Below are 144,179 nucleotides of genomic sequence, written 5' to 3' on the forward strand. Positions count from 1 at the left end.
CACGCATGAAGGGACTCATGGGCCTGTACGTGCCCAACAGTTCAATAACACATGGCATGACCAAACAGGTTACAAGCATAACAACTGCACATGCAAGTGTATGTCCCTTCTTCACACAGAAGTGTCCTGGTTCTTTGGCGAGGATCTGAGAGGGGGCACAGCCAGGACATGTGATCCTAACTAGCCAAAGAGATATTCCATACCATATGATGATGATCCATTCTATGATTCCATGTCAGGCTCAGTATATAGCTTTGGGGAAGCTGGCTGGGGAGGAGGACCCGCTTCTTGGGGACGGGCTGGGCATTGGGCTTCCAGGCAATGAGCAAATTGCACTGTGTATTACCCACTTTGTATATTCTAAACACTGTTGTTATTTTCCTCTTACTTGGCTGTTCTACTAAACTGTCTGTATCTCAATCCACAAGTTTTACCTTTTTCTTCCAAATAAGGAGGAGGGAGTGAGCTGAGTGGTGCTCAGCTGCAGCTGGGGCTAAACCACAACAGCCCCTTTTGGTATCAAATGTGGGGCCCAAAGTTTGAGATAATGACAGATCTGACCAAAGCCTGTTAAAAAAAAAAAAAAAAAAATTGTTGTATGTATTTATTATACTAGTTAAGTACTCACTGGTCATGATGGTCTTTTGTTTATTCACATGGCTGTGGTATGTAAACCTGTACTTGCTATACATATATCCTGTGGTGCTGTTTATCACCTCCAGGTGAGGGATCAGGATGCTCATTTTGTAATGTGTAATACCAACTTACGATATGATAACATCACTGGTCATGAGGTTAAACTGATATTTGTATGCATTATTTCTGTCATGCCTGTACCTCAGATGGCATCTCTGGGAATTTCTTAAAAATTACACCCAGTACATAGGGAAGACGAGGGGAATTGTTTCACTTTTTCACCTCCCCTTTTTACTTCAGGCAGATTACAACATCTTTTGAGAATTTTGAATATACTTGGGGTGTTCAAGAGAGCATGCTCTTATTGCTATATATCCTGAATGTGTTCCAGGTCTTGTTTAGGTTTACATAAAATTGTTTTAAGAATACCACCCAGAGATCTACCCTGAGGCTGGATAGTCATGGGTGGCATAGCAAGCAGGAGAATTTGGGAAGGTATCTAGAGAACTTCTCACCTCCAGTGGTTTGGAACTTCACTCCTGAACAAGTACAGGACCCTGAGGGCATGATAGAATATTTGAAAGGAAAATGCTGTGGCTATTCAAAGGAGGCACAACTTACTGTACTGTGCTGAGCCCTTGATGGTATCTACCAAACACTGCTCAAGATCAGGCAACACCATCAGGGGAAAGAAAGGTAAGACAGACCAACTGACGCTGTGGCTACCCCAATCCCGGTAGCAGGAACTGTGGCTACTCCAACCCTGGTGACAGGCACTGCAGCTGAACAAATGAAACAGCCCATGCTGGTATCTGGCCCCTATACAGAGGAAGAAATACACAAAAAGCATCAATTAATTTAGTTAAGGGATGAGGGTGAATGACTGGAAGAACAGAAGGAAGCAGCAGAACCAGAGGTAATAACCCAATCCCTGCCCCTCAGTGAGCTGCAAGATATGCAAAAAGATTTCAGTCATCAATTAGATGAGCACATATTTACCCAGCTGCTCTAATGCTGGGATAATGATGCCAGAAGCCTGGAATTAGAGGGTAGGGAAGCCAAGCAACTGGGATCCCTGTTTATGAAAAGAGTCATTGACAAGGTGATTGAAGAAGAGACACGAATCCTCAATGTCCGGAGGTGACTTCTGTCGGGGGTGGGAGGAACAATATTCCTTCAGTGAAGAAGCTGCATGTCAGCCAGGAAATTGAACCACCATGGAGAGAGCTATCCAGTACCTGAGTGAATTATCTGTGTGAGAGATGTTTTACTGTGACACAGACAACAGATCCAGATGAAGTCCGGGGTACCCAACCCATGCGATGGAAGTTTATACAGAGCACACCATCATCGTACACCAGCTCACTGGAAGTAATGGGCTGTAAAGGAGAAGATGCACCAGAAGTAGATGAAGTGGCTGGCTGATGCCAGCAACACAAAGAAGGTCTTTCTTCCTCCCTTGTCTCAGCTGTGGAGAACCTGTCCCAGAAGGTCCAGCAAAGAGAATATGTTCTATTCCCCACCTTTACAGATCAATATTTCAGCTGTTATGAGTAATTGTTCCTCTGCTCAAGAGAGGTTATTCCTCTGCTCAAGAGGGTATACACCACAAGGCACCCTGTGGTTTTACCTGCGTGACCATGGACAGGACATGAGGAAGGAGCATGGAAAACCTACCTCGACCCTGGAAGTAGAAGTACATGAGTTGCAAGGGAAACCAATCATAAAAGGTGATTCCTCAAAAAAAAACGCCCCTTCAGTCTCCAGTAGTAGTTGCCTAGACCAAGTAGAAGGCCTGATCATACTTATGATCCCCTTGAAGGGACTTCTAAGTAATTTTTGCAGGAAGTGAGCAATAAATACGATGAGCAGGATTAGAGGGGCCCTGCCCTCAGCCAGGTGGAAGACAGGTACAACCAGGTTTATTGGACTGTATGGGTCCAATGGCCTGGCACTTCAGATCCACAAGAGTATAAGACTCCAGTGGACACCAGTGCACAGTGTACCCTAATGCCATCAAAAACGACATGCAACTTAGAGATGGACTCAGGATGGAGGGGCAAATTTGACATAGATTCTATTGCACAGGTCATCCATGAATGTGAAATATGTGCTCCAATCAAGCTGGCCAAGCAGTTAAAGCCTCTGTGGCATGGGGGACAAATGGGGTATGGGAGCTGAACTAAAAATATGGGGAGTCCTGGCAAATTGATTATATCACACTCCACAAATCCCCCAAGGCAAGCACTATGTGTTTACAATGACAGAAGCAACCACTGCATAGCTGGAAACATGCCATGCCCCATCCCACTGCCCAGAATACTATCCTAGGCCTTGAAAAACAAGTTCTATGGCAACAAGGCATCCTCAAAAGACTTGAGTCAGACAACAGGACTCATATCCAAAATAACCTCACAGATATCTGGGCCAGAGAGCATGGCATTGAGTGGGTGTATCACATCCACTGTCATGCACCAGCCTCTGGGAAAATGGAATAAATACAATGGGCTGCTAAAAGCTACACTGAGAGCAACGAGTGGTAGGATCTTCAAATATTGGGATACATATTTAGAAAAGGCCACCTGGTTAGGTAACTCTAAAGGGTCTACCAAACAGGTTAGCCCTGCCCAAACAAAACTCCCACATACTGTAGAAAGGGATGAAGTGCCTGCAGTGCCTATGAAGAATGTGTTTGGGAAGACAGTCTAGAAGGTAGGACCTCATCTGGAGAGAAGACTCATTTACACAATCACTTTTTTAAAAAATCCCGAAAACATATAATCTCATTTAACTTTGAAAATGAAGAGTGGTGCTTCCACAGCAAGCTTCTTGACTGTGATGCTTGTCCTAAAAAGGAAAAGATAAAGTACATAATGATTGTTTGTCAGATTGTTTAAAGCAACACTGGCAGGCAGTAAGATACCATGAGTATATCAGAGCTCTTGTTTATAAGTAGACAGGAATATACACCCTTTCCTAAACTTAACACAAAAGAACTATGAAATATGGGAAAATGAAAGAAAAAATAATACATGGATCTAGCAAAAATGTTTGAAGGCTTAGAAGTTTCACAAGCTAACATTTGAGCAACAGTTACTGACACCAAGAGAGACAAAGCAGAGATTTCTTTGAAATTTCATTATTTGCTCCTTAAATCCATTATGAGTAGAAAATATCTATCTCCTGAAATTCAATGAAAGCAACAGGCATAAAGACTTCATTTTATGTATAACTATTAAAGTCTTCAATGCAAGTTAATACACAGTATTTACATTTTAAAAAAATAATAATTTGAGCTTCATTTAGTTCACTTGCTAATATATCATGGATATGTGTACTGGAAAAGATTTCACCAAAAATTTTCATGGAGTGCAGTTTTTCATACTAACTTTTATCTTGGCCTTAAAAGACAAAAGTTTTCATTTTGGCCATGTCAATGTGCCATAGGGAAGAAAACCAAAGGCCACATCTTCAGTGTTTGCTACTGATCATCCAATGAAAGTCAGTTTTATACTAACAACCTGAGATCTGGTAGACCTACAATAAAATGGTCTGGTATATAATCAGAAGAAGTGCTGACCTCTACAAATCCAGAATAAAAGGTCAATCTCCAGTAAGGTCAAACAGTGATTATAAAGATACTCTGAAGAGTTTAAATTTTTGCATACTGTTCTGAAATATGTGGTATTAGAGGCATTAATTAACAGGCTAACTGTAGCAAATTATGAATCAACATATTTTCAGGAGTCATATTTCAGGTCTCTTTGGAAAGTATTCCTCAGATTCTCAGCCTGTTAGAAGGATTAATTTCTGAGATGTACCTTTATATACGCAGCAAACTACAACTAATAGTATTAAAGGGTTTACAAATATTCTTCTTATATATTGCTGTCATCAAAGATCCCACCCGCTAACGCTTAGGTCTACGGAATTTGTGATTAGACTTGTCAAAATCACATTCCCTCCATTACCTTATCTTCCACACGTATTAAAATTACAAATATTTTTTTTTAAATCTCATGCCAAATTTAATCTTTGAGCAGGATTTTGTTTCAAAGTTAAATGAATTTATTGCTGACTAAATTATGAATATTTGCATAGTTAGATCATTATAAACCCACATGAGCTTCTCTGGGAATGATGTGTTTTCATGTGTATAAGTCATTAGAGATTAAAAAATCCAAACATCATGATTTAACAGCAAAACAGGCTATATGCATGTGAGAGTCATGAAAGGGGAGATTTAACTCCAGGACCTCTTTCCCTTTCAAGTCCTCTTGCTCCAGATCCCACACAATTTGCTTCTTCATGTGATTTCACTTATCTTTCTGGGTGATAGGCTTACACAAGTTACCTGAAAATATATGTGAAAATTCCTATCATTAAAAGACTACTTACATTTGGATAGTATTCTTTCCAACTATAATTACTTAAGATGAAGAAAAGAGCAACCAAAGGTAAGCAGAAACACAATTTCTAAAAGACTACTTACATTTGGATGTATTCTTTCCAACTATAATTACTTAAGATGAAGAAAAGAGCAACCAAAGGTAAGCAGAAACACAATTTCCATCTCTAATGTTTTCAGTGTCTTTATAAAGTAAAAAATGAGGTATCTGTGAGAATGTCATTATGGCTTAAGAAACATTTTTTGAAATGCTGTTTGAATGGGTAATACAATGAAAAAATCTACATTAACTGTCCACTACATTAACTACATCTAATTGTCCACTTAATCAAAGCAATCTATTGCACAATACTTACTCTGGTCAAATATTATGATTTTTTTTAAAGTTTATTTTATTATTGAGTGGTGGTTTGAACTTGGCTGGAGGCTAGATGCCCACCAAAGTCGCCCCGTCACTCCCTTTTTCAGCTGGACGGGGGAGAAAATACATATTGAGAGGACAGGGAGAGATCATTCCGCAATTAGCATCATAGGCAAAACAGACTCAGCACAGAATAAAGGAAAGAAAACTCTCTAATTTATCACACTGCACTGCACACACAGTGACACCAGAGTCAGAAAATGAGAAGTGCAACCAGATCTTAAAGCATCTTCCCCCACTCCTCCCTTCTTAAACGACTTCGTTTTAGTCACGATTTCACTCCCTTCTTCCCTCTCATAGTGGCACTGGGAGGGGCAGGGACTGGAGGAATGAGGGGTTTCAGCCAGTTCCTCATGAGTTGTTTTGCTTTTTAGCCAGGGGGAAGCATTCCTTACACCCTTCCCCTGCTGCACTGTGGGGTCCCACCCACAGGAATCATAGAATCATAGAATCATAGGGGTTGGAAGGGACCTTGAGAGATCATCGGGTCCAACCCCCCTGCCAAAGCAGCTCCCTAGCTCATATTGCACAGATAGGCATCCAGATGGGTCTTTAATATCTCCAGAGATGGAGACTCCACCACCTCCCTGGGCAGCCTGTCCCAGGGCTCTGTCACCCTCACTGTGAAAAAGTTCTTCTGCATGTTGGTGCGGAACTTCCTGTGCTCTAACTTGCAGCCATTGTTCACAGTCCTCTGTGAACTTCTCCAACATGAGTCCTTTCCCATGGGGCTTCAGCTCTTCATCAGCTGCGCCAGTGTGGGTCACTGCCATGGGGTGCAGTCATAGAATCACAGAACGTCTCTCAAGCCCAGACTACTCCAGCCTGGTCCTCCATGGGGTCACAAACTGCCTTCAGCAAACCTGCTCTTTCTCTTGCTCATCTCCGTGTCTCTGTGTCTCTCCATGGGCTGCTAGTGCTGGCAGAGGCTTGCTCCAACACGGGTCACAGCATCTCCTGTATGTCTCCACCTGCTCCACCACGGGTTACTCCACAGGCTGCAGGGGCATCTTTTCTGTCTGGCACCTGAGGTGCCTCCTCCCCTCCTGCTTCACTGGCCTTGGTGTCTGCACAGTTTCTTACACCTTCTCACTCCCTTCTCTGGTGGCAAAAAGCAGCTGCTTGCATTTTTTTTTTCTTCTTAACTGTGGTTCCCAGAGGCAATATGACCATCACTGATGGGCTTAGCCTTGGTCAACAATGACTCCAGCCTTGAGCTGGCTGGTGTTTGCTCTCTCGAGCATCGAGAAAGCTTCAGGTGCTTCTTGCAGAATCCACCCCTGAAGCCCCCCCTTCTCTACCAGAACCTTGTCAGGTAAAACCACAACAGCAGGTCAAGAAATACCATAACAATACTTAGGACAGTTTACAGAGCTTTCATTCTCTTACTGTGAGAAAAAGGCAAGTTATGAATCTGCAGCACAATATTTGGTTGGAAACTGCCACCTTCAGCACAATGTTAGATTCCACTCATTTACTCTCGGATGAAAACATGGGCAGAAGCAGTTATTGGGTTGTAGTTAGTACATTGCAAAAAATCCATAACTTTCCTCATTCTTTATTTCCTACTTTAGTTATACCATAGCTTGTTCATGAGACCCCTAGAAATCTTTCTGAAAATTTCAAAATCATTCCTACAGGATCTGGTCCAATGAGCTTTTTACCTTAAAAGAATACAGAAAAGGGAGAAAAAGAGAGTTTAACAGTGCTATGAAAAAATAACACATGGACTGTCCTAAGAAACTCATGAAAATGTATGTATAACTATGTGATAAGAGAGCCAGAACACACTTATATACATACATGTTATATAACTGTCATGGGTTTGTCCCAGCCAAGAGCCAAGCACCACGCAGCTGTTTGCTCTCTAAGAGGGTGTGTGGGGGGAGTTGGGGCAGGGGGGGAAGGGGAGGAAAAGGAACCAAAAAAACCCCTAATCCTCACAGGTTGGGATAAGGACAGTTTACAGGGACAGCAGAGAGAGATAGAACAGCAACAGGACTTTATAGCAAAATATACGAGACTGGTGCTACCCAATGCAGTTTCTCACCGAACCGCACAACTCAGGCCGCACAGCTCAGAGCCATCCTGAAACCAGACTGTCCCCAAAAAACTGCACGTCCCGGAGCCATGCACTCCTCCCCCCACGAGCCTGTATACTGCACATGATGTAATCGTCATGGAATACCCTCTTTGGCCAGTTTGAGTCACCTGTCCCACTGTTTTCCCTCCCAACTTCCTGGGTGCCCCCCACCTTCTCATTAGCAGGGCAATATGAACAGCTGAGCAGTCCTTGCCTGCTTGGCAACAACTAAAACATCCAAGTGCTGTCAGCACTGCTCTCATCCTAACTCCCAAATACTTCATTACACTGGCTGCTAGAAAGAAATTAACTCTATATTACCTGAAACCAGGACAATAACTTATATATAATACCTAATAGACAATATCACATGTTAAATATTTATATACAATATGTGAGTCCATACAAATACTGCTTATGCATATATTATATAGATTATATAGATAATATGCAATTTTTTATGTGTGTGTGTAACTTCTCCTCCTCCTGATGATGGTTTTTTTCATCATGTTAATTTTGAAATTCACTCCAATGATATTTTGGGAGAGAAACTGACTCAACAGATTTATGAGAGTAAATAGGCTTTTGCTATTCCTTATTTGCCCTATCTTCATTGTCATTGTATATATATATGTATAGCTTTAAATTACATTGCTGCTAAAAACTTAATAAAATGTTTTCCATTACTATGGCTGCCCATATCCAGTCTATTTCATACTTTTTTCAAAAAAGTATAGAAGAATATACGATTGTTTTCATCAATCTGATAAATCTTTTAATTGTTCATGTCTTCTACATTAAGAAATAACTTATGAGCATTGATTTTACCAGGCATTTTTTTCCTAAAGGAAAATTAAAACAATAAAGCTTTCATTACCAGATTCATATTGCAGAGCAAAGAAACAAAAACCTACTCTGGAATACTATTGACTGGAGGAAAACCATTTCTTTCACATCTAGCCTCATTTATCCCACACTTGGGATAAATCTAATCAAGATCCTTTCCTCCTATCAGACTTATCTGGGGCCTGAGTCCAAAACAGAATAGTAAACTGTTGCAGGTCAAGATCCTGGGATATATAAAAAGTAAAATCCTCATAATCATCTGTTAAATTGTTTTAAAATGCTTTTTCGTTGGTTGTTTTTTTTTTTTTTTTTTTTAGTTTACAAAATAAGCTGGTGCATCTAGGAAAAGAAAAAAAAAGGAAAAGGAAAGAAAAAAGTAACATTCCACAGAAACAAGCTCTTCTCTGTGAATACAGGAGAGAATTAAATAAAAACAACAAAACCTGTCATTTTCAATAAAGATGAGATAAAACAGCATGAAATATGATGCAAGTTCTTAGATGTAATGTGAATGAGTCCAGTGTCAGGGAAATTCCCCTGACTCCTGACAACATGGGCCCTAATGAAGATCTAAACTGAATCCCTATTGCTCTCAACAGAATATTCTCCAGAGGAGAGTATGAGAAGCATGCCTTGAAACATAGCCCATGTGCTGTCTGAGGGTAGTGTCAAATCAAGAGGCCAGTTTACAACCCCAAAACGTCTGCATACAAAGCAAATCTGTAATAACAGATTCTTAGAAGCACACACACACACACACACTAACAAAACCCCAGCCAAACAACCCCACACCAAAAAAAATTATTAAACCTCTTTCTTTTGTTTTATGTTTTGTGCAACACTGGATGCTCTCCATTTTAAGACTGGGAAAGGGAGTAAATCTCCATAGGAACAGAAGTTCCAGTGTGTTCATCTCCTGAAGGCTGAGTACTGAGCACTTCGGTGCAGTAATGACTTGGGATGCCATGTGCGTGTAGCCATAGAAACTTAAGTCCTGTGAGATCTCAACAAGCAGAAGCTGAGGGTGGTGTGGAAGTGTGCTCATGAGGAAAGCCTCAGCATGAGATGTCAGCTGAGCAGGGTTGCTGAGGACCTGCATTTCAGCCCTGCATCTCTCACTCATCCACCAGACATTTAAGGTCTAGACCAGCTAGCATGTGCTGTTAGAAATGGATGAAACTATACATCTTCTGGGAAGCAAAAGTTTTGAAGGCAGTCAAATCTTTCTGGAAAGGCTGCAGGTGAGAGAAGGAAAAAAAAATCTCATTATAATCATTTGGATTAATAATCATTTGGATTAAACCTCTGCTGCTCTTCAGAAGGAAAGTCTCAAACTAGGCACAACCCTGCGCAGTGCTTGATCCTGTCCGGGATCACGTTTTGCGTATTCACAGAATCACAGAATCACAAGGTTGGAAAAGACCTTTTAGATCATCAAGTCCAACTGTTCCCATCCTAAGCTAAACCATACCCCTTAGTACCTCATCTACCCGTCTTTTAAACACATCCAGGGATGGTGACTCAACCCCCTCCTTGGGCAGCCTGTTCCAGGCCCCGACAACTCTTTCAGTGAAAATGTTTTCCTAACATCTAATCTGATCCTGCCCTGGCACAGCTTTGTGCCATTTCCCCTTGTCCTAACTCCTGTTACTTGGCTGAAGAGACCATCACCCACCTCTCTACACCCTCCCTTCAGGTGGTTGTAGGTGGTGATCAGATCAGCCACCTCAGAGCAGCAGTAGAGGTGGTCCCACCCATCTGCTTCCAGTGTGCCACAGCTCACAGTTTGTGAGCAAAGCCTTTAGCATTGCAGCATCAAACCGACACCGCAATACAAACAGGAAACACTTCAAAATACAAATTGCCACCACTGGAATGTTAATAAAGATGATACAATATTGATTCAAACTAAATATAAAGAAATGTGCTAATGTCTCTTAGGTGCTGCAGATTTCAAGACAGACTCTCACCTGGCACTTCAAATACATGACTTTATGCTGAAAGAACCTGTTAACCAATGGGAATAAAATGATAAATTATGATAATTAGCTTTACATTTGGATCTCTTCTGAATTAATATTCATTTTTAACATAGAGCAAGTACATTCCTTAGGTCCTCATGGTCTCAGAAACAAATGGGGAGGCACACAAAGAGTTTGAATGAGGGTCAGACCGCATTTTCTAAAAACATGTTCAATAATTTCAAAGAAGAAAACCTGGAAAATCCAGGACATCATTTCAATTTTAACTGTACTTTCTCTGTGTTCATTAATATTGTCATTGCTTCATTGTGATCTCAAATTGCTTTCACTCTTCTTTTTTTTTTTAAACATGTAAAAACCAAATCTGAAATAATTTTTCTTCTAACTTAAGCAGTATTTCAGCTACCATTTTTTTCATATTTCCAAAACAAAAAAGAAGATTCTATTTGTGTTCTGAGCACTGGAGCACGCTGCCCAGAGAGGTTGTGGAGTCTCCTTCTTTGGAGACACTCAAAACCTACCTGGATGCTGTCCTGTGAAACCTGCTCTAGGTGATCCTGCTCTGGCAGGGGTGTTGGACTAGATGATCTCCAGGGGTCCCGTGCAAAACCCTATCATTCTGTGATTTATTATCTTAATGGGTTATAATGTTTCTAGCAGAAAATTTCGTGCCTATGATTTACTTTTTACATATATATAGAGTCAGAACTATAAATATGAAAAAACAAGAGTATAATCCATTACAAAAAATTAATTTTCCATTTATTTTTCATATTTATAGCCATTTTTGCATTTTGAATATTATTATAATGTGTAATAAATACATTTTGTTATAGGTATAGTGGTAGCAAACAGTGTCATCTCAGCCTACAAACTAGAGGCCACGGAATCAAGAAAAGAAAGGGAAAGATCCACATATTCTTACCTCACTTGATCATTACCAATATTGATTTTCTCCAATGTTTTTTCAGGTTTCCACCATCCTCTCCAAAACATACAAAAAGGCAATACTCACATCTTCATAAAAATTTTATTCTACTGCAAACTTGCAGTTACTTTACGCACTCCCCCAGGAACTGAACCGGTGACTCTGCCCACGCATCTACGTGGTACTTCAGACATCAAGGGATTTCTCTTAGGATCACTGAGTTGGCTTTTGGAAAAATCCTTTTTTTAACCTATAGTGGAAGTTCCTTAAAGCAGTAGGATGGTAAAATAGTTCAGGAAGAAAATAACTATGCGAGTTTAGAGAACTGTTTTTCACTGTTGCATTAAGGTTTTGGTAAGTGAAAAACAAGCAATTTTCATATGATCTAATTTTGCATGATTCTCTGCAGAAAGTTTTCACATGTAAAGTATGTCAGCTTGCAATAGGCACTGCTACTTTCATGAGAGTATCTCCAATTTAAACATACGTTGTGAAATAAACAGAAGATGGGGTGGAAAATCCTATCATTTCTTAGCTCGGAGTACTTTAAGGGAGCACAATGTTCAAAGGAATCTCCTGGACCACAAAGCTTATTTTCATATTATTACAGGTAGCATTTTATGCAATCAGTTTCAAAAATGTTAACTTCAAGTAACTTCCTGCCCCGTTCTCCTTGAAAGTTAGTCCCATAAGGTATTGTTCAGTAGTCTGGGCTTTTTGGCTCATTTCCAGCCACAGCTTATTTACAAGTGTTTTCTCCCTTTTTGTTCTTGTACAAACACTGACTTTTAGCCCAAATAACAGTCTTTATTCCAGTTTTCATCCTCCTACTGAATATCTTGACAATCACATGACCTTTTGACTTGTTTAGTCATGGACAACAAGCTCTAGCTCTTTGCAGGAAGTAAGCCCCTTGCTTTCCTTACTCACCCTGCAGGGAGTCTCTCTATTTGTTTTAGTTTGAGGTTATTAATCTTGAAACAGAGGTAATGGAAACTCAGTATTCCAGATAAGCATTGCCAGTGTCTTGTAGTAGAAACATCTCTGAGTCTGCTGGAGTTATCAACAGTCAACTAATCCTCTGGATAAACAACTTTAGTATTTTGTAAACCTGCTGCTAGTAGGATGGCCAAGTGCATTTCCACCTGAGGTCCTTGCTAACATCTATAGTTTTCAGCAGAATTTTGATGCCAGTTCCTGATTGCATCACCTTTTATTATCCATTATTGAATGTCATCCCATTTCTACTAGTCCTGTCCTAACAAGTGATTTTTAAACAATACTCAGTATTGACAATGCCTACATCATTAGCAGATACAATTGGCATTTTTACAGTATTCATACCAGGGCCATTAATGACAATATTAAATAAGTTGAATGCCTTTAAGGAACATCACCAGTAACTACCATGCTACCAGATATTGAGAGGCTGCCTGTTGCTCTTTCTCTTTCGGATACCTTTTTCTCACCCTCCAGTAACTCCATTAATTCTTACCATTTGTAGCTTAACTATTAGTTTCTCCAGAGCAGAATTTCAGAAAGGTGGAATCAAGTCTTTTCTTGATCTGTTGTATCATCTATAAAATAGCATCTCAATCTATATATATAACTTTATGGTATTTTTACCTTTCTTTATTTTATCCTGTCAATTGTCTTAGTACATCTGTGTATAAAAATCTACCCTTTAAAAAGCCAGGCATTTTTTAATAACAGGTCTACTTTTTCTTTTTCCATTTAATTTAAATCAGTTTGTACCTATTTTTCCCCACAAACCTCCTTTATTTACGGACAGCTCCTCCCAAATACCCCACCACTCATCAAAATTAATTTCAATTCATGTCACCTTTTGCAGGTTCACAGGCTATCTAACAATTTGCTGGCCAGTATGCACACAAATATCCAGGCCTTACCATAAACATATTCCTAGCATTTGTTCTGTAGTCTGTATCTGCAAAGTTAAAGATCCCATAACATTTATGTGCCCAAAGACAAGGTCTTCATCTCCATTTATATATCCAGAATTGGGGTTACAATAGATAATTATATCTCACCCTTAATATGAGGGTGGTAGATCACTGGAACAGGTTGAACAGAGAGGTGGTGGAGGCCCCATCACTGGAGATATTCAAGGTCAGGCTCAATGAGGCACTGAGCAACCTGATCTAGTGAAGATGTCCCTGCTTCATTCAGGGGGGTTTGTCTAAATGACCTTTAAAGGTCCTTTCCAACCTCACATTCTGTGATTCTATGATTCTATAATTGTTTATTCTATGTTACTCCAATCAAAACTTTTCTACTATATTCTCTAATGATTTTGAAAAAAAATATTTCCTGTGGTGTAGGTTAGACCAAACATCTATAGCCATGATTCTCTGTCTGTGTCTACCACCAAATGTTTAGGGGAAGAGTTTACAGACATGGATAGTACGTGGTCTTTTTTTTCTCCTCATATATCCTCATATATCCAAAGTTTTGGAACTTTGCACACAAAGATCTTCCTGAAGTGGGAGTTGCATCTATTTCCTTGTGTTTAAAAGTGTTTCATAGATCTTCACTTTAATCAATGTATCTGTTTGGTTCTTGGGATCTTTTATACCTCAGCAACCACATCTTGCAATGAACAATACAATTTAATTATGTGTTCTGCGAAGACACTCTTTTACCAACAAAGTCTCCATTCATTTAAATCCCCCAGCCTGGTATTAAAAGACACTAAGAAAAGTAATTTCCTGATCACCTTTGTTGTAAATGGCATGATTCTTCCCCAGATCTCTTCTACCCTAGAAAACCCCTGCATAAGTAACACATGACCTTTGTGAAGCTTTTACATAATTTTAGTCGTTGCTATCCTTCTCTTTACCTTTTTGAATTCTACTGTGTATGCCTGGAGTTAGCCCAGATGGTACCTGGCACGGCACTATGACTCACCCTAGCTTTGCTGATGTGGTTGACCAGTACAGTCCTGTTCTCACAGGACTTTGAGAAAAGCCTGAAGCAGGCAATATGCCAAGCACCTCTGAATAATATGATCATCTGCAAATGCGAATGCTGAGGAGAATGATTTTTCTGCATTTAATTAGAATTTCCCCTGCTGTAACTTGTGTCCTTTACCTTTTACCATGCGTCAGCGAGGAGAAACTGACTCCAGATTCTGTGCAAACACCCACAAAGAGTCAGATACTGCAATGAGAAGCCCAGATAGACTTGTCCTTCTCAGGGAAAACAAAATCAGCTTCTTCAGATTCTCTTCACACATCATATGTTACAGACCCAGATCACCCTGGGTACACAGAGAACTCCTAAAAGCAGCCACATCAAATCAAACCATAGTCTACGTAACCCATTTTCCATCTCTGAAAGGAAATGCTTAGAGAATGAAAAACAAGTTGGAAGTGATATTTCTCTAGTGTTTACTCAGGCACCCAATAATATGAGTAAACACATCTCGACACACTGATTGTATCTTTGTGTTCAAAAATCTTGGACGACTTTTTTTTTCCTCCCCTCTAAATTCTTATGAGGAGAGGCTGAGGGCGTTGGGCTTGTTTGGCCTGGAGAAGAGAAGGCTGTGGGGGGACCTCATTGCAGCCTTCCAGTACCTGAAGGGAGCTTATAGGCAGGAGGGGAATCAACTTTTTAAAAGGGTAGACAATAGCAGGACAAGGGGGAATGGATTAAAAGTAAAAGAATGAAGGTTTAGATTAGATATTAGGGGGAAGTTTTTTACAGAGGGAGTGGAGAGGTTCTGGAACAGGCTGCCCAGAGAGGTGGTGGATGCCCTGTCCCTGGAGGTGTTCAAGGCCAGGTTGGATGGGGCCCTGGACAAGCTTGTGTATATGCAGGCTGGAGGTTGGTGGCCCTGCCTGTGGCAGGGGGGTTGGAGGTCTATGACCCTTGGGGTCCCTTCCAACCCATGCTATTCTTTCCATTCGTGCTGTACCCTCAATATTCCAAAAGTGGCCTTCACAGCACTTTGACTGTTCAGTGCAATTCTACACACAGGCTCTTCAGGATGTATGCATAATTACCATGAATTAAAATGAAAAGTTGTGAGTATGGGATTTGACAGCAACATTCAAAACCAAATTACTATTTTTCCTCTAATTATGCCGTCACAGAAAAGCAATAAATTCTTAAGAAGAAAACTACAGGCCTGGAGGGATGTTAACAAGTAGTATCTTGAAGACTGTCTTATTTCAGTAGAATTAAGAAGCTTTGTGAGACCCCAGATGCTTTATTGCTGGTCCCCAGTACATAATGTAAATGCCATTTTTATTTATTTCCTAGTTTAGATCATCACATACTTCCATGATGATCAGCTTCTCAGGTCAGAGGCCACATCTTCCAGTAGTGTTATTCAGAGAACTGTAATTTATCTTGTCACATGGAGAACATGGGTTAGATTGCTGCTTAATATTTTTATTGTTACTGGCCTAAACTGTACCACAGTTGCTACCAGGACTACAAGGAAGACTTGTGATCTGTAAATAGCTAAATGCAGGACAGAAATACAGAACGATGGTAGCTAATTTTGTCCCTATGCGTGTATCATCTGGTTTTGATATAAGCATGAGCGTCTTGAAATCTTGTTCTCGTTTAGCTGGTTGACTCTACCCCCTGCTCCTCCTTTTAACAAGATACTCACCAAGAGACCGTCTTCACCTCTGAAGTGATAATGGGCAGCAGATGAGCAGCAGTCTGAACAGTTACTGTCCCTGCAAACAGAAACTACAATGTTCCCAAACCCCTGCCAGATCCCAAGCAGTAAAATTATCCCAAACACAAGATACAGCAGCCAAAAGTCAGTTACATGGCTACATGTTCTACATATTCTACAATCCTCTCCATTTACTTCTGTACGTCTCTGCACTTAGCTGATCATTTGTGTGATGATCCTGCTTCATTCTTGGTAATAACCTGAGACAGTAACTTGCTCATCACTGCCTGTAGGTATTTTTCCTCATTGCCATTCCAAATAGCAATAATAATAGTATTCAATAATAAAATGAAATGAGCCCTCTTTCTACTGAATGTTGAAATAATTGTTCCAGTTCTTTAGCAAAGACTTGCATATGTGATTTATATACATATATACGTTATGAATATATATTTAAATCAGAAGTGAAAAACAGAATACCGAAGATGCTTATTAGCTTATTAGTAATACATATAGATAGATATTAAAATCTTCATTTAGGTCCTTTGCTGCTTCTTTTCATGCTTAACAGCCTTCTGTCCTGGAACACGGGCAGTGTGAGAAAGCACAGTGCCACAGAAACAAAAGAACATGGGAGAACAAAGGAAAGAGAACCCCAAAGCATTCCAGAAACACAGAGACTGTGCCACTGAAATTCAATCTCACCTCCAATCCCTTTATACCATTTTGTCTAGAGCTGAAGAAGGGACATAAACAACCATATGAAATGGCTTTTAAACTCTGAAGTTGAGATGGTCAGTAATTGATGACTTAAAGTTTGTTGCATTTCCTCATCAGCCAGAAGGCTCTCAGGACACCCAGACACTAGAGAGCCCCGAGGTAACAGTGTTTAGTATTTTGTTATTAATTTTTAAAACAAAATAGCCCCTATATGTCATCTTGCATTTCAGTTGCTTTCTGCTTTGGTTGGTTGGTTAGTTTGTTTTTTTCTTTCTTCTACAGTCACGATATGGTTCATGTTTATAAGCTAAAGGATCATCTGCCTATTTTGTACTCCTACGTAAAAAAAATCAACCAAACAAAAAACTGTTCTTTACGGGAAAAAGTCTAACAGACAATAAGACATTCAAAAGGTAAAGGAAGTCAATAGAAAGAGGGTTCCTTTTGTTATTTTTACCACACGATAAACTAGTGCAAATAATTGGAAAATGCTTGGAAAATCCTTATATTTGCTTAATCTCTGTCATTTCAGTCTTGCCTTTATCCTTGTGCAATCATATAGTTTGGTTCCTCCACATACTTTTTCATGTATATTGATGGCAGGCAATGACTCCCAAAACTTAATCATACTTTTTTTTTTTTTTTGCTTTTAATGAATCTTCTTGCCAGTTAGTTCTTTTCCAATATCAGATGAAGGAATATCCCTGCAAAGGTAAATTTACATCTAAGTATTTGCACTAAAACTTTGACTACCTTCACCAAAGTAAGGGACAGAAATGCAGTATGACTTCATACAAATAATACTTACAATTACAGCTCATGCTTTAACTTCATGAAAACCCACTCATATAAATACATCTAGAGAAATATGTCTAAATGCATATAAAGAACCACAAGCCAATCTCACCTATGTGCCCAGCAAGGTCATGGAGCAGATCCTCCTGGAAACTATGCTAAGGCACATAGAAAGCAAGGGGATGATTCGTGACAGCCAACACAGCTTCAGTAAAGGCAAATCATGCCTGAAAAATTTGGTGGAGTTCTATGATGGGGTTACAGTACTGGTGGATACGGGAAGTGCGACTGATGTCATCTACCTGGACTTGTGCAAAGTATTTGACACTAACCCACATGCTATCCTCCTCATATTGGAGAGACATGAGTTTGACAGATGGACCACTCAGTGGATAAAGAATTCTCTGAATAGTTGCACTCAAATTGTTTTGGTCAAATGCTTGGAGACCAGTGACAATTGGTGTTCCTCGGGGGTCAGTATTGGGACTTCTGCTGTTTAACATCTTTGTTGGAGGCACAGGCAGTGGGATCAAGTGCACTCCCAGCCATTTTGCCAAAAACACCAAGCTGTGTACTGCAGCTGACACACTGGAGGGAAGGGATGGCATCCAGAGGGACCTTGACAGGCTTGAGAGGTGGGCCTGTGTGAATCAAATAAAGGGCTGGATGACGGAGAATGGATTGAGGGCAGCCCTGAGGAGAAAGACTTTTGGGCTCAGCATGAGCCATCAATATGTGACTGCAGCCCAAAAAGGCCAACTGGATCCTGGGTTGCATCAAAAGAAGCATGACCAGCAGGTCAAAGGAGGTGATTCCCCCCCCATTCTGCTCTTGTGAGACCCCACCTGGAGTACTGAGTCCAGCTCTGGCGTCCCCAGTACAAGAAAGACATGCAGCAGTTGCGGCAAGTCCAGAGGGCCACAAAGATGATCAGGAGCTGGAGCACCTCTCATGTGAAGACAGGACAAGAGACTTGGGCTTGTTCATCCAGGAGAGCAGAAGGCTCTGGGGATACCTTGTTGCAGCCTCCCAGTTCCTGAAGGTGCTTACAACATATCTGCAAAGGGATAGGGTGAGGGGTAACAGCTCCAAACTGCAAAAGGGTAGATTTAGATTAGCTGTAAGGGAGAAATTCCTAATAATTTTACTGAGAGTGTTGAGGCGCTGGCACAGGCTGCCCAGAAAAGCTTTGGCTACCCCTCCCTGGCAGTGTTCAAGGCCAGGCTGGAGGGGGCTTTGGGCAATGTGGTCAAGTGGAGGGCACCCATGCCCATGATGGAGGGGTGGTGGTTTGGAACTAGATGATCTTTGAGATCCTTTCCAACCCAAAGCATTCTATGGTTCCATAAAATACTTACCCATTTCAGCTTATTTTATGCTTCCGCACAGTATTTGAATTTCACAAGTTTTAAGCTTTCACATTCCTTTCATTGTCTCTATTTTTTGTAGCTATTTATAGTGATGTTTATTTATAGAGCTGAAGAAACCTCAGCATTTCAGACCTTGCTGAAGAAGGTAGAAAAGGTGATCAGAAGCTCCTTGTAAACTTCCTTTAACAGCTGTTGTCTTTGCTTTTTTTTAAATTTAGACTGAATAAACTATCGTATATTTGTATAACTTACATACCTTTTAGCTTACTGGATTTCAGTAACACCAGTTCTTGTAATCTGGCTTCCCCCACTTCCACAGCTTTCAGGTGTGCCCAGCATCATCGCGCTAATGAGACACCACACATTAACAGAGAAGTTACTCTCTCTTGCAAACCCAGACAACCCAACACAGTGTCTGATATTTCTGCAGAGGAAACAAGTAGTGCACTCAAACAAAACAAAAAAAAAGCCTCCATTATTTAGCTTGAGGCTGGGGAAAGATAACAACTAACCCTCCTCCCCCCGATTCTGTAAGCACCCATGGTCACATCCTGATCTGAGCTCTCAGTCCTGGGCAGTTAGTACTACACCACCGTGCTCTAACGATGATCACGTACAACAAAAGCATAGGACTGGTTTAATAACTGCAAATAAAAATAAAGGTGAGTTGCATGTTCAAGACGGCATTTTAAAAATCAAGATTTATGACTTCTGCTTTTGGTAAGACATCCTGTAATTGTTGTACTTTCCTCCTCCACCTACTCTCATTGTGTGTGGATGAATACATGTACAATTAAAAATACCTCGCTATGTGTATTTAAAAAGACAATACGCTGATAATTGCATGTAAGGAACAAATATGTATGCTGAATAGATGTAGGAAATCCGAAAAACTTGCTTTATTTTAATCTTTACTTCAGTTCTACCTGGAATCCTTCAAGACTTCACATTCCTAAGTTGCAGCATAGAAAAGAGACAGAAATTTCATAACCTTGTATAAAACTTGTAAGCTGTATCACCCTCCAAAACTTCATCAAATACACCAATTTTTCTGCTATGCTGATCTACCAGCAAGTAACTTTTTGGCAAGTATACAGACATTTTTCCACAGTGCCTGTGTGTAGTGTGGCATGCAAAGCCTCACAAACACAAGCATTTCATTTCTCTTTCTGGCTGAGCCCAGCCAAACAAACACGTAACCTCTGAACTCGCTGTAAAGAGTATTAGTGCCTCTGTATGGGCATTTAACAAACGGCGCTTACCATTCTGTAAGCACCAGAGGAGGCATCAGCAGAACAGGGGATTTTTACTCATTTCCTTTTGATAGCCTATTTCTTATGCTGGTAAAGACAGAGCAACTAGCAGCTGTTCGCATTATGCTGGAGTCTCTTACCATTATATGAATATTTTGCTTTAAACAAATCATAGAATCATAGAATGGTCTGGGTTGGAAGGGACACCAAGGATCATAGAGCTCCAACCCCCCTGCCACAGGCAGGGACACCAACCTCCAGCCTGGATCTACATAAGGTTGTATGTCTCAGTTCAGAGTACATGGTATCTATGCAAAGTCCAGTTCTCTTTCTAGCAATCTTTGAAGGTATGACACGGTGCCAGGGAAGGCTAAACGTGTTTTTCTGGAACTGTTTCCTAGCCCAGGTTATACAGCTTATTATGTTGTTCCCATCCCAGGATAATTATGCTGAAGGTTTTGGGGTGTTTTGGTTTGGGCTTGACTTTTCCTTTCACAGGTTGCTTTTTTTGCTTGAGAGATACTGGCATGTGTATACTAAATTTCTTCTGTTTGTAAGAGACATATGTCAGCATGCAGGACAGGCACGAAGCATTTGACTGCAGAAAGCAGCTTTTGAGTTTTCAAAGAATAAGGCTGGATGCTATAAAAATCACGTTATCTATCTAGAATTAAAAAAAAAAAAAACCCTATATACTTGTATTGTCATGTATTGTATTGTCACATATGTGTATTGTCGTGTGTTTGCATTGACACAGTATTGTGATCCAAGCCAGGAACATCATATCTTTCCATAAGCTACGTTGGAGGTTCAGGGGACAGATTCTTCTTGACCAGTTTACACACTATACAAAGAGTCCTACAGTTTTGTATGGAGGGGAAGTGAAGAACAGGTGGAACGAGAAGCATCTTCCAGCCTTTCCTTTCTCAAGCTGGCTAAGCAAAGCAGGATTCCTAGGCTGAAAGTGTGAGAAGCACAATTTTGGTTACATGGCAGCAGCTGAAGCCAGACTTTACAGAAGTAGGTTCTGCTGCAGTTCCAGACACTTTGCCAGGCAGAGGTAGATCACAGAGTCTCTGTAAGGAAAAGCCTAGCCATGTACACTCACCCAAATCAGGACTCTTCCTGGTGGTTTTGTGGGATGAAAAGTTTGCAAGAGCCTGGGGCAGGCTGCTAACTTCCCAGAGCTGTTTTGATCTTACATTGAGTCTTTCCAAAGAAGCTTCAGGAAGGAACAAACGTCTGCACATTCAGCACAAAGCTCCATATCCTGGAATAAAGTCTGGGAGCAGCTTTAGAGCTACAAGACACAGCCAGATCTTGCAAAACCCTCATTTGACAACAAAGAGGCAGATAAGCGAACTACTGCACCTGAGGATCTGTGCTCTGTCCCACTTAAGCCTCAGAACAGCCCACAGCTATGACAAAGGGAAAGCTGGTGAGATGTTACAAAGGACAACTTACACCCACCGTGCCAAAATCTTTTCAGTTGCTTTTCCTCTGAGGGAGTGCGTTCTCTTCCATCAGAAAGTTGACTTCTCTTGCAGGTCAGTGCTTTGCTCTGAAGTTCCATTCAATGTGAGATTGCCTATCCCTCAGCCAGGTTTATGGTTCAGCTAGCTATGGTCAATGAAGGCTGAATAATACATGTTGTCAGCAATTTAAATCCACCTAGGGTAAGCACAGTAACCATACTGTCACACCTCCCAGAAAACAAAGAACACATGCAACCTTCACATCCCATGGGCCCAGAGTGAACCTATATCCCTTTCACAGCAGGAGGATCTTCTGAGCCTGCCAACTTCATGCCAGAGCACCAGCACAGCCTGGGGAGCTGGATGAGATGCCTCTGTAAGTTTTACAGCTATGCAGGTTATTATTTCACAGGTTGAAGCCAAGAGCTCCTTGCGTGAGACTTCAGCATGTAGTTTTCCTTTTAAATATGCTGAAGTTGCTCCTCTGTTCCAAAACAAGGCACAGTCCAGCAAGTCTCCACAACTGCACAGAAATCTAATTTTTTCTATTTCCTTCAGTTAAAGGCTCCACGAGGCGCGTTTCCTTGCTTTTCTTTCCATGACACCCCCTCCCATCCACAGCAATCTTCCTCTATGCTTACTCCTAGCTTAACTTCATCTCTTCCAGTGTTGCCTAATCAAAGTGCAAACTGTACTGGATGCTGAAAAAATTTGCCCCACTTGATCCTCTGTGACTTTTAAACTCCAACTTTGTAGATGCCCATTTATAGGAAAACAGTTTCTGCCTTTCACAATACCTAACTTCCCTGACAGCACTGATAGAAAACACCACAACAAAACCAAATCAAAACCAGACCTGGATGATCATGTTTTTTTAACAGATTGTAATGCAAATAACATTATTTAGAAAATAAAGAACATTTACAATACTCAGAAAATTAAATCCTAGGCTGATTCATGTGCAAAACAAACTTTTATACTGAAAGATTAACCTGCAATCGCACATATTGTCCTTCTGCAACTGCACTAACCCTAAGCATCCAGTTGTCCCAACTATATGGCTCCTTATCCAATTAATCCTTATATATTCTTGCCTCTCTTTATGTGTACATTCACTTGCAAAAGATTAAAAAAACCCCTGACAAATGCATGAGCCTGCACTGCCATTATATACACAAAAGGGTCTAACATGCTTATTGCAGCTGTATATGTGAGGTTGAACAACTGTGTTGTTTGCAAAGATAATGCAAGACATCACTTCAGGTGTCTTCAGCAAGCACAGCAATTGCAGCATATGGAAAAAGGGCTGCAGGTTATTTTAGTACATCTGTCCCATACTTTGAAATTCCCAGTTCTTGCATATCAGTGAAACCAGGGGCTCGGAAAAGGGATGACTTTTATGGTGCTCTTGCACATGAGGATAACAGAGAATGAAGGTAGGGTGAACCAAGTGGAGAAAAGCACCTGTCAATTACTCAGTTCTATGTGCAAAGCCAAAATGATTCTCTCCATAGTTTTTCTATGAGCACATGCTATTTTTTCAGAAGTTGTGCCACTTCAATTTACTGAACCAGTTTTCCTCATGAAAGTTGAATTTTAAAATGGCTGACACATCCTAACAGGCTAAATGCAACTAACAGTAGTCAAAAAGACTTGTTTTTACTATAATTTATTTAAAGAGACAAAGAGGGCATAGTACCCGCTAAGAGTGAAAGAGCTACCACCAGCATCCCTCAGTTTACATTAGCCTGATTATTTTAGTTAACCTAGTGCACCTTGTGGCACCAATAAATCTAACAAGCCTGGCTAGTCCCTCAGGGCAGCTACTTGGATGGTCACGCTGGGAACAGCGCGACTGCAGAAATCAGAACGTGCCTCTCCTCCCCTCTGCATTTTGCAGGCTGAACAAAAGCAGTGTGGCAGCAGGACTCTGGGAGCTCTCCTGATACATCAGGGAGAAAATACCTTTTTCTACTTGTTATTTCCTTCCATTTTCAAATGAACGTTCCTTTCTATCACCCAGAACAGTGATTCTTTCATAAAGATTTGGAGAGAAGACTTGATCTGCATGTTACTGTTTCTATAAAGGTCAACATACCAGTTATTTGAGCTGCAAGTAACTAAGTTAGTCCCAGACAAGATAAAACAGTGATTTTCAAGGTGTTGTCAAGAGACTTCTGGAAGCACTTCACTAGAAGCAGCACTTAAAACTTCTGTATGAGGAGCAGCTGCACACCATGAACATGTACCTGTCTGAAGCTTTTAAATTATGTTTTTGAAACCCACTTTTCCTCCCTCCTAGTCATTATCACGCAAACAACTGTTGTGGTAACGTTACAAATGACACATAACAAAGAAAAGGTCCGTGCAAGGCCTTGAAGGATTTAAGATCCCTCCCCCACTGAGATAAATAGTAAATCTTAACAGCTGGATTACTGCCCAAGGCAGAAAGTTGAGCAGTTACAGACAGGATTAAGTTTAAATAGTAGAGTTGCTAAGGAATACTTCTACATCATGAAATAAGACAAAACACAGAGAGTAAGATTTAATGATTAAATTACTACTGAACCCAGATCTTACACTTTTTTTTTTCTTATAATTACGTAAAACATTTGGTTTAGGTCATTGGTAGTGTATTTAAAACAAAAATAAATGCATTGCACATGCCTGAAATTGCAAAGAGTTTCATTTCACGTCAGAATTTAAAATGATGCGTTAGTGGAAAAGTGTAAATGGGAATATTTTAGTAGCCAAAATAAATATTTAATAAAAAAACCACACACCCAAAGTATCAAAACAACAGAACTCAGTATTCAGAAGGATAGTACCTACATTTCTTTGTGCTAAACATTGCTAAATTCAGTGGTTTAATTATTATCACACTGCCTTCAGCAATCATTGCTTATGTTAGTGTTGTAAAAGGTAATGACAATAGAAATACTGTTCCAATGACAGAAACAGTAAACCCAGTTTGCTATAAACAAGGAAGAATTTACTACACCAAGGAGTCAATCCACAGCCATTGATACAAAGTCAAGGACTACTGCATAGCATACTGGTTCATCACTGTACCAAAAGTGCATTTATCAGCATTCAAGGAACTGGGGGAAAAGTGAGAAAACCACTCTTTTTTTATATAATTTTTAAAAACAACCAGATGATTGACAGTTGAAGAAAAAACACACGTTTCCTTTAAAAGTAAAAGCATAGCCTAAAGATCATAAGAGCACCATAAGATTTCTATCAGGTAAAACAGTACAAACCATTAGCGTTGTAAAGTAAAGAACAATGAAAAGGTTATTACATCATTCCATATTTAGAACGTAACTGAAAATCTTAGTGTGCTGTTGCATCCTCCTATACTACAAACAGTGGCATTTTGATGACTTCTTTGTTAACTTCTAGAAACAAGTAATCCAAAGAAAAACTCCTTTTCCTGCAGAGCAGAGGTCCAGAAAGGTTCAAACTGATGACGCGCAAACCGAAACGCAGACGACGTGAAGACGCACAGGTTGGTGTGGTGGAGAGCAGCAGTCTCCGGCTTATCCCATTACTTCTCCGCTCAGTTCATACACTGACTCTGTGAAAGAAGCTTCGCTGAATATCCCTGATGACCGTGCCGTTTTCTCACTGTTAGGATTCTGCATTGAAGAGTATTCTCAACCCTTTATATCCTTTGATTCCCACCCACTCCCCACATCATATTTAAAAGTCGCGGTTTTCTCACATAAGGCATTGTAATGCCTTTTGCTGCTTCCTAAGTGATATGCAATCGACCTTGTTTTCAGAGCACTGATGCCACTTTCCAGTTGGATGACTTATTAAACAGTAATTAAAAATAGCATTCGCCCCGTATCCTCCCGTGACGTGATAAAGACTATTCACCATTTAATATACGTTCAATCTCTTCCAGTCTTTTCAAAGCAGCAACTCTCTTTTTCTCAATGTCTTTGATTTCTTTTGTAGATTTTTTGGGAGTCTCTTTGTCCTTAGTATTTTTCTCTGTTCGTTTCTTATTTTTTGAGTGCCCTTTATTGTTCTCAACTGTTGTTTGGGTGGTTTTCTGCTCGTTCTTTTCCTCTTTCAAATTTTGAAGTGAATTTTTTTTTTCTTCTGCAGCTGAAGTTGCAGTCCCATCTGCTGGAAGTGATGGCTGTGATGCAATTTTACTTCTAACTATGTTTAGATGACGCTGAATATACTCTTCATGAGGTGCCAGTGCTAGTGTTTCAACCAAACACTTTTCTGCTTTTATTAAGTCTCGTTCTTCAAAGTAAACCACACAAAGATTATGTTTTCCTTGAACATTGTTGGGATCTAGTTGCAAAATCTTTTCAAAACACTTTTTTGCTCCAACAATATCCTTCTTTTGGTTCATAAGGATATCTCCTTTCAAAATCAGACCTTTGGTATGATCAGGGTAGTATCTCAGTAGGTCTTCCAGGACAGGCAAAGCCATCAATTCTTTTGCTGTCTGGGAATACAGTAGTGCCAAATTGAACAATGCACTTCGGAAGTTTGGCTGTAAACTTATGGCTTTCTTCATCCATGCCTCTGCTTCCATATCTTTTTTGTCATCCATTGCCAGCATACCCAAATTGAAGTATCCATTTGCATCCTGGGGTTCTTCTTTCACATAATGTAACAGTCTCTGCTTAGCTTCAGGTCTAAGCCGAGCATCACCTAAATGACAGAAAACACATTTAATTCTAGATTTACTCTTAAGTATTTGTAGACCAAGGACTGCAAAATGCTAATTTTTATACAAATTAAAGCATAGCTCCTTTAACATAATTGTAAAAGGGAAAGGGTTTTAAATGCTACCGTTTGTCATTGCTGTGTAACAGCAAAAGTAAATGACATCTACCTTCTTTACAGAACAACACTACTTACAGTTGACGTGTAGTCAAAGTCAGCATCATTACTCTATTATCTGTTTAATTATATTTAGGCTTGATACGAAAGATACAAAAAGTTGTCTCCACAAATTTAAGAGAAGTTATTTTCACATATGGAATGCACAGGTGTTGTCAGTGCTGGTGAGCCAGCTTTTACAAAGGCAAATGCGAAAGATCTCATTTTGTTAAAGAGAGATTGAAAGAGTTTAAAGTCATAGATCACATAGGGTGACTTCAGATGTAGCAAGCCTAAAATATCTTCTAAAAGAAAACAATAAAAACTGGCAACTCTCAGATTTCAATTTGCATCAAAGTTTGAAAAAGATACAGTAAAATCATCTTAAAATACCAGGATTAGCTAGAGTAGCCTGTAGTCCATGCTATTTTTATCTTTTGACCGTATCTTAGTATGGAATTCCTGGCACAGATTTAATGAAGGACAGACAAGAAGGCAGCTGATTTTAATTGCCTTCTTTCACCTCCTGAAACAGTGTTGCACCTTCCAGCAGGAATAACTGAATACTAGATTGTGAATGCTTCTGCATGTTTGCAGCCCCCTGTGATTCTACAAACAAGAAACAAAGCATTTCTGGTACAGCCTAACTTGCAAATGGATTATTCTCTGTCTCTTCTCACATTCTATCAGCTCCAATCAACTCCATATTATCTCTTTCTCAGCAGCTACCCATCCCAACAAAAGGGAAACAAACTTTACTAGGCACAAGACAAATACTCTGCAACAGCCTGAATTCACAAAAGGCTTACACTTATCCATAGACTGAGAAACTATGCATATACTTTAAAAAAGCATGAAAATCTAACTTTATCCATCCTAATTAGCAGTATTACAAAGGAACCTATGAAAACATTCACATTTCCTAGGGCTAGATTAAAAGCCCACAGATGTCAGCTGTATTTCTAGTCAACAAAGAATTAATTCAACCAACATAAATGCAAAGCATGTTTTTACATGTATTTTACTAAATATGATTTTTAATACTATATGGGCACAATTTTGAAGATCTCTGTGTCACACTACTCTTTATAGATGTGGGATGCTGTTCTGTAAAACAGCACTTGTATTGAAGATGATCAGCTATGGAACACGTAGCACAAATTCCATATGCTACCGAGAAATTACAACAGCTGACTATTACAACAAACCATTTCTTGTTTGATGATGGTATAAACTTCTGCTTCTCAAAAATAATTTAAAAAAATAACTAAAAACCCAACAGCATGGATCCTATAAATGCAAATACACACTACTTATATAATGGACAACTAACACACCTGATTCTTGCATGAGCAGTGCTGAGTTGAATAACGCCAGTTTATGTGTCGGGTTGAGTTCCAGGGCTCGGTTGAAATTCTTCAGGGCTTCTGTTGGATCTTTCAGTTCAATGTAAACAATTGCCAAGTTGTACCACAGGTCTGCATTGGTTCTGTCCAGTTCCAGGGCCCTAAGATAAGCTTCTTTAGCTTTCAGAGGTTTGTTCATTTTTAAAAGAAGTTCTCCCCTGTTGAAGAATCAGATTTAACCACTTATTCATACTAATAAGAAAATAATTGACAGCTTTTTTTAAAGTTTGCCTTTCTACATACAGAACTGTGAAATAACAGCAGGCCCCCTCCCCTTTTTTTAAACATAAATCATTACAGGACGTTCATTACATATCATTCCCAAAGCTTTCAGCTCTCAGAAGTCTGTACTCAACAAGGGTTTCTAACACTGGCTGTGTAATTACACTGCAACAGATACAGTCAAGCTTCTCTGCAGCTCCCTAAGTCAAAGTGAACTACAACTAACAAAACAGAAAACAGAAGCTTCATTCAATACCATGGCCACATTACTTTTACCTATTTAGCTGATGTTTATGTGGTTTTTATTTAAGTCTGGCATTTTCTGGACCACCTTTAACAAAGCAGGATAAAGCGTACTGCATGATTCAGACTCACAAAAAGCTTCTTAGTTCAAAACTAAACTAGGAGATGTGTGAAGAAATCTAATGGAAGCATCTTGCTATACAATGTTTGAGTTCACAGCCTGTGTGGAAACACATCATTTGAAGCAGGAATTTAAAAGAACAGAGCTTGCAATGAATAATTAATTACTGCCCAAATCTTCATCACCTCATTCGGAAATTAATCCATTCCAGTGGCTAATTCAACTGCATGAACTAAATACTGTACATACTACTGCAAATACATAAACATTTATTCAACAATATGTAACTCTGAAATTAGAAAAGATACCTGCTGATGTAAGCCTGCTTGAAATCTGGTCTCATACTAATTGCTTGTCGATACAATTGATCTGCTTCTTCAAGGCGCGATTCATTTGCTCTAATTAAGTTTGCCAGATTGATATAAACATTCAGATGGTTTGGAGCAACTCTGGCTGCATACTTTTTACCTGGAATAATCTGTCAAAAAGAATATACATACGAAAAACAGTTGAGTAAATATAAGGAAGACAATTAGTATAGATCTCCTCTTCACTACATCTGTCTTAGTGGGTCGCTGGACATTAGCGTGCAGGCTCGTTTATGATTTCTTTCCCAGAAAAATCATACTAAAATATAAACAGAATATTTTTCCTCTTTAATTCTATGAAGACAGAGATGAGTTTTGTATCTTATTTAAGAAGTCAGTTAATTAAGCTCTGCCACTACCTAATTGGGCTCACGCAGACAGCCATTAGAAACCAACCAGACCTTGCAAAACTTTCCCTATTCACACAATAAGTATCTTCTAGAGCCTAATATCACCTTTTATCAGACATTTTCATTCATTTTTTTAATCCTCCAGCCTAAGATAAGGGTAAGATTTTTAACAGCTGCAGATACAGCAGATGAAAAGCAGTCATTAAAGATGAAAATAAACGATATTGCAAAAGTCATACTATTTATACTTTATCCATCTAGAAACTTCATACTGTTTCACAAGACAAACTTTTAAATGCCACACTTCTACTTAAGGCACTGATTATTTTGCTTGTCAGTCTCACTTTAACCTCAGCTTTGTTACCTTCATACATTCTCCTAAACATTCCTCTTTTTCTCTGGAAGAGCTAGAATAAGTAATATTTGCTTGACATAAATATAACTTAAGAAATGGTAAAGGTAAAATAGCATATATTTTTCCTAGGTATGTTCAGGCAAAGACTTTTGTTGTTGTTGCTGTAGCTACCTTTTCCCACCTCCAATGCCTTCTCTTGAGCCCTCAGACTCAGTTATCATCACTGTATTAGCTGTAAGTGAAAATAAACCCCCTGTGACTAGAAACTGTAGGCGTACATTTTTAACTGCTACTTTCTTTTATATCCTCAATTTCAGACACCCCCCCAGAAGTAAAAAAGTATCTTAAAATAGTTTCAACAAAGTAGTTCTGAGTTAGCCCTTTTTTTAACAGCCACAATTGTATACAACCTACTCTTTTAATAGATAGGTTAAAAAAATCCCACAAACCTAATAATTTTAAAGTATACAGCAACACAGAGTTTCAGGAAAAACACAAAAAAGCCTAGCATGAACATAGGTCTGAAAGAGTACCCTCCTACAGTGGTAGATGAAATAAAATTACTAAATACCTGTGGCATCAATGATTTAGCAATCATATATGATTCTTCCGCTTCTTTAGTTTTGTTTAAGTTTTTGTAAGTTCTTCCTACATTCATGTGGGCACCAATATCATCTTAAAAAAGGAAAGAATGAAATTTCAAATACTTCCATGTGCTGAGTATCATGAAAATAAATACCTATGCACTCAGAATAGCATGAAATACAGGTACTGCATAAAGACCACTAACAAAAAAAAGCAATTCTGTTTTTATCTTAATTATGAAGCTAATAGTTTAGCCACAAACCAAAGACAGATCATACTTAGAAAACAGTAAAATATGTGAGGTCATACACATCTATCTTTGATCTCTCACTACAGTAGAGGCACATAAATTGGAAGTTATTTATTAGGCTTCTAACAGGAAAAAGGAAAGGTTGCCCACTACTACACCGAACTTTTGCAACAAAATGTAAAACAAATGTGCACTCTGATACTATCTGCAGTTTTTTATACACCTTCTCAGTTTTGAAAAAGAAAAATAATAATTATGTTTCATACTAAATCACAGTTAATTCAGAAAGAATCTCATCCAGATAAGATTTTTAAATGGAAAATCTTCGCACCTTTTTATATATAAAAACTTTTCTGGAGGAGTTTATTTCCCAAAAACTTGGATCAATTAACTTAGTGTATGACACTGTTTGATGTTCAGTTAGAGAAAAACAGATTGTTGAGAAGATTTTGTTAACTAAGGTAAATATACTGAATGAAACACTAGGAGTGCAGAGATGCCATTCAATGGCAGCTAGTGAAAGCTTTTACCTGGTTGCACATGTGTGGCTTGTATGAAGAACTGCAGAGCTCTTTCAAAATTCTTCTCATTTTCTAAAGCATGCCCCACATTGTTCCATAGTTTTGCATTGTTCTTATTTACCTAAAACCAGAAGATACCAATGCATGAAGTATTATGTTGAAATTACATAACACCTCATTTTTATTAACTATGCCTTAAAGATGTTGAAGTGCACAGCAAATGAAAGACTTCATCAAGCTGCAATATGTAAAGAATAACAAAAAACTATGTCGTTTAACATCTATTTTAGTTATTTTCTCCTAGAAATACAAAACATTTTAAAATTCATTATATTTGTTACAGGATGTTGTACAAACTACCCTATCATGCCAAATGCACAGTGAAGAAATTACTCTCTGCAAACTTTTTTTTTGGTAGATTTTTTTGCATTGAAACATACTATGCTTTCATCCAGAGAGAGAGAGAGAGAATATATTCAACTGCTTCAACACATGAAAAAACCCTACAATCTACTTGTTGCACACGAATTCCCATGTTTAAAAGCATCACACTGCTTTTAAAGCAGTCCCAAAAGCAACTCATTAGACATTAATACTGTCAACATAGAAATAAGAGTGGTAAAACAAACATCACGTCCCTCCATTTTTATCATGCTCTACCACAGCAAACTTCCCACTACCCTTTTCATGCAGGACACGGTTACCTTTAGAGCTGACATGAACAAGGTGTACTCTGACTCCCAGTCCCAGTTCCTGTGCAGTGTTTTTAAGGCATGAGTGAACAGTACCGCAGCCAAACAAACCCAAGAAATTTTCCTTAGCACACTATCAAATAAAACAAAGAGTTGTTATAAGGACACAATCAATTCTCATTTACAACAGAATCTCATATGGTAGGAGGCAAACAAGCTGGGGACTGTATTTGTAAATGGTATTTCCCAATTGGTATAGCAGCAAATGGCACACTCCAAAATTTGAAAGGAACTAAGGTCCAATTTCAAGTCAGTTTTGATATTTACTCAATGTTTTCTTATCACTGTGTAATTCACTTAAGAAGAAATACAATCCACATAATGTAAACAAAAACTGTAACAAATATACTTCTGTTAGAGCTTATCTATAATTTAAGGCAACAAACACGATCACAATGTCAAACAGCAAGGTTCTTCAAAACACTGTAGAAAATGTTCAGAAATCAAAAATCAACAAAAATATCATCCTGTTCTTTTGTTTCATAACAGAAAATTCCATACAAGTTCCTTACTGCACATACCACCAGTCTTTCTCACACTGTAAAATGCAACTTAATGAAGAGGTCTGCTGTGGAGACTACCCAATCTTCCACACACAAATAAAATACTGGTGCTACTGTGACATTCCAGTAGGAGAAATGTTTAGTGTCTTTGTAAAAATTTTATTTTTCAAGCTGCATATTGGGGCAGAAGTTCTTTGTGACAAGCTTGTCAGGAACATAAAGTGGGATTTTTTTCTAGAGTTTTAACATGATTGATTTTAACCACAACAGATACAAAACACACACGTCAACATGCTGGTCATTTGCTCTCTGAATTCTAATTTAACTATGAAAAACCCCATGTTAATCATCTAGTAAGCCTTCCTACAACTATGAATTTAAAAACCTCATTCTTAAGCGGACTTGTTCACCATTGCCAGTTATTTCTTATATTTGACTTACACAATAACTGCTCACACTGCTACGTACTTCACCGGGGTTTGCTAAAACCTGAAAGTTTTCCCCCTCCATTTTTTAAGATACATAGAAAGCTGTGCAGACTTAGACTACTTTGCTTGGTTTAAAAAAAACCAAGATAACCAAACACCAAAAAGTAGAATTAAGAGAGAAATTGCAAAACATCATCAAAACAAGCAGTGAGAACTGGCATATACAGTAATCTATATACCCATCAACCTTAAGAGAAGTTTTTTCTTTCCATGTAACTTATAGAGTAAGGAGGCTTCTCTCTCTCATAAGACTTTTTAGGGATGCTTCCCAATATTTTTGTAGTAAACAATACTGCTGCCCAAATTTTCTCCCCAGCCATCCTCTCCCAGTTCCTTGCTTTATTTCACATTTATTTTTACTGCTTCATAGTGGGATTTCTGATGCTTTCTTGTCACTCCCACAAGAAAATCACTAATTTCTCAGTGCTATCAGCTTTGGCAGTACGAGTTAGAGTTAGTTACAGTGCAAATCCTCACTTCCAGTGACAGCAGACAACACAGACTGGGAATCACTACCTTTCCATTTGTCTGAATTAGCTTTAGGATGCCATTGGGGTAACAAGGATTACATGGAGGTATGTCCAGATCAATGTAGACCATAATAGAAAAAAAACAAAGGTGCGTGCAAACCATGTTTTTAGAGCAGAATTTCCAAAGGAGACATAATTGTCAAAACTTCCTTAGTTTAACAAACACTGAATGGCTCTGCACTCCATTCCTAGGCATGGCACATCTGAGAATTTCATCAGTAAAGGTATTTTAATATGCTGCAGACTGATACACAAGCATTATATAAACTTCAGACAGTAATCACCTTTGAATAAAGTACAAATGTAATCCGGCCAAGAAATGGTTTTGCTTGATCCTTAAAAATGTGTAGGGTTTATATAGAAGATATCTGCATTTCTTTACAGAAAGGCAGAGTTACACTACTAGGCTAATAACTAAAGTCCGCTTCTAAAAACATCTATTGCAGTCTGAGGGTTTTTATATGTAAACATATATATGTATGCTTACATACATGTGTATATATAAATTTTTTAAGAAGCATTATAACACCTTCAGAACAGCCCACTGATCTAAGAATGTCCTTGCCATCTGTTCACATGACTGCCAAATTGTTTCTTGGTCATTACAGAATGAATAAGAGTCATTACAAACAGAACAGACGTTATGACATCATAAATTCATACAGGTAAAACTGCTGGTAAAGCTTGAAGCAAACTTCTATGAAATTAAAAGACATGAGTTAAACCACTGACAGGGACCACTTACGCTACCTTACCTTTTATTTGATAATTTCTTCCATCCATGTGCTACTAAAATGCAGAATCCCATGCTAGGAACATACAGGACTCGTTCTGCTACTACAAATCCAACAGGAAAAAAGAGGTTTGATGCAGGAATGAATGGCAGCACTATTAAACAGAGTGCCTAGAAAAGAAACGTAAAAGAATTAGTAATGAAGATTAGGCAGTGACAAACTGTACCAAAGAAACACATCACACAGCAACAACCAAAAAAATAAAAAAAAAAGAATTCCAGAAGAACAATCATACATAGTATATCTGGCATTTGGCTTGCTTTGTTTTTTTTTTTTTTTCACTTTTAAACATTAAGATCTGGTTTACATTGAGACCACTCAAGTTTTAACCTGCAAACGATGCCACTCCTTACTTAAGGGCCTACAAGTATACTTGCTTTTTTATACTACAGAAAACAAAACACTAGGAATGAAGAATAAAATTTGAAAAAATGTTTTAATAAGCATTCCACATACATTAACATTACAGACAACATTGGACATTATCTTTTCTAACAATTAAAAATTTATACCAGCTGATATAATGCATACAGCAGTTATTTTTACAATACAGTGAAGTCCATTGTTATTTTTTATAAAAAACATGAATAGCAAAAATCAAAATCAGTCACTGAATCAGTGTTTAGCTAATACACTAAGGGAACCCTAAAATACCTAAAATGACAATGAACTTAACTGCATAAGTGCAGCTCTTGGTTTGGTGACAGACTTCTTAACAAAAGATGTGTTTGTTAAAGGAGAGAGAAATCCATCTGCTGTGAAGGAAGTGGCTATGACCATTTGCTTTAAGTCCTGTACAACTGTTAAATCACAGCTTCACAGTCCCCAGTACCAGAAAAGACTTTAATTATTTCTAATTATCTGTCCTCCAGGTTACACAAAATCAGTCTCCTGCAGAAATGGAATGTTTCTTTGAAGAAAGGAATTTTCTAGAAACCTTCAATAAAACTGGCTGTAAAATCCTGTCAAAGTTTAAGCACAACTGCCTGTTCCATGCTAAAAGAGCACGTCCAGTTTGAAAGCCAATCTCAAATTTCATACAGAAAAGCACCAACAGATTTAAAACCTCGAGTTTTTAGCTCCTATTTCACGGGACCAAGAATGTGCACGTGGATCATTAACACAGCTCAGCTGATCCACAGCAATTCATTAAGCTACATAAAAAATAAATACATAATTGAGTCTTGAAGAAATCACAAGCACAATATAGAGAATATGCTGATTACCCAGGGACAAAATTTCATGCCATTTCGCATTCCCCTCCCTTTCTACTTTGCAGTTTTGTAGTACACGCCCCTTATAGAGCACCTACCAATCTGTAAAAGACCCAAGAAATATCTTTATTATAGATTTTTGTAATTTGCTTTAAATTGTGGGATTCATCATGCTATCCCCAAGCCAGTACTCTGTATCAGGTTTTAATTTAGTTACAGCAAATGCCTTCACACCTTTGGGGGCGGATTATGGAACGTGGGGGTATCACGCTGCATTTCATTCTGTTTCAAGCAGCCAAACACATTTGTGAGTACAAAAGCAGACGTGCAAAAGCATGTTTGAAGTGTGCTTTATCAAACAGTGTGCTGTTTTGCAAATGGTTTTAGTGCAACATGAATAAACTGTATTTAGCTTTATCATGTATGTAAGACTTGTACATAGGCTTAAATGAATTAACTTATTTTATGAAATCTTCTGATAAACTGGTTTGAAGAAGTCACCTCTTCAGATTTCTAGATGTTAAAGTTTTCTATCAGTGCTCAAAAAACTGCACATGGTTTTGTTTATTTTTTAATATAGTTTGGACATCAGTCCCACAGGTCCACGAGACCAACATGTGTATAGTGAAAGCCAATTCTTTCCAATGGGTTTGAGTGGGAAGGCCTCTGCAGCTGACAGAGGAAGTTCTTGGTCTCCACTGAGCACTTATCATCTAGGCATCTAATTAAAAGGTTTTGGGATGTTCTGCTCTGCACATTTTGTTTGATGCAAAGGTTCCAAAATGTTGTACTGAACTTCTCTTCAGGTCCTTTTGCTGCTCCTTAGTACGCTGCTCTTCAAATACAGTTTCTTGGGCAACAGACTCAAAGCCCTACTGCAGATAAAAATGCGTTCTATTCTGTTTATTTATTCTTTCTTTGTATCATAGTCTTTCAGGAGTTGCAGAGGCTCTGTTCAAAAAACCTCCTGGTCAAGGCAGCTGAAAAAAAACCAACCAAAAAACCAGAAACCATTAAAGTATGCAGGGAAAAGAGGCATATGACAAAACTCTAAAATAGGGCCATAAGCTACGAAGAGTATCTGAACTGCTAAATAAGCAGTCAAAAGTTCACAACGAAACATTTCAAACCCTGAGTGAGCTGTAAGCACAGGGAGTAGAGAAGTAAATATTGCTAAGTTTAGAAGTACCAGTGTCTTGGCAGAACACATAAAAGCATTAAATACTTAGTCCAAGAAGCCTAAGGATACCTGTCTCTTTCTGACATTTGCACAGTAACAAGACACCAAAGCTTGCAGCTAAGAGGCATGGAGCACTCTTATCAGAAAGGAGGTAAAGCACCTTTAGTTGGGACACTTAGTAAATAGCAAAAGATATTAAAAAGGTTTTATTAAATTTCCCCAGCCAACAAAGGAATGTCAATACCTAAGAAGCTTCATGAAGAAACAAGGGCCATGATCACCACTTGATTCTGAAACCCACCAAAAAGCCACCAAAGTAATGCTAGATCAATACTATTCTCAACACCCAATACTTGCAATATGCATAATGTAACCTATTTATAAAGGTCACTTAATCTGGCAATCATGTTACCTGACTGTTCACAGGGATAAAGTAAACAGAAAGGTAATGGTAATTTAACTTCTCATACATTGTTTCCTTTACTAAGGTAAGAATAATTGATCACTTCAAGCAGCGTAATAACATCCACCTGTGTTCCAATTTATAATATATAAACCCATTTTTTGATAGTTTGGGTTTTTTTTTAAAAACAGACAATATTGAAGTTATTTATCTGTTTTGTCCTCTTCTAGAGTTCTGTTCTTTTGAAAAGACAACTTCAGAATCTATGGCAAAAGTGAAAAGACAAGGAAAGGAAACACACCCTACACACTCACCCTGGTCAGTTACTCTTCCTGAAGATGAAAACCGATGGAAAACGAGTCCTTCTCATCTTGCATCTCCCAGTAACGAGTTCATCCTCTGAGACTTTATGCTTGGGGAGAACTGTACAATGCCCAGTGACACTTGAGGAAGAAGGAATCCCTTCTTCTGTCTTGTCCCTCAAGGAGTACAGCACCAAATCCACATCCACAAATACAGAATGACATGCTTAAGGCATATTTGTGACTTCTCTTCTCTTTTTCACTCTGGATCCCTCTTTTGCCTTTTTTTTCCCCTATGTCCAAATAAACATCTTTAAACCTGCAGCAGGTCTGAAGCTGTATCTTTTCTGATCTCAAACAAAAGTAACTTCAGACTTATCCCCTCAGATCACTCTTCAGCTTGACACCTCAGAGTCTCATTGAGGCAGTGGAAGAGCCAAAACATGCCAGAGACTTGTAATAGCAGGAGGTTTTTTACAAAGCCCTAGAGTGAGACTGTGAAGAGTGTGGAACATCAAACAGTGCAGTACCAACTGAGATAAAGCCACCATTAAAACTCTTGGCATCCATACGGATCACACACTGAATTCATACCTGCCAGGGTAGTAGCTTATTTTGACCAGAACAAATTCAGGTTTTTACTGGTAGAATTGAGGACCAACTCTGGAACTTTTTTAAAACTATAATTCAACATAATTATCTGGAACGTTGTCATTATCTGTGTAAATTGCCATCATAAATATTCACTTTCTTCACTTGAAAGACAGCACTATGATTGCTCTAGTTAGTCAGATTGAGAAGCCATCAGAAAGAATTTTTCTCCCTCCCTCTCCCTTGGCAGACTATCCAGCCTACAGCAGAACACTAATGGCTTACTGGAGGGCAGAAATGGGCTTTGGCCTACAGTGTTGTTGTATATTATAGTACATAATAATTAATTTTTAATATAAAATATTGCATTCTCATTTCCCAACAAATTGGCTTCCAGGCACTTAGATATTATGTCTTGGGAAAAAAAAAAACCAAAAAACAAAACAAAAAAAAAACCCCAATGTTGTTCTGAAGGTTAGATACATAAGTACCTATTAAAGGAAAACAACTTTCATTAAACAAGGATTATACTTTGTTAAGCAACACTGAAGCTCACATGCTGGAGCCAATGATCTCTGAAGACCTTTCCTATAGGAAACACTTGGAATAATAAAACCAAATATAAAACAAAACACCCTCAAGCAAAACCTCACTGACTTACAACAATGTATACTGACATTTGGGGTTGAGAGAGACCTCTGAAGATCATCTAGTCCAACTCCCCTGCTAAAGCAGGAATACCTATAGCAGGTTGCACAGGATCATGTCCAGGCAGGTTCTGAACACCTCCAGAAAAGACAACTCCACAATCTCTCTGGGAAGCCTCTTCCAGTGCTCTGTCACCCTCAGTGTAAAGTAGTTTTTCCTCATATTCAGATGGAAGTTCCTGTGTCTCAATTTGTGCCCACTGCCCCTTGTCCTGTCACTGTGCACCACTGAGAAGAGGTTCTAGACATCCACCCTTTAGGTAAGTACTGGTCAGATCCCCTCTCAATCTTCTCTTCTCTAGACTAAATAGACCTAGCTCTCAGCCTTTCCACATAAGGGAGATGTTGTGGTCCCCTCAAAACCTTTGTAGTCCTCTGATGGGACTCTCTCCAGTAGTTCACTATCTGTCTTGAACTGGGGAACTGGATACAACACTCCAGATATGGCCTCACCAGACCAAAGGAGATGAGCAGAGGGGGAGGATCACCTCCCTTGATCTGCTGGTCACACTCCATGCATATCTGGATGCCACTGGCCTTCTTGGCTACAGGGGCACACTGGCTCATGGCGAGCTTGTTGTCCACCAAGACTCTCAATTCCTTCTCCTTATATCCACTTCCTAGCGGGTCAACCTCAAACCTGTAATGGTGCTTGGGGTTATTCTTCCCTAGGTGCAGGACCCCATACACTTTCCATATTCAGGATATGAGGCTTCATCAGAAATACTACAAATCATTTTCACAGATTTTCTACTGAACTAAATTACACCCCCCAAGAGAAAAGACAAGAAAAAAACATTTGAGCCAGAACTACGTGTTTGCCAGCTGATTAGCAATGAAATCCTTAGTCTTAAATTGCGTGTAAATATTCCCACCCATCTGAAACTTCTGTTGGCTGAGTTACATATTAAAAAAAGTACATTATTTCTGAAGCAGATTAACATCTAGGCACGTAGGTTTGTTGCACACATAATGGCAGCACTGATTTAACAAAAAACATGGTATCGGGTGATGACTAATCTTGTGAAAATCTGCAATGGAAACAATCCAAAAGATGACTGGGTTCAGATGAAAACATACTAGCTCATTTGCCTCTTTCCATTTCCTCCAAAATAGTCTTTCCTGCTAATCCATTTAAATGTTAAGGTCTTATAATACTGAAAACCTGGAACTGATCTGGACAAAAATAGTTTATCCTTTAAATACAGAAAAGACTAGAGAAAACTGCCTTCAGCTAAAAGAACAGCAATGAGAGAGGAAAACTTATATCCCCAAATGCCAAAATATGTCCTTTTTTGTACCTATGAGAAAGAAAATCAAGTCACTTGCTAACTATGTAGCATGACTACTGACATGTAGACAATTCGTAGGACCGAAATCCATTCCGATCCTTAAAAGAGATTTAACTTCTACTGGGAGTCCCCATTTGCTGATTGAGTTCTGAATACCTGAGAAAGGCCACAATACAGTTGGCAAAGGCACCTATTTATTCTCATTTCCTGTCTATTCCTCTCCATCTCATCCCTCACGTCAGATACTTAATTGCAACTTAACAGTTTCTTCCTCTTATGTGTTCACATCATCCCCAAAGGAGATGCATGCAGTATCGCCAGGTGATAGCAGATTCAACACGTGACCAAACAGCTTGAGCCACTTACACACTTAAAAAACCAGTAGGAATAATTCATCATTCATACCATCAATACAGTCTTGGAGGAATCCCCAGGATATCGGACACTGAAGACAATCAAAGATCCCAGGAAGCAAAAGAAGGTAAGGGTGGCAACGTTTCTAATGTCTAACAAAGACTCCACAAGCGGAATAGTTCCCATTGTCCAGTCACAGCATAATTCTGAGGGGTTGAGGAGAAGCCAAGCATTTACAGGGAGGAGGTAGTTGAAAGTCAGCTGTCTTGCTGGGGATGGACTAACAGCAGCTGGGTTATCAAATCTAAAGCAAAAGAAAGAAGAGAAAGGAGCTTTTAATGAAAAAGTAATAATAATAATTAAAAAAAAAGGTCTTGATCCACTTTGTGCTCACAAACCAGATTCACAGCTAGAACTACCAATTAGAGACTTAAAATATTCTTAAACTTCCTGCACTTGGCAGGTGTGCAACGTGGGAACCACACATGACAATTGATCTTAGCATGGGATGGGACCAAGTTTAAGAAACTGATTTGGGATGTAATCAACAAATTTGAGGAAACAGAATGATTTGCACCTGAAGCTAGGTTCAGTGGTCCTTGTTCATGTTTTTAAATGGTCCTCATTTTTCAGGGAAAATATGGTAATATTGTACAGTCAGCACTTAAAATAAGTTACTAAACACTTAAGTTGATGTATTTTTGGCCATTTTATTCAGACCTCATTAAGCTACATCTTTTTTATCAGTGTCTGTAAATAAGAGACTTTACTATTACCTTGTAAACACTGGGAGTTGAGACTGGATAACCTGGACCCTGATAACTACAAGCAGCAGCGTACTGAACATGAGGACTATGAGCTTCAAGAGTGTTTGGAGCATAGAGAAAGGAATACTGCCCTTCCCTCGAAGAATCTGTACAGCTGTGTCCAACAGCACTGGCAAGGTGTACTGCAAAGGAAGAAAGTGTTTATAATCAGACAGCATACTCATTAATCTTTTAGATAAATGTGACCTAATAATTTTTTGCCCTTGGTTTTCTTTAAATGCCTGTTCCCAACAGGTGCTTTGCTCAGCTTCTTAGAGCTTTCATGACAACCAAAACACAAAGTCCACCATTCTAATAAAAAGCAAGTCTATTCTAAAGTTCTCTTGCTGACACTATTGTAGCTGAACTTGCATGCCTGTCGTTCTGTATTTTGCAGTGACATTTTATGCCTCTACTGCAGTTACCTATCTCTCCTTCTCTCGAGAACACTATGATCTTGCACAGCTCCTTGTTACACACTCTTAATTTCTTCCCTATGAACCTCTTCCTGAATGTCTTCATGTCTTGTGCTGGGGATTACTTAATGCTTCAGGTATACCAGTTAGCTGAACTACCTGTGTGGCCTGTCCTAGGGAACCTAGGGGGGCTGGACTTGATCTCTGGAGATCCCTTCCAAACACTACAAATCTCTGAATCTGTAAGCTACAGATTCTGGTAAGTATTTGAGAACTGGTCAAAGCCTTAGTTCATGCTACATTTCTGCCCTCAGAGGAAGTCTCAGTTTGGATTTTCTCTTTCCTATTCAGCTGACTTACACAAACTTGTTAAAATGTCATGAAACTGAGGATCAGATGATAAATAATCAAAAGAAAGGAAAAGTGGATTCAAAAGTGTGGTCATGTACTGGTGCTTTCCTTAGAAATCCCATTTGAAAATGATATGGCTATTCACTAGACTTGCTAAGGCAATAGTTACACACACATGTATTTCTGTAAGCACAAAAAAAACAGTGGTTTTGATATTTTGGCCTTGAATACAGACAACCCAAGACAGAAAATCTTTCAGCTTTTACTGGAGCAGATTTGCAAAATATTCCTTCAAATAATTAAGAAAAATAGAAAATTATGTTACGACAAAAATTATTTAACAGCAGGAACAGCGACTCTATCTAAACAAAGTTAATAATTAACTTGAAGAATTACCAAGGTTTAAGATTAAACCTAATAGATTAGAAATTAAACTTAAAATTAGTCTGAAAACAACAAATTTGATAAGAATATTACAGATTCAAATAAGACTACACAAAAACATCTGCTTATAGAATAGGACGAAATGCATTTATATGTGGTATGTTCTCTATTTTTATTACAGAAATTAAAAACAAATAATCCTTCATTTTACGTACCTCAGACTTAATAATCAAGACTGTTACATGCTAGTCTTTGCAAACCTCAGTCAATTAAAACCACAGGTTTCCATTAAGACTTGTCAATTCTCTATTGAGTATATTTAGCAATATCTCTGTACGGCACATAAAGGACACAGATGTCACTGGATTCCCTCACCATGAACTAACTACGTACGTTACACATTAGTTGAGACAAAGGAAAAAAAAATCTGAAAAATGTAACAGAACTAGATAGCCTGAACTCACAATCGGTGCTGAAATATGACACTTCAAAGTACTTAATGTCTCAAATCCGATTAATTCTTCAATATCTTACCCCTTGAGCAATAAACACTTCATACACACAGCATATCCCCACCACCGTTATTCCTTGTTCTTTACACAGCGTTGCAACAGCTACCAGAATCACAGTCACTGCAATCGGAGTCCACACTGCAAATAAAGGCAGCATCATTGAAAATGTTCCATCTTGCAACAAAACCAAACGTTTAATAAAGTACATTAACCTCAAAAGTTTAATTAGCCTAAAAAATCTTTTCATGTTTGAACATTCTATGTTCTATAAACTTAATCATTATGTCATTTATTAAAGGGAAAATTACCAGTTATACTCTATCAAAAGTAAGAGACGTATCCATTTTAAAACTGCCTCCTTTAAACAGAAAGGACCAAATTAAATGCAAAACACCAATCTATGATACAAACCCAAAAAAATTCCTAATCTTTCCCAATTCACCAGTACACTTTTCCAAACAGAATGTTTTATAGAGTCATGAATCTTCACAAGGCCAATTTGACTTTGGAAAAGAGGCAAGCTTCCAATGTCTCCACTGAAACCTTGCAGCTTACCTGTGATTATCTAAGGCATCTCAGCATACTTCCACTTACTTGCATTAACAGAAGTCAGTGCAAGAGTCCCCCTACTCTAGGTGTTACAAAACAACTGAAAAGGCACTTAAGTCTTGAAAAAGAAAATAAAAGAAGAAAGGCAATTTATTATGGCAAGTACTATTACACAGATATCTTGCATCTAAGGGTGTTTTTGTACACACTTGCTGTAACCAATACTCCCATGTTTCCCCCTTTTTAAGGGCTCTAGTGTCAGAAATGATGTATGTATTTGTGAAGTATTTACCTATGGTATTATCTGGTCCTTTAGATTTTGTATATGACAAAAAAGCAACTAGAAAAAAGATAGAAGATAAAAGCTCTGCTCTGCCCACAACTCCAGTTACCTGAAAAGAAAAAGAAGACAAGACAAGGTTATTCTTCTAGTGACTGTTCAAGTACTAGAATAGTATATGACTGATACACTATCAGGATATACAAAAACTAGATCTGTAAACTAAGACTACTAAGAGCAAGAGCAAGGATGCACCTGTGGCTGTTGTACCCCTAAGAACCACTTTAGCAAGACAGCTGAGAAATACTGTATTTTCTTTTATCTTTAGTAACAGCAGACACAAATACCATTTCAGGTAGAATTTGGGCTGCTTTCTTCATAATACTCAGAAGAAATTAGTTTTCATCAATAGCAGCTTTAAGTGAAGCTTGCCAAGGACTGCTGTGCACCTTGCAGACACTGACATACAGAAACTATGATTGTTATTTTTGTTCATAACTTTTCTGACCAACTGAACAGATCTGAAACTGAAAGAAGCATTCCCTTAACTGATGCTATGGCAGCTCTTAAGTGAGAGCAGTCGAAAGTTACAAATAAGTTGAGGGCAAGCTCTGTGCAATGGAGTTAAAAAATTACTCAGGCTTTACCACAGGTCTGGTGATTTTCTGAATGATAATTTGATTGGCAATATTAAAACTTCAGGCAGCACCCACTTCAGTAGTGAGACAGACAGAAATGGATTTTATGAAAGCATGGAGAAGTGCTAAAAGCCATAGGGCAGAAGGTTGTGTCAGAATACCCAATAAAATACAGATTAATTTCCATTTCAGGAGCTCATTTCAAAAAACACTAAGGTGCAACCAAAAACCACAGACTGAAGACAGATCACTATATTAATGGTTACTGCAGTAGCCACTCTGCTGACCACAGTACCATTTAGGGCTGCCTTTCTGCCTCATTTGTCCTCTTCTGTAATGCCCCTGACTGCATCCAAAGTTTTTGGAAATACACTGGATGAAAAATGGCATGCTATCCCAAGGTAGACAGTGATATTTAGCTAAGAAAACCTTATAGTTCACCATTTAATTATGATGATGCTGAAAACTGACTTTCACCCACCAGAAACCACATAGAAACATTTTTTTTTTCCTAGGTACATTCTTGATCAAGCACAACCGATCCAGCACATCATAAAAAGAGTAACTCAATGTGCAAGGTCACAGTCTAAGAAAAAGCATTCACATCTGAATTTGAAATCATGCTCTGGTCATTCTGCTGGGAGTAGCATACATTTACAAAGGACTCACTGAATCATGCAAAGAGAAAGTATGTTTCACAACTGAGAGAACATCAGTGTTTGTGTTAACATTTTAGATAGTATATGAGTGTTTGTTTCCAAAATGTCTTATAATGTTTCAAGGATTCTTTGATCATTAGTAAAGCAACTGTGCTGGTGTGCCTCCAAAGTCACCTGCCAACAAAACAGATTCTATTTCTGGATCCAAAGGTGACTTCTGAAAGAAAATTCCAGCATTCACAAGGTTAGCTGGCATCCTGTAGCTGTTAAGGTGGTCAACGTGCCTCTAGACAGAACAGTAGGAAAGGTGCTAGAAAGACTGAACTGGAATTCCAGAAGACAAGGACAAAGGAGACTACGATGCTGTTATTCAACCTGTTCCCTCAAAAATTCTTCCTCAGAAAATATGCATTACCCTCAAAGGAGCCCAGATTTTCTTTGAAGTCAAGGAGAAAATTATTTTCTATTTATCCTGCTCTGCTAACTTCTCCATGAAAAATCCATTTATCACAAGACTTGCAAAGGTTTGAAGTGTTTATGTACTGGATCTGCAGTCTCACACTCTTGTGCAGAGGAGCAGTAAGTAGGAGACTAATCTGAAGGAATGTAAACCAGATATATTTCAATTATTGAAAGATACAAAAAGTATCATCAAGTTATATAAAAACTGGGAATACAAGCTGTTCTGGAGCTTTCACTTAAGTCTGAACAAGTTAAATTGGCATCCAAGCTTAAATACTGCTCATTATTAACTCCTCTTTTCCATGCATAGAAACTTCCAGTTGTTTTGCCTTTCCAAGGTGTGATAAAGCTTCAACTGCCAACTCTTACAAATTCTTTCTTGGTTTGTGTTAGGCAGAATTATCAGTGAAAGCACTTGAAATGATGGAATGCATTATTTCTCATAAGCAAAAAGCTCAAACTGAAAAAGGTAAGGAGAGGAGGAAGAAAATCCCTTAAATGATTCTTCACTGGGTACACCTAAGTACAGCAGCAGGGGAATACAACTACAGTTGCACTTAAATCTCAGTCTCTCAGTATTTTAAGTAGAGCATCACGTTGTACCAACCACAGTCCTAAAGTGCCCTCGTGTGGCAAACATCAGGCATTACACGCTTACTACTACATTGCTTCCTAGTTCTACTGCCTGACTTCTCATAATACATCGGCTCACACAATGAGCTTCCATTGTACGACCGGTACAATACTTCTTGCTAACTCTGTTGCATAGTAGTAAAAGCGACTGTGTTATTTTTCATCTCAAATGGAATCTAACAGTTCAAGCATGAAAAAGAATCATCATATTTGGAATGACAGTGATAAAATTACATAGGATGAACTAAAGTACATGCCACTAGGGTAAGTCAGTAGCAACTTGCTAATGATGCTCCTACAAAGACACTATTACATTTATTACAGATATGAAAAGCCAAACTTTGAAACAAAGTATGTTTTTCAAAGAAACAGAAAACCAAATAAAATTAACAAATCAATTTTTAAACCCATATTATACCAAATTTTACGGGGGTTCTTGCTTTCAAGCACAAAAGCAGTTAAAAAGTATTAACTTCTGCAATTTTAAATGTGCCAGTAAACTTCTAGGAAGGACAAGTTAGTAGCTCAAACAGCAGCCTCACAAGCCTCATGAACTTATTTCCTATAAAGAGTTCTCAAACAGAGAAGGCTACTAAGAAACTCTCTACCCAAAAAAATAAGGACAAAAAAACCCAAACAACCCCAAAATAAAGTAAGACCAAACCCTTCTCATTTTCTTAATATCAAAAGACATACCTCCTCCTCTACAAAAAGCACATTACAAAATCTCAAAAATAAAATAGGGTAACACCTCCAAGGAAGCAAAAAGTATTTAAAGATTTTCAGTTTTTTGAACTTCTGCTAATACTCTAAGTGACTGGGGATGGGCTTTGCAACTCATGTAACAGCACAGAATTCCAGTGATCTGCTTCATCAGTGTTTCTTGATGGAAACAAATCTAATGAATGACATAACACTATTTACTCCACAACGCTACAAGCCTGGTTGAGCATTAAAAAGCACATAATCAGATAGCTTGTAAAAATAATGCTTTTCATAGCAGTGAAAAAAAACCAAAAATCCACCAGAATCAAAGGAAAGATAAATATGAGAGGCGAGAAATTTATTCCCTCTTCTATCAGCTATGCTCAGAAATGGAAGGTTCAAACAGAATGGCCCTAAGCTGGATGTAACATAGCAACAACATTCCTAGAAAAAGACCTGCTGAGATACATTGACATAAAAGAAAACAGAGAGAACATACTTGGTGATTAGCTAGAGGGCAGTGCGTAGTGATTCCGGATATACATTAAAGGTAATGCTGTAGTTTGCGTGGCTAGGTTCTGACGCCAACAGCTGAGTGATCTCTCCCTGTCCCTACCTGGAGTCCTAAGCCTCTCAAAATAGATCTTCTCCCCTGCCCAGCTGAAAAGGGAAGTGATGAAGCAACTTTGGTGGGCGTCTGGCCTCTAGCCAGGGTCAAACCACCACAGGTATTCACAGTATTTGCAAAATACAATGCTGAATGAAGCATCTCAGAACACAAGTATCTGTGTAAGCTAAAGCAGTCATCATCATAAATGTCAACATACATAGACAAGACCCAAGTTACTTAATAACTAAATAATGTTTTTTACTTATTTTTCAGTAGCTACATGGAATGCCAGACAACTCTGAGCATTAAAGTTTGTCAATTCCACCACTTGTTGCAAAGGACTGAATAAATACAGGTAAAAGAAAAGTAAATTACATGAGAGTTACAATCTATAAACAGATTTTTTAAAAAAAGAAGAATTTACAGTTAATTAATACAGCTTTAACAGATTAAGCACATCACAGCCATACCTACCGCTTCAGTATGTATTGGGTGCACTGCAAAGAGCAAGGATGCAACCACGCTGCTCCTGTTGTCCAGGAAAAGCTTACAAACCTTGAGGAAGACTACACAGACCACCACATGAAAGACCAGGTTTAGGAAGTGGTAAGAAACTGCATTTAACTCGCTGAACAAGTAGTTTAAGCGAAAGGTAAGAACTGTGAGGGGACGGTAAGATTTATGACTCCTCTCCTAAAAGGAAACAAAGCAATAAGGTCACTACCAATTTAGAAAAAGACTCTTGCTTTAAAATACCTTTCTAAAAATCTATGTGTTCATGATTCCCCACTCTATTCTTAGGCATCTACATTCAAAATAAAGACCTGAATTTAAGTAATACCAAAAAAACACCCCCAAAAATCTAATGAATTAAATGAAAACTTTATTCACAATTAAAATAAGTTGTTAAACAGAGTAGTTAGTTCTGACTTTTTCCTACTTCCACATAGTCTTCATGTATTAGTCAAGTATTTTCATTAGTCAAGTATTTTCATTACTCTATTTCATGTTTTAGATCAGTCTTTTACAGAATAGAAATTTACTGTGCTCAGCTAAATGTCCTATCTACATATTTTCAGTATGTCTACCAATGCCTATGTCCATGCTGCCAGTTCATTCATCCAGAAACCCCTTTAAAAACTACACTTAGTAGCATCTTCCTGTTCAAAATGCATTTATCAACCCACAGCCTGTTATGCTTTTGCTGAATAGGTCTGCAAAACAAAGTAAGAAAATCTAGGAAAAAACTGGTGGGTGGAGGGAGGGAGGTACCAGGGAACTCAAGCACACAGACATACAAACAAAAACACAAGATAAGAATAAAATATTTTAAAAGGCCACAAGTGATCAAATTAATCTGACATCATTTAGTTAAAACTAGCCTTTCAGGTTTTAAGTACAAAATCAACCCTGAATGAGGTGGCTGTCTCCCACTCTACATGGGTAAGGGTTTGGGTTTTTCTGGGAGGAGTTTAGAAGCCCACTTACTCCAATGACTACAGAACAAGACAGCACCTGAAAGGCAGCCTGTAGGTTTCCAATACACAGTTACACGAACACCACATATCAGAGTCTGTCTGTAGAGGTAGCAGTTGGCATCTCAGAAGGAACTAACCCTGTGTATTGCGGACAGAAGAGATGGCAGGACTGGAGGCTTTGCTAAGCAAAACACCTCTCAAGAGAATTTTTATTCATTTGCACAGCAATGCTACCACAGGTGACTTTCTAAACTATATGTAAATCCTTTAGCTGTTGCCATTTAATGGTGTTTATTGACAACTTTAACACCAATGCAGCTTTTCAGATAAAAACACAGCTACTCTAAACTCGAAGTGGGTGACAACCCAACACCTTTAAATTCACATCAACATACTGACGCAGATAAATTTAATGGCTCCAATACCCATTCTCTAATTCCTCACTTTGCTGCTTAAGACTGTTATCTTTACTTCCAGAATGCAGCTAAAAAATAAATACTCTTCTGCACCCATGTCTAGCTTCTGCAGGAGGGGAAAGGACATGGTCACTAGTCCCATTTTGATACTGGAAGTAGATAACAAATAGCATCTTGAAGCGTGATAGAGGACATCATTACCTTACAAGTTCTTTTACTGAAACAAACTGAAAGAATATAAGCAACATCTGTTCCTGATCTTATAGTACAAAACACTAACACAACCCAGTTCCTTCAGAAACAAACTATTCTGTTAAAGCCACATTAGGGGGGTTAAAAGAAAGAAAAAAAAAAAGAATGTAAAAAAACCTCTTGTCAAGGTTTGGGGGTTTTTGTTCTTTTAAATGCCTCACAGTGTTTCACAAAGAGTTTACCTCAGACATTGGAGTGCCCCAGAAGTCATTCTGAAACAGATTTTTTAATGGAGTAGAAGGATGCAGATCTTTATTGTCCAAAATTGCTGAAACATCATCAAAAACAAAACCACAGAAAAGACTGTTCCAGTAGCAGGCTGCCACCACAACAACTATTATAGCTGCTTCCTTCAGGCTTACATCAGCCATCTTCTCTAAGAGTTTTCATGGACAAAAGCTGAAATAGATGGATAGAAGCTGGAGTGATTCCACTGATTAAAATCTAAACTTGATGAATAAAAGTCAAATTAAGACATCCAACATTTAAGAAGTTAATGACACTACGTATGTAATAATCAGTACAACACAAAGCTTTCCTCAAGTCTCATCCATCTGATAACTCAAGTGTTCAGAAGAAATGCTCTCATTAAAAAGTCTCAACGCTAAAAAGCCTTCGCCAAGCAGGATACAGTGCTATGTGCCATGTTTTACTAAAAAAGAAGATTGAGGAGTTGTGATGCAGTTTTTAGCAGTTATCCAGTTTAAATGAACTGTGCAAACTGGAGAATTATGAAACAGAAGTAATTAAGTAAAGTCACATACTGAGACAAAACAGTAAGTTATCAGAAAGGCAGAAAGTTCAAGTTTTTTAGGTTTAAATTTAAAGGTGTCTCTCAAAATATTTAAAAAGCAATTAAAAACCCAAATTTTAAACATTCTGAAGAACAGGAGACTTGATCTTCATAAGTATAAGTGCTCAATAATAGGTAAAGAAGGACATTAGTAATAATAAAAATTTAAATCACCATTGAAGCTCACACTTTGCTCACTGGCATTCTTCATAGAAGTTCATGAAAACGCAATTTTTCATCAACTCTGCAGATTTCTCCAATGCCACTGAACGTTCACATCTAGAGAAAAAAAGCATGCAAAAGAGACATGACAAATTAATTTTATCTTACATTCTCTCATCTTGCATAAACCTTTGATTCCCTAGAAATCATTGAACAGGAATTTTATGACTATTTAAAAAATAATGTATGGGTGACTTAAAAAAAAGGTGAAATTAGAATGTATTGGATTGTTCAAAAACACTGTTCTGCCTTGGAAGAACAATAAGGTAAGTACAGGCCAAAGGTATTCTTTCTGGCCACTGGTTGGCACAGCATGCATTACTCCCAACTGTTGGGACCAAAGATACTGAAAAGCTACAGACAGTTGAACGCTGACTTAGTTTTGAGGAAAAGGAGAGATGACTGAACAAAAATATATACCATTTCCCCCAAAACTAGAAAGGGATAACATCTGTAAGGACACAGAACAGCTAGTATTAGCTGGGTAATGCGGATTCGTAAACAGGACCCCAGCCTTATGCTTATCAGGATTCACACGTTAAAGCTGATTAGTTATTTGGAAGCAATCATCTTGCTTTATTATCATAAACTCTAAAATACCCATGATGATGTTGGTTGGTTGTTGGGGTTTTTCAATTGTGCTCAGGTTTAAGTATACTATCCTCTAAAATAAGGCCATATAGACATCTCATCCAGATAGGTAATCTCAGTTGTGGTTTGCAGCCTGGACCTGAATGACAATCAGCTATCACAACTAGCAGTAAAGGAACAGTGGCACAGGAAGGAATACTTGATGTGCAACAAGATGCAGCTGCAGTTAAACTAAAAATCAGGACAAACATAATTTAAAATTAATCAAACCAATCCACTCAGTGTTTCTCATGTAATGGCAGTGAAGGGTATTTTTTTCTTTTTCAGTACTTGGAGCATTGGCTCGTGGTGTTACTAAGAAAGAGCCTTTTGTCAAAGCTACCACCACTTCTGTAATCGAACAAAAGGAAAAAAAAACAGTGTTAAATGTTAAAGGATGCTGGTGCATCTTTTTGCCAGTCTGGTTCAGAGGACTTTAAAACCCTAGGCCAAGATTAAGTCTAAACATATTTATGGTCTTCTTGGCAGCCAGAGAAATCTTAACTAAAAAAAGAAAACAAATCATACTGTAGGAATACATGAAAACAAAGCCCCCGTTTAAATTTCAACTCAGTCTTTTAGTTTCCCCGACAGAGAATGTGGAAGAGAAGAAACTGCTGTTTCTTACCCTACTAGAAACAGAATCTGAAATTCCTTGTTTGCAACAGCTTCTGAACTGTGCCCTTCCTACTTCTCAAAGTTCACTAGCTCTACTGAAAAGCAGTGACATCTGAGAAGGACCTTCATCAAACACACAATGATTTTCCAACACGCAAGCCTACGTTTTGTGTTCCAAAAAATAATGGGACAAGATTGTAGTGTCATACAGAACCAACCACAAGGCCTGTTTAAATGCCCCCTTGAAGAAACATAAATCACAAGGCGAGGAGGTTTTTGGTGACTTCTTTCTCCACAATGTACATTCACTGCATCGGTCAACGCAGCCATCCCTTGCACACATGGCTTTGAGTATCAAAGAGCAACTCTGAGTCAATTCTTTAACAATCCTGTTTCAGAAACACCTGCTGGTATACAAATATGTATAAAAGATACATTCCTAAGTACAGCCTCTTAGCCAAAGGAGAAAGCTTAACCAACATTAATTGCTAGCTCAGCTACTTTCTGTTGGTTTTTAGTTTTCTTTTTCCTACAGGGAACGTATGTCCAGACAGCTCATTCACCTACCTCTCAGTCCCAGGCAATTCTGAGAGAAAGGCTCATGAAAGTTTTTGCTCAAACTTCCACTATTTCTCCTATCCAGAAACCTAACTTTACACCACTGCTGACCATCCTGTTACCTGACAGAGCTACGTTTACATACAAACTAACTGCACTAAACATGCTGCTTTCATTTGAATGAAAATGAACTCTTAAGCATAAATAAATCAAGACTTTAGCTATATCCAAAGTCAGGTTTAAGTGACTAGCTCGCCATCTGAGTGGTTAGTTTCAAAACTCCAGAAAAAGAATTCACCTTTAATATCACAATTTTTTAATTTGCAACTCACCCTCTTCTTTATACACACAATGTAATCTGAGATACAATTGGAAACATATAGTTATAGTTTTGTCTTTCAAGAGAAGTATTTGAGCCACAGACACGCTTGGCAATTCTGAGCAGCTTTCTAAACTTACTGTGAGGAACGAACACAGGCAACAAAATGCACTGTTCTGGTTTTAGCAGCAAGTCACACACAACACACTACTTGAGCTGTACCAAGATTGGTAACCTCAAATGCATCACACCCCAACCCCTCTAACTTCTGCAGTGTGTAAAAATGCTAGCACGTCTTGAAAACACATAGGCAAGATGGAAATCTGGAAGAGCCCCCATTTCCCAGCAATTTGCTTCCAGGCCAAGCACAAAGAGAAAAAAAAAAGGGAAATGCAAGGCCACATACAAGCTGTAGATCCCTCAAAATTGTAGCACAGACACTTTAATACTTCTGACTTGTGTTCTGACATTCCAAGGCCTTACTTTCCTGAAATATACACTAAAGATAAATAAAGTTAGGAAAATAACTTGCCTGATTACAGGGCAGTTCAATATTCTTGCCTATTTAAAACACAAATGTGGAAAAGATGGTTTTCTTGTGACCCTTATGTTCACATAAGAAGAAAGATTTTGAAGAATACTCACCATCAGAACTACTACTTCCTATCTGCTACTACAGCTTGGTCCACCATCAAACTTCAAGTTTCAAACCTGGAATGATAGTCAACATGTTAGGAACACAAGACTAGAAAACTGAGTCTTACAAAAGCTCATCTGTACTTGGTAAGCCAGGCAAAAGCATCCCTGCCTTTAATCTCAGAGGAAAAGAGCAACTGATATTTAACAGCCAACGCTCTTTTTATGCCAACTAATCTGTTTAGCAGTTTGATGCTAGAAAGTGAGAAGTCATGTAATGAGTATGCAAGACCATGAACCTCACAGATGATAGATATGCAACAGGCTGCTGAGGCCCTGGTAGGACTATGCTCCTTGAGTGAGTCATGGTGAGTGGATACACTTCCCTTCTTGCCCGACAGACATGTTGAAATTTGCTATCAACCCAAGTACGATCTTGCAATGCCAGTATTTCACCACTCCCAGTGATGGGTGTACCGGTACACACCTGTAAAACATGCTGCCCAACAACTTTTTCGTTAATACAGGTTTGCTGATCTGCAGAACCACATCACTGGCTGTTCCAACAAATCTGAACAGATTGAATGTCCCTCATGTTATTTGTTTCATCTCACCTGCTCACTACTTTCACAGATTGCAAGACTGTCCATTAGCTATCTTAACCACTGCTTGGGCTGTATGACTGCCAGTTCGTGGTCTGGGGAACAGCCCCCCATTTGGCCAGATGAAATCAAGACAAGACATATACTTTATTACCAAGATGCCTGTTGGATGCTTTAATTTACAACAGTATCTGACCATATCATGAAGAATATAGAGGTGAAGACAACAAGCAGCAAGATAAACCCTGTCAGACAGAATCTGCATGTTTGTGACAACCAACCGTGGAAAAACAGAATGCCCAAGCCATGCAAAACACCTGATTATTGGTCTAACTAGATTATAACTAAATTGTTGGTCTAACTTTCTCAAGTGGTTTGGCACAGAAATCTACATTTTGTGCAGATTTACACTACAAAACTGTACTGTTTTCATCTATGTACAGACACATTAAGTTGGAAAGACAGACAAGAACCAGAGCTCTCGAGCAGGTTTAGCTTGTAAGGCATGTAGTTTTCACCTTCCAACTTGTTGAGAACCTCTAGGAGTTCATCCAGTCTTTTCCTTCAAGAATGAAAGGCAAGACTAAGACATAACAAAAAAAAAAAATACCCCCCAAACCTGCAACTTCTGGAAAAATCAGGACAACAAAATATTTCTCTACAACTGCTACCAAATCCATGATACTACAGTTTAGCATCACGTACTGCAAAATATAATCCATACCAAAAAAAAAAAAAACACAAATAAAAAAAATGCACAATGCTGCTCTAAGAGTAACATCAGTTGGGAGATTCTGGAATGTGGAAGCCCTTTCCTGCCCATATGAAATTTAGGAAAAAAGAGCAAGTATCTATTTAGACAGGAATACAGCTGCAATTCCTAAATATACAAAAGCTATTTAGCACTCCATAATTAGCTATCACCTAATAAGCAATGCTATCTGCCACCTTATATCAACAACAGACCCTTACAGGAGCAAATACATTTGTGTTGATTAGACACATCACCTTACTATGTAACTTCAGAAACTTACAACATACATTCAACTTTTTCTTTCCAGGGTAATGTCACTTTTAGATCTTCAAGATGATTAATTACAACTTCTGTTCTGATGAAGCCTACTTCAAAGAAAGTGTTCTACTCAAGTCACTTTTTTCTTCTTCAGGAACCAAGACATGGGTGGTGGAAGTAGTAGATAATTTGAAAACCATGGCACTTTCATATGGGAAAAAGCCTGTACAGTCCAACTAATCCCACTCAGGTTTTCCACAGAAAGTGACAGGAAATTCATCTCAAATAGATGTCCCAATTGCAAAGTTTCAATCTCTTCCAGCTTCTGTACGAAACTTCTTACTACTCCTGAAAGTACTCGGCATAATTGACATATTATTGATATTTGCAGCTTTTGATACAATCCGTAGTTGAAAAATCAGTTCAAGCTGTCAGAAAACCTTTAAAATTCTCTTTATTCCTTTTTCATAACAGAAGTTGCCACAATCTAAAGACGGATTGTTTTTCTCCTTGTATTTGGAGAATATTTTCATTAACCCTTTATTACATAGTCAGATACTAAAAATGTACCTGACACTTTTCAACCATACCAAGGTATTAAGATTTTCAACCATAATCGAACTGCAACTGTTCTCTGGAGATGTCTATATACGCATCGGTGAGGCAACAGCCTGTAGCTCTGGAGAGACACTTTGAAAAACAGTGCTTTGCATGTGCACTGTAAAGCATAATTATTGCAAAAAATCTCAAGGAACTCAACTTGCTGTTACACAAATTAGGTAGCTGGAAAAGAAAAGCAACCAGGAAACCATTTATGCACATACCTAATCATACAATGCAAGCTTCTCACTTGCCTGTTTGGAGTTCTAAAGCTAGTGAAGAGATAGACATACACAAAAGAACTGCCAAAAAACAGCTGTGCATCCCACTTACTCTGGAGGCATGCACTTCAATGACTACTGAAGGTGCTGAACTGTTTAAAACGTATTTACAGTTCACACAGAACTAAGTGTCAAATTATCAAAGGTGTAAGAAAGCAAAGAACTGTTCAAACCACTCCTAGATTTAGTTTTAAATAGGTGAGCAATGAGTTAAACTAAGAGCTGGTGGCAGAGTTGTGGATTACAAGCAAAGATGCAAGCAGTTACCAAACCCAGTGGTACAGTCCCTGAAATATGTCATTTTAATTCAGCTTCTGAGGCCCTGTTTTGCCTACTTTCTCCTCTTTCCTTTTCTGACTAACTTGGATATTCTTTCTGCTGACATAAGACAAGTGTCTGACAACAGAACGAGATCATCATTTTGTTCATCTTTCTTTCCAGCACAGCCTTTCAATTTACCTTGTCTGAAAATGTCACTCCAAGGGTACAACTCCAGTATGACACAACTCAGATGCACAACTGAGATTCAATGACAGTGCTTGAATCTCACACAGGAGAAGGCAAGCAGTATTTGGAATGATGGGAGGAGGAGGAATGCAAGACACACAAGGATCCCCCTTTCATTTTGCTGACATCCTAGAGTAGAATAAATACACATAGAAAAGTTTTATTGTGTCAACCTTCCTGTGCAAAAACTGTAAGATCAGGAGGAATGGGACTAATCTTCAGTACTCTTCATCCCCCAGCAAGGCAATGGCCTTCTCTTCACAGAGTTTTGAAGGATCAAGTAGATGAGGAATGGTAGCTCTGACACAGAGTCACAGCATGCAATGCAGTCAAGAGAAAAGATTTCCCAAGGGGCAACCAAGCAGCTGAACCAACACTTGGGGCACTTTAGGTACAAACAGGGATCAAAACACAAAACAATTAAAAGATGGATGAGTTGATGAAGATACTGTTTTAGCTGGACATTTAGCTTCAATTTGTTCAATGCAACTGGTGTAACAGTCAGTTGAAATATGAAACACAGAGGTACAGTTTGTGTTTCAAGGTATTTTATAGGTAAAAATGGTTAACAGGATTTCACACTTCAAAGACTAACCTTTAGGGATTTTCTTGTTCCGTTGTGGGTTTTTTCCTACATTCAAACAGTAACAAAATAATACCTTTTATATTTAGAAAAACTACGTAAAGTGCCAATTATTCCTGATAGGACACTGATGCAAAAATAGCGTCCCTAAAATAACACTGATGAACCCTCTCAGTGTTCTAGAAATACATCAGCAGAAACTGCATAATTGTTAACTCCAAAGAATAAACAAATAAAAGCTACATGGGTGGCACAGGCTGCAAAGACAGCTTTTAGACTCTGTCATGTCGTGTCCTTGTTTAGTATGCCCAGGCCGTAGACAAATGCTTGTGGTATTTTTAATAACATTCCATTAGGTCTTTCATATTGGAGTCTTTGTCTCAGATCGTTGAAATGACATACTGTTATGAAAAGCTGTTGTTTAAAATGGATGCCTAACTCTTCTACGAGGGTAGGTCAAGCTGTGTGCGCACTGTGGAGCTAAAATGCTCTTTGGCTGCAGAGCTACAAACATGCATTCCCACTACAAAAAAATCCACTTGTACAGAGTTTGTCATGCAATTAGATGTGACAAAAGAAAAACTAATTAATTTGCACTATGCCATTCTACATTCTCAACCTTTTTTATTTTATGTGGGGTAAGTATTTCAATCCTTTTCACACACACACACTGAGGCTGCAATAGACACCACTCCAAAACGCTCAAGCATATTCAATAAGGCACATTAAACAGTTATACCTGCCTTAACAGCTTCTTAACCCAATGGAAAGGGCAACAAGAGTTCCTACTCAGAAGCATCCTAACATCAACCTATTATTTTAGTTTTTCTATCACAGGGGGATCCATTTCCTGCAAGCTCACCTTGTAGCAAGGCAGCACTATTCTCTGCGTATTACCTGCTCCACCTGGAGAAGTTCCTCCTGCTAAGAAACCATTGTTTCCCACTTCTTCATAATAAACCTCACATTCATTACATATCACAGGTCTCTCTCCCTTCCTTAACTACAGCATTTGTTTCTCTTACCCACTCTGGAGCTGTCGTTAACCAATCTCTGGCTGAGGTATAAAAGCCTTTACTTTCAATCAAGAAAACTTGTGCCATGCCTGGCACAACCTGTGTAACTAGGAGGGCCAAGCACTTTATGTCTGGTCAGCCTTCCTTAAATATCAACACTAACCAAGAAACAGCAAAGAAAAAAGCAAATCATCCAGAGAAAAGCAAAAGCCCAAAGCTGACATCACAATTGCCTTCCCTTTCCATTACAGGAGAAAAATACAAATCCTCCTCAGCTCTCCTCAGCAGCTGAGCAGATACAAAGGCACACAGATGCCTCGAGTGCTCTCTGGCCTTCCTTTTCTATTCCAAGAGCCGTGCCCACACCCATTTAGCTAAAACACGGGATCCCAAACTTTTCGGGCCGTGGGACCACTGCTGACGCTCAGATTCCCTCGCTGCCCACCAGGACACCGTGGACCTGCGTATTCTGTCGGTGTGAGCCTTTCCCGTACTGCTACGCGAGTTCTATTTGCGGGCCCCGGCTGTAACACCTACAGCACACGCGTACCTGGGCAGTGCTGCAGCCCTTCAGCCAGACAGTCGTGCGGGAAGAAGCAAGCAGCCCACAGTCCTGGGGCAAGGCAGGACCCCTAAGGCCGGGCCAGGGTGCGGAGGGGGGCCGGGCAAGCGGCCACCGCCAGGAAGCCTGAGGGCGGGCGGGAAGGAGCGGGCCGAGCCAGAGCCCAAGCGGCGCAGAAGAGCACCGCAGCCCGGCGCTCAGCAGGGGCGGAGGGCTCCCGGACGAGGCCCGGGAGGGACGGACGGACAGACAACCGGACGAACGGCCAGCCGGGGGAGAGAGGACCAGCCGCTCCCGCAGAAAACTACCGCGGGCAGGGCAGCAGCTACGCCGGACTCAAGGCTGCCACTCCCCGAATCCCGTCCGTGGGGAAACAGTCCCTACCCGCCCCCGCCCACCCTACCTGAGGCCGCGGGGGAAGCGGCTTCCCCGCCGCCAACAGCTCCAGGATCCCTTCCGCCGCCGCCGCCACCCTCCCTGCGGGCAGCAAAGGCTGTCGGGATGCCGCCCCGGCACGGCGGGTCCCGAGGCATGCCGGGAGCCGCGCGGACCGCCGGGACGCGCAGTCCGTCGTCAGTTGCGACCGAAAGGCTTCGGCCGGCCGGCCGGCACGGCGCTCTGCCTGGCCGGCTCTCCCATCAGCGGCTGAGCCGTACCTCGGGGTTTGGAGTCTCCGACTGGCATCGCGAAGGCTGCCGTGCCGAGGGAGGGAGCGTCGGCTTTCCACTCGCCCGCACATATCCAAGGAGGGAAGCCGGCCGTAGAGTTTGACGGCGTCGCATAGCAGCGGTCGCCGCCGCCGGTCTCGGGAAGAGGTGAGCTCAAGGGGCGGGGACTTCTCGGTGGCTGCCAGCCGGTGAGGCGCTGCTCTGTCGCCGACTGGGGCGGGCCGCGCTCCCTTGGGAGCGCCGGAGAAAGCGGGCAGCCGGGGCGATGTCCCGGTACCGGGCAGAAGCGGCCGGGCGCAGGTATCGTCGCAGCGCGGTGCTCGGAGACAGAGCTGCGGTGGCTCCTCTCGGCTGATACCTCAGCTGTGGCCCGCGCTGAAGGGGAGGCGAAATAAGGCGACTGGGGTCTTGGGGAGAGTCAGGTGAAACAGAGGCAGAACTGTGTCTCGGCAGCACCCTGAGGGATCGCGGTCTGTCACTGTGTAGTTCCTGGGGCCGGGATTTTGGAAGAACGTGGGAAACCTTGCAAGATCCCAAGCTGATTGTGGTTTCGTACTTAGGATCTAGTGCTCTGTAGACCTAGTAGATGAGAGCTGGCCTGGGTAATGCTAGAAGATCCGAAGCATCTTGAAGCAGGGTTGGTCCTGGTAACCTAATGAGGTGTTAGCAGTGTGCACTTCCAGCTCTGTGACTCTGCTGCTCCTTGGTACCGAGTCCTTGTGGACTCAACTTTATTCATGATTTCCCTCCCTTCTCCCCGCTCCAGGTGACACATATTCTGATAGTTGTTTTTGTTTTTTTTTTTTTCTTCCAGGAAAATTTGTGAATTCAGTATGGCACCACGTTTAGATTGGAAAAAGCTTATGAAACTTGATCCAGATGCTCTGCCTCAACAAGACAAAGGAGCCCATAAGTTGCTGGAGACCATATCCAAGGTACTCAAGGGGAAAAGAGACCAAAAGGTTTTGAAACACCTCCTTCCCTAAAAGTTCTCTGGTCTTTCACATATGTAAAAGATTTATTTTGTAGTTTTCTTTGCTATTTGTATATAAACACTCTTGTCTCTTTCCTTAGGTTGATGGGAAAGAATTACAAAGTAAAACTCCAGAAGAACTGATACACCTGTTTAAACTGACTCAGTCACTAATGCAGGTTTGCATTATTCCTCACTTTCTACAATTCTGCAGTTCTGTTTTATTTGTTTATTTAAATGAAAACATTGCTCTCCTTGTTGTGGGTTTCTTTGTTGGGTTTCTTTTTCCCCTTGTGTTGAAAACAGTGATTACTCCCGAGAGCATATCTATGATAAATGTGTGCTTGCACTAGAACATCTGCTTGTAGCTCTTTGGGATTATGGAATGTAGCAGTGAGAAGTCAAATAGGACAAAGACACAAAGTTCAGGAACCTTAGTTTTATAGATGGGAAAGGCTGGATGTTGTAAGTTATTTGCAATGATTCCAACTTCAATAGAAATTTTTGTAACCAGTTTATACTTTAGAGTAAATAAAACTGTCTCTGGGAATGAAGAAACGCCACCATCACTGATCCTACAAATCTATCAGACATTTATTTCCCCATAAAGTGCTGAAAGTGAGAGAGAAAAGCAGCAGAGGTGAGCACATGGGTCTTAGCAAGGCTTTGAGACTATGTTGAGTGCTCTCAGGAGTGTGCTTTTGAATCTTCATGTCACCCTGGGGAATCAAGTATTCAGCAGCTGTTTCAACTGTCTGAACTCCCTGGTCAGCACAGGGAGAAACGGGAGCGGCGCTGTGTTCTTTTGGAAATGTTCTCATCATTTCAGACAGGAGGTCTCTGGAACAACCTTTTAATTCATGTTACTAGTAAATACTTCTTTGTTCACTCTACGCTTCTCCCAGATGAAAACTCGAGAGTTAGAGCTGTCAGCGGAAGAACTTGAGAAAGCTGAGGAACGGCAAGCCAAACGTGGTAAGCAAGCCTTTGGATGCTGCTCCCAAAGGATTTGTCCCATGCGGTTTTTGAGGTATTTTGTTTGGTGTTTTTAAGTGTTGGGAGCTGAATCAAATACCAGCTGCCCTGAAGTCCGTTGCTCCAGCGTAGCCAGAAAGACTAAGCTTACCCATGTCTGCTTGATGTACGTTTTACCTTGTTGGGTAATTCATTATCTCTGTTCTATGTCAACAGAAAAGGAATATAAAACAAAGGTGAGGAAACTTCAACAGGAATTAGAGGTATGTTTTTTAAATTTTGTCAGTTTATGGATGACTGTTTGTTGTTTTACTGAGGTTGTGTAGACTAGCATTCTAACCTGGTAAAGTGAAGTAACAGCCCTACGTGTTAGCTAGTACTTTCTATTGGCTTTTGACCAGCCCCCAGCTGTAGGTATAATGAAATTTCATACTGGAATAAATCACATTGACTTCTAGAGATTGCTGGGGCTTGTTGAAAGAAGCTAGTAAGCCCTTCCTGTTGCTTTTCCGGAACATTAGGAATCTTGGTCTTAGCATCATCTGTGGGTTTTTTAGTTCTTTATATTTTGAAGAACAGTGCTCTATCTATAATATTCTTCTAATGCTCCTAAGTTGGCTCAAAGATCTGCTGGGGGTCATGATACACGTTTTTTACGGGATGAGATCCACCACCTGGAAGAGCAATTGGAAGAAAAAGAACTACAGCTAGCAGATATGGAAAAAGAATTGGAAAAACAGAAGAAAATGAATGAACAGGTAAGAAGGACTTAAGTTTGGTACCTCTAAAAAGCGGTTCTGGCACATCTTCTAAAAAGTCATGTTGTGCCAAGAACGTCTGACACTCCAAAACACGCTGATGACTTGGAATCGCCGTGCTTCTGTCTTCTGTTTTGTTTCTGAACTTCTGTCTTCTGTTTTGTAGTTGGTGGTGTTAGGGATACAGGTAAAGGGTTTCCATCTTGTTCTAGCTTGCTCTTCAAAATGAAGGGGCCGAAAATGAAAACATCATTTCTAATATTCTTTGTCTTTTGTTCTCTTGGTCTTTTTCTCTCCTTCTTAATCTGAAGAAAAAACACATAATGGAAAAGGTGAGGCTTCTACATTATTTAAAAGCAGACTAGGAATTTGGGTGGGGATTGAATCTCTTAGCTGTTTATGTTAGCTTGCCAGAAGATCAACAGGTCTTTCTTCAACTCTACAAAATAGATTTAAGTTTGGATTGCTTTCTGTGCAGGACGAACACTTGTGTGAGGATGTAGGTGACTCTCAGAGGAGAACAGATTCTCAAAAAGAAACAGCTCTGTTAGGAAGAGGAGACGATTCTAGCTACATATCACAGTTGTCCAAAAAGAACTTGGAGATTTGCCAGTATTTGGATGAAATTCAGGTAAAACCTATGTGTGCTACTGAGTATTTATTACACAGTTACTGGCAATACTTGAAACTTACGCCAGTTTAAAGGTCAAGTTGTGTGAAGTAGGGGAATTCGTAATGCACTCAGGTCCTATGATGCATATAGTCTGCATCTGTGAATCTGAGAAGTTGCTGGCAGTGGGAGATAGGTCTTTTATTTGCTGTTGGGATTTGTTGGAATTGATAATATAGAGGTTGAATGGTGTCTGTGACAATTTCATGTAGGGCTTTCAAGGCTTACGTTTAAGGTAGCTGTCACGTAGACCTTATTAAGGTGTTTAAAAAAGATGGTTTGTCTTTAATTTTTCAGAATTTGACTGAGGCCAATGAGAAGTTAGACATTGAAAATGAAGAAATGAGGAAGAATCTTGAGGAATCAGTGCAAGAAATGGAGAAGATGACTGATGAATACAACAATATGAAACGTATTCTAAAACAATCTGATACTTCTATGGATCAGCTAAGAAAAGAGAACGAGCAGTACAAACTACAAGTAAGAACTGACTCATCTTATTGAATGTATTTACATGCTTTAGCTTAAATTAAAAAATAACACTCCATGACAGTAGCGTGATCTTTAACTTTGGTGCAAGTTTTAAAGCTTGACTGGAGATCACAAGGTGTTTTTGCAGAAAACTTTAGTCATACCCTGGTCTTGTCATGACCTTCTTATGCTGCAGTAATGCTGCTCTGTTCAGCAGGACGTGTTTGATGGGGTGTGTTTGTACATACATGTTTCTTAAGCGCAACATTTTGGTGATACGATGTTCATCCCAACGGCATTTCTAGATCCAGGAGCTTTCAGAGCAGCTAAAAGCAAAGAACGAGGAAGATGATCCACTCATGGCAGCTTTAGATGCAAAAGTTGAAGAATGGAAGGTACTTTAAAAATACTTTTTTATTATTACTAGGAATCCTATCAAGTGTTCTGAGGGTATTTTATCTTATTTTCAGAAAATGTTTGCTTCAAAAGATGCCCAAATCTTGGAGTATCAGCAAATTGTGTTCAGCTTGAATGAGAAGCTCAAAATGGCCCAACGTAGTGAAGAACGAAGCAGTGTGCTGGCCCTTCAGCAGGTACAGTCTGTGTGAGGAATTACCCAGATAGAAATTACCATTCATGAAATATGCTAGTGACCAAATAATTGTTTAGTCTTTTAGTTTTCAAACTAAACAATAAGTATGTATTACTTAGGGAAGTATGTATTACTGATGTGTAACTAATTAACCCATAGATAATGAGGATGTGTTACTTATGTTTGGGAATGAAGAGTCCAGTCGATTCCCTCCACTACATACTCCAAAGGCAGCCTCCAGTCATTACGTAGGAGGGATTGTTAGTCCTCCCAGTCTTGAACTCTCTGTTCCCACAGGCAGTTGTTTATGAGGAAGCTGTACTGCCTGAAACTATTCCTTATACATCGGCAAGCTCTTAGAGGGAGGCTCCATTTAAATCTGATGCAGTAAAATACTGCTTTTACTTCTCATGTGTGCTTGAAGGGTTTACTTCTACTATTTCTTTTATTTTTCCTGCTTTGCCCTTACATACCCAACTTCTAGATAATACCTGAACTCTATGTTGTAAGTATCCATATTTGATGTTGCAGAAACTTTGTATTAGCTGCTTTTAATCATTCGCTGTGTGGTGCTCTGTATTGGTAGCTGGCCTGTCAGTAAAGAAAAACCCTCTAATGGCGTTTCTTTTATTTTGTGTGTGTGTGTGTGTGTGTGTGTGTGTGCACAGGCTGTGGAAGAGCGAGATGCTCAGATAAGATTGCTGACTGAGGAAATGGAACAGTACACCAAAGAAATGGAACACAATACCGTTATTATTGAGAAAGCGAAAAGTCATCTCCAGAGTGGTAAAGGTAACGTGGTAATATTTTCATATCTGTGGAGAGGAAACTAAGAAACCACAAATTTACTATGCATTCTTCGTTCTCTAGAAACACCAAAAAGTATTTCCGGTATTTGAGCATCACTCATCTCCAATGTTTTGTTCAGTTCCATTTCTTAAACACTTGTGAGGGTGTCAAATTTATTTATAGTGCTTCGGTGGGATTTATGGGCAATGCAGCACCAAATAAACCTCGACCTGGTCTGTAAAGGTTACAGCAGAACGTAGAAAGTCTCAGCTCTGTGCAGAACTGCAAGTCAGTAGTAGCAGCGTGCTATTCAAAAGAAACTGTCCTGCCTTTTATGTGCACTTCTTAGAACCGTTGTTTCAATGAATGATTGGGGGGATAAAGCTCTGGTATAGAGTCTTGTGCCATTACTTATTTCCAAAGAGCAGAAAATGGAGATGTCCTTCATCCCACCACCTGAAGTGTTTCTGGCTTACTGGCTGATTGCAAGAATTTAGAGTTGAAGTGTAAACAGAGGAAGGTTTGTCTTTCCAGGTTGCTCATCTCTTGCTCAGCAGAATCATGTTGAGGATATGCAAGAAAAGTTAAAAGAACTAGAAGAGAGAACTAAGGCGGCTGAGAAATCAGCAGAAATAGCAGAGGCAGAAGCTAGCAAAAAGGACAAAGAGCTTGCGGAGACTCGGAAACGAATGAGAGACTATGAAAGGGTAACCAGTTTGTCAGAGGGGGCAGGGTATTTCATTATATTTTTAGGAGATCAGTCTGTCTTCCCTTTATATTTTTTTAATTGACTGTGTTCTAATTAGAAATGAAACAAATGACTTCTGATGTTTTCCTCCTCCTCTCCTCCTCCGTCTCTTCTCTGTCAGAGCAACATGCAGTGGTTACTTACTGTATGCCATTTGTTAGCCACCCTTACCAATTTGTACATGTTGTCAGTTTTAACATACTCATACAGGCTTCTGCAGTCCTTTGAACAGTAATTGAACGCTCAGGAGAGGCTGCTTTGAAGAACCATGCAGTAGTGCAATTCCTCTGTAGTCAAAAGACAGTTTTAGGGTCAGGTTTTTCTCTTCAGTAACTTTTTTTAAGTAGTGTTGGTGCCAAAGGGTGACATGGGTTTTTTCTTATCTATGTAATGACAGAAGTTCGATTTCTAATTTATTTCTCTACATCTTCTTGTTTTGTCTTTACTTTCCACGTGGTATTTGCAGGGAATATATGGTTTGGAAGAGGCTGTTATGGAAATAAAAGATTTAAATCAAAAAGTCAAAGTACGAGAACGCGAGATTGAAAACTTGGTTCAGGAAGTCAATAAACTTGAACTGAAAATAAATGATTTTCTTGATGAAAACGAAGAACTCCGAGAGCGCTTGGGTATGTCATATCCATTACATTTTAAATTAGGTGTTGTGTAAGAACTGAGGTAACATGAATCCATGGAAATCTTTTTCTCTGCCAAGTAACCACTGGGAAAGAATTCTCAATATTCCACTAAGATTTGCTGGTCACTGTAGTTCATTAGGACAAACTGCATGAATGCACATAACCAAGCTTGAGTTACAGGTTGTCCTGACTGACAGAGAATATGTTTCGTAGTTCTCTCTGGGTGTTGATTCTGCCTTAACTGTACACCGCTTAATGAATCTCGTAGCATGGTATCTGGAAACCGTCACACAATGAAGTTGTAACGCTGGATTGAAAAGCACAGGGAACACAATGGATAGCTTGCTTTTATGTAGAAGTTGCCAAAGATAAATATGGTTAATTTTAGGTGGTAATGTATTGCAGTTTGGTTTTGGACGAAGTGAAGTAAAAGCATGCCTTCCTCTGGGGTCATCCCGTGAAGCATAAAATGTGTGTACATATGGAGAAATACTGACACAGATTCAACTTTAAGCGTAGCATTTTGTTTAATTCAACTTGAGCAGTCATCTTCTGATTTAAAGGCCCTGCATTCTTCTGATGACTAACAAGAATGTCCCTCCTTAATGAGTAATTACACAGCATCTACTTTGGTTTAGGTCTTGATCCAAAGACAATGATCAATTTAAAAGAATTGAGAAACAGCAGAGTACTGCGGCAGGAGCAATACAAACTTCAAAACCAGATTCTTCTGCAAGAGGCAAGTGAGAAATCCTATCTTTGAGTAAGACGTATGTAATAATGATGTATTTGAAGAAAATGTAGTCTGAATCTGTTAATAATTATAATGATGATGATATGCAGATTGAAAGACTGGAAGAGGAACGAATTGAACTAAAAAAGCAGGTTCGTAAGTTGGCTCAGGAGAAAGGAAGAAGAACTACAGCAATAGGTAGGATTTTTTTTCTTTATTATAAAACATTCTTTCAAAACCATGCCGCCTCTACTTATTACTACAGCAATATTCCCTCCTGTATTGAAATTAGAAGGCTTAACATATTTCATTGAATCTGAAGGAAGAGGTTTTCTATTGCCAGAGTCTTATAGTTCTGGTGGCTTTTGGCTTGTGATGGCAAAGTTCTCTGATTCCTTGTGCATCAGCTCCTGGCAAGCCAGAGGAGCGGAAAAAAAACAATAGCGATGTTGAAGGACAAGCAAGAATGTTCAGAGGTAAAGTTTTCTGATTTATCTTTTTTTCAAGAAGACAAAGAAGGAAAGAAATGTCCAAGAGAAGTGTCACAAGTAAAAACTTTGGAAAGCGGACTTGAAAATAGACAAGAGGAAAACTCAGGTCGGATAGATTCTGTTGAGGATCTTGTAGAGCAATTGAGAAGAGAATTAGCCCCTCTTAGGTCACAGGTGAGACACATGCTTATGTCCCTTGCAGTTATTCAAATGATAATGATGTGTGTGTTTACTTTGATCTTTAGTAAAGCTATAGGATGGTTCTAGTGGAACTGGGTATTTTTTCATCTAGCAGAATAAGTGGGGTTTTGACATAGAATTGAAAAACGTAGGTGCATATTTTAGTTTTCAGTGGAGGATGTTTGCACAACCCCTGTGCATGTGCAGCTAGATGCCTATGAAGAGAGAACAGTTTTTTTTCTAAAACCTTACATACATCTATGTAAACAAAACTCCTCATCCCTTTTCATATTAGTGCATAAAGCATTGCAACTCATACAAATGTATTGTTGCCATTGTATTTTAAACAACATAGTTTGGGGATTATTTTATAAAATTGTTTTAAATAAATCCAGAGAAATATAGATGGTGTTTTACAAGCGTCAGTTGAATGAAGGAGTGACTGACTCAGTCCTTTGGTATGAAAAAGATGAGATTTCTGTTAAAAGACACAGGTGCTATTTGACTAGAGGAATTCTCCTACCTGCAGAGAGTAAAAATTTAGACTTTTGGAATGAAAAAGGCCTTTCCTTCTGGAGCACACCTAAGAACTTCCTGACTTGGTTCTTCTACCCTTTAGTACGTGTCCCTGCCAAGCGACAAAGACAATATATATCTGCTTTTTGCAAACTGCTTATACTCACTGAAAGAATGGTTTGGTTTCAGGATTCTTGCTGTGGTTTCATTGATTGACATGATCAGTCATATAAAAAAATGACTCGCTGGTAGCTTCCTAAATTGGTACCTTGAAATGCCGCGTTAGTTTTCTGTATAGTGGAGGACATTGCTTGGGTTGGTGGAGGTATGGTTGGGGCACATATCCAGCCAATCCCTCAGAGTCTCAACCGCCTTTAGTCTGTACCACACTGTTCCAAGTGCAGCAGGAGCTGAGAATACACCTTTCCCTGGACAGCGGTGTGTGGGATACACCTTGTGTAATTCTTCCCGCAAAGCCATCTCTCTTGCTGCTGCACTTCAGGCAGGAGACTCATGTGTGTCCTGGGAAGTTTTTGTGAAGGCACACTCCACACTAGAGAAAAGGCCGGATCGGCACCTGTAGGTTGCTAAGATTTGAGCCTCTGGAGCTTTTTGTCTGTCAGAAACCATCTAAGAGTATGATGAGGGAACACCGTGGTTGCAGTGTAGAACATAAGCAAATTGGTCTTTCCTGTCTCTCTCTGAAATGTTTGGGAACTGATGGTGTTTCTGTTCAGTCCGCTGAGCTATGGAATCGATGGATGGGAAGTCAAGGCTAACACATCAGGCTTTTTTTCTTTCACGCAACAGGTTTTTTCCAGGCTTGAGGAGTTTACTTGGCTGTTGTGCTTTCTCTTATGATACCGTGCTAGCCGAGCTGTGGAATGAATAATGCCTATTGGCTGCATTTTCAGTAGGAAAAAGTGGGATTTCTGTATTTTGGAAGATCACTCTTGGAAATACGTGGTTTTGGGAATATAAAGGGAGCTAGAATCTCCTTATATATGAATAGCTTACTTTTAGGGTGGTTGTTTTTTAGAATGAACAGGTATCCCAAGATTTGTTGGTGAAGGGTGTGCTATATCGTTGTGCAGTATTTAGTCTGGAAAGATGCAGAAGCCAGGCAGTGCAGGATTAGCAATATTCTCAAGGGTTTATTATTATTTAACAACAGAGTCTTAATGAGCTTTCTAATCCTACAAGTGCTAAATGACAGTTTTTGAGTCGTCTTTGTTCTTTTCTTCAGAATGAGTACCTTGCCAATGAATTAAATGTGAGAGAAAGAGATTTGGAGAAGAACAAGACCGTGATAGCCCAATTTCAATCTAAAGGTAAGTTGTGACCTGTTTGAAAACTGGGGAATATTATCAGGTACCTGAAGTTACTTTGCTTATTTGGTGGTTGTGTTTTGTGATTGGAATCACAAATACTTCTTTTCACATGGAAATGATGGTTGTGAATAGGTCCAGCAGTAAACACGGTGATTACAGAACAGTGACTGGAAATGGCATTTCTGGCATCAGAATTTCTGTGAATTCTCATTAATTTTTTTTTTTTAAATTTTATGTTTCTGCTAGCATCTGTCTTTGTGTGTGTTCATACAGATACATATATAGTGTTGCTAACTTTAAACCTAAATTAGGAAGAGAACATACAACATAGTGTGTTTTCCTGGCTGCAAGGATGTGCTAGGGAATTAAACCCCGTTGCTGCTTACGTATGGATATATGTATGTTGGTTGAAGCGCACTGCTTGCAAACTCAGAACTGAAACTCAACATATCCCCTGGATTTTCAGGACGCTTAGCCATATTGTTAACATCAGAGAATGTCCTGACAGGTTTGTTGTTGTTTTTAAAGTCACCAGAATCCGTGCTCTGTGCTGGAAACTCGGGAATGCCACTGAGAGACTAATGCTGGCAGGACCAGTCTGTTGCTTTTTCCCAGCCTGCAGCAGGAATTGAGGCAATTTCTGTATCCTACATCCTTACACCCAAAGCCTTCCAAGACAGCCACGTTTCTGGGTTTCTGAAAGCCACTCTTACAGAGTGCTATAACTAAAGAAGTGAAAAAAGTGTCAGGAACCATGGAAGACTGGGAGGTTCTCTAAAGTCAAACGTGTTCCAGTGAAGCATTCCCGTATTGTTTTGTTGGTATTTTCCAGAAAATGGCACTCTCTGGATTTTCCTGTCAGCTCTGCTTTGAGCTTCCTGATTGGTTATGTCTGTATATAGTAGGAACGTTCTTTCTATATATCGAATCAACAAGTATTAGGATGAAGAGCCGTAGGCACCTGTAACTCAATTTCAGTGCTTTTAGACCCATTTCCAATTTCTATTCCAGTGAAAGAATTGTCAGAAGAGAAGAAACAGCTTGAAGAAGGAATGAAAGAAATACTGCAAGCTATCAAGGAAATGCAGAACGATCGTGGTGTGAAGGGAGGAGAAACAGCCCTAACAATCCCTAGCCTGGACCGCTTAGTTAACGTAAGATTGCCTTCTCTTAGCTTTATAGGATTTGTAAGCTCTTTTTTCCCTCCTCGGTTACTGAGTTGTTGTATGATTAAATAAATAGCTTCCTTACACATATGCTTCCTTAGTTAGCAGTAGCAGTAGATAGTGTGATACCTCTTAAAAAATGCAAATTCAAAATACAGAGCAGCAAGAGATTGCCAATAAAAAGGAAGAAATAAAGAAATAAAATCTTTCCTGCCTTAGGCCATGGAGTGCAAGACTTCGGAAGGAACCTTTGATGCCAACGTGCACTGGAAAGCTCAGGTTGACCAACTTACAGGACGAAATGAGGAATTAAGGCAGGAACTGAAACGGACTCAGGAGGCGGCAACAAATTTCTCTCATCAGCTGGCAAATGCAAATGCAAAGGTAGAGGATTTATTTTGATGATTGATGTTGTACTTGCAAAGTGGCTGCTCTGATAATTTAGAGTGAAAACACACAAGGTATCTGATATTGAATTTGGCATATGTGAACAGTCTAGTTCTAGAAATCTAAATTATTAATTTATGTATTGGATCTACCATTTTAAGTCTTTATTCTTAATAGTAATTTATCATTCAAATACGCTATTGTGTTGAACAGCAAGTTAGTGTGTCTGTCTTCTGGGGAGAGCTGTGCCCAAAAGAACTCCCAAGTTTCTTTCTCCAAAACACCCAAGAGATTGTCAGTGCCTAATATTTTAGAAGAACAGCTGATGTACTCTTAGAGCAGAGAACCAGAGAGCTTTCAAGAAGCTAAATGAAAGGCAAAACCATCAAATAACCACTGCAATGCTGCTATCCAGAATTTCACCTTTTGAAGAGGAACAGAAATGCACTGTGTTTCAAAGATTTTGGAATAAAACTGTGGGAAACCCTAGGCTGTGGGAAACCCTAGGCTATGGGAAGCTGCCCTGACTGCTGGAGTCACTTGATAAATTGAATTTAAGATACTTTGTGCATTTAATAATGTATCGAATCACAGTGTTTGTAAAAGGTTACTTGAATTAATGTTTGAATGCTTTTGAATTTAAGTGGGAGGGATTTAGGTTGTTAGTGACAATGCATGTAACCCAGGAAAGCACTATAGTTTCAATCAGTGCCATTTTTCAATTGCATAGCAAGAGCCACTTCTTGATGGTTTTGTTTCTTTTCTTTAGATTGCACAACTGAACAGTGAAATTTGCTCATTACGTCGTTCAGAAGGTGCCGGTGTTGTCATCCAAACAATGAGTCTTCCAGAAGGAATGGTTCCTTCAAGTGTTACTATGATTAATTCCCTGAATGAATCTTTACTACATCTTTTACAGGTAACTCCTTTACTCCTTGGTAATGAGAATGTTTGCAACATATAGCTGATGCCTCCAAAACCTAGGACGATGCCAGTTCTTTTCTAGAATTGGTTCTGGGACAGTTGGAGTAAGAAGGACGTAGCATTTTATTACTGTTAAATTGTTTTGTTCTGCCTTTGATTTGCTTTTGTTGGTTGGGGAATATTTTCCTACTGCATATGATTCTAAAGCAGAACGCTATTTGGGCACCTGAGAAGAAATCGTTGCTTTGCAGGTGGACGTTCGGGTAGGACTCTTTGTGGGCTAGGAAGGTGTCACGGTGTTTTGAACTTTGAGGGCTGTAATCCGCAGCGCCATTGTACACTATTTCACACCTATTAATAGGCATGCCAGAGATTATTGGCATGTTTTTCATCTGTTGCTCCTAAGGAACAGACACCTTTTGTATCTGCAGTTCTCACAGTTCACGTCAGAAGATTCTGTCTTGGAAAACACAAGGGAGAAGTGGCATTTGGATGGATTCTTTCCCATTTAAAGGCTCTATTAATCCCTTCAATATTTTTATTTGTAAACATTAGGAGCTGGAAAACAAAGAACAGTTGCTTAAAAAATTACAAGAAGCAGTGGAGGACTACAGGAGAAAATTTGCAGTGATTCGTCATCAGCAGGGCTTGCTGTATAAAGAGTATCAAAGGTACCGTTCTCTTTACTGAATGATGCACGTTCAGCTGTCTAAAAGTTTCAGACTTTGGAATAGCCGATTTGCTACGGTGTGGAAGTGGTTCTTTGGTTAGTGTAGTGAATGCTGCTTCTCTCAGTCATGGACTCCGTGTATTTTCTTTAGCCCTGTGAAGCTTCAGAAAACTCAGGAAACCATTTTATGCTGGACTCTTCACGTTGCATCCTTCCCTAGTGGAGATTGCATTGTGTATTTTACTATAGCCTGGTATTAGGGACCCTTCAGTCTCGCTTGCTTTGGCTTTCATTATGGGTCTTCACAGGTTTTCTGAGGGGAGAAAAAGGAAAGCTGTTACCCACACACAGTCAGAGATCCCTGATGAACAGTTTCCGATTGTCAGGACTTGATGGCTGGCTTTCTTTCCGACTCTGAGTTCCTTTACATGCTTCACTGAATCTAATTTATAGAATATGTTTCTAATTTACATAAAATTATGTAAATTTTACATGTAACATTTATGTAGAATTAATTCTTTCCCAAACCATTTGATCTAGCTGCAAAACTCACCAGCCACATCAGAGGGCAGTATTGTGAATATCTGCTGAGATTTGCTGGGCCTAGACTGCTGCAAAAAGAAAAGGCCCCTTTCCGGGCTCACAGGGTGGTAACTTCCACTAGCTGGATTTTTGTCTCTCTGGCTGTAAGAGGGAGACCTGGAGTTTCCAGAGAGGCACTTAATGCAGAAGTGGTTTTATTTGCAAAGTTTCAAACTTTGCCTATTATTGTGAAGACAAGTGCAACAACAGTAATTAGTTTTAAATACAAGTGTGTGGTTTGAAGCAGCTTCCTCCCCCAAAACAGACACACATTGGATTTAAAGACTCTCTCTCTCATGCACAATAGTACACATGCACAGAAGACTCTTTAACCTGTGAATTATTTTCACTGTGAAGCCAGGTGCAGCCTAAACAGAAGGGTTAGTTTTTCTGTAATCCATCTGCAATGTATAATGTCTTTTTCAAATGACGTGACCGCTGAAAACAAGTATATTAGTTTGCAGTATTCCAGGGTTGCTGTTTTAGTTACAGTTTTAAAAATCATCCAGTCTTTCCCCCCTCTCAGTGTAAATATTTCTGCTTAGGGAAAAGGAAAGCTGGCAGAAAGAATCAGAAAATATAAAAAAGGAAAAGAAAAAGCTAGAAGAGCAAAAAGAAGAGGATGCTACAAAAATTAAGGCATATTCTGTAAGTAATGTTGTTGCTGCCACTTTTCACAAAGGTTTTAAATTACAGAGCAGGGGTTTTACTGAAGTACTTGAATCTGCTAGGTGGGGAGAATGGTGCAGGGACAAACTGTCACTGTCGACACCCTGCTTTCTGCCCACCCTTCTCAGATATCTACCCACGTGCAAGCACGTGATGTGTACACCCATACGTGCAGGCACCCAAACGTTTCCATAGGAGGTACTCTGAGGTTCCTTTACAAATAGTGGCTTAGTCCTCCAAGTGGGACATTATTAGTATTTGATAAGAACCACAAAGGTTTTGATATATACAGAGCAGAGGTTTAGAAAATTGATCCAATACATTTGTTTCTAGTCAAAGGAAGGAAGACTGGTGACAATGCAGGCGGAGAATTATTTTTGATCTACATTTTGAAAATGGCAGCTTTAACTGAAGTTCCAAGTAGTCAGGTGTATTTAGCTTCTATTCCTTAGAAACTAAGGATTTTGACGGGGTTTTTTCTTTGCTTCTAATAGGGCGTTGTAGACTTATGCACATGTTGGGGTGTGTGTGTGGGTGTGGGTGTGTGTGTGTGTGTGTTTTATTAGCAAACAAGAAGTCATTCCAGACAGCTTGATGGAATTTTTATGCCTCGGTTGCAAACTGTGCAAGAACCCTTGCCTCTGTAGTTGAGTTTTACCATGTTTTGCAGAATTTACTCAGTGCCCTTCAGATGGATCCTGATGAAACAAAAAAAGTACTTGCAGAAAATCACAGAAAAGTAACTGTTTTACAAGTGACTGAGCGGTCACTCAGAAGGCAGTGCACCGCTTTACTCGACACGGAACGCCACCTTAGAAAAGAAAATGAGAAACTAAAGGGTGAAATAACAGATATGGAGACTGCAGTTATGGGGAAGATTGGAAACTTGCAGCGTTGGAAGGTATAGCGTATAGTAGTAATAATACATAGATTTAGTTTTGCAATTTGGCACATAGATTTAGTTTTGCAATTTGGCAATTATTTCCTTGTTTTTTTAAATGAAGGCACTGGTAGTTTCTGGAATGCATTACCCAAATGTTTGTTAACTGCTGCTGTGAGTTTTATCAAATCGTTATTTATACTTAAATAAGCATTATACCATGAAACCTGTCATTTTTCCCTTCTGAAGTCGCTTCAATGGGATCTAGCAGACCTCAGTAACCCACTACGCTGCTTCTTTTCACAGGAACTGGCTGGCTTTAAGATTGCAGCCCTGCAAAAGCTCTTGGACTGCAGTGTGCCAATGTCTGAGCTGGAGCTGGCTAATAAGCAGTATAACGCATTAACTGCTAAATACAGAGATATGTTACAAAAAGATAACTTGCTCGTCCAGCGGACAACAAACATGGAACACATGGAGGTAATGTCCACATGGTGTTTGAACCTTAAGGGCAAAAATTCTTATTCTACAGTTTTGTGTCCTGGGTCTGGCCAGGCCAGAGTTACCTTCCCCAGGCAGCCAGCACAGGTGAGCCAAGTTGCCCCGAGCTGTTTTCCACAGCACCTGACATCATGCCCCCATAAAAGGGGCTGGGAGGGCACTCCCGTGTGGCTCTGGGACAGTTGGAGTGTGGCTGGGGCATTTACTGGCAGTGCTTGCCAGTAAGCTGCCCTTATCCCCACCCATGGGGGCTCTGTCTGTTTCTCCTCCTGGGGAGGGGTGAGGGAGCAGCCGCTGCCTGGGGCTGAACCACCACAATATGTGACTATTCCTTTGAATTTTTATATTCCTTTGAATTTTTATTCTCCAGTGGAGGGGAGCTTCTTTTCAAGAGCTGGGAAACTGGCTTCCAAGATACGTTGCTGTTGTCATGAAGGAAAAGTAGGAAGTAAGAATACCCATCAGTTAAAACTCTTGTCATGTTCTTGTTGGCAGTTTCACAGAGCTAGAGAATAGTTTATCAGTGCAAAACTAAAACTGTCTTCAGAAAGCTAGACGTTGAAAATTCACAGGAACTACTTAATTTGCTGTACTGGCTAATGTGGAAATTTGTGTTTCTGTTTGGAGGAGTGAAGGAACCCTTAGAAAACTGATGTTTGGCATCATCTTAGATGCCTAAATGAGCTAAAAGAAGCATATGATCAAGTGTCTATGCATGAGCAAGATGAAATATCCTGTGTGGGATGAAATACCCTCCGGAAGTTCTTCTTTCTTTCCCATTGTGAATGGGGTGTTGAGTATGGCAAGCATAGATTTCTTCTTCTACTGCTAGACACTCCAGGAAGCACCATCACTGATGACGAGTATTCACAGTAGTAACAGCTGAGCGTTAGATAGGGCGCAGAGAGCAAAGACTGGCATTTTTACGCTTAAGGGGAAACCCATGAAACTTAGGCTTTTCTGTTGCCATGCACACAGGTTATGGGTCAGGCAGAGGTAAAATGTGTTCATTTAAAAGAGTTGATAGATTGTCAACATCGGGTCTGCTACAGTTAAATCATTTGCTGTTCTGTTGCCATTTTTTTTGCCCTACAGCATGAGAATGAATCCTTGAAAGCACAGATAAATGTACTGAGTAAGGAGCTGGAGATGACAAAAGAGAAACTTCACACTGCAGAACAGGCTTGGGAACAGATAACTAAACTGGGTAAGTATTAGCGATATATTGCAACATTAAAAATCAAATGGCATATCCTGTGTAAAAGTAATGTTTTGAAAGGTTTCAAAATGGATGTTTCTTAACAAAAAAAAAAGGGAAAAACTTAATTTGGTTTTGTGAATTTGTTTCTTTCGTTTGCTTACCTATTTGATCCAAACCAAGTTTGGTATCTTGCTCTGGAAACTGCTTGCTGTTGACTTCTCTTGGGTTACTGGGTCAAGGGTTTAAAAGCTGGCACTTGTAAAGCAAGATCAGCAGGTTTTTGTTTTTGAATGAGATACGGTCTGTTCTACCTCAGTTGTCAAAGTGCGTGGTAAGATGTCAGGAAAAGGACTTCTGTTCTCCTGGTTTCATGCTCCGGAGCAAAGCTTTTGTTCTTGCTAGCTGGTTCTATGTTTACTTTCATTCCCATTGCTCAAGAACTCATCTATGTGTGGTGGTTTGGCCCTGGCTAGATGCCAAATGCCTACCAAGCTGCTTGCACACTCCCCCTTTCAGCCGAAAAGGGGAGGAAAATATATATTGGGAGGCTTAGGACTTGAGATAAGGACAGTGTGATCACTCTCCAATTAGTGCAATGGGCAAAAAAGACTCAGCACGGAAGAAAAGAAGTGATTTATTACTACTACAACTAATACACCCAGTGAACCAGAACCAAAATAAAAATGAGAAGTGACCAGGTCTTAAGGCACCTTCCCCCCCACCCCTCCCCTTCTTACGAAACTTAAACTTCAATGGGATTTTACTCCCTTCTTCCCCCCGCCAAACATGGTGCGGGGAGGGACAGGGAATGGGGAGTGGGGTTCCAGAGGTTCCTCACAAGCTGCTTTCCTTTCCCACATCTTAACACTTCTACTTATCCCCTCACCCCTCGCCTCTTCACTCACTTGACTTTAGTCATAAATTTTCTCCCTTCTTCCCTCCCATCGCAGCACTGGATGTGGCAGGGAATGGGAGTTTTTTCAGTCCGTTCCGCCTGAGTTGTCTTTCATCTCAGCTGGGGAGGGGGCATTCCACACATACACACACACACTCACTTCCCCTGTGTCACCGTGGGGTCTCACTCATGCCAGAGTCATATCCACGAACTTCTGCAGCATGAGTCCTCTCTATTGGGTCATCTCCTCACCACAGGCCTCTCAGCAGGACTCCCTTCCATGGGTTCTGATGTTCAGGGCCAGACTGCCCTGGCCTGGTCCCCCGCAAAGTCACAAGTCCTCCAGCAAACCTGCTGAGGCATGGATCAATCTCTTCACAGGCCATAGATCTCTCTGCTCCCTGTCCTCATCCATGGGCTGTGAGGGGACACCCGCTTCACCATGGTCTTCATCACAAGCTGCAGGGGAATCTCTTTCCGCATTCTTCCCGCCACTCTCCTTCAGGCCTGGCCTTGGTGTCTGCGCAGCTTGTTACATCTTCTCACTCCCCTCTCCTGTGGCAAAGTGCTGGCTCCCTGAGGTGGTTTTTTTTCTCCTATATGTGTTTCACAGAGGGGCTGTGACCATCTCCAATTGGCTCAGCCCTGGTCAGCAGCAACTTTGGCCTTGAATTGACAGATGTTTCCACTCTAGGGCTTGCAGAAAGCTGTAATTGCTGCTCAGAAAAGCCATCATAGCAGCACACCTACACAAAACTGCAACACCATGTCTCTCTCTTTACAGTTTTTGAATTCAATTTCCTGAAGATTTACCTGCTGAATTAAGGATAAAGTGAAAGGCTACATTGAAAATGGATATCAGTTTGCCAAACCATGGTTGCAGATGCAAAGTAGATACCTTTCAAACAAAGACTGACATGGCAAGGCAGCCATGTCGTAAAAAATGCCAGGTGTTTTTAAAAAAACATGTTTTGATAAACTTTTATTTGACAGAGAAAGCAAAAGTGGTCTTCTTTTTCAGATGCAAATACTTTTCATAGTTGACTCTGATTGTGCACTTCCCAACTTAAATACTGTTTTAACACAGGGGGTGACAATGCCATGGGCAAGGCCCCAAAAGCAATAACCAACGTGGAGATTCTGTCCATCTCTAAGAAGATCACGATGTTGGAAATGAAGGAACTGAATGAAAGGCAGAGAGCAGAACATTCACAACGCATGTCTGACCATTTAAGGAACACTCTAAAGCAAGCAGAAGAGCGTAATTTGGAACTGGAAACAAAATTTGCCGAGGTAAATCCGTTGAGGCTTAACAACATAATCTGACACGTTGCCTAATGCTTTTCAGACGCCTCCCTTTTCTTAAAGCTCTTTGGTTTGAATAGAAACACTGGTTACTTGCTATGTAATGACCAGGCTGCTTGAAAGAATATCCCTTAATTAGGAAGGGTCTTTTTAGAACAAACAGAAGATCATGAGTCTTGGCACTTGGATTCTGCAATACGGGGTTTTGAACACAGCTGAAGAGTATTTTGTAATGACTGAAAAAGACAGGATGCTTTTGGCACTGCTTTTTCCTGAAGTTCTGTGCTTAAGATAACTTCTTTTTTTCTGGTTTTACGTGGGGTTTTTTTAAGCTGACCAAAATCAACCTGGAGGCACAGAAAGTGGAGGAAGAATTGAGAGATGAACTGTCAAAGAGTGTAAGTAAGGCAGTAAGTGATGCAGACAGACAGCAAATAATGGACCTAGAGAAGCGTGAGATGGAGCTCAAGACCGAAGTATCCAAGTAAGTGTTGAAGTAGCCAATTCTGAATGCGTTATGTTTGGAAGCAAAAACTCAGCCTATGTAGGTTTACGTAATTCACTGCTTAAGCATAACAGACGATTGTCAATGCCTCGTTCTTCTGGTCAATTATATATGCCAAATTCGAATTGAAAATAAAGCATTTAATTCATGTCTAGAACGAAAGCTGCTTCATTTTGCTGTGAAGAAGGAATGAAGTGCTGGGCTGGCTAGACAGGAGTAAGTGTGCACTCAGATACTTATCGTCAGTATTTTTAACCTAATAAGGGTTATTTTGTTTCTGTGCCACAACCTCCCTTCAATGTAATCCCCTGACAGAAATTGGAAAGCAACTCTGATTTTCAGAGAGTCACAGTTATATCTGGAAGATGGAACTGCAGTGGGGTTTTTTGCCATTTCCTGAAAAGAGGGTAACTTTGGCGAGGCGCTGGCACAGGCTGCCCAGGGAGGTTGTGGAAGCCACATCCCTGGCAGTCAGTGCTCACGGCCAAAATGGATGGGGCTTTGGGCAACCTCTTCAAGTGGATGCTGTGGCTGCCCATGGGAGGAGGTTGGAACTAGATGATCTCTCAGGTCCCTTCCAACACAAAGCATTCTGTGGTTCTGTGATTTGTAAGCATACGTTGAATACCTGTCCTTGTTAGGTATGTTGATGTGGACACTTGTCTGAGGAAACAATGTCATCTTGTGATCTTCCTAAACCAGCAAAGTCTGTAGGGATATTTGCAGTGATTTTTAGATACTGAAGATGAGTAATTTGCCTTGGGGAATTAGAAAGAGGCATTCAGAATTAATCTCTTTCAGCATTTGAGTCCTGAAATGTGGGAGAAATAGAGGATGGAGATGCTTAGTTCAGGTACCAAACGTGGCACCATGTTCCTGGAGTAGGTTACTGCTGGCAAACTTCCTTACCGCTTACAGGAAAGTATCCTGTGTGAAAGCTGAGCAGGAGAATTTTCATAACAAGGGCTCTGGGTAGTTGGATATGCTAAAAACAACTGAAACTTGAAATTTGCTATGAGGAAACCTCCCAATCATGCTTTCTTATCATCTGCTATGTAGAAAAGCTTCACAGGTTACCTGGTGCTTTGAAGTGACACGATATTCTTGACTTTCCCAAGGTTAAGAGAACTGTCTGATGTAGCACGAATGCAAGTTGAAGCTCTGGAGGCACGCCAGCAATACAGAGATAAGGAAGTGGAGTCTCTTAGAATGCAAATTTTAGACTATCAGGTAAAGTTCAACCTTTACTAACCACTGTGGTTTAGATTGCTTTGCTCTTTCCTTGGAGTGAGAAGAAGTGAAGCAGTTCAACAGTGAATGAGGAAACTGCAAAAGCATTTCAGAAGGATCGTAGCAAGCCGTGTCACCGTAGTGGACATACCCTTTCGAGAGCTCTCGATTGCGTTCATTGTTCCGTTCTCCATTTCTGTCTCTCCAGCTATTAGAGATCCTGAGCTTTTTTCCCTGTTATTTGGGTAATATTTATTCCTAAATGATTACTAGCTTGTGGTCATTATTGAATATCAGGAAAGGTTGATCCTTTTTTACGTGACAAACGTGTCCTATAAATACTGCATCCCGAAGCACAATGCTGTTGTCAGCTTTTGCGCTGTCACTATTGGAGTGTGGGTACCACATTTCTTCCTCATTTCCTGGTATTTCAAATGGATACAGCTTTTCAGCTGAGTCTCTGAAAAGGGGTACTTCTACAGTGTGGCTGTAGAAACACTGGCAAAGACGAAGAAAAAGCTGGTTTCAGGGGCTAATTCTTGCTCTTGTCTATGGAATAAAATACACGCAAAGTATAAACAAAAAAAAGAACAGTTTACTTCTATTTACATCTCTGCTGCATTAACTTACTTGACATGAAAAATAAACTTGTCCTCTCTGTTTTGTTCTTAGGCACAGTCAGATGAAAAAGCAGTTATTGCAAAACTACATCAACATATCCTAGCTCTCCAGGGCAGTGAATCTGCTGCTGCAGGCAAACTGAAGATGCTTAAATCGAAACTACAGAAGACAGAGATCCAAAATTTACGTTTAGAGCAGAAGATTGATGAGAGAGAGAAAACCTTATACTTTGCCCGACTGGAAGGAAGAAATAGAGCCAGGTATCTACAGCAGACAGTTCAGTCTTTGCGGCGACAGTTCAGCGGCGCTCTGCCTCTAGCGCAGCAAGAAAAATTCACTCAAACAATGATTCAGCTCCAGAATGACAAACTGAAGATTCTGGAAGAAGTTCAGCGTGCCCAGCAGGAGCGTCAAAGTGCAGAAAACAGAGCATTAGAGATGAACCTAAAACTGAAAAGTTTAGAAGAATTAGTAAGTGCGTTGAAGGATAGAAGAGGAGCTCAAAAGGTTTGTTATTTTACAGCTTTGAATGGCTCTGTTTTCAATTCTTCTTCTAGAGCCTTTTGCCCTAATCACACCTGTTAGTCTAAGTACGTGTGCGCTTCTGACTGCATGTGGCTGTAAGTGGTTTTGAAAATCTCTCGCTCAGTTGGAAAAGTCAAACAATTTCTTGCATGCTTTTTGTGTTCAGTCTGGGCAGATACATCAGGTAGAGTTTAGTCAGGTCATCTCAAACTTGGTTGCACTGGAGTTGTGTCAGCATAGTAGGGGAAACCCGTTGCCTCTGCAGTTATCTGCTGCATTTTTCTGTCATTCATCTTGTAGTTTCATACTCTTTCCAGGCCTCCTCACTCAGGAGAGGGAAGAAGCTTAAAAACATCTTTCTTCCTGTTGGTCTGCTGAATGCCATCCTGCCTCAGAAGCAAAGAATGTAGCTGCACCTAGCTGGCCACTGGGCTTGGTAAATCCAGTGCTGTATCATTCATTATTAGGTAATGGACTGGCATCTGAAGCTGGAGGAACTCCATCGGAAGGAACTTAAACTCCATCGAGAGGTCATTGAGCAAAAGGAAGAGGTGAAGTATCTGCGTAATATAATTTCTGTCCATGAATGCACAATCCATAATCTGGAGGAAGAGCTTGTACAGCAGAACAAGGTATGCATTTCCATGTGCTCTTAAAGAAACACCCTGCTCTATGTTTCACTAAGCGATTTAAAAAAAAGGAACTTGTTCTTGGGGAGTTTTCAGCATAGACCTTGGTTCCATACCTCTTTTGAAAGGGGAGTCTTTTACATTTTGGTATCTCTGTTTTGGGGTTTATTTGTGAAGTTGTTTGCAGACTTCCCACTGCCTTTGCTAAGCAGAACACCTTTATCAAACATTTGTGACAGTTTCATGAAGAAAGGCAAATGGCTTGGGACCAGAGGGAAGTAGAACTGCAGCGCCAACTAGACCTGTATGATCATCAACAAAAGGAACCGGTCAGTACAGCTCTAAGGGTGCATGCCCTGAATTAACTAAATACAGACTCATAAGCACCTTTTTTTTGAGCGGTCCCATTACCTGAATGTGAATGTTTCTGTGCAGGTAGAAGAGGAGACAGGATCAGTTCCAGACCGCAGTTTGCCACTCCCACAACAACCTGAGCTGGCTTTGAGAAAGATTCAGGAGCATGTTCGAGCACTTGCAGAAAGTAGGACAACCTGCAAGTCCCTGGAGGAGGTAATTAAACGTATTGGTACATTACGTAATAATTAATTTAATTAATTATTGGTACATTACCAAAGAAAGGAACAAAGTCTGTAGTAATGATATTGTGGGACCTTTCTCATTTAAGAGTGATGCCATACAGAACTGAGTACAAAACATTTTGTGTTTCTAAGTCTGCTGGAACTGCAACAGTTGCCTTTCATTGCAGAAATTAAAAGAAAAGGAAACTGCTCTGTGCAAAGCGGAAGAAAATGTCTTATTGAGAGACAAAGTTATAAATGAACTGAGACTTCAATTACCTCCTGCATCAGAAAGAGAGAAGATAATGCCTGACTTAGGCAAACAAGAAGGTGATCCAGCGTGCCATTGTGTCGTGAAAATTGCTCGCCAAGTTGTTGAAAATATGCAGCAAAGAATGAATCTAAAGGAGGAAGTGATAAAGAAGTACGAGCGTTGGCTTGCTGAAGCACTAGAGGTAGTTAAACTTTTTGTGCAAAGCTTCTTCCATTTTCAGGTTGGTTTAGATGACTCTTTGTTGGTCTCCTTGCTAGCGAAACTTTCAATAGTATCTGACCCCAGGTAGAAGAACAGAGAGAATTAGAAATGTTTATGTAGAAAGCTCCCGTAGAATCTTTTCACAGCTTCAGATAGGAGGCTTGCTCAGTCAAGAGGTGAGGTATGTGATGTCTGTCCAGGAGTTGAATTATTGTGAGAGGAAGAGAATGCCAATGCCGCTGTGAGGAGCGGTCTCAGTGTATTGTATGTTTAGATGGGATTTCCCAGCACTTGTAACAACGATCTCTGTCCTGCACCTTGCAGGGAATTGGGAACATACAGGAAAGACACACATTTATGGAAAAGATGCTCCTTAAAGAAGATTTCCAACTGGAGCGTATTTCCAGGCATCAAGCAGTGTCTCTGGGCATTCTTTCCCTTATTTAAACACGCTTGATCTTCTTTACTGTTTATGTTCCTAAAGCCCATTTTAAAACGTAACCCTGGTGCCTGAGCGGCGCTTCGCGACTAAACAGGCACGGGTTTCCATGCGCTTGGATCAGAAGCATGTCTCTAGAGCAGACTTGGTGTCATCTTCACGCAGGGAGCTCTGGTTAACGCATGGAGCTATTGCTTCTGGCAGGAATCAAGTTTTCCAGTTTGGAACTAAGCCGGGAGATGTAGTCTAAAATGGAGCTTACTGTGCTCTATCTGCCAGTAGACATTCAGCCCACAGGGTCAGGCTGGAGTGTGAAGCAAAGAGACCTGAGAAATACATAGCGTGGGTATCCCTGTCCGTGCTGATAATGGTAGGTGGGGAGAACCAGCACCGACTGGTTTGCTCTCCAGCCTCTGTCCTGTTGCACTGCACTACTTGCTACTTGTTTCCACTGGTGTTGAAAAGAAAAAATGAATAACTGATTGATTATAGCCAAAAGAAAAGCACTTATTTAGCTGCCTGAATTAGGGGGGGATTTGGGGAGCAATACTGAGTGAGCAATCAACAGGAAGGTACTGTAGTTTCCTGGCTTTCCAGAATAGTGTGCATCAGTAGAATTATATTTTTCTTTTGACATAACAGGAGAAGGAGCAAATGGCAAATAAGCATGAGAAAGACCTTAGAGCTCTACAGGAGGAGATATATTTGCATGAGCAAAATTCCCTTAATAAATTCAAAGAGACTGCTTTGGTAAGTAATGTGTATTTGTGGGATTAGTGAAGGTGTTCCCAAATGTTCCCAGTTGTTTGTTGCCCAAAAGAACAGTTTTCCAGCCAAAAGTAAGTAATAAGTGGTGATGGGAAAAAGAAATGTGTGGTTGATATAGAATTATTGTATTAATCTTGGGAAAAGTCACAGGAGAAGTCAAGTGTAAAAAACCACACACACACATATAAAACCTCCTTTCCGCCGCCCCCGAAAAACCCCACCAACTCCCCCCCCCCAAAGTCAGTGGTTGTGTTCAACTAACCCATTTCAAGACAGATTTTGCCTTGACACTTGAGACGAAGGCAAAACTTGCATTTACCTGTTACTCCGCGGATCGTTCAATGCACAAAGCTCTTTTCCAACTTGTGTGGCTGCTTTCTCTGTAGAGCAAGAATCCCACCTCCGCAGATAAACATGTTCGGTAGTAATGCTGGGTTCTATTCCAGACTGAGATTAAAATGCATCGCTGATGCTTCCCTTTGACTTACAGCTCTGAATGTTCATCTCAGGTATTTGTTCTTTTTCACAGGATATAGGGAAAAAGAATTCTTTATCAGTTTCCTACAAGAAGCTTTTTCTCCACTTCGCTGAAATGCGGCGCACTGTAGCAGAGCAGGATAGTGCTCTTGCTTTGCTTGTTGGAAAGTTAAAGAAAACAGCATCTGATTTGGAGATACAAAAAGAAATTACTGCAATGAAAATCAAAGAGTTTGAGACTCTCAAAGTCCAGTAAGTTTTTAGGCTGTTAAAATAAGTCACGATTGGATTGGATGGAGCTATTGCTGCTGTCACACTGGTCTATCATATTAGTTTTGCTGAAATGAAGATTTAGCTGAAAAAAAAAACCTCAAAAGAGTTCCTGTGGTTGGTAACTGTAAATTGTTTTTAATCTGTTGGCCTCCATGGGGGCTACTACTGCCAAACTGTGGCTTGGAAAAATGCCTTTCTGGGGTTAGCTTTGTGCCCTTCGGTGCAGAAACTGTATTCATGGAGTCTTGGCACGCGAGTTGTCTTTGAGCTACAGTGATACTTGCAGTCTTGTGCTTTTGTGTCTTCCCCAGAAATACCCCTTTGGGCTTGCTGCCTCCCAAGTTTAAGCTCACAGAAATTTCACCCCTGTTTTCAATGAGAAAAGCAGTGATTCCCTCTGCCTCAGGGACAGGAGTTAGAAGGAACAGTGGTCTAATCTCATTTTGCTGATTTTCTCAAATATTTCTTTAACTGAATGGAGTCGTGTTTTGCTGTTGCCAAATCTGCGTGTCATTTGATGTAACAATACTGAAAAATGCAAGGTTGTGCCCTTTGTTATTTATTTGGAGCTCGCTAACATCATCATAGTGGTGTACACTCCTCCTGTTTCTTTTTAATTAGGCTTCAGGAGCAGTACAAAGTTGATGTGGAAGAACTGAAAGATGAAGCAAATAAACTGAGGAAGGTGTTAGCTCAGACGGAGATGGAGTTGGCAACTGCCAGAGCTGAACTGCGGGCCCAGAAAGAAGCAAACAGAAGAGCACCCACAGCAACGGTGAAACACATGTTGGACAACCTAAAGGGCCAGCTAGCCATGAAAGAGAAGCAGCAGAAAGTTAGTCCACAAAAATTAATCCCTAAGTCACAAAAATGTTTAATGATGCTTAATGCTTAAGGATTCTATGCCTAGTACAGCAGGAGGCAGAATATAATAGCATGATACAACATAGTAAAATAGAATTGCCTCGTCTTCTTTTGTAATGTTCATGTTAACAGCTTCCTCACTTAAAAGAGCTTGAATTTATTCTTTTCAGGCTTTGAGTCAAGCAATTCGGGAACTCCGAGCAGAAATGACCATGAATGCTGAACAGCAGATAATTTCTGCTGCGTCACAAAAAGAAGCGTATATGAATGTCCAGGAGATTGTTGACAGGCAAACGAAGGGGCTTATGGTGAGTACTAGGGAGCATCATTGTGTTGTATTGTTGGTCATGTCATTTTGAGGGGGAGGGGTGTTGATGATTTGTCCAAATGTTTGTTTTCTTCTAGACACAGGTAGAGGAGTTAAATAACCACATCGCAAAACTAACGGACAGCCTTAAAATAAGTAAAGCCAAGGAAACCTCTTTGTCTGATGAAATGAATGAGTTGAGCCAAGAGCTTGAGAAGAAGCAAAGAGCATTTGGTAAAATATTGACAGAAAAAAAGGAAATGGAGAAAGAAAATGAAGAACTGAAGAAAAGGATTAGGAGACTAAGCGGTGCCATTCAGGTAGAAGTGATTTTAAAACATCTCTTCAATCATGGTCAAGTTTCTGCGTACATGTACTGGGGGAAAGATACTTTTGGCAAGCATTGAGACATACACATGATTTTAAATGTTCTCTTTGCTCATCAGCTGGGTTACAGGTGAGCTGTTAACTTTTGCTGTTGGAAGCATGCCTCAGCTAAAAGAAACAGACAAAAAAAATCTCTACCCATTGAATTATGTTTGAAAGAGTCTGAGGCATTCAGCTACCGCTTTCAAAGCATCTTTGAAAGCTGTGTTTTTCCAGCTGATCTTCCTGGCTGTCCTAAAATTAGATTATTAAGTTTCAGTTTGGTTGTAAACTAGTTTTACCAGTTGGAATTGAGGTCCTTATTTTTCGGGTGGAGAAGTGTACATTGGTACTGGTCGTCAAGCTCTAAGTTTGTAAAAGTTTGTAATTTTTCAGAGCAAAGCTGATGAACAAAATCTGACAGAAGCTCTTCAGAAAAAAATTAAAAAGCTGGAAAGTGAACTGGAGAAGACGAGGGAAGAAATAGGAAAAAAAGGTGTAAGAGAAGACAAGGTATGTGATAATGGTTGTTTTGTGTGGCTGGGTTCTGGTGGAGAAGTGGAGCTGCAGGGGTGGCTTTTGCAAGAAGGAGTTGGAAACTCTGTAGGCTCCTGAGAGCAAACACTAGCCAGCTCAAGGTCAGAGTCGATGCTGAGGAAGGCCAAACCCATCAGCGATTGTCACAGCACCTCTAGGAATCACATTTAGGAGAAAAAAAACCCTGCAAGCAGCCCTTTTTTGCCCCCAGAGAAGGGAGTGAGAAGAGGGAAGAAGCTGTGTAGGCACCAATGCCAGTGAAGAAGGGGGAGGAAGGGGTTGGGGGACTTAGGCTATCCAGGTGCCAGACAGACAGATTCCCCTGCAATGCAGTGCTAAAAAGAAGAAGTTCTCGTGAGCAAAAGTGTGAATCCAAGAAGGAAGGGTGTCTGTCGGTGTGATCAGCCTTCGCAGTGGTGATCTCCACATGTAGGAGGCTCTGAGCTACTGGAGATTAATTCATTTTACCAGTCATTTTTGGGGGGGGGGTTTACTTGTTGTTTGTGTGCTTCAGGAGCTAAGTAGTGGCTTGTCGTAGGACTCCTGAAGTATACTGGAGTACTACAGCATTCAGACGGTGATAGTGACTATTGCTCTAGGACTGCACTTAGGCCTCCAATTAATTTGAGACTTTTTAAATAACCGTTGCTTTGTCTCTGAGAGAGATTTTTCTCAAACTTGGCATATTCGTTTTCCTTTTTCCAAGATTGTGCTTTTTCTCTGTTCTTTACTAGCAGTAACTGTTGAGAACGAAGACTAGAACAAAGTACAGGGGCTGAACAGAGAAGGGAAAAGTCCAATTTAAAATAAAAAATTGCTTCCAGGAACACTGACTGTGATTTTTCAGTAGCCATTAGTGATCAGATAGGTCCTGTTTTTAACTGGTGTATAAATTATCATTGCTGACTTGAATATTTGAAGAGAAGATCCCATCTCTCATCGGGAACAAATGAACTAAAATGACCAATTGTACACCTGTGCAGCAGGAGTATGTAAACTGCTCAATTCTGAGTGAAAGGACACTTGGAATTTTCATAAAACACACTGTTCTTTTTGGGTTTTTTTTTTTGTGAAAGGAAATGTTTAGAGCTGAAGAGGAATTTGGTACCAGCATTAAACTGCATCAGATTCATATGCCATAGTCCAGCATACTTAAGGTATCTGGCTGGGCCTGCTGTTTACCTTTGGTAAATGAGGTCAATAATATATGCCTGCTCTGGGCTCGTGTTCAGGTGATAAAGGAAGAATGTGTCATTCTTTGGTTTCTAACATGTTTACTTTCTTGGTTCAAAACTAAATATATCCTGTGTTTCTGTGCTTCACAGACTTCCACAGAGGAAATGATGAAATGGGAAAAAGGTAAAAAATGGCAACTCAGAGTGGAAGGACTGCAGAACAAACTAAGGGAAAAGGAAAAAGAAGCAGATGCTTTAGGCAAACAGCTGAATGCATTGAAGGAAATCTACCACAAGTGAGTTTTGATAGATTCCGCCACAAAATTGTGACACAAGGGAAATACAAATACATTTTCCATGTAATAATGATGATAAAAGTTTTTTGTTTGTAAGATTTATGTCTAGAATTTGACCATGCTATGGATATGAGAAGGATCAGTTAATTTTCAAACAGCAAGACGCTGCTTCCTGAGTATCCTTTACCTTGTAGAAGCTAACAGCCTTCACTGGAAGAAACTGTCTTTGAATGGAAGTAATTTAAGCCCTTCTGATGTCTCTTGTACATACAGCATTCCCTTATTCCCATGAAACAAAGGGCAGGTTTAAGGAGACAGGCCATTTCTCACTGCTGTGTTGTTCAGTCACATTGCTAGGGTTGTATGCTGTGCTGCTGTTACCTGTAGTGCTACTGCAGCGCTGGCAGCTCTGCAAGTGAGAGGTGGAAGCCTTTACAAAATACCATGTGTGCAAATCCTCTGCACGTCCTACATTTACTTGAGTACAGCAGTGGCCGGGTTTCACTGATAAAAGGTGCAGAAGAGAAAAGAAACTCTGGTTGCACTTGTAGCTGTTGTCAGGGTGCAGTTAGAAACCACTCCAAAGTGGTATTTATTCGTAGCAAGACTAGCAGGGATTTCCTCTAAAACACAGTCAAGTCCAGCAAGTCTGTTGTGACATGCATGATACTGACTTAATGTTCATTGCTTTTTCCAGGCTTAGTTTTTGGGTTGTTTTCTTCTTCTTTGTAGGTGTTTGGTTTGGTTTTTTTCTGGAGGGAGGTAGTTTTGCTTTGATTGGGGTTTTTCTGTAAAGCTGTATTGTCTGTTAGGAAACCTTACTTAATAGAAAAGGGGCTGTGGTTCAGCAAGCAAATAAACCCCACCTGTGGATTCTTTAAGACAGTAAATATTTTTGTTTTGCAAGTTAGTGGACAAAGTTGTAACTGTAAATTTACTGGATGTTGCAGGAGTGAGAAAGAGAAAGTTGTTCTACAGAAGAAACTGAAAATTTCGGCTGCCTCTGTTGACCGTGTTGTTGGAGCAAGAGACTCAGAGACTGACAAAGAACTTGAAGAATTAAGAAAACGGAACCTAGATTTGGAAAATGAGGTGGCTCACCTGAGGTGAGAGGCATTTTCAAAGGATCTCTAGAGACTAGAAGATCTAAATGAGAAAAAAATAATCTGTGGAAGGAGATAGATAGTCTCTAGTAGACTGATTCCATAAGGACAAAAAATGGCAGGAATTTCAACATTCCTCCTCTGACTCTGAGAGCAGCCCACTTTAAAGGTTTGCTTGGGAGCAATTCTGTGTGTTCAGAGAATCTGCAGCATCGGCTCATTATTCCAAAAAGCTAAACAGTAGGAAAAACATCTGGCTCCTATTGTGTAAAAATATAGTTACAGTGGAGACTTGTTGAAAGTACCTGGAAAGTTACAGTTGGGAAGTGTATTCTTAATCAGCATATCCAGTATCATAGGGGATAGCATACCTGAGTAATGGAAGCTTTGCACATCCTAGAAGAACATATTCCTTTTGCCAAAGTACTGTCAGTTCAGGAGGATTAGTTACAATAGTGTACGTGGCTAACGCTGATTTAGCGTAGCCCCAGAAACACTAGAAAACCCAGTCTAGTAATCCAGTAGTTGGTGGGGCTTTACCTTGAGGGATGTGTTTTTCTTCATTAATGACCAATTTGTTGGTTTTGGCTTGATCCTTTCTTTGATGCAGAGCACAGCAAGCAATCTCAGGAGATTCTGTTGTGGAAGAATTAAATTTCAAAAATCAATACCTCCAGGAACAGCTTCATGCGTTGCAGAGGCAACATGCAAGAGAGACATATTCTAGACCCTCGGTAAGTTGTTCATGTCACCATACTACCCACAAGAATCACACCTCGTTAACAGAAATATTTGTTACCCATTTAGTTTTCTGTGCCATGTAGCTGGTTTTATTTCAAAGAGAAGAATTCTAGAACAGGACATGAAATACTGAGCTTTTAGTGTCTTTAAAAAAACACAACAAAACAAACCCCCCCGAACCCCCATAACTTACCCTTTCTCTCTTCTACGTGTAGAAGCTGAAACATTCAGCACCTGGCATACATGGGGAAATGAGGGATGTGTATTTCTAGATCTGTGAGTCTGCAATGGGAGACAACTTTTCCATTCCATATTGATTTGGAATTTGTGGAAGTACTGAGCTGCACCTCAGTTAGGTCAGGTGGTTTGGTTGCGTTTTGATCTTTGCAAGGTTCATTATATTGCAAATTCTGCATTATTGGGTCATCTTAATCTTTCAAGGAATAAATGTGACAGTACATTCTAGGTTTCCTGAATTCTGGCTTTGTTTTACTGTCTTCTGCTCTTCTTCCATGCTTCATTCTGTCTCCAACTTGAACCAGAGTGCATGTGGCCAAATGGAACTGACCAAGTCTGTTCCTGTCGGTATTGGTAAAGGAAAGGGTTTGAATTCCCTCCAAAAGAAATCTATTTCAAATAGGGACGAGATTGAACATCAGCCTCATCATAGTACTGCTGGTGGCGAGGAACCAGAGGAGGAAGCAGACATGCAAACATATATTGTGCGTGCCACAGGGGATGCTGCTGCCGCGGATGTGAGCACAGAAGCGGCTCCCGAACGGAATCCTGGTGATAGTGGGAAGTGCAAGGACACAGGTATTTCCAGGGAAGGAGTGAAAACCAAAAAAGGAACTGAAGCTGGTGAAGAGAATTGCAGTGGAAGAGACGAAAAGGGAACTCTTTGTGAGGAGTTTGAAGAAGAGGAGGGGAAGCAAGAAACACTCAAACAATCACATGTGGCGGAAAGTGTAGAGGAGCCTTGTACTGCCAGAGTGAGCTGCAGTCGCTCTGATTCGGGAGACCCTTCTAATCAAGCTAACGACTACGAAGCAGACAAAATAAATGTGGTCGACGAAATGAATCAGCACACTGAGGAGGATAACCACCAAACTGACCAAAGTGGTGCAGAGGGGGTGGAAACAACCCCCGAATTTTGTGAAATGCCCGAGGTTTGATACTGTAGCAGTGCTCTAGCTTCTGTAGAAATGATGTAGAGCAGTTGGAGCTTGTTAACGTGGTGGTTTCCTATGTGTGGTCTGCAGGGATAGTCACCGAGTGGTCCATAAAGCAAAGCTTGTGCTTTCACGGTAGACCAGCAGGTCAGCTCACAAGCACTCTTGATTCTAAAGATATGATCCCAGAAGTTTACAAATGATCACAATGGCAGGTGCAGTTAGTTGTTCACCTCTGTGCTTTAAGAGACTTAGGATGTGTTCTTAGTTACACTAAGAAAAACTGCTTTATTGAAGCAAATACTGTATTTGTATCAGTATTCCTGTCATTAGTGGGTCAGATGGTTAATTCCATAATCATATAAGGAAAAACTGCTGATTATTACCTAATGAAAAGGTATTACTCTCTACTAGTCAGACATAATAATTCCCATCCAGATGTGATTGGAAATAGCAATAGAAGGTATGCAAAGCACTCTTTACGTGTGCCAGTAATAGCTACTGGTCTCCATGGATAAAGACTTAACACTGTAGGGACTGGCAGCCGAAGAACTCGAGTTCTGTACTACTCTTCCTGACTTGGCCTGTGATCTGTTTGACCTCGGTGAGTTTCCTTATGCCCCACGTACTATGTAGGGAAGATGTCAGAAGGTGTCCCTAAGCTTAGGTGCCATTCCCGGGTGCGGTGTCACAGCTGACTACATGCAGTAGCTTTTTTTTTTTGTCTTTTAGACTTTGAGGTTTACTTCTACCTAATAGCTGGAGAGCTCCTTTTGGTTTGACTGAATTTCTACTGGTTTGTGCTGATTTGTAAACTTCCTTGAAAGGTGAAGCAAATTGAGGAAGCGTGAGAGAAGGACTCTGGAGCAGATTAGATCAAAAGTCCTCCAGATACAACTGTCCTCCATGTTATTTCTGTGAAAAATGCTAATTCTCTGTTGCTCTTTGTCAGCTGCAACTGACACAATGAGTACTGTGTTACCCCTTAAGAACAATTTTTTCCCCTCCGTTTTCTCAAGACATCAGGAATAGGATCAGATGATCAGTATCGGAAAGAACAAGAGGTTTGGAAGGAAAATTTAAGATTGTCATCTGAAAACGTCGAGCTGAGATTCCAGCTAGAGCAGGCCAATAAAGATTTGCCAAGACTCAAGGTAATATCTTTTGACCTTTACTATCTTTTACCCTGACACAGGTTAGTCTATTGCTTAGAAAAGAAACAAAGATCTTTTCTGTACGTGTTTTTCGTGGTTTTATGCAAGATGAGCAAGTTGAATGGCTGGTAGAAATGCTGAAAAATCTCACTGCAGTGGGAAATGGCTTTCTCTTGATGTTTTCCAAAGTAAAGCAAGTGTGATTTTGTTACTGTTCCCCTCAATGTGAAAAACAAGTTGCTTATTGCTTTGGTTTTGCAGAACCAAATAGGTGACTTAAAAGAAATGTGTGACCTCTTCAGAAAAGAGAGAGCAGAAGTTGAACGAAAGCTGGATGGCTTTCGAGGGGTGAGTATCACAGCGGCATTTGTCATCATGATTGCATGAAACTGCAGCGCAAATGCAGCAACGTCCTCTTAGAGATAAACCTTGACATATCTGAAAAATGCAAATTATTACTGAATCTATTTATGTAAATGCTTAATACAGTTACAGCTTAATGCTTTATAAGATTTATAGGGGTTTGATTTGATGCAGGTGTTACAAAGTGTGAGTTAGTGAAATTTTTTGTTTGTCACTCTGCAAAGGAGAATGTATGCCTCGGGAAAGGGAGACTTTACTCACGCTTTAAGGTATAGTTCTGTTGCTTTAATCCAGCAGAAGTGTGCTTGATTCAAAAGGGCCCTCTTTTCCTCCCTCATGCTCCCAGCTATTCTCTTCCTTCTCTCCCACAGACACACCCCCCCTCTACCCCCAGCTCCCTGGCCCCCAAGTACCTCCAGTATTAGCACTGGCGTAGTTGCATGGTCTGTTGGATCAGGGTATTGCTGTAGCAGAAAAGCTAAAATTTAAAAAAAAAAAACCAACAACCCACACACAAACTAATACTTTGATTTATTTTCCTAATGTTTCCATTTACTTCATAAAGTACAGCAGATTCTGAGATTTCTTTGTAACACAGAATTGAGGGAGCTGATACTTGGGAGTGACTGTATCATTTCGGGGAGCTATGTCTGCAATTAACTTAGGGTTGATGTCATGCAATGTAACATAACATCTTTTTATAAATAGACATTGGAATGGGAAAATAAGTTGTAAAGTAAGATTGGAGTATCTCTGAATGTTAAGATGAACTGTTTCCTTCCTTTTGCTTTTTTTCCCTCCCCTGTCTATAGGCTGGCAGAGGTGGAAAGACAGTCCCAGAATTGGAAAAAACAATTGATGTTATGAAAAAGATTGTAGAGAGAGTCCAAAGAGAGAATGAAGAGCTCAAAAAAGTTCCAGCCGTGATTTCTAATGAGAAATTACTCAGCCTTGAACAAGAAAATGAGAAGCTAAAGGTACTAACTTAGTACCAGACTATCTGTATACTCACGCTAGAACTATCAGTAGCGGGTTCATATGCAGGTTAGCAGGGAGATGGAGCAGCAAGCCTGTTCTTGGCATTGATTGGCACAAATCCATTCTAGAAATATGAAACGTGTAGGACACAAAAGCAAAGCTTCCTTTTTGCATTGCGTACTGCAGGAGGGATTTAAAGGTGCCCTGTACCTTACAGACCTATTTAAACACGTGATACAATGTTATGTTCGCTGCGCTAGGTAGCTGCAACTGTGCTGTGCTTTCAAAATGGAAACCATCTGCAGTTTTCTAGTAAGCAACGTCTCTGTGTTTTAACAAACTCTGATAGTCTGAATTGGAAAGAACGAAACTTCACCTGGCGGGTCAGCTGAGTATGCGTTCCGAATCTAAAGCCAAAGGAATGGGAAAAGTCATCTCTGAAAATGAGAGGCTGCGTAAAGAACTGAGAAAGGTAAGATCATCACAATGCATCTCTCTATTTCCGTTAGTTGCTGGTTGTGGTAGCTTTGGGATGGACGCTTTTCTAAGCACTGATGTTGCTGTAATGAACTTTTTAATTACATGTGGAAAGGAGACCTCCACGGAGCAGCCCAAGGCAGGATTTGAAAGTTGGAGAGCTGGTGCGCTTGGACGCACTGTTTTCCTCTAAACCGGCGCTGACCTTTCTCTCACCATCACGTTGGGTAACGCTGTGCTCCACGTGAGGCTGAGTGTTTCACACAGCTCTGTTTTTGTTGAACAACAGGAAGCTGACAGTGGAGAGAAGCTGCGAATAGCGAAGAACAACTTGGAGATCTTAAATGAAAAGCTAACTGTACAGCTGGAGGAAAACATTAAGAAGCTAAAATTGGCTGAGGGCAAGTTAGATGAAGCTGAGGACAAAAGCTGGAAGCCCGCTGTAATGAGGTAGGAATCGAGATTGAAGAAGGTAAACACAAACATATATTCCTCTTTAAGTACTGGCAAACAAATTAGACCTTCATTTTCATCATTTGTCTTTCCTCTTTGGAAGACAGGTTTGTGTTGCCCTAGTTTTATTTTCTGGTTCCATAGAATCAGTGTGAATAAATCCTTTTATTGGCATGTACTTGAATGGGATTTTACAGTAGCTGAATCACATTCAGACAGCACTAAGCTAGAGAAGCTCGCTGGGACACTTTCACACGCAATCCACCTCACCAGCACAGCTTCCGTAGTGTTTATGTGGGAAGAGAAGGAGAAGCAGGACCTGACCAGTGTGCACGCTGCATCAATCGAGATGTTCCGTGGTTTCTGCAGGAGGTAGTTTGGGGCTTACGTGCAGTGCCACAGAAAGATTCCGCCCCCCCCCCTTTAATAAAGTGTAGGCTCAAAGTGAGACCCACAAAGCTGTAACATTCGGAAAAGCCTCTACTCTGTGATTAAAAACCTGGGTTTTGTTACGCTTCTTTCAGCTTACTTATAAGATCGGAGATTCTTTCAAGGCCAATGCCACAGACATACTTTAGCATGTATTTTATAGTCTTTCATCTCCCAAAGCTCTTTTTATCTCTATAAAGTATAAGCTTTTGCTCTTATCTTTTTCTAAATAAAAATACTAGCAGGTTGCACGAAGCTCAGATGAAGGAAATGGAAATGGAGATTGCTAAAAAATCCCAAAGCATTGCTGACCTTAAACAGCTGCTCCAGGAAGCAACGGAACGAGAACACAAGGCTGATAAGAACTTAAAAGCTCTAAAAGAACAGGTGAGTAGAATTTAGCCAGCTAACTCTGACAATAGGTTCCTCAATGTTACATCATTTCTTTTGAATGTCTGTGTTGGCAGAGTGCCTGTTTTTTCCCTTCCCTGTGCTTTTATCAGTTCCTTCAGTCCTCCTTTCTGTAACTGTATACTGACACATTTGAGCCAGATAGATAGTGAGATCTAGCACGTTACGAATATATATTCTTGCCATCAGGGGAAATGGCTCAGTTTTTACATACAGGTTTGCTGATCATGTGAAAGCCTGTAGTTACAAATGCCTCAGGTGGCCTTAAAATCCTTCTAGCTTGCTTCATGGAGTGAGCTTGCTGCAGGGACTTCCCTCTTCCAGGTCATTTTTGGGGAATTTGCTTTGCCATCCTAAAGGGGATCTTCCTGCCCATTTCCAGCATGGCCTCTTACAGGCAGCCACTAAGTGATCTTAAAAGTAGTATTTCCCACATGGAAGAGCTTATGTAGCCCCAGGACTGTCAACCTAGATTAGTTCCCATCTTCTCATCTGTTGGTATGTGCATGGTGTTCTTTCCTGGGCCATTCTCAGGGCAGGGTATTGAACACACAACTTGCAGTATAGGAAGTCATGTATATTGTGTCTGTAAGTGAACATCTTCAATAACTAGAGCTTGGAATTCAGTTCTATCAACTCTTTTCTTGGTTAATTTGTTCCCTTTCTAGAGTCAGGATTGCTAACATGAAGTATCTACCAGCAGCAAAACTAAGAGACAAAATTCTTTCCTTATGTGATAGTGCTCTGGAGTAGCACGCTTTGCAGCCTTTTCTGTGTCTCAGATACTGATAAGGAAGGAATATAGGTACGGGCAACTGCGTTTCAAAGAAACAGAGATTCCCTGGGGGCAGGAAACAACAGGACAAAAGAACAAAAACCCCACAAAACCCTAATCCGTACCATTTTAGGTAGCAATAGAATGACAGCCTGTCACTTACAGAAGCCTCATGAGAGTTCATAAATTGTCACCATGTTCAAAAACTGTAGAGACTCTCAGATTTCAAGCACCCCATTTTTGCTCCTGTATCCTCTACTGAAAGGCACTTCTAGAGGGCCGCTCCCTCTGGGGCCAGGGACCTGTTCTCACAAATGCCTGCAAGTTATTTGGGTTTTCACTGGGGCTTTGCATACGATGTTTAAAAGATGCTCGTCAGCAGTGGTTTCAAAGCACATCCTTAAGCACATGTATAAATTCCGCTGCTGTAGCTATGGCTCTCGTTTCCTTTTAAATCAAACTTTTGCATACCTCTTTCTTCACCCTCTGTGAAAACCATGACCTAGGCTTATTTTCAGGGGCTGTAGGTAATTGGCTTTGTGGAAACCATCCGTTCTTTTGTTTTCTCTGATAACCTAGCACTTGGTTACAGCCTTAGTATGGTTTTCTTCATCCTGTATCAGAGAGCTCCACCTGAATCATGTTACCCGTGAAATCTGTTTTCCAAGAGCAAAACTTTCTCAATTTTTCTTTTAAGGTCGAGCTTCTCAAACACTTTCCTGAAGGTACAAGGACAGAGAAAAGCCTCTTCAGGGAGCTTCAGCTCTTACGGTAATGTGCTTTTAAGTAACTAAACCAACACCTCAGCCAACGAACAGGAAGTAAGAATGATCAGGAACATGACCACTGGGATTCTTTTAGACACATATCTTATATTCTAAAATATTTTACCCATTTTTAAAAAATATTCTAAAATTGGTTTCTGTTCCAGGTTAGCTAATGATCAATTAGAGAAAGAAAAAGCACAACTGGCTCACCAGGTGGAGGATTATAAGCGCCACAGAGACACAGACACAAGTGAAGGCCCTGCAGCTGGTAATTGTTTGAAATACCTTTTATTTTGGGCCTAAAACTACATTTACTTCATGTGTGCATTCAAAATGAGAATAAATCTACAGAATTAATTGAATTACACCAATGCCAGAGTAATGTGAACTGGAACAGATGAAGGTCTTGAATTTGTAAGTAGTTGTATACAAGCTTTCTATGGAGAAGTGCTGGTAAAATTATCTTGAGCACAAGGCTGTCATCTTCGTAAGATTTTCCTTTGCAGGAAGAGATGCAAAATTCCTGTTAATGACCTTATATTTCCTAAGAAATAATCATTATTTTTTGCAGGACATAATGAAATTGTAGAGAAGGATAAAAATGACAAGCTAATGACAGAAGTAGCTGACCTCAAGGCACAGCTGAAAGCCTCTGAGTTGGAAAAGCAGCAATTAAAGGTGAGGTGCAAGATATCCTAGGCAAGATACCATGCGAAATTATGCTTTGGTAGAAAGAGCTATTGAAACTAATACTTAGGACAAAGTAAATTGGGAAGCATTATGTTTATGAAGACTATCCTGTTAGTGAATAGCCTGTTCATGTGTAGATTTTTGTGTTCCCAGAGCCGTGCTTATTCCTCTCCTCATTTAGGCCCTTAAGGCAAAACAGAGCTGCTGATAACGGGCATTTCCTAAGTTCTGGATAATGCTGGTATTCCATCGTTCTTTTTAATAGGAAGAAATAAAAGAGCTGAGAAGATAACTGGAAAACTTTGCCCCTTCCTTCTGTGAAAAAGTTGAAGATCTGAAATGTAACTAGAGTGATGAGGTGAAAAAAGATACTGTCTCAGAAGAGAGATGACAGCAGCTTTCTGAAGAGCCTGGCGACCAAGTGGATGGTCCGAGCGATGCTTCTGTTGATCAGGCTCATGTTCAGTGTTCTCAGTCCCGATACAGAAAATACGTGTCATGTTGCTGCTGTAAAACCGACTTGTCTGGTTTTAACTTGGACTGACTTGGGCCTTTCCACACGACAGTAGTTTGGCACATACTTAGGAGCAGGGAATCAGATTAGTCAGCAGATTAGATTTGGTATTTATTTCTGTACATTGGTCAAAATAAGTCAGTTTTACTTCTCCCAAGGCGCCTTGGCAATACTGTATTTGAATTCAGACTGGTAATTTGGGTACACAGGTATCAGGTGAAGTTGAAACCTTGGACTTATATTAAAAATTGAGAGAGTCTTAAAAGGTGCAAAGTGCACTAAGTTCCAGATCATTAAAAATACAGAATTGGTTCTTGCTGGCTTGTGCTATCCCACTTCTTGACTGTGGACTTAGGGTCAGTGCGTTGTGAAGCCTTGAAAAGCCAGAATCCAAACTCAACAGCCTTGGTGGCTCTGAAGCAGGTATTCTTTATTGAAGTGCTGGGCACACTGGGGATTGCTCCTCCCAATGTGTGTGCCTCTAAAGCAGTTTCTCCTGTTTCTACAGATCCACTGCACATATTCATTCTGTTTCTAAGAAGAGGCAGGGTTATGCAAATCATTCCCAGGAAGTCATTTACATGAACTCCTCCCAGATAGAGCATGCTCAGTGACACTCAGGAGATCTTCTGGTGGTCTTCAGGGATGAAGGCTGGACATCTTCCTCTCAGTGAGCTTTGTGGTTTTCTCCACAGTCTCAAAAGCACCTTCCTGCTCTCAAAAACACATTCCTGCACAAACTAGTCAGGAACACCTTTTAGCTGAGAACAAGATCTACTCTGTTGGTTAAATCGTTGATGGTCTCATTAGTTATTACTTCCCTGTCTGCACTTTATCTTCAAAGGTGTTCCACTCCTAGGGCTCCAACAAAACAGCTCTAATGGCTACAGCCACACTCCCCCAACATCCAAAACATGCAAATACTTTCTGTTCTCCTTATATTAAAAGATAAATCTATCCCACGTTATTATGCACCATTGATTCAGTGGGATGTCACTTCTTACGGCCCTGCTTCTTGTTACCTCCATTCCAGCCAAAGGAAGGGTATTTTTGTAGGTAGATTATTTTTCATTCTGTGTATTTGATACAGCTGGATGTATACTTTTCTAGGACAGATTAAGCCAACTCAAAGGTTCATGCAGCCTCATCTTTATTATTTGTATGCCATCTTAGCTGACAGACCCTCGGTGAAGTCTCCTAATTGAGATGCCATCTGAAAATGGGTATTATTAAGCCAAGTAATGCCTCTCCTGCATTATTAAGGGTCTCCAAAAGAAAACTAGTATCCTTTCTATTATTGTCTCATTCTCCCCCAAAAGAGCGGACATTACAGGTAGGAGACAGCTCAACTAGATTTTCAGGCAATAGCGTAATGCAACTTACCAGTTAAATAACACAGTAAAAAGTTTTTCTCCCAAAGAAACCACATGAACTTTAAAAGAAGGTATCAAATTTCAGGACTTAATTCTGGTCCCACCTGAAAGATGTCCTTGACTGTTCAGAAACAACTCGGCCCTAAGCCTGAATCTTCCACATAACAGTGTCCTATTAATTATCGTCACAGAAGTGCAACCAGTTAGACACTAACAAGTCAAAGGGACCTGATGGGATTCACCCGAGGGTGCTGAGAGAGCTGGCAGATGTACTAGCCAAACTCCTTTCCATCATCTACCAGAAATCCTGGCAGACTGGGGAAGTTCCACTCGACTGGAAGTTGGCAGATGTTACCCCCATATATAAGAACAGCCAGAAGGAGGATCTAGTGAACTACAGGCCTGTCAGCCTGACCTCAGTCACAGGGAATATCATGGAGAGGGTCATCTTGGGAGCTATCATGCAGCACATGCATGATGGCCAGGGGATCAGACCTAGTCAAAATGGGTTTACAAAAGGTAGATCCTGTCAAACTAACCTGATCACCTTCTATGACAAGGTGACCCGCCTAATGGACAAGGGGAAGGCTGTGGATGTGATCTACCTGGACTTCAGTAAAGCCTTTGACATGGTTTCTCACAGCATTCTGACTGAGAAACTGGCTGCCACTGGCCTGGACAGGTAGACTCTCAACTGGCTTAAAAACTGTCTGGATGGACAGGCCCAAAGGGTGGTGGTGAATGAAACCAAATCCAGCTGGCGACCGGTCACAAGTGGCGTCCCGCAGGGCTCAGTCCTGGGTCCGGTCTTATTCAACATCTTTATCAATGACCTCGATGAAGGGATTGAATGATCCCTCAGTAAGTTTGCAGATGACACTAAGCTGGGAGGAAGTGTTGATCTGCCTGAGGGTAGGGGCTCTTCAGAGGGATCTGAACAGACTGGACCGATGGGCTGAGCCCAACGGGATGAAATTTAACATGGCCAAGTGCAGAGTGCTGCACATGGGACATAACAACCCCATGCAGCACAACAGACTTGGGGAAGACTGGCTCTTTCTGTCGCTCTGCTGGGTGCCCCCCTGCCCCCAGCCAGGCCGGGCCGGGAGGAGCTCCCACGCTCTGTGCGTTTTTCTGTCCCGGCCGCACCGCGGGCAGTTCGGGCACGTCGGCCTCCCGCTTTGCGACCCCGTCTCGCCGGCGGCTCCGCCTTCACCCCGATCTGGACAGACACGGCACTTCCCGCGGCACCGCATCCCCCCAGCCGCCCGCCCAGGGACGAGATGAAGAGCGCCGGCGCTGTCCCCCGCTACGGGAGACGGAGTCCATCGCCTCCCGCCCGCCCGTCGTTCGGAGCCCCGCGACGCAGCCGTGCGCCGGGGACAGCGGGCCGGGCCGCGCTCGCCTCTGGCCGGCAGCGCTCAGCCAGGCGGTGGCGGCGCCGCTCTCCGGCAGCCGGCCGGCGGCCGCTAGCCGTGCCGTTCCCGCGCCTGGCAGCCTTTCCTCAGGCTGCCTTTGGCCTGCGCCATGGAGCCCTGCCACCCGGGCCGCGGGGACTCCTCCGTGTCCGCTTCTGCCTCCACCAGGATGGTGGTTATTTCATTTCACATTAATGAAAAATGCAAGGTTCTGCCCCTTGTGATTTATTTGGAGTTTGCTACCATAATCATTGTGGTGTACCCTACTCATACTTCTTTTTTATTAGGCTTAAGTACAAAGTAGACATGGAAGAGCTAAAAGATGAAGCAAACAACTGGAGGAGCAGTTTGACAGACACAGATAGAGATAGCAAATGTCCAAGCTGAACTACAAGCCCAAAAAGAATCAAAGTTGCATTTAACTCCTTTTAAAAATTAGATTATTCCATTTCATTTCGGTTGTAAACTGGTTTTACCAGTTATAACTGAAGCCCTTATTTTTTGGGCAGAGAAGAGAACGTAGGTACTGGTCATCAAGCTTTAAGTTTGTAAAAGTTTGTAATTTTCAGCGCAAAGCTGGTGGACAAAATCTGATAGAAGCTCTACAGGAAAAAAATAGTGAAAGTGAACTGGAGAAAACAAGGGAAGAGACAGGAATAGAAGGTGTAAGAGAAGACAAGTTTTGCATGGCTGGGTTCTGGTGGAGAAGGGTGGCTGCAGGGGTCACTTCTGCAAGACGCAGCCAGAAGCTCTCTGCAGGCCTCAGATAGCAAATACCAACCAGCTCAAAGCCGGAGTCATTGTTGACCAAGGCCAAACCCATCAGCTATGGTCACAGTGCCTTTGGGAATCACATTTAGAAGAAGCAGCTGCTTTTTACCCCAATGTAGGGAGTGAGAAGATGTACTAAGCAGGCACCACAGTCACTTGGATTCCGTATTTACATTACCAATCCTGATATACCAGGCAGTATCTAAATATACAAGTGAGTCTATTTCTTTCCTAAAGAGTCACTGATCTTTTTTTTCTGTGTGCTTGTTCCTGTGTGTATGCAACACTGAAAGCAGAAAGACATTTAAACAGAGGAAAAGAAATGTGGTTTTGAACACAGCTGAGGATAATTTTATAATGACTGAATGTAGCAGTTTTGCGTAGATGCCTTCTGCAAGCAGCAGCTAGGAGCTCTCTGCAAGCTCCAGCTTGTAAACGTTGACCAATTCAAGGCCAAAGTTGCTGCTGACCAAGGACAAGCTAATCGGAGATGGTCACAGGGACTCTGTGAATCACATACAGGAGACAAAAAACTGCAGGCAGACACATTTTGCCACCTGAGAAGGGAGGAGAAGATATAAGAAGCTGCGTGGACACCAAGACCAGGACCGAAGGAGAGTGTCGGGGGGAAAGAATGAGGTCCTCCAGGTGCCAGAAAGAGAGATTCCCCTGCAGCTCGTGGTGAAGACCATGGTGGAGCGGGTGTGTCCCCTCGTGGCCCATGGATAAAGGCAGGGAGCAGAGACATCCATCTATGGCCTGTGAAGAGAATCATCCACGTCTCAGCAAGTTTGCCCGGGTTCTTGTGACTTTGCAAGGGACCAGGCTGGGGGAGTCTGGGCCCAAATGTCAGCACCCATGGAAGGGAGTCCTGCTGAGAGGGCTGTGGTGAGGAGATGACTTCCTGGTAGAGAAGAGAAGATTCACGCTGAAGAAGTTCATGGATACGACTGTCTTGTGTGGGTGGGACCCCACAGTGGCGTAGGGGAAGTGTGTGTGTGTGTGTGTGTGTGTGTGTGTGTGTGTGTGTGTGTGTGTGTGTGTGTGTGTGTGTGTGTGTGTGTGTGTAATGCCTCCCAACCCAGCTAAAACAGAAGACCACTTGGGCAGAATGGACTGAAACCCCCAATTCCCCATTCCCTGCCCCTTCTGAAAAGAGGGTAACTTTGGTGAGGTGCTGGCACAGGCTGCCCAGGGAGGTTGTAGAAGCCCCATCCCTGGGCAGTCAGTGCTCAATGCCAGGCTGGTTTGGGCTTTGGGTAACCTAATCAAGTGGAGGGTGTCCCTGCCCCTGGCACGGGGTTGGAACTAGATGATCTCTGAGGTCCCTTCCAAGCCCTAATAATACAGAATCCAAGTGCCAAGACTCATGATTGTTGTTCAGTTGGTTCTAAAAAGACCTTTCCTAATTAAGGGATATTCTTTCAAGCAGCCTGGTCATTACATAGCAAGTAACCAGTGTTTCTATTAAAACCAAAGAGCTTTAAGAAAAGGGAGGCATCTGAAAAACATTAGGCAACGTGTCAGATTATGTTGTTAAGTCACAACTAATACGCCTTGGCAAATTTTGTTTCCAGTTCCAAACTATGCTCTTCTGCTTGCTTTAGAGTGTTCCTTAAATGGTCAGACATGCGTTGTGAATGTTCTGCTCTCTGCCTTTCATTCAGTTCCTTCATTTCCAACATCGTGATCTTCTTAGAGATGGACAGAATCTCCATGTTGGTTATTGCTTTCGGGGCCTTGCCCGTGGCATTGTCACCCCCTGCATTAAAACAGTATTTAAGTGGGGAAGTGCACAATCAGAGTCAAAAAAGAACACCAGTTTTGCTTTCTCTGTAAACTAAAAGTTTATTAAAACATGTTTTTTTAAAACCTGGCATTTTTTACAACATGGCTGCCTTGCCACGTCAATCTTTATCTGAAAGGTACCCACTTTGCATAAAGAATTCATATCAATTATAAGGTGTCTATCTGCAACCATGGTTTGGCAAACTGATACCCATTTTCAATGTAGCCTTTCACTTTATCCTTAATTCAGCAGGTAAATCTTCAGGAAATTGAATTCAAAAACTGTAAATAGAGAGACATGGACGAGTTCTTGAGCAATGGGAATGAATGTAAACGTTCCACAAAGAAACCCCAGCTAGCAAGAACAAGAGCTTTGCTGCGGAGCACGAAACCAGGAGAACAGAAGTCCTTCTCCTGACTTTTGTCATCTCCAGCTCCTTACTCAGTACATTTATCTGTGCTTTCAAGGATTCATTCTCAAACTGTAGGGCAAAAATTTTTACATTTTTAAGAGGTATCACACTATCTACTGCTACTGCTAACTAAGGAAGCATATGTGTAAGGAAGCTATTTATTTAATCATACAACAACTCAGTAACCGAGGAGGGAAAAAAGAGCCTACAAATCCTATAAGCGAAGAGAAGGCAATCCTACATTAACTAAACAGTCCAGGCTAGGGACTGTTAGGGCTGTTTCTCCTCCCTTCACACCACGATCTTTCTGGATTTCCTTGACAGCTTGCAGTATTTCTTTCATTCCTTCTTCAAGCTGTTTCTTCTCTTCTGACAATTCTTTCACTGGAATAGAAATTGGAAATGGGTGTAAAAGCACTGAAATTGAGTTACAGATGCCAACAGCTCTTCATCCTAATACTTGTTGATTTGATATATAAAAAGAAATTTCCTACTCTATACAGACATAACCAATTAGGAAGCTCAAAGCAGAGCTGACAGGAAAATCCAGAGAGTGCCTTTTTCTGGAAAATACCAACAAAACAATACGGGAATGCTTCACTGGAACACATTTGACTCTAGGGAACCTCCCAGTCTTCCATGGTTCCTGAAACTTTTTTCACTTCTTTAGTTACAGCACTCTGAACTAACAACAGCCTCTTCCAAACCATATATTCCCTGGAAATAACATGTGGAAAGTAAAGACAGAACCAGGAGATGTAGGGAAATAAATTAGGAATCTGACTTCCATCATTACTTAGATAAGAAAATATGTTTTTCACCCCGTGTCAACCTTTGGCACCACCCTTATTGAAAAAAGTTACTGAAGAGAAAAAAACCTGACCCTAAAACTCTGTCTTTTGACTACAGAGGAATTGCACTACTGCATGGTTCTTCAAAGCAGCCTCTCCTGAGCGTTCAATTACTGTTCAAAGGACTGCAGAAGCCTGTATGAGTATGTTAAAACTGACAACATGTACAAATTGGTAAGGGTGGCTAACAAATGGCATACAGTAAGTAACCGCTGCATGTTGCTCTGACAGAGAAGAGACGGAGGAGGAGAGGAGAAGAAAAACGTCTGAAGTCATTTGTTTCATTTCTAATTAGAACACAGTCAATTAAAAAAATATAAAGGGAAGATAGACTGATCTCCTAAAAATATAATGAAATACCCTGCCCCCTCTGACAAACTGGTTACCCTTTCATAGTCTCTCATTCGTTTCCGAGTCTCCGCAAGCTCTTTGTCCTTTTTGCTAGCTTCTGCCTCTGCTATTTCTGCTGATTTCTCAGCTGCCTTAGTTCTCTCTTCTAGTTCTTTTAACTTTTCTTCCATATCCTCAACATGATTCTGCTGAGCAAGAGATGAGCAACCTGGAAAGACAAACCTTCCTCTGTTTACACTTCAACTCTAAATTCTTGCAATCAGCCAGTAAGCCAGAAACACTTCAGGTGGCGGGATGAAGGACATCTCAATTTTCCGCTCTTTGGAAATAAGTAATGGCACAAGACTCTATACCAGAGCTTTATCCCCCTAATCATTCATTGAAACAACGGTTCTAAGAAGTGCACATAAAAGGCAGGACAGTTTCTTTTGAATAGCACGCTGCTACTACTGACTTGCAGTTCTGCACAGAGCTGAGACTTTCTACGTTCTGCTGTAACCTTTACAGACCAGGTCGAGGTTTATTTGGTGCTGCATTGCCCATAAATCCCACCGAAGCACTATAAATAAATTTAACATCCTCACAAGTGTTTGAGAAATGGAACTGAACAAAACATTGGAGATGAATGATGCTCAAATACCGGAAATACTTTTTGGTGTTTCTAGAGAATGAAGAATGCACAGCAAATTTGTGGTTTCTTAGTTTCCTCCCCACAGATATGAAAATATTACCACGTTACCTTTACCACTCTGGAGATGACTTTTCGCTTTCTCAATAATAACGGTATTGTGTTCCATTTCTTTGGTGTACTGTTCCATTTCCTCAGTCAGCAATCTTATCTGAGCATCTCGCTCTTCCACAGCCTGTGCGCGCACACACACACACACACAAAATAAAAGAAACGCCATTAGAGGGTTTTTCTTTACTGACAGGCCAGCTACCAATACAGAGCACCACGCAGCGAATGAAGAAATTAAAAGCAGCTAATACAAAGTTTCTGCAACATCAAATATGGATACTTAGAACAACTGCCAGTGGGAACAGAGGGAGAAAAGTTCAAGACTGGGAGGACTACCAATCCCTCCTACGTAACGACTGAAGGCTGCCTTTCAGCAGGTTATCCAAGTTTTGCATCTACAGCTGCCAGGATCATACCATCTTCCTCGTTCTTTGCTTTTAGCTGCTCTGAAAGCTCCTGGATCTAGAAATGCCGTTGGGATGAACATCGTATCACCAAAATGTTGCTCTTAAGAAATGTGTATGTACAAACACACCCCATCAAACACGTCCCGCTGAACAGAGCAGCGTTACAGCAGCATAAGAAGGTCATAAGACCAGGGTATGACTAAAGTTTTCTGCAAAAACACCTTGTGATCTCCAGTCAAGCTTTAAAACTTGCACCAAAGTTAAAGATCGCGCTACTGTCATAGAGTGTTACTTCAGTACAGTGTGCATTTTTAACTGGAGATGTGGAATGGTTTTTAATTTAAGCTAAAGCATGTAAATACGTTCAATAAGATGAGTCAGTTCTTACTTGTAGTTTGTACTGCTCGTTCTCTTTTCTTAGCTGATCCATATAAGTAGCCGATTGCTGTAGAATATGTTTCATATTGTTGCATTCATCAGTCATCTTCTCCATTTCTTGCACTGATTCCTCAAGATTCTTCCTCATTTCTTCATTTTCAATATCTAACTTCTCTTCAGCTTCAGTCAAATTCTGCAAAATTATTGAAAAAAGCCATCTTTTTTAAACACCTTAATACCTGAATAAGGTCTATGTGACAGCTACCTTAAATGTAAGCCTTGAAAGCCCTACATGAAATTGTCACAGACACCATTTCAATTTCAGCAAAGCCCAACAGCAAATAGGAGACCTATCTCCCACTGCCAGCAGCTTCATTTTGAAGAACAAGCAAGAACAAGATGGAAAAACTTTACCTCTAGTTCCTGTTGAAGTTTCCTCACCTTTGTTTCATATTCCTTTTCTGTTGAAATAGAAGAGAGATAATGAATTACCCAACAAGGTAAAACATACATAAAGCACACATGGGTAAGCTTAGTCTTTTCGGCTACGCTGGAGCAACGGGATTCAGGGCAGCACTTCGACCTTAGACGACCTGTCTGAAATGATGAGAACATTTCCGAAAGTACATAGCAAACAAACCCCAGCAAGGAGAGCATAGATCTTTGCCTTTAAACAAATAAAAGAGATCTGCAGAGGTCTAGAAAGTGAGGAATAATGCAAACTTTCATTAGGGACTGAGTCAGTTTAAAAAGGTGTATGTGGTTTGCTCCCTAATTCTTTCCCATCGACCTAAGGAAAGAGACAACAGTGTTTATATACAAATAGCAATGAAAACCTGAAAATACATCTTTTACAGACGTGAAAGGACAAAGAACATTTAGGGAAGGATGCGTAACTAAACCTTTTGGTTCTCTGTTCCCCTTGAGTACCTTGGAAATGTTCTCTATCAAGTCATCGTCTTCTTTTCCTTGCTGAGGCAGAGCATCTGGATCAAGTCTTAAAAGCTTGTCCCAACCAAAACTGGGTTCTTTCTTGAATTTACACCTTTTCCTGGAACAAACAGAAATAAGTACCTGGCAGTCTCAGTGCCTTGGTCCAACTTCTCATTATTTTATATACTTAACAAAGAAGTATTTCCTACTTAGGTCAATTAAAAGGTTGTTCCAGAGACCTCCTGTCTGAAACGATGACAACATTTCCGAAAGAACATAGCGCCGCTCCCGTTTCTCCCTGTGCTGAGAGTACTTCATTCCCCAGGGCAACGTGAAGATTCAAAAGCACACTCCTGAGCATTCAACACAGTCAGAAAGCCTCTCTAAGACCCATGTGCTCACCTCTTCTGCTCTTCTCTCTCGCTTTCGGTACTTCATGGGGAAACACAAGAACGTCTGATAGATTTGTAGGATCAATTTTGGTTGGTTAAAGCAAATCTTCATAGCCCTAGGACTCATAGCACATATCCTGCTTAGGTGTTTCTTAGGGTGTTGCCAAAGAACAACAGACCATTCTTCTCAACAGGCGGCGGCCAGAATACAGGGAATACTGGAATGCTTTAGGTTGGCTCCACAAAGGTAAAAGAAAAGGGAGGCGGCGGCTGAAGGGATGCAAAGGGTGAATAAAAAGACCTTTGTGAAAGCAACTGTAGCTACAATGTCACAAGAGAGCCCTGAGCGAGCTGCACATCCTTGAGGAGATGCGGCTTCAATTGATTGCAGTATGCAATGAGGTTAACTTTCGAACAAGAAAAGTATGGCTAAGGACGTTCAGTTTAGCAAAAGAAAGGCCTTGAGGAGGAAGCTTTGGAGACAAGCAGGGCTTTGAGGAGGGGACTTTGTAGATGAGCAGAAATGGAATTACTGCTGTGCAAGCAAGAACACGTGCATGCGGAGACAGGACCAACCATAAGCTTTAATGCCTGTCAAGTGTGATGGGATGAAGCTGCAACCCTTGAGGAAGACAGGAATGAGGAAGAGTGACCCTCAACTCAAATTAGTTGAGATGCAGGAATACCATGAAAGGCAGGAAGAAAGAAGGTGGAACCCCGAATTCCCAGAACAGCTTTGCTTATGAGTTAGATTCCCCAGAAACACATTGCCAGTGTCTGCAGTGTTTGTATCTAAAGGCGCCACAATTACTGCTTGGGTGTGCCTTGGGAGGAATGATCCCCTAAGCACCCAGCCCTGCAATAAAGGATACCTGCTCAGCAGTTCCAGCGGGCTCTGAGTGCCAAGTGAATAACCATAATTTCAGAAGAAATTGTTTACTGCGAGGGTGGTGAGGCACTCGAACAGGTTGTCCAGAGAGTGTGGTGGTGACTATCCTGGGCCTGGCAGTGCTCAAGGCTGGGCTGGAGGGGGCTTTGGGCAGCCCAGGCTAGTGGAGGGTGTCTCTCCCCTGCCCATGTTTCAGAGGATCTTGAAAGTTCCTCACAACCAAACCCATGCTGGGACTCCATGTCTGCCCCCCGTGGCAGGGACCCCATGCAGCAGCAGGGGAAGAGCATGAGGAGAAAGGGGAGGCAGAGGTGAGCCGTGCTGAACTGAGCTCAAGTCCAACTGCCCGTCCTGGTGGAGGCAGAAGCGGACACGGAGGAGTCCCCGCGGCCCAGGTGGCAGGGCTCCATGGCGCAGGCCAAAGGCAGCCTGAGGAAAGGCTGCCAGGCGCGGGAAGGGCACGGCTAGCGGCCGCCGGCCGGCTGTCGGAGAGCGGCGCCGCCACCGCCTGGCTGAGCGCTGCCGGCCAGAGGCGAGCGCGGCCCGGCCCGCTGTCCCCGGCGCACGGCTGCGTCGCGGGGCTCCGAACGACGGGCGGGCGGGAGGCGATGGACTCCGTCTCCCGTAGCGGGGAACAGCGCCGGCGCTCTTCATCTCGTCCCTGGGCGGGCGGCTGGGGGGATGCGGTGCCGCGGGAAGTGCCGTGTCTGTCGAGATCGGGGTGAAGGAGGAGCCGCCGGCGAGACGGGGTCGCAAAGCGGGAGGCCGACGGGCCCGTACTGCCCGCGGTGCGTCCGGGACAGAAAAACGCACAGAGCGTGGGAGCTCCTCCCGGCCCGGCCTGGCTGGGGGCAGGGGGGCACCCAGCAGAGCGACAGAAAGAGACAGACACAGTCCCCCTATGTCTCCAGCGAGATGATCAGTTGATCAGTTTCCCCGGGGCTGCACCATGTCAGGAAATACTGCTAATCATTTGTATTTAGAATGGGGAGATTTTCTTCACAAAGCACTGTTACACCATTTCCCTTACAGTCTTCCTCTCAGGCTTTACCCCATCGTTCCTCCTTGACTTCAGAAGGTGTGTAAAAACCCATTTCCCCTCTTTCCGAGTGTGCTTAGGTGTCAGGTTCATTTTGGTCAGGACACACTAGTGCTGCCCTGCTGCAATGGCCAGACCTCAGGAGGAAGCTGAGACTGAGCCCCCCAGACATCTGGCAAAGAGCTCACTGTCCCAGCTAAGGATCTGGCTTTCACGCCAAAACAGCTCCTTCCTAGGAGGCCCTGCTGTGGCTGGTGAAATTAAAAGTCCCAGGAAACCGCTATGTGAAAAAGAACTTTATTCACCTCCTTCTGGCGATGTATCACTCTCCATGTCTTCTCCACTCTCCTGACAAAAGAGATCGACGGAACTTGTGCATCAATTAATAGAGCAAAGGTCTCTGATCTTTCACAAACACCTTAAGAATTAATCTTTCAACACATGACAAGGTTCTAATGTCTGCTCTCTGGACAGCTGTAAAGATGTGTTAATGGCCTTTTAGGGTTTCTCCTGAATGTCCCGGAGCAGTTCTATGTTTTCTAGGTTGGAGAGACATGTCATTTTTATCAAAAACGGAGAGTTGTGAAGGTATTCCTAAAGAATAGCTGGTTACTGGAATGGTTGTCATGAACTTCGAGAAGGTTTTTGCCTGCAGCTTTCCTTTCCCCCAAGCTGGTGCGCTGTAGGAGCCCGAAGTACATTTGTCTGTAGAAGAAACACAGGCACTCTTTCTTAATTTCAGCTGCAGCTTCAGGACAGACTCTCTTAGCCTGACACACGAGTTAAATGTCCCAGCAGACATCACCTCTGAAGTGCCAGCTGCTATTAAATGCAGGCTTTCTCCCTAGAACTTCTCTGTAAAGCTCCGTTAGGAATCACTGTTAGGAATACTCTGGTTTCATGTTAATTCCAGATTAATTCCATTCACTCAAATGATTAATTACACAGTTGTCCTAAATGTCTCTGTTTATACACAACATGTAAGCATTACCATAGTTCTCCCTTTGGGACCAAAATCTTCTCTTGCTGTCACGCTGGCTTGTTTCTGTTGAGCACTTCCCAGCATATGTCCCAGGTACAGCTGAAAAGACAGGTAGCAAACATGGTAACGCTTGTTCACAGGACAAAAATGCTCATCAGTTCAACTTTGGGGTTTTTCTTTTCTGCCATGCTCTATCCTTTTCAACCTGGAAATTTGGTGAGAAGCATTCTTCCCAAAGAGAATGTTCTCTCTGCAATCTCTACACCAGTCTGTCCAGGTTTGATCAAACAGAAAACACGAACAGAAAAAAGAAGAAAACCGCATCTGTTCCTCCCTGATGTGAAGAAGTGATGCAGTGATTTATTTTGCTTTTGATTTATTCATGTGGATGTGGGAGTTGCTGTCTCCAAAGGAAGATCCTTGCATTGGAAACTGAGACATGAGGCACCTCCAGATAGAGATTCAAGAGAGCTTAGGAGAGAGGGGACTGAAATGGACTGTGTGAGCAGGAACCCACCTCTAGGTCCATTGACCTTTGGCTCCTGGTTGGTAGTGGAGGAACAGTACACAACATACACTTTTCTGTGGTGTAGTGAGGAGTTGTAATTGGTCTGCATCCTGGTATCTATCACAACAGGAACAGAAGCGGCTGTTCCATCATGCTTCCTTTCACTCCTTTGTTGGTAAGGTGTTTGCTTTGGGGCCCTGCTTCACTTTCAGGAATTCCCACTGCAGGCAGTGAAGCAGCAAGCTCAGACAATAACTTTGGGCTATTCCGACTAACTTTTTTTTTTTTTTTCTTCACGTTTGTAAACCGAAAATACTATGGACACCCAATCTCCCACTTGACACACGATCTTCTTCGGCTCCACATGTTACTTTATGTGACAGTATAATAACTGGGAATCAAAAGCCACACGCAATTTCTGTCTGTGTCAGAGGGAACAAATCCTTTCCCAAAGTCCAAGCAAAACGTCTAAATGGGAACCCAATGCAAAGGGACTCCAGGCACGTCAGAGCTACACCTTACAGCACAGGCGCACACATCGCTGCAACGGCAGAACTGGAGTTGCTGACGTGGTGACGTGGAGGCCTGGCAGGAATTTCGGAAGTGGGAAACATCGTCCTAGCAGATGAACAGTACGTGCCTTTCTGCCAGTCTCGCTCAGTAGCTCTCGAGGGTGACGGCTCACGTTCCTGAGGTGGAGGCACACTTTTTGTTGATTGCTGCCCGCAAGGACACTGGATCCTGTAATACTCTCCTAGACACAGGCCAAGAGGGGACAAAAACACCTGAAGGTTACGGGGTGGGCAGTACCACTCTGTGAAAGAGTGGCTATATTGCTCTTCAGGAAAGAGGGACTGGATTCATATTCACCAGCCTGATGGCATATGTCCTTTATTGCCCTTTCCTCTTCAATATCAGCAGCGGTCTTAGGCACCCAATCCGAAACATCTGTAGGAAATATTGTTCACAGATTACTAGGTATCTCTAGAGAGACCTTCAGTAGTTCCTCGTGGTCCTATACTGTAATGACTTTCACTTTGGACAGGGATTGGTTTTTCCTGACCACAGCCCCTGCTTCTGGACAGAAAACGGATTCTTACTACCGGGTGTCTGCAGTGGCAGTGCAATTGCAGTTACAAGCCCTGTACAGAAGCTCATGTTGTTGGCTGATCTGAAAGGACTCCAAACCATCTTCAGTACTCGTTTTCAACACAGAACTCCTTTTACACCCAGAAGGAAATGTGCTGATGTAATGCATCACCAGGGAGTGCTTGTCCCAGTACCACTGCCCGGAGTTACTCTAGTGCGATGTCTGCTGGCATGGGTGTTGAGGCAAGTGCTCCTTGTCTGCCTTGGTGAAGGCCACTGAGATCTGTAAAGCCCAGCTTTGTAGATTGGTTAAAATCAGGTGGCTTCCTCTGACTGCAACCCAGTTAGGAAGCACTAACTGGCAGCCCCACCAGCCAGCCCAAGGGGCACGTGTAAAGCACCTTGGGGGGCCCTGCAAACCAGCTGACTAACAAAATCAAATTTCCTGTCAAAATTAATATAGACACATACAGAGTCAGCTGATCTGTAAGAAACCAAAGTGCCTACAGAGTTTAGGACATTTGAGCACATTTGTAAGGGGAAGTCATAGAAGGCCCTTTTGCATTCCAACTGGAGACTTCGCCTTCCCTGTTCAAAAGTTTGTTTCCCAGAAAAGGGGCACCTCTGCAACTTGGCACAAGCTCTATCTTGTGAGGCAGAGGTATGGGAATTATACCATGGGCACTCTGCAGCTGCCCTTTCTGCTTCCTTGTAGAAGAAAACAATTGTCTACCGTTCTCTTCCTAATTCCCTTCATCATTGTCTTCATCATCGTCATCATTGCTGAAGTTTATAATCAATGGGGGGTGAATTGGTTGTAAAAAATTCTATTCAAATCTGGGTGACTCTGGGCGATGAGCTGGGGGTGGGGTTCCCTCTGGATACCCTGTGGCAGTAGGGCATCTGCAGAAAAGATCATTATATTCTCTCTGTTAAGAGGGAAATAGAACACTGAGTGGAAAACACAAACCTTGAGAAAGGATTGGAAGGTTGTGAAAATAATTTACACTTAATACGAATGGTGGATTCCTCCATAAATAATTGTACTTCCTTACACATTATTCCTGGAATTCAATAGCTGGCATACAACCTTCAAGCCTGAAAAAGACATTCAGAGCGATGAACTGGAAGGCATCAGCTCATGTCTTTCTCTACCGCCTGCACATCCAACAGAATGAATGCCAACCAGCTCCAGGACGGACCCATCACTGGCCAAGGCTGAGTCCATCAGAGCCAGTGGTAGCATCTCAAGGATAATGTGGTTAAGGAGGGGAGAAAACTGCTTGGCACCAGCAGCCAGACATAGAAGTGAGAGTGTGCGACGGAAGTGACTCTATAGGCACCGAGAAGGAGGCGGAGGTGGTTTACCAGGCTCCAAAGGAGAGGTTCCCTTGCAGCCCATTGAGAAGACCATTTCGAGGAAGGCCATACCCCTACAGCCCACAGAGGTCCACATAGGCAGATATCACACTTCACCTGGAGTACCACACACCAGTTCAAATGAAAGCCCAATGGTAGCCATGATCCCATGGAGGCTGCAGGCTCAGGATTATAAGGAGGGCAGGGACAGGGAGAATTACACTGGATCTCTGCTACAGAACACCCCAGCCAGGAAGACTGAGTATGATTGCTTCTAAAGATAAGAGTGAGCACCTGCAGGTCGAGAAGCCCTCGTCCTCATGGTGGACTTCAGCCACCCCAATACCTGCAGGAGCTTCCAGACAGCAGTGATTTTAACAAAATTGTCTGTTATGTTCTCTCTCAGAAACAAGCCACGTGGGGCTGGTAAAGAACCACCAAAAAAAAAGATGTGAAGAAGTGGATTTCCAAGGAGGGAAGAGATTTCCCCAGCACAGGAACAGGCGAAGGGACTTTGAGACAACAGTTGGCCAGTCACCTTTTATTTACTAAGCCATTATATGATTAGATATCACCCTGTTAATTTCTGTTCTTAGTGTCAAATACGGACAGTCCTTATTCTGGATTGGACTATCATGTCTCAGTTTTGTGTAGCTGTGCTGCTGAGATGGCTTCTGCAAGCTGCAGCTAGGAGCTCTCTGCAAGCTCCAGACTGTAAACATCGGCCAATTGAAGACCAAAGTTGCTGTTAACCAGGGTCGAGGAAAAAGAAAAAACCTGCAGGGAGACGTATTTTGCCACTGGAGAGGGAAGTGAGAAGATGTAACAAGTTGCACGGACAGCAAGGCCAGGCCCGAAGGAGAAGCAGGAGGAAGAATGAGGCCCTCCGGGTGCCAGAAAGAGATTCCCCTGCAGCTTGTGGATAAGACCATGTGAAGTGGGTGTTCCCTCGCAGCCCATGGGTGAGGATGGGGAGCAGAGACATCTATGGCCTGTGAAGAGATTGATCCACACCTCAGCAGGCTTGCTGGGGGATTTGTGACTTTGCAAGGGACCAGGCTGGGGGAGTCTGGGCCCAAATGTCAGCCCCCAAGAACAAAAGGTCAATGGACCTAGAGGTGGGTTCCTGCTTACACAGGGTTCTTTGACATTAAATGATTTCATCGTGCACAATGCAGTCCTCTTGCTAAAGCTGGGTTCAGTCTCCATCTGGAGGTGCTTCTACGTCTAATTTAGACTTACTTCAAACCTTCCTCACCACCAAGAACTGCACGTGTAGCCTCCCATTCTGAACAGTGATAGCAGCCAGGGATCAGTTACCCCAGGTGCATCAGTGCTAAAAGGAAGCCTGGGGAAAATGTGGGCCCTCTCTAGTAGGGGATAGGAGACCTGCTTACAGTGGGTAAGGAGAAGGCTGAGGTATTCAGGAACTTCTGTTGCATCATCCTTCACCCACCAGTGCTCCAGCCACACTGTCCAGGCCTCTGAAAGCAATGGCAGGGACTGGCAGAGGGAAGAACCACCCACAGGAGGAGATCATCTTTGAGACTACCTACAGAATGTGAAGGTTCGTAAGTCAGTGGCAGCTGATGAGGAGCACCCACAGGTCCTAAGGGAACTGGCAGAGGAATTTGCACCACCACTCTCCATCCTATGGGAGACGTCAAGGCAGTTGGTTTAGTTCCCACCAATTAGAAAAGGGGAAACATACCCTCCTTTTCCCAAAAGCGAAACAAGGAAGATGCAGGGAAGGCCAGTCTCACCTCCATGCCAGCCTGGCAATATTATGGAACAGATACCCCCAGAAACTATGCTAAGGCACAAGGAATATAAGAGGTGACTGGCTTTCAACTGCAAGAGGATACATTTAGGTATTAGGAAGAAATTGTTTACTGTAAGGGTGGTGAGGCACTCAAACAGAGAGAGTGGTGGTGGCTACCCCAGGCCTGGTGGTGCTCAAGGCTGGACTTTTGGAAGCCCGGGTTAGTGGAGGGTGTCTGTCCCCTGCCCATGTTTCGGAGGTGAGAAGTAGAGGATCGTGAAAGTTCCTCACAACCAAACCCATGCTGGGACTCCATGTCCGTCCCCCGTGGCAGGGACCCCATGCAGCAGCCGGAGGGCAAGAGCAGGAGGATAAAGGGGAGGCAGAAGTGAACTGTGCTGAGTAGAGCTCAAGCTCATTTGCCCGTCCTGGTGGAAGCAGAAGCACACACGGAGGAGTCCCCGCGGCCCGGGTGGCAGGGCTCCATGGCGCAGGCCAAAGGCAGCCTGAGGAAAGGCTGCCAGGCGCGGGAAGGGCACGGCTAGCGGCCGCCGGCCGGCTGCCGGAGAGCGGCACTGCCACCGCCTGGCTGAGCGCTGCCGGCCAGAGGCGAGCGCGGCCCGGCCCGGGGCGGGAAGCGGGGGGACGGGTTCCCTGCAAAAGGGCGGGAGGACAGACTCCCGTTCCCGTAGCGCTGGGTGCAGGCGGGGCTACGCCGGCGCAGCTACTATCGGCGCTGGGCGGGAGGAGGTGCTTGGCCGGGCGGCGGGAGGAGGTTCTTTGCCGGCCGTGGCCATGAGCCGGCGTTGCGCGGTGCAGCGGAAGGTACCGTGTCTGTTCGAGACCGAGGTGAAGGCGGAGCCGTCAGCGAAACGGGATCGCCAGGTGACCGTGGCCGTTCGGAGGTGGGCGGGAGGGTGGCGGCGCCAGAGCCCGCGGCGGGGCCGGGCCAGGCAGCAGTAGCGGCCTTGTCAGGTCGCTCCGGTTGCGGGGAGAGTGACAGCCGGGCGGGTGGCGGGAGGTTTCGCCGTACGTCTCGGGCGAGACGCACGGCTGAGGTTTCCGTGGGGCTGCGCCCCGGGGGCTGGAAAGGAAGGTGGTTTGGATGCTCTCGTTTCGGCTCTGACCCCTCTTTCCCTCCCAGGTGCACCCAGGTGTTCACCCTGAGGTTGCGTTTGCTTTTCTGAAGCGTAGGGAACACTGGGGCAAGGCACGAGGCTGCTGCAAAGGTGACTGGGCCGGGAGCGTGTGGAAAAACCCTCCCGGCCGTCCCCGTGTGTGAGCCCTGCTGGGAAGAAACGAGATTGGGAGTTTGGGGTCAAAGGATGATTTGGCTTTTGACGGAAGAATGCATTGGAGGTGGCCAGATGCGGGACACTTACTGAGGTGAAACCAGCGCAGTACAGTCACAGTGATTTGTTACCGAGGTGTAGAAGGCAGCTTGGGGACGTTTTGGGGTGGCATTTTCCTGGCAGTGCGGGGATCTCCGGGTGGCTGGGTGGCTTTGTCCCCTTGGTGTTTGGACCCTGAATGGAAGGGCTGAAACGACTGCGAAAACGACAGTCATTTCTTTGTTCCACTCTGAGTACCCACACCCTCCGGATCAGGGTCGTGTAAAGGCACCTCTGTACATTGTTCCTTCCTACAGAAGCAGCCGACAAGGGCTTAGACCTGTAATTTGTCTATGTGGTTTTGGTTATTGTTTTTTCCCCTCTCAAAGCACAGGGGGTTGGGACAGCTGGGGAAGAAAGGGAGTGGTGGTGGTGCTAAATCCAAATGGCGTGTTTCCTCACTACCCTGAAAATTTCCTCTTTCACGTTATTTCGTTACACCTTCAAGTACACTGAGTGTTTTGATTACAGATACAGTGACTAAAATAGGAAGAAGCTGTGGAGCAAAGCAAAAGCCCGTCGAAAGCTCTCAGTTTATGAATTCCCAATTCTGTTTCAAGACTTTTGAGGGTCAAGAGCTTGCTTTGTGTTCCGCTAGCAGAAAGAGATGATAACCACCTTACAAGGCAAAGTTAGCAAGGGAGTAGGAGGCAGGGAGAATGATGATAGAGGAAAATACTTGAATCCCAACAGAGCTGATAATCTATTTGCTGTGAAACTGTTACCGAAGTCTGTTCCAGAGCATTTTCCAAACTGTCACGTCGTGTAGAAACAGTGGTGTCTTTTGAGAGGGTTCGAAATCAGCAATACAGCGTACAAGACCGGATTTCCAGAGGCATAAGGAACAAGAATCCATAGGAGAAGGAAGCAGTAGTACGGTCTTGATGAGGGTTTAAAAATACCTGTCTTCTTTTCAGCCATTTAAAGTTTTGGCAACTGCAACTCTAAGTGGAAAAGCGTTTGAGGCAGATATACGCAATGCAGTTCCTACTGAAAAGGTGGATGGCACCTGCTGTTACGTAACTACCTATAAAGGTAATAAGGAAGATCCATTTGCATCTCTTCCATGCTGACCAGAAGCCTTGTTTTATTTCATTTTCACTTCTGTTGTGTGATTTTGGGATTGCAGCTATTGAGACCAGCTCAACTCTTACTAAACATCTTGAAGGCAAAGTAATAGTTACTGCAAAGACAGCAGGTGTTTATGAAGCTGTTAGGGATTTTACTCTCTAGAATACATGCAGAGTGGTTCAAATGAACATCCCAATCAAGGAACTGCTGCAGTTTTAAAAGCATTAAGTCTTCCTTGCACATGGGAACTTTTATAATAAAGGGTATGTAATTTCCCTGGGCTGGGTTGAAACAAGTTGGGAGGAAATGAGAAAAGTATTTGCACCACAGGGGTTCTTGCCTTTTGTAAGGAAACTTTGTGCTAAACTTGGCAGGATTCTGCAAATCGATTTTTCGAGTCTCGTGCAGTAACGAATTTATGGGTGGAGGCAGTGGTTTGGGATAGAAACTCTCTAGTGGCAAATGAGAGCGCCAGTCTTCAGCTTTTGTGTAGTTGATTTCAGTGCTCTGCAGAGTCTGGTTACCTCAGTTAACTGCTGGCTTTACCCCTTTGGAAATTCTAGGGCAACCTTATCTGTGGGCCAGGCTGGATCGAAAACCCAACAAACAAGCTGAGAAGAGGTTTAAAGGATCCTTGTATTCCTTGGCCGGCTGCAAAGGTCAGTGAGAGTTTTGTCTCTTTGGCGGTTAGTTACCTGTTTTGAAAAACACTTCTAGCCCCCTACAAGGAATGTCAGTGATCCTGCTGCAGGTTCTTCAATGTCAACTCTTAACTTTACTTAGAGGGAGCTTTAAACTAGAATTGATGGGGGAAAGGGATAGCACCAGGACTGCAGTAGGTGGCTGTTTGCATGGAGAAGGCACAGAAGGAAAAGCTCAGTTAGAGTTGAAACTGACCAATGTTGTTTCAGATAACAAGAAAGAAGGATAACAAGTATGTTAATAGAAGAGGAGGCCTAAAGGAAAAATTGGATGGATACTTGTTGAAGGTGGTCATCTGACTAACAGGAAGGAAGGGGAAGCAGAGGCAGGCAATCAAAGCGATTTTTGCCTCAGTCTTCAATAATACTGATGGACCTTGGGCTGCCCAGTCCCCTGAGTCAGGGGAGCACGTGTGGGAACAGTGAATTTCTTTTTGTGGATGCTGACACTGTAAGGGGCCTGCTGTTATCGCCTGTATGTTCACAAGCCTGTGGGGTCTGATGAGATTTCTCCCAGAGAAGTGAAGGAGCTATTGGATGTTATGGCAGGACCCCTCTCAATCATTTCCCAAAGGTGTTGGGACTGTGGGGCTGTGCAGTCACCAGCAGCGCTCCTCAGGGTTCAGTTTCAGGGGCGATTCTGTTCAACATACTGAACTGGATGAGAGGTGATGCTTGCATTGGAAGATGATTGAAACATAGAATTAGTTAGTGGTTTGCTAAAAGCTGTCTCATTTGTGTGTTTAGAATTTGTGTGGAATGTTGAAGAGGATTTCAGGCCCGTTCCAGATACGTGGATTCCAGCAAAAGACATCGAGTTCTCTAATGGCAATCCTCTGCCTGATGAAAACGGACACGTGCCAGGTAAAATGGTAGGGGAGGGATCGGGTTTTTAAGCAAACTACAACTAGTTCCACAGTTCAAAGCAGTAGAGATCATCAGGGGGCAAATGGAATGTCATTCACTGGCTATGCAGACAGATTTTGTTCTTCTGACACTCTGAAAATAATTGCCCTTTTCTGTGCAGACTTAGGGGGCTTCAGCCGGAGGCGTGGATGTCACACCTGGTGTTGCTCTGCCCTTTTTCTGAGATACAGCACAGCTTTTCTTCTTACGGGTTCTGTTTGTAGCTCTCCGTGGGGTGTTTTGGTCCTGCACACACGGATGGAGCACACATTGGGGAACTTCACGTCTTACTAAAGGCAGTATCTGGTCTTGTCTTGTAGGTTGGGTGCCCGTGGAGAAGACCAGTAAGCAGTATTGCTGGCACTCGTCTGTTGTAAATTATGAAGCTGAAGTAGCCCTGGTATTGAAACGCCATGCTGACCCAGGGGTTCTGGAAATCGGTCCGGTGCCGTTATCGGAAATGTTGGAACAAACGTTGGAGCTCATTGGGACGAATATTAATGCAAATCCGTATGGTGAGTTCGTACAGTCCGACCTGAAAGAGTTCTTCTGTGATATTTTTGAGGGAAAGCGGTGTGTTTTCTTTGTGTAAGTAAAGCAATAGTTCCAGGGCAGCAATGTAACCTTTTTAGAAAGGAGAGAAAGGGGTAGCTCACAGAACTCTTACCGAAAAATAACCTCAGAAAGCCGAGCTGCCCTGAGGCTGTTTATGTCCATTAAACCTCCTTCCACCTGCATGTTACTTAGGAGGTGCCATAACAATGCTTTGCTTTAGTCTTTCAAAACTTACGGACTGGAAAAGTTATTTTAAATATTACTGTTAAAATATTGAAGTATTTTTGATGATTATTTGGTTACTTGCTCTTCTGGTGCTGTTTGGCCCATTAAAGTGGGAGAATTTATTCAGCCACATACTTTCTGGTTTTGAGTCTCTAGAGCTAGTAAGAAGTTGCAATTTCTACATTGCAAAATACTCTTTTTTTAAGAATAAAATGTAATTTACATTCTACATGTTTACAATTTAATATTGATTGTGGCTTTATAACAAAAACGCAGTGGGACACGAGCACAGGTGAGTTCTAACCCCTGAGTTTTGCAGTTAGGATAACTTGCAAGGGTGGGTAGGAAAAGTAGTAGTGCTTGGTCTTCAGCATTTCCTTGGAACACAAAGGAACTGCGACCAAAGGGTCTTATTGCTGTGATCTTAGATGAAGGTTTATGGTGAGGACCCAGTGAAGAGGCGAGGCAGTTGTTACCAGCTGGGCTTAAGCGTTAATAGACACTGGTAAGAAAATACACCAGATTTTCAGCAGCAAAGATGTTTGGGCTATTGGTGATGGGCTGAAGCAAGAAGAATTTAGCTAGTAGCTTTATGGTTACAGAGGTGACCACAAAGGCAAAGCAAACAACTGTCTGAATCTCCATTTATACATGTCACCTGTACTTTACTTCTCTTTTAACATAGGATTAGGAAGCAAGAAGGAGCCTGTGCATCTTCTCGTACCACATGGAGCATTTGAAATAAAGAATCCACCTGCTTTGGAACAGAATGACATACGGTCTTGGTTTGAAGGCTGCAGCGAGGGAAGAGTTGAAGGAATCGTGTGGCACTGTCCTGATGGTCGTTTAATCAAGGTAAATCCCGACAGACGTGTGGGAAGCACTGCAATCATTTGCAGTCTGTGAGGTGTTGGGAGGTATTCTCGTTTTGTCTGGTTTTCCAAGCTCTTCAGTAGTAAATGTTCTCCTAGCACGTCTGGCAGTAGTAGAATCAGTCAAGCCCCTAGATCACTACGTTATGCCAATAACTTAAAGGAATGAGAATATAAAATGACACTTTCTCACCTCTCCTTCACCATGGTAAAGCTTAATGCTTCTACCTACAATTGAAATCCTTGTAAGGATGGCTTACGGATCAAGTGTTGTTAATGTGACTTTTGATCAAGTAGCAAGTGTGTATTGTACTTTCCGAAGCTGTGGAGGACACCTTGGTTCTAGGTTGCCTGTTGTGCTTCGTTGTTACTCATGTTATTCAGAAAACCAATTAATGATTCTAAGTGCCCTAAGGCAGATGATGCTAGAATTAAAGCATGGGCCCACACACCCCCCAGGCTGGTAACTGTTGGGCTACAATATCAAAATCTCTAACCTGGTCTTTCTGTCTGTCTGTCTTTTAGCTCCATCGCCATCATCTTGGTTTACGCTGGCCGCTTGCAGAGACGTACCTGAATTCTCAGCCTGTTGTTGTTTCATGTAATCGAAATGATTATGACTGTGCCTTGGAACCAAAGAGCTTGTTTCACCGGTTTTCAAACTTGGATGGTCAGAGATTTGACAGACTGAGGGATATCAAGTTTGATGCTTGAAACAATGTTTTCTCTTTCCTTGTCATATGTGCTGCATTCCCCTTACTCGTGTCTCCCACAGAACTCCACCAGTTCTCTCCTGGCTGAGGCAGTGGCTGAGGTACTGGGTGATGGGGAGTTTTTCCTCAGTGACTGACTTTGTCATGAGTGATGGAACTGATGGGACAGCCGGAGCAGAGGTGGGGCTTTCAGCGTGTTTATTTTCAGATCTGAAACATTCCTGGATTTTTAACCCTGTTCTGGAAACTCTGATGATTAATTGTTAGAAGGATGTTGCCCAACGCTGGGTGGTTCGAGTGGCTTAGCTGCTGTATGCAGTCAGCTGTAAACGTTCCTCAGGTTGCACTTCTGTGACGATAATTAATGTGACTCTGTTACGTGGAAGATTCAGGCTTAGGGCCGAGTTGTTTCTCAACAGTCAAGGACATCTTTCAGGTGGGACCAGAATTAAGTCCTGAAATTTGATAACTTCTTTTAAAGTTTGTGTGGTTTCTTTGGGAGAAAAACTTTTTACTGTGTTATTTAACTGGTATTTAACTGCAGCATTACGTTATTTCCTGAAAATCTAGTTGAGCTGTCTCCTACCTGTAACGTCCACTCTTTTGGGGGAAAACGAGAGAATAATAGAAATGATACTAGTTTTTCTTTTGGAGGCCCTTAATAACGTAGGAGAGGCATTACTTGGCTTAATAATACCAATTTTCATATGGCATCTCAATTAGGAGACTTCACCGAGGGTCTGTCAACTAAGATGGCATACAAATAATAAAGATGAGGCTGCATGAACCTTTGAGTTGGCTTTATCTGTCCTAGAAAAGTATACATCCAGTTGTATCAAATACACAGAATGAAAAATAATCTACCTACAGAAATGCCCTTTCTTTGGCTGGAATGGAGGTAACAAGAAGTAGGGCCGTAAGAAGAGACATCCCACTGATTCAATGGTGCATAATAACATGGGATAGATTGATCTTTAGTATAAGGAGAACAGAAAGTATTTGCATGTTTTGGATGTTGGGGGAGTGTGGCTGTAGCCAGTGGAGCTGTTTTGTTGGAGCCCTAGGAGTGGAACAGCTTTGAAGATAAAGAAAGTGCAGACAACGAAATAATAACTAATGAGACCACCGACCACTTAACCGACAGAGTAGATCTTGTTCTCAGCTAAAAGGTGTTCCTGACTAGTTTGTGCAGGAATGTGTTTTTGAGAGCAGGAAGGTGCTTTTGAGACTGTGGAGAAAACCACAAAGCTCACTGAGAGGAAGACATCTAGCCTTCATCCCTGAAGACCACCAGAAGATCTTCCGAGTGTCACTGAGCATGCTCTATCTGGGAGGAGTTCATGTAAATGACTTCCTGGGAATGATTTGCATAACCCTGCCTCTTCTTAGAAACAGAATGAATATGTGCAGTGGATCTGTAGAAACAGGAGAAACTGCTTTAGAGGCGCACACACTGGGAGCAGCGATCCCCAGTGTGCCCAGTGCTGCAATAAAGAATACCTGCTCCAGAGCCACCGAGGCCGTTGAGTTTGGATTCCGGCTTCTCGAGGCTGGGGTTTGGTGACCCAGCTGGGACCCTTCCCACTCAGCCGCAGGATCCGGTAAGGAACAGGACTCCCTAGGCATGCCCTGGGATTTTGCAGGGGGACTCCTTGCCCTGCTCGGCTCACTGTGGGAGCAGACAAGCACCATCCTCTGATTATGAAGGTATTCTTCGAAACCCACTTGAGCTCTTGGTTGTGGTGTACACCCGGTTGTATTTGGTATACTCGGGTATCTCGGTATTTGGTTTTTGGAGACCAGTTGTTTGGGGATGCTGTAGTTCAAGAGGTAAATCTGAGTAATTCTGGGAGGGAAACAAAGTAGTGAAATCCCTAAGAAAAGCCCCCTGGTTTGGGTGATTTTGCACTGGGAAGATGCCAGAGGAGAACCTGATGGAAGTGACACTGGTGTGTTTGTCACCCTCCAAGATTATCCGAAACAGCAGAGGGAGTGTGGGCTTACAATACCACAGGGTCCCTTAGCACTGGCTTGTAGTATAGGGGAGCACTGTAGATGGAAAGGGGTTCCTAGAAGAAATGGGGGGATGAAATACCAGAACCAGATGAGTTAGGATCCCCTCCCTTTTTCTGGTGAGAGGGCAAGTGAATCCAATGAAGAAACATCCAACCGACTTCCAGTATGACCAGAGATGGAGTGAACTGGAAGTAAAACTAATCAAGGCCCACAGTTATTAGCCCCTTTACAAGAAGTTGTGGGATTGGCCAGGGGAACACTTCCAGTCAAGACCCCCTTTACGATCAGTGATTTGGACAAGGAAATAGCTAAAGGATATAGGGACGAGCCCTGTAAGGTGAAAAAAGACAGGAATTGCTTGTTGAGAATTTGGATCCAGGCTGGAAGGATATCGGTGTAATGTGAAGTGGAATGACAGAGACTGAAAAGCAGCTAATAGCACAAGCTGCCCGGACTCACGTGCTGGCACAGGTAAATGGAAACTTGATGTAATAGGGATTGTTAGTGGAATGTGATTACTCCTATTCCACCAATCAAGTACAAGCCCCATGGAACATGCTGAGCAGTACCAGACCTCAGAGCCAGTAACACTGTTAAAGATCTCCACCTGCTGGTAGCCAACCCCTGTACACTGCTGACAAGGCTTAGGGATAGAGCGGTTTGGTTTGCAGTCCTAGATGATAAAGATGCTTTCTTCTGCCTGCTGTTAGCCAAAGAAAACCAAAAGTTACTTGCATTTGAATGGGAAAGTCCTACCACTGCTAGGAAAACCCAGCTTAACTGGGCAATGTTACCTAAGGTTTTTAAAAAAACAGCTCAACAATCTTTGGGAATCAATGACCAGGTGAACTTGAATTTTAATCTGCCTACTGCCCGCTACTTTCAGATAGCGATGCTTCAGAAGGTCCCAGTAAGAAAAGGCTTCAGCAGCGCCCAGGGTCTCTCTTGTCAGGATCTGCTCAAACTATTTCTGTGACCTTTTAAAGGATGCTGATTTAATAAAAGCTTGTAAGTTGCTTTGTAGATCTTCCCATGTACAGGAAGAATGGGTTCTACCTCCAGGGACCTGGAAAAGATTGTGTATTTCCCATTCTTCTTGCACCTTGCACGGGCTCTTGTGATCAGCCTGTGTCTTAGGCAGCAGCAGTTTGTCAAACTGTTTCTTGCAAATGCCTTGAGGAGGCAGCAAATCCTGAATCTTCCTCCCTTTTCAGGCACCATGACCTGGCAGAGTTTTTTCTTTAACGCTGCTGTGTACCAACACAGACCGGAGGAAACTCCAGTTATTTTAGGGAAGGGAGGGAGGGAGGAAGGAGGAAAGGAAGGCAGGCAGGAAGGCAGGAAAGAAGGAGCGAGCCCTGGTTGCCATACAGGTTCATGTAGGGCCACAGGGAGCGATACATTCCCCATTTTCTGCTGTACTTTTACCCCCACAGAAAGAAAAGTAGGTACTTCATGGGCCCAGAACTGGAAACAACAGGCAGCATATGTAAATTATTATTGCTGAGGGAAACAGTTGCTACAAAGATGACGAGAAAACAAACCTTTACCATCCTTCCTACCTCATAAATTAACGTAGTGAAAGGAAAATAAAAATAGAGAAAATTACAAGCTTTTCCCCCCACATGTATTTGTCACTCTGCAAGGAGAATGTATGCCTCAGGAAAGAGAGATTTACTCATGCTTTAAGGTATAGTTCTGTTGCTTTAATCCAGCAGAAGTGTGCTTCATTCAAAAGGACCCTCTTTTCCTCCTTTATGCTCCCAGCCGTTCTCCTTTTTCTCCACACACACACGTGTCCTTTTCCCCTTCTACCCCTCCCTCCCTCACTAAAGTCCAGTTCATAGGTAGATTTTTTTTGTGTGTGTTCCCAGAGTCATGCTTATTCTCTCCTCGTTTAGGCCCTTAAGGCAAAACAGAGCTGCTGTTGACTGGCATTTCCTAAGTTCTGGATAACGCTGGTATTCCATCATTCTCTTTAATAGGAAGAAAAAAAGAGCCAAGAAGGTAACTGGAAAACTTCATCCCTTCCTTCTGTGTAGAAACTGAAGATCTGAAATATAACTAGTGTGATGAAGTAAAAAAAATACTGTCTCAGAAGAGAGATGACAGCAGCTTTCTGAAGGGCCTGGAGACCAAGTAGATGGTCCAAGCGACACTTCTGTTGATCAGGCTCGTGTTCAGTGTTCTCAGTCCCGATACAGAAAATACGTGTTGTGTTGCTGCTGTAAAACCGACTTGTCTGGTTTTAACTTGGACTGACTTGGGCCTTGCCAAGTTAGAATGGCTCCGGCTGTCCCACCACTCGTGACAAAGTCAGTCACTGAGGAAAAACTCCCCATCACCCAGTACCTCGGCCACTGCCTCAGCCAGGAAAGAACTGGTGGAGTTCTGTGGGAGACACGAGTAAGGGGAATGCAGCACATATGACAAGGAAAGAGAAAACATCATTTCAAGCATCAAACTTGATATCCCTCAGTCTGTCAAATCTCTGACCACCCAAGTTTGAAAACCGGTGAAACAAGCTCTTTGGTTCCAAGGCACAGTCATAATCATTTCGATTACATGAAACAACAACAGGCTGAGAATTCAGGTACGTCTCTGCAAGCGGCCAGCGTAAACCAAGATGATGGCGATGGAGCTAAAAGACAGACAGACAGACAGAAAGACCAGGTTAGAGATTTTGATATCGTAGCCCAACAGTTACCAGCCTGGGGGTGTGTGGGCCCATGCTTTAATTCTAGCATCATCTGCCTTAGGGCACTTAGAATCATTAATTGGTTTTCTGAATAACATGAGTAACAACGAAGCACAACAGGCAACCTAGAACCAAGGTGTCCTCCACAGCTTCGGAAAGTACAATACACACTTGCTACTTGATCAAAAGTCATATTAACAACACTTGATCCGTAAGCCATCCTTACAAGGAATTCAATTGTAGGTAGAAGCATTAAGCTTTACTATGGTGAAGGAGATATGAGAAAGTGTCATTTTATATTCTCATTCCTTTAAGTTATTGTCATAACATAGGATTTACCTTAATTAAACGACCATCAGGACAGTGCCACACGATTCCTTCAACTCTTCCCTCGCTGCAGCCTTCAAACCAAGACCGTATGTCATTCTGTTCCAAAGCAGGTGGATTCTTTATTTCAAATGCTCCATGTGGTATGAGAAGATGCACAGGCTCCTTCTTGCTTCCTAATCCTATGTTAAAAGAGAAGTAAAGTACAGGTGACATGTATAAATGGAGATTCAGACAGTTGTCTGCTTTGCCTTTGTGGTCACCTCTGTAACCATAAAGCTACTAGCTAAATTCTTCTTGCTTCAGCCCATCACCAATAGCCCAAACATCTTTGCTGCTGAAAATCTGGTGTATTTTCTTACCAGTGTCTATTAACACTTAAGCCCAGCTGGTAACAACTGCCTCGCCTCTTCACTGGGTCCTCACCATAAACCTTCATCTAAGATCACAGCAATAAGACCCTTTGGTCGCAGTTCCTTTGTGTTCCAAGGAAATGCTGAAGACCAAGCACTACTACTTTTCCTACCCACCCTTACAAGTTATCCTAACTGCAAAACTCAGGGGTTAGAACTCACCTGTGCTGGTGCCCCACTGCATTTTTGTTATAAAGCCACAATCAATATTAAATTGTAAACATGTAGAATGTAAATTACATTTTATTCTTAAAAAAAGAGTATTTTGCTGCCCTGGAACTATTGCTTTACTTACACAAAGAAAACACACCGCTTTCCCTCAAAAATATCACAGAAGAACTCTTTCAGGTCGGACTGTACGAACTCACCATATGGATTTGCATTAATATTCGTCCCAATGAGCTCCAACGTTTGTTCCAACACTTCCGATAACGGCACCGGACCGATTTCCAGAACCCCTGGGTCAGCATGGCGTTTCAATACCAGGGCTACTTCAGCTTCATAATTTACAACAGACGAGTGCCAGCAATACTGCTTACTGGTCTTCTCCACGGGCACCCAACCTACAAGACAAGACCAGATACTGCCTTTAGTAAGACGTGAAGTTCCCCAATGTGTGCTCCATCCGTGTGTGCAGGACCAAAACACCCCACGGAGAGCTACAAACAGAACCCGTAAGAAGAAAAGCTGTGCTGTATCTCAGAAAAAGGGCAGAGCAACACCAGGTGTGACATCCACGCCTCCGGCTGAAGCCCCCTAAGTCTGCACAGAAAAGGGCAATTATTTTCAGAGTGTCAGAAGAACAAAATCTGTCTGCATAGCCAGTGAATGACATTCCATTTGCCCCCTGATGATCTCTACTGCTTTGAACTGTGGAACTAGTTGTAGTTTGCTTAAAAACCCGATCCCTCCCCTACCGTTTTACCTGGCACGTGTCCGTTTTCATCAGGCAGAGGATTGCCATTAGAGAACTCGATGTCTTTTGCTGGAATCCACGTATCTGGAACGGGCCTGAAATCCTCTTCAACATTCCACACACATTCTAAACACACAAATGAGACAGCTTTTAGCAAACCACTAACTAATTCTATGTTTCAATCATCTTCCAATGCAAGCATCACCTCTCATCCAGTTCAGTATGTTGAGCAGAACCGCCCCTGAAACTGAACCCTGAGGAGCTCTGCTGGTGACTGCACAGCCCCACAGTCCCAACACCTTTGGGAAATGATTGAGAGGGGTCCTGCCATAACATCCAATAGCTTCTTCACTCCTCTGGGAGAAATCCCCACAGGCTCGTGAACACACAGGCGATAACAGCAGGCCCCTTACAGTGTCAGCATCCACAAAAAGAAATTCACTGTTCCCACACTGGTGCTCCCCTGACTCAGGGGACTGGGCAGCCCAAGGTCCATCAGTATTATTGAAGACTGAGGCAAAAATCGCTTTGAATGCCTGCCTCTGCTTCCCCTTCCTTCCTGTTAGTCAGATGACCACCTTCAACAAGTATCCATCCAATTTTTCCTTTAGGCCTCCTCTTCTATTAACATACTTGTTATCCTTCTTTCTTGTTATCTGAAACAACGTTGGTCAGTTTCAACTCTAACTGAGCTTTTCCTTCTGTGCCTTCTCCATGCAAACAGCCACCTACTGCAGTCCTGGTGCTATCCCTTTCCCCCATCAATTCTAGTTTAAAGCTCCCTCTAAGTAAAGTTAAGAGTTGACATTGAAGAACCTGCAGCAGGATCACTGACATTCCTTGTAGGGGGCTAGAAGTGTTTTTCAAAACAGGTAACTAACCGCCAAAGAGACAAAACTCTCACTGACCTTTGCAGCCGGCCAAGGAATACAAGGATCCTTTAAACCTCTTCTCAGCTTGTTTGTTGGGTTTTCGATCCAGCCTGGCCCACAGATAAGGTTGCCCTAGAATTTCCAAAGGGGTAAAGCCAGCACTTAACTGAGGTAACCAGACTCTGCAGAGCACTGAAATCAACTACACAAAAGCTGAAGACAGGCGCTCTCATTTGCCACTAGAGAGTTTCTATCCCAAACCACTGCCTCCACCCATAAATTCGTTACTGCACGAGACTCGAAAAATCGATTTGCAGAATCCTGCCAAGTTTAGCACAAAGTTTCCTTACAAAAGGCAAGAACCCCTGTGGTGCAAATACTTTTCTCATTTCCTCCCAACCTCCATACTTGTTTCAACCCAGCCCAGGGAAATTACATACCCTTTATTATAAAAGTTCCCATGTGCAAGGAAGACTTAATGCTTTTAAAACTGCAGCAGTTCCTTGATTGGGATGTTCATTTGAACCACTCTGCATGTATTCTAGAGAGTAAAATCCCTAACAGCTTCATAAACACCTACTGTCTTTGCAGTAACTATTACTTTGCTGTCAAGATGTTTAGGAAGAGTTGAGCTGGTCTCAACAGCTGCAATGCCAAAATCACACAATAGAAGTGAAAATGAAATAAAACAAGGCTTCTGGTCAGCATGGAAGAGATGCAAATGGATCTTCCTTATTACCTTTATAGGTAGTTACGTAACAGCAGGTGCCATCCACCTTTTCAGTAGGAACTGCATTGCGTATATCTGCCTCTAACGCTTTTCCACTTAGAGTTGCAGTTGCCAAAACTTTAAATGGCTGAAAAGAAGACAGGTATTTTTAAACCCTCATCAAGACCGTGCTACTGCTTCCTTCTCCTATGGATTTTTGCTCCTTATGCCTCTGGAAATCCGGTCTTGTATGCTGTATTGCTGATTTCCAACCCTCTCAAAAGACACCATTGTTTCTACACGACGCTCACACACGGGGACGGCCGGGAGGGTTTTTCCACACGCTCCCGGCCCAGTCACCTTGCAGCAGCCTCGTGCCTTGCCCGAGTGTTCCCTACGCTTCAGAAAAGCAAACGCAACCTCAGGGTGAACACCTGGGTGCACCTGGGAGGAAAAGAGGGGTCAGAGCCGAAACGAGAGCATCCAAACCACCTTCCTTTCCAGGCCCCGGGGCGCAGCCCCACGGAAACCTCACCCGTGCGTCTCGCCCGAGACGTACGGCGAAACCTCCCGCCACCCGCCCGGCTGTCACTCTCCCCGCAACCGGAGCGACCTGACAAGGCCGCTACTGCTGCCTGGCCCGGCCCCGCCGCGGGCTCTGCGGCGCCGCCACCCTCCCGCCCACCTCCGAACCGCCACGGTCACCTGGCGATCCCGTTTCGCTGACGGCTCCGCCTTCACCTCGGTCTCGAACAGACACGGTACCTTCCGCTGCACCGCGCAACGCCGGCTCATGGCCACGGCCGGCAAAGCACCTCCTCCCGCCCCCCACCCCCAGCGCCGATCGCAGCTGCGCCGGGTCCACCCCGCGCCCGCCCAGCGCTACGGGAAACCGAGTCCGTCGCCTCCCGCCCGCCCGGCGGTCCGAGCCTCGCGACGCAACGGTGCGCCGGGTACGCTGTGCCGTTCCCGCGCTCGCCTCTGGCCGGCAGCGCTCTTGCCCGGCTGCTGCATGGGGTCCCTGCCACGGGGGACAGACATGGAATCCCAGCATGGGTTTAGCTGTGAGGAACTTTCAGGATCCTCTACTTCTCACCTCTGAAACATCGCTTTCAGAGGCCTGGACAGTGTGGCTGGAGCACTGCTGGGTGAAGGGTGATGCAACAGAAGTTCTTGAATACCTCAGCCTTCTCCATACCCACAGTAACCAGGTCTCCTATCCCCTACTAGAGAGGGCCCACATTTTCCCCAGGCTTCCTTTTAGCACTGATGCACCTGGGGTAAGTGATACCTGGCTGCTATCACTGTTCAGAATGGGAGGCTACACGTGCAGTTCTTGGTGGTGAGGAAGGTTTGAAGTAAGTCTAAATTAGACGTAGAAGCACCTCCAGATGGAGATTGAACCCAGCTTCAGCAAGAGGACTGCGTCATGCACGATGAAATCATTTAATGTCAAAGAACCCTGTGTAAGCAGGAACCCACCTCTAGGTCCATTCACCTTTTGTTCTTGGGGGCCAGCGGTAGTAATGTTGATTCCACATGTATAGCATTGGGTTTGGCAAGAGTGCAACTAAATCTCTTCTGGTTTCTTTCAGGAAAGGAACAGAAGCAGCATTTCTGTCATGCTTCCTTTGCCGCCTTTGCTGGCTACGTGGTTTTGCTTTGTGGTCTGAAGAGGGAATTCCTGAAAGCGAAGAAGCAAATTCAAAGACTTTAAGCTTTTCCTCAAAATTGGGAAGTGCTGCTGTACATGGGATTCTGAAAGGCCAGATTACCAAAATGCCCTTTGTGGATAGTCCAATCCAGAATAAGGACTATCTATATTTGACACTAAGAACAGAAATTAACAGGCTGATATCTAATCATATAATGGCTTAGTAAATAAAAGGTGACTGGCCAACTGTTGTCTCAAAGTCCCTTCGCCTGTTCCTGTGCTGGGAAAATCTCTTCCCTCCTTGGAAATCCACTTCTCCTTCACATCTTTTTTTTTTTGGTGGTTCTTTACCAGCGCCATGTGGCTTGTTTCTGAGAGAGAACATAACAGACAATTTTGTTAAAATCACTGCTGTCTGGAAGCTCCTGCAGGTATTGGGGTGGCTGAAGTCCACCATGAGGACGAGGGCTTCTCGACCTGCAGGTGCTCACTCTTATCTTTAGAAGCAATCATACTCAGTCTTCCTGGCTGGGGTGTTCTGTAGCAGAGATCCAGTGTAATTCTCCCTGTCCCTGCCCTCCTTATAATTCTGAGCCTGCAGCCTCCATGGGATCATGGCTACCATTGGGCTTTCATTTGAACTGGTGTGTGGTACTCCAGGTGAAGTGTGATATCTGCCTATGTGGACCTCTGTGGGCTGTAGGGGTATGGCCTGCCTCGAAATGGTCTTCTCAATGGGCTGCAAGGGAACCTCTCCTTTGGAGCCTGGTAAACCACCTCCGCCTCCTTCTCGGTGCCTATAGAGTCACTCCCGTCGCACACTCTCACTTCTATGTCCGGCTGCTGGTGCCAGGCAGTTTTCTCCCCTCCTTAACCACATTATCCTTGAGATGCTACCATTGGCTTTGATGGGCATGGCCTTGGCCAGTGATGGATACGTCCTGGAGCTGGTTGGCATTCACTCTGTTGGATGTGCAGGTAGCTTCTCACAGAAGCCACCTCTGTAGCCCCACCGCTACCAAACCCTTCCTGTGCAAAGTTAGGATGGAATGAATTCCTGATGACTGCACCTTCCTCCGTGCCTCCCTGAGGCACGGCTGACAGCTACAAAGAGCCCCTGTTAGGAGAGCTGTTGGCAGTGTTAGCGCTTTCTCAGGCTGCTCCTGCCCACTGAGAGCTCATTTCAGTGTCTCTGCACTGCTCCCCCAGCTTGGGTGTATACAGCGCTGAGTGATCCTCCTATCACTTGTGCTTGGGAAGTCACTGGCACCTGAAGTGCTCATCTCCGAGTTACTGATGTCTCCCAGTGTTGGAAAGGTGACCCATGTCCTGGGACAACAGCATGCCTTACCATTTCCCAGGACTGAAACTTCCTTGCCCTCCCTCTGTATTTTCTGTTCAGTGGCAGCCTCCAAGCTCAACAAGAACAGGGGTGCTAACGAGGAACGTGAGCGTGTGCTGCTCTTTCTGCTTTAGCCATGGCACCTGATGTCGTGGAGTCAAGACAAAGCAACGAAGGCCACCAATGTAAGCCAGTCACAGCTAGCAGTGTACTGACAGGAAGCAGCAAGCTGCTCCATCCAAAGCAAGAGGTGCCGTAAGAGAAACATGGGGCATGAAGAGTTGTGTTCAGACACAGTCAAAGCACAGGGTTTGTCTCAGTGGTGTCAAGGATTTGTCTCTAAGGCCACAGCTCCTGTGGCAAGAAGCTGGGCTATACTGAAGCCCCACCAAGTGGGCTCGTTCTGTTTTACATTGAAGATGCAGCGGAACAGGAGACTCTTTGAAATGGTCCGATTTCCCATCCTTTTTCTGAAGCAATGGAGAAAGGAAGGTGGTCGAGCTGGACAGGCCACCCAGCGCCATCATGCTGATGTCAGCAGCTGGAGGAGCCGTTGGGAACCTTGGAAACATAACGATCTGTACTGGCTAGCAACCGCCTTTGTCGGTTAACATGCCCAGAGAAGGTGGTCAGAGGGTGGAGGAGAAGACGGAGAGCTGGAAATGGCTGCAGTTGGCAATGAGAGCAACCTCAATTTTTCTCCCCCCTACGCACAGGTAGATGCTGTAGATTTGCAAGTGGTTTCTCTCCTCGATATATGCCTTTTAAAGGGAGGTTGGTCACATAACGTTAGACATCGTGGCTATGCCAGCCTGCTGGGGTCCTGGCCGCACCTGTACATCAAGGAGCTTAGTTTTGGAAGCGCTGAGAAGAGCTCAGCATTGTCTAAACTGTGGACATTTGCTCCTGGGGGCTGGGCTCAGATCTAGGTGAGGAACACATTGGTTATTAGTTGCCCACAAAAGACCCCTCGTCGCTCCCTTACTGAACCCACATGACACTGTCTCTGAACAAACAGGTTGTGTTTGTAACTTTGGCTTAGAGCCACTGCCCAGATTTATGTGAAAACTGTTATTTGCCGCAAAGTCCATCAAGGTGAGTTGGTCCTTTGAGGGAATAGTGATACTGCACCTGGTGCAGACCAGTGGTGGGTGTAGGACGCTCTGTTATTGCATCCGTTCCTGCATCAGGGATTTAGGCAGTAACGCCTGGGAGGTGGGCTTTGGCTCCAGAGACAAACCACAGTTTAGGTTGTCAGGGTGATGGCCACGAGTGCTTCTCTCTCTGGATCTATGAGCTGATCTGGTGCTTGAGGCTGATCGTAGTCATATGTTCACAGAAGATGCTGCATTTACCACCTCCGAAACCCGTTTCCTCCCGCAGCAAAAGACAAGCAAGATCCCCTGTTTCTGGGAAACGCACCCCTTGGGCTGTCTGCGGATCAGGTGCGGCTTCCATCACAGCAAGCCGCGCACCATCAATGGACTATTTTTGCCGCCAAGTAACAGTGAGTAAAAGTACATCCTCCAGAATCTGCCCAGCAGAGTAAGCAAATAAACCGAAATGTCCTTCCAGCCCTTACGGAGCACATGTTAAGGTCAAGAGACACACCCCAGCAAAACAATCAGCTGTGATCAGCCCTTCCAACAGGGTGAAGGCCAAGAAAGGAATGGTCTCGCTGTTTGAACAGGGTCACCAGAAGAATTTTTTCGACAGTCTCGTAAGGAATCTCTCAAGTATTGGTGACTCAGAGGGAAGAAAAAGGGCCACCAGTAGCAGCATCTGTTGGTAGAGAAAGACATGAGCTGATGCCTTCAAGTTCATCGCTCTGAATGTCTTTTTCAGGCTTGAAGGTTGTATGCCAGCTATTGAATTCCAGGAATAATGTGTAAGGAAGTACAATTATTTATGGAGGAATCCACCATTGTAAGTTGGCTTTTCTTCCTCAATCCTTTCTAAGAGAAGGACCTATTGTCTACCAGGACTCCTGGTGGACAGCTGGAGTGTGGAACAGGGCAAGAGTCCAGGGCAGGGAACCCAGACAGATGTCAGAAATCAGGTGAAGCCGGAGCGGTAGCGAGTCAGCATGACTTGTCTGAGATGCATGAGTTAGAGGATCAAAATAGTGTGTTGTATCTTCCTTTCTCTTGCACTCTGTGCAAGAAACCTGATCTGCACATGTGTTCCTAGAATGACTTTTACATGATAGACATTGATAGGCAAGCAAGAGGTGCACAAGTATCGCTACAACTGTGGAAAAGAGTCCCTTTTCTGGTTCCCTTCTAATTAAGTGTAAATTATTTTCACAACCTTCCAATCCTTTCTCAAGGTCTCTGTTTTCCACTCAATGTTCTAGTTCCCACCTAACAGAGTAAATATAATGATGATCTTTTCTGCAGATGCCTTACTGCCACAGAGTGTCCCAGAGGGAACCCCACCCCCAGCTCATCACCCAGAGTCACCCATAAACGAAAAGAATTTTTTACTACCAATTCACCCCCCGTTGATTATAAACCTCAGCAATGATGATGATGATGAAGACGATGACGAAGGGAATGAGGAAGAGAAAGGTAAACAATTTTTTTCTTTTACAAGGAAGCAGAAAGGGCAGCTGTATAGTGCCCATGGTATAATTCCCATACCTCTGCCTCACAAGATAGAGCTTGTGCCAAGTTTCGGAGGTGCCCCTTTTCTGGGAAACAAACTTTTGAACAAGGAAGGCGAAGTCTCCGGTTGGAATGCAAAAGGGCGTTGTATGACTTCCCCTTACAAATGTGCTCAGCAGATTTCCTAAACTCTGTAGGCACTCTGGTTTCTTACAGATCAGCTGACTCTGTATGTGTCTATATTAATTTTGACAGGAAATTTGATTTTGTTAGTCAGCTGAAAATGAGTACTGAAGATGGTTTGGAGTCCTTTCAGATCAGCCAACAACATGAGCTTCTGTACAGGGCTTGTAACTGCAATTGCACTGCCACTGCAGACACCCGGTAGTAAGGAATCAGTTTTCTGTCCAGAAGCAGGGGTTGTGGTCAGGAAAAACCAATCCCTGTCCAAAGTGAAAGTCATTACAGTATAGGACCACGAGGAACTACTGAAGGTCTCTCTAGAGATACCTAGTAATCTGTGAACAATATTTCCTACAGATGTTTCGGATTGGGTGCCGAAGACCGCTGCCGATATTGAAGAGGAAAGGGCAATAAAGGACATATGCCATCAGGCTGGTGAATATGAATCCAGTCCCTCTTTCCTGAAGAGCAATATAGCCACTCTTTCACAGAGTGGTACTGCCCACCCGTAACCTTCAGGTGTTTTTGTCCCCTCTTGGCCTGTGTCTAGGAGAGTATTACAGGATCCAGTGTCCTTGCGGGCAGCAATCAACAAAAAGTGTGCCTCCACCTCAGGAACGTGAGCCGTCACCCTCGAGAGCTACTGAGCGAGACTGGCAGAAAGGCACGTACTGTTCATCTGCTAGGACGATGTTTCCCACTTCCGAAATTCCTGCCAGGCCTCCACGTCACCACGTCAGCAACTCCAGTTCTGCCGTTGCAGCGATGTGTGCGCCTGTGCTGTAAGGTGTAGCTCTGATGTGTCTGGGGGTTTAATTAATTCTCCTATAAATTGAAGGTATTCTCATGCCCCACCATTTAGCTGTGCAGCTTGCAGGAGAGCAGGAAGCTGAATGGATACAGCTGAGATGGGGGCAAATCCTCCCTGCTGAGCAAGGGATGAGAAATAAGTGCCCTTAGGCAGCAGTGTGTTAAGGTTCCCTTTGGTTGCCAACTGAGTTAGCCTGGAAGGACAGGGAGTTCAAGTTCGGGCTTTGTCACTCTCTCCTTTGGAGTCCCTTTGCATTGGGTTCCCATTTAGACGTTTCACTTGGACTTTGGGAAAGGATTTGTTCCCTCTGACACAGACAGAAATTGTGTGTGGCTTTTGATTCCCAGTTATTATACTGTCACATAAAGTAACGTGGAGCCGAAGAAGATCGTGTGTCAAGTGGGAGATTGGGTGTCCATAGTATTTTTGGTTTACAAATTTGAGGGAAAAAAAAATTGACTGTATGTCATTGTAATCCCTCAGAAAGCAAACCCAAGGAGCAGGTAAAGAGCCATCAAAAGAATGACATCAAGGAGGAGAAATGGATTCCCCTGGAGGGCAGAAGTGTCCCCAAGACAGCAACAGACAAAGGTATTTTGAGGAAACAGTTGTCCAATTCCTTTTTCTTTACTGAGCTCTCAGATGATTTGTAACAACCCCATTAATTTCTGCTCTTAGTGTCAGATATGTACAGTCCATATTTTGGATTGGACTGTCCACAAAGAGCATTTTCTTATCTGGCCTTCCAGCTCCCCATCTCTTCCAATATGTCCCAAGTAACGCAGAATAGCCCAAAGTCCTTGTCTGAGCTTGCTGCTTCACTTTCAGGAATTCCCACTGCAGGCCCCAAAGCAAACACTTGTTACCAAGAAAGTGGTCAAAGGAAGCATGATAGAAGAGCCACTTCTGTTCCTGTTGTGATAGATACCAGGATGCAGACTGATTACAACCCCTCACAACACCACAGACAAGCGTATGTTGTGTACCGTTCCGGCACCACCAACCAGGAGCCAAAGATCAATGGACCTAGAGGTGGGTTCCTGCTTACACAGGGTCCTGAGATGTTAAGGAAGAGATTTCATCTTGTCCATTTCAGTCCCCTCTCTCCTAAACTCTCTCAAATCTCTTCATAAAGGGGAGGAACAGATGAGGGTTTCCTCTTTTTTCTGTTCAGGTTTGATTAAGCCTGGACAGACTGGTGTAGAGATTGCAGAGAGAACATTCTCTTCGGGAAGAATGCTTCTCACCAAATTTCCAAGTTGAAAAGGATAGAGCATGGCAGAAAAAAAACCCAAAGAAAAACCAGTCAGCATTTTTGTCCTGAGAGCAAGCGTTACCACGCTCGCTACCTGTCTTTTCAGCTGTACCTGGGACACATGCTGGGAAATGCTCGACAAACAAGCCAGCGTGACAGCAAGAGAAGGTTTTGGTCCCAAAGAGAGAACTATGGTAATGCTTACATGTTGTGTATAAACAGAGACATTTAGGACAACTGTGTAATTAATCATTTGAGTGAATGGAATTAATCTGGAATTAACATGAAACCAGAGTATTCCTAACAGTGATTCCTAACAGAGCTTTACAGAGAAGTTGTGGGGAGAAAGTCTGCATTTAATAGCAGCTTGCACTTCAGAGGTGATGTCTGAGTCACCTGCCAGATACTTCGGCTGCTGGGGCATTTAACTCGTGTGCCAGGCTAAGAGAGTCTGTCCTGAAGCTGCAGCTGAAATTAAGAAAGAGTGCCTGTGTTTCTTCTACAGACAAACATACTTCGGGCTCCTACAGTGCACCAGCTTTGGGGAAAGGAAAGCTGCAGGCAAAAACCTTCTCGAGGTTCACGACAACCATTCCGGTAACCAGCTATTCTTTAGGAATACCTTCACAATTCCCCCTTTTTGGTAAAAATGACATGTCTCTCCAACCTAGAAAACATAGAACTGCTCCAGGACATTCAGGAGAAACCCTAAAGGGCCGTTAACACATCTTACAGCTGTCCAGAGAGCAGAGATTAGAACCTTGTCTTGTGTTGAAAGTTTAATTCTTAAGGTGTTAGTGAAAGATCAGAGACCTTTGCTCTAATAAATGATGCAGAATATGTTCCATCGATTTCTTTTGTCAGCAGAGTGGAGAAGACATGGAAACCAGTAGAAAAGGAGAGCGATACACTGGCAGGAGAAGGAGGTGAAGCAAGTTCTTTACCTTGCAAAAAAAAAAAAAAAAATCAAACTTAAAATGGATCAGTTTAACCTGTTTACTCTGTTTATGGAAATTTTGCCATGAATAAACACTCCTGGTTTCCTGTAGCAGTTTCGGTGGACTTTTAATGTCACCAGCCACAGCAAGGCCTCCTAGTAAGGAGCTGTTTTGGCGTGAAAGCCAGATCCTTAGCTGGGTTGGTGAGCTCTTTGCCAGATGTCTGGGGGGGGCTCAGTCTCAGCTGCCTCCTGAGGACTGGCCATTGCAGCAGGCAGGACTAGTGCGTCCTGACCAAAATGAACCTCACACCACCACTTTTGGAATTAACTGACATATCCGGTTACACACCTTCTAAAGTAAGGGAGGAATGACTTAGGGGAAGACTTGTACGACTGATAGGCTAGCATTGCTTTCTGAAGGAACAAGCCTCATTATAATTATTTACATACATTTGACTTGATAGCTTTGGCTCAGGAATTTTCCTGATTTTGTATTTAGCTGAGCTTTGCTCATTTTCAGAACATCATCAGTTTTAGAGGAGAATCCTGCAGTCTTTCTGTAACACTGTGATCTAGTAATTATATCTGTGCTGTCCATAACTGTGAGTGAAGAATGTTTTCCTTCTGTGGGTCCTTTTCTTCATTGTGACTTTTTAGAGCACAAGAATGGATATGAAGCCTTCAGTGGTACCTTGTAGCTGAATTGATGCTATTGTTCTATGTCAAATGTAGTCATACATTCCTTTATTCTACTTTATTGACAATGTCTTGCATAAACTTTGGGTTGTAATGGCCCAATTTTTATTCTATTTAAAACCTTAGCTTGTAATCATTTCAACATTAAGAATGGTGTAGTGATTATAAACAAGTAAGTACTTGTGCATCACTTTCTTTAACTGAGAAAAAAACCAGAAAAATCTTTAGTATCTGCTTTAGCAAGAGTTGCAAAATGTGTAAATCAGACAGGAACCTTATTGTTAAAATCAAGAACTAAGTGTGTTGTGAATGTTTTCCCCCTTTCTAATTAGACATTGGAGTTTCAAACTGTATCATATGATGCCTTATGGCAACATTTTACAGGTTGTCTGCCTGAAGCAATTTAAAATCTTAATTCAGACAGGTATTGTTTCCAGTTATATAAAGCACCCTGAATGGCTTTGCCTTTATGTAACACTGCAGTGGAAAAAAGTTCTCATGAGAACATCCTTTTTATTTGACAGTAGAAATATGGAATAGAGTTGGTTTCTTTAGGAAAACCTTGGAAGTGCTCAAATGACCAAAATACCATAATTTTCCCATGGATGGATCTGCAGGGTTTGCTGCACCATGGGCAGAGACCCATTTGATGCTGCAGAGCTTGAGGTTCCCAGTATCTGAAGAGTTTTACAATCATCTATACTATCCTCCTGTGATGGTTTTGCCATGGCTGGAGGCCAGACGCCCACCATAGTCGCTCTATCACTCCCCTTTTCGGTCAGATGGGGAGAAAATATATATTGAGAGGCTTAGGAGTCGAGATAAGGACAGGGAGAGATCATTCCACAGTTAGCGTCATGGGCAAAACAGACTCAGCACAGAAAAAAGGAGAGAAAACTCTCCAATTTATCACACTACACTGCACACCCAGTGACACCAGAGTTGGATAATGAGAAGTGTGACCAGATCTTAAAGCACCTCCCCTCACCCTCCTTCTTAGCAGATTTCACTTTAGTCATGATTTCACTCTAGTCATGATTTCACTCCCTTTCCCCCCACCCCCCATTGTGGCACAGGGAGGGGCAGGGAATGGGGAAATGGGGGTTTTAGTTAGTTCCTCATAAGCTGTTTTCCATCTTGGCTGAGGGTTGGGGGGCTCGACGGGGGGGTGTGGGCAGGGGGTGGCATTCCTCACACCCTTCCTTTGCTGTACCATGGGGTCCCACCCATGGGAGACAGAGCTCCATCAACTTCTCTAATGTGAGTCCTTTCCCACAGGGCTTCAACTCTTCACCAGCTGCCTCAGCATGGGTCACTTCTATGGGGTGCAGTTATAAATCACAGAATGTCTCTCAGTCTCTCAGGCCCAGACTGCTCCAGCCTGGTCCTCCACAGGGTCACAAGCCCCATCCTTGCCCCCAGCAAACCTTCTCGAGTGTGGATCTCTATCTTTCATCTCTGTGTCTCTGTCTTTCTCCATGGGCTGCAAGTGCTGGCAGCTGCTTGCTCCAACATGAGTCAGATTGTCTTCTGTATGTCACTCCTGCTCCAGCATGGGGCCTCTCCATGGGCTGCAGGTGGGGTCTCGGTCTTTTCCATGGGTTTCTCCATGGGTTATAGGGGCATCTTCCTCTCCAGCACCTGGGGTGCCTCCTCCCCCCCTGCATCCATGGCCTTGGTGTCTGCACAGTTTCTTACATGTTCTTACTCCCTTCTCTGGTGGCAAAATGCAGCTGCTTGTGGTTTTTTTTTTTTCTTCTCCTAAATGTGATTCCCAGAGGCGCCATGACTGTCACTGATGGGCTTGGCCTTGGTCAACAACTGCTCCGGCCTTGAGCTGGCTGGTGGTTGCTCTCTGGGGCCTGCAGAAAGCTTCTGGCTGCTTCTTGCAGAAGCCACCCCTACAGCCCCCCCTCCTCTACCAGGACCCAGACATGCAAAACTATCACACCTCCTTTTCTTTTTAGTGTAATCTCAAAAACCCGGCATCTTAAGAGATAATTTATATAATCTGAGTGCCTTTCTGACTGGAATCATAAAGAACTAGCACTTCCTGGTACAATTTAACCCACCTCTCCAACCTGATAATTAAACTCATCAAGCCAAAGCCAAACAAAAATAGCTTTCTAGCATCTTAACATGCCAGTTAAGATGGCATGGATTGGGCTAAGTGTCAGGCCCAGCTCAACGGAGTGACAAAGAAATGCAGGAGAAGGATGTGGCCATGAGGGTAATACTCATCTGATCCTAGGTTCTTGTGGAACCATAACCTCAGAATATGATCTCTTCCCTTTTCACTGGAACTTCCTGTAGAGAAATTACAAATACTGGTCTCTTAGTTATCAGATGCTCAACCAAACAAGTCACAGACACTAGGCAATACCTCATCATTGTACAATAAATAAATGGTTCAGTGAGATATTAACTGTTGCTGTAAGATGTGAATTACTCTTGACTGATATCAGAGGAACAGCAAGTGATCAGTGCTTTGTTGATCAAAACCCTATTGAAGATTTAGCTTTCACAGCTTCACAGGCACTGAGGTGCATGAAAGCAATTAAAATACATGTTAGTTTTCCAGATCACGGTCTCATCACCTATTATATTACTTCACCCCCTTCTGCCTAGTGGTCTCTGTCACTAGACCCCCAGAAGAAATTGAGGGTATTCAACATGTCATGCAGCGAGGGCCTGAAGATTGCATGTCTGTGTTTTGACATACTTGCTGCATGAGAGATCTCCCCCCCACCCACTCAGATTTGAACTACCAATTCTTGGAAATAAGTCCTGAGATAACAAGCCAAGATCAGAGGCAGAGGGCTACTGAAGGAAAGCTGAACTTGCCCTGATATTATGTATGCATGTACATAATCTGCTGCTGAATTGTAAGGTCCAGGGGAAAGAAATGTTTTGTTGCTTTCACCTTATACATGTTAAAATATGGTAATGTTTTTCCAGGCTGGTACTTCTGAAAGCACATCAGCTAGCTAGTGTAGGTGATGCATATGAGATAGTAAACAGATTGGCAGTGCTACCACCTGTATTTTATTAAAAATCTGCAAAGCTTCCAGCCTGAGATCCTGCATCCTGAACAAACTTACATGGCCAAATTAAAAATGTAAACTCCCAGCACCGTAGCAACACAGGTTTTGATTGGTTTGCTTGTTTGTTTGTTTTTTAAATAAGCTGTTTATTAATTCAGGTAGCAAAGATCACCTCAAGTCACCACATGAATGAGGAAAATACAAAGGTTGTAAAATAAAAACTGAACAAAAAGTGCCTAGGAATTTTAGAGATTTAATTAAAAAAGAAGAATTTTGACAATTTCCTCCTAATGAAGACATCTGTTAATAAGAGCTCCCTACTTTACGTAGGTAGATATATAGATATATAAAAATATTTTCTTGTGAGTTGTTTACTTGGCTCTGCAGTCACTAGGGGTCAGTGCAATCATAGGAATGGGCTCGAACAACGCCCAAGAGTGAAAATTCACTGGCGTGTGCTTGATTCCAGTCCCCAGAGCTAAAGCCTCTTCGCAGTGTTCTGAACTGGCTTTAAATTAAGAGAAAAGGGCCCAGTAGGCTTGTTACGCTTCCTAATGGCCAACTCCGGGGAGAGGAACAACCGCCGATACTCAAAGTTGCTAAATAGCTATTTTTTGTCTCTCAAAACACAGTGATGAGGTAACTGTACTTCTCCCTCATCCCATGTGCTTTCCAAAACACGTTAGTGTTACCTCCTGATCCGGACAGACTTCACCTCAGCTTCTTCTCAGGGAAACAGTCTTTGAAAAGAGGTGAGAGTCTCCTTTAACCTTTCCAGTCTGGAAACATTTTAGATAATTTTGAATGCATTTGCTTTTCAAATTTTGGCTTTTTATACAAGTGAAACTAATGATAGAAGCATACTCCTTTGGTATGCAATATTTGAGGCCCCTGAGGGTAAAACTATCATGCTTAAAATACGAGGGAAATCCTGTTACTTCTTTCCTCTTCTTGTTTCCTAGGAGAAAGGCAGTTATGCAGAACTAAGTATGAAAATTGACAAGACCTTTTGAGAAGGTAAAGTGAACATTGAAGACTCTTATTTGGTTTAAGGACACATAAAAGAGACACTTTTGGGGTTTCATATGACAGTTTGCTTCTTCTGGAGCAAAGCAGTGCCCTCAAAGTTTGGTATCCCTGTTGCTGTTCATACATGATGAAGGCTTTTTTACTGACTTTCCACTGCAACGATAGAATGTGCTTCTTACATCTTCACAGCTCCTTCTGCTTGTCCCAGGAGAATCTGCAGAGCAGATTTAGAAGCTTATGCTGCTTTACAGGAATAAGCACTGAGCACAACATGGGTAATTCTGTCGACTTCAGCACAATTACTCATATTCTTAAATTCAAGTGTATTTTGAATGATCACAGCAGCGAACTCAGTGGCTTCCAAGGTTTTCATTGCAGTATGTGTTGCAGCCTGCCAAATTGATATTGGTCTTGAAGATGAATGAGGACGTAAAATCCAGCAAGACTTTAACTTCTGAAGCAAAATTTGCAGACTAGGCCAATAGAAGATTGTCAGAGAAACAATAAATTACAGAAATGTGACAGTCATTTGCAAGTTTAATACAACATGCCTCATACCAGCTCTTTCAGTTGATCAGTGCCAATTAAAATCTTTGTCCTGTTGGCAAAGGGAGTACCTAATGGTGAAGGGAAGAGAGAAGTCTTGAAGAGGTTGTGCTCATAAGTACCAGACCATTAACATTCAGAAATTAAATACTTGATTGGGGGAATTATTCAATTTTATCCATTAATTTTACTTCATTAGTTGAAAGCACATGTTGGCAGGAATACTGCCAGTACAGTTTAGATGGATGGACTGATCAAGTAGACACAGGTATGACTTCTCATGGCACTGCCAGCTGTCAGGAGAAGTCTTGGAGATGTTAAAGAACTAAAACTGAATATTTTGTTGCTGTATTTTTGTAGCCAGTATAGGAATTGAAAAATATGGTAGTGCA

The 144,179-nt window shown here is 42.0% G+C and overlaps 4 protein-coding genes and 1 long non-coding RNA gene across 5 annotated transcripts; 2 read left to right on the forward strand and 3 right to left on the reverse strand.

The window, feature by feature from the left end:
* Nucleotides 1-25,272: 25,272 nt before the first annotated feature.
* On the reverse strand, nt 25,273-49,481 carry TMTC3 (transmembrane O-mannosyltransferase targeting cadherins 3; the record flags this gene model as incomplete). Its single annotated transcript, XM_084278625.1, has 13 exons — nt 25,273-26,257; nt 27,766-27,992; nt 28,729-28,898; nt 30,065-30,168; nt 30,859-30,970; nt 31,554-31,674; nt 33,878-34,026; nt 40,011-40,263; nt 40,736-40,908; nt 42,451-42,566; nt 43,270-43,369; nt 47,439-47,657; nt 49,293-49,481. 13 exons carry the CDS (start codon nt 49,479-49,481, stop codon nt 25,452-25,454), a joined length of 2,739 nt encoding a protein of 912 aa, XP_084134751.1. The 3' UTR covers nt 25,273-25,451.
* Nucleotides 49,482-50,101: 620 nt separating this feature from the next.
* Nucleotides 50,102-58,518, reverse strand: LOC311204543. Its single transcript, XR_014618070.1, has 3 exons — nt 58,453-58,518; nt 52,896-52,961; nt 50,102-50,182 (listed from the first exon to the last, which is right to left on the reverse strand). It is a non-coding gene; the product is annotated as an uncharacterized lncRNA (long non-coding RNA).
* A 464-nt stretch (nt 58,519-58,982) lies between these two features.
* On the forward strand, nt 58,983-98,103 carry CEP290 (centrosomal protein 290; the record flags this gene model as incomplete). Its single annotated transcript, XM_084263603.1, is given in 55 exon segments — nt 58,983-59,017; nt 59,532-59,652; nt 59,792-59,869; nt 60,596-60,665; nt 60,882-60,928; nt 61,280-61,423; nt 61,902-62,054; nt 62,391-62,573; nt 62,870-62,959; nt 63,035-63,157; nt 63,825-63,948; nt 64,480-64,652; nt 65,160-65,322; nt 65,970-66,070; nt 66,175-66,262; nt 66,572-66,729; nt 68,498-68,582; nt 69,594-69,736; nt 69,968-70,132; nt 70,905-71,054; nt 71,615-71,730; nt 72,857-72,959; nt 73,651-73,881; nt 74,167-74,340; nt 75,457-75,568; nt 77,545-77,750; nt 78,095-78,246; nt 79,386-79,497; nt 80,170-80,625; nt 81,111-81,275; nt 81,512-81,601; nt 81,708-81,842; nt 82,039-82,305; nt 83,407-83,514; nt 84,062-84,261; nt 84,904-85,117; nt 85,317-85,454; nt 85,552-85,773; nt 86,216-86,332; nt 87,682-87,827; nt 88,778-88,933; nt 89,541-89,664; nt 91,863-91,997; nt 92,259-92,345; nt 93,173-93,337; nt 93,688-93,810; nt 94,105-94,265; nt 94,940-95,084; nt 96,581-96,654; nt 96,815-96,918; nt 97,222-97,328; nt 97,606-97,629; nt 97,633-97,686; nt 97,690-97,728; nt 97,732-98,103. Coding segments are annotated over 55 exon segments (7,509 nt in total). The 3' UTR covers nt 97,885-98,103.
* A 17,988-nt stretch (nt 98,104-116,091) lies between these two features.
* On the forward strand, nt 116,092-122,492 carry LOC311205260 (RNA ligase 1-like; the record flags this gene model as incomplete). Its single annotated transcript, XM_084279604.1, has 7 exons — nt 116,092-116,181; nt 117,605-117,722; nt 118,322-118,417; nt 119,207-119,323; nt 119,686-119,880; nt 120,831-121,000; nt 121,543-122,492. 7 exons carry the CDS (start codon nt 116,092-116,094, stop codon nt 121,729-121,731), a joined length of 975 nt encoding a protein of 324 aa, XP_084135730.1. The 3' UTR covers nt 121,732-122,492.
* A 3,706-nt stretch (nt 122,493-126,198) lies between these two features.
* LOC311205275 (RNA ligase 1-like) lies at nt 126,199-130,476 on the reverse strand (the record flags this gene model as incomplete). Its single annotated transcript, XM_084279620.1, has 7 exons — nt 126,199-126,387; nt 126,784-126,953; nt 127,553-127,747; nt 128,110-128,226; nt 129,009-129,104; nt 129,712-129,829; nt 130,387-130,476. The coding sequence occupies 7 exons, from the start codon at nt 130,474-130,476 to the stop codon at nt 126,199-126,201; spliced, it is 975 nt and encodes a 324-aa protein (XP_084135746.1).
* Between the last annotated feature and the right edge of the window lie 13,703 nt (nt 130,477-144,179).

Source organism: Gallinula chloropus (assembly GCF_964237585.1).
Source record: "Gallinula chloropus genome assembly, chromosome: 1".
NCBI lineage: Eukaryota > Metazoa > Chordata > Aves > Gruiformes > Rallidae > Gallinula > Gallinula chloropus.